General features: G+C 41.6%; 2 protein-coding genes and 1 long non-coding RNA gene across 3 annotated transcripts in view; all 3 read left to right on the top strand.

The window, feature by feature from the left end:
- Positions 1-19,301, top strand: part of LOC134566051 (DNA polymerase nu-like) — a 22,570-nt gene extending 3,269 nt beyond the window's left edge. Inside the window, exons 3-7 of the mRNA XM_063425762.1 lie at positions 6,372-6,478; positions 8,142-8,284; positions 8,880-8,948; positions 19,003-19,063; positions 19,279-19,301. Coding sequence (XP_063281832.1) covers positions 6,372-6,478; positions 8,142-8,284; positions 8,880-8,948; positions 19,003-19,063; positions 19,279-19,301 — 403 coding nt within the window. The remainder of the gene's footprint in view (positions 1-6,371; positions 6,479-8,141; positions 8,285-8,879; positions 8,949-19,002; positions 19,064-19,278) is intronic.
- A 21,373-nt stretch (positions 19,302-40,674) lies between these two features.
- On the top strand, positions 40,675-45,623 carry LOC134614189 (uncharacterized). The gene is made up of 3 exons (XR_010091240.1): positions 40,675-40,740; positions 42,682-42,765; positions 45,558-45,623. It is a non-coding gene; the product is annotated as an uncharacterized LOC134614189 (long non-coding RNA).
- Positions 45,624-48,477: 2,854 nt separating this feature from the next.
- On the top strand, positions 48,478-106,761 carry LOC134566049 (DNA polymerase nu-like). The gene is made up of 8 exons (XM_063425761.1): positions 48,478-48,513; positions 48,652-48,708; positions 50,187-50,240; positions 50,722-50,787; positions 51,067-51,124; positions 55,468-55,545; positions 64,829-64,943; positions 106,728-106,761. Exons 1-8 carry the CDS (start codon positions 48,478-48,480, stop codon positions 106,759-106,761), a joined length of 498 nt encoding a protein of 165 aa, XP_063281831.1.
- The last annotated feature ends 37,418 nt before the right edge of the window (positions 106,762-144,179 follow it).

Genomic DNA, 144,179 nt, shown 5'->3' with positions numbered 1-144,179 from the left:
GCTAATCCACTTCCATCCCAATTACCCTAGCCCTATCCCGCCGCTGTGACCAAACGGGACCTGCTAAAAAAACAGGGAGGGTGGGAGGGACAATTAACAGGTAAGTGCAGATTCTGATTAAAATGGCCACTTGCTAAAATGGCCGCTTAATATACTTGCACTTTTCACACCCTTTAACATGCTCCACCCTAATTCCCCGCCCCTAAATCTATAGCTCCACCTGCCTACTCCTTGGCTCTGTCAAGGCCCATTCCCCTGACTGCGCTGATCCATGGGCTTCAAGTCTGCAGTCGCGTCAAGTCGATTTCGAAACTTTGTTTTTGTTGGAGAGTAGAGCGAGAATCCAGTTTCACATAAGTATGTGCTGGCAAATGGCAACAGAACTTTGATTGCCCACTTGGACAATTCTGGGTATTCTTCGCATAAATCACCCCAAAAAGCAATAAGGGAAACTTCTTTACATTTTTGACTTAGTTGACTGTCAGAAGTTATATCAATCAGATTCTCAAAATCTACATCAGAAAAATTGGCTGGCTTGTCTTTTATGAATGAACTCCGAACCCACTCCTTATTGTTTTCATTCAAGAATGGAAAATACTAATTAATAGATGTGATTAAATGGCGAGGATGATCTACAATTTCATTGTGAATTTCATCTTCAAGTTCAATTTCTGATTCTTCAAGAAAATCCTTAAATGTTGGCAAAGAAGTTCACATTATTTTGCTCAACAGATGAGGTCCAAAACTGCAGCTTATGAGACAGGGAAAATATTTTATCTCTTGCATTAAAAATATTAGTGTTTTTTCCTTGGAGTGATAAACATACGTCATTACATTTTGTGAATATGTCTGCAAGATATGCTACTTTGGATAACCACAGAGTGTTTGTTAATCGATCAGATAATCCAAATTTATGATCCTGGAAATATGCAAACAACTCTTCACGCAATTCAAACATTCTAACAAGGACTTTACCTCGTGATAGCCAACGAACTTCTGAATGCAAAAGCAGAGCATAGTGGTGACTACCCATATCTTCACATATTATTTTAAATAGTCGTGACTGTAATGGCTGACTTTTTATAAAATTGATAATCTGGACTGATTCGTCTAGCACAGTTTTTTTTTTTTTTTTTTAAATTCTTTATTTTTCTTGTGCACGGAAATAGGTATAACAGTATCTTGCGATGCCACAACAGCATGAGCAAGTGGATGAGAAACATATAGATTAACATGGCATGCGATAGACAGCACATTTTCAAATAATAAAAACAGGCTAATTCTGGAAAAGTTACGTCAAAATATATGGTACGTTTTAGCAGTGCTTGAGTAATACAGAAGAGCTTATATTGTCACGATAGTATAAGAAAGTCAACATAGTTTAACAATTAGTGGCATTGGTAATGTGGCACTGTTTTAATATAATACTTAACTATTAAAAGTTGTGAGTGAACCGGTAGTTTATAAAATTACAGCTCCTGCTGTGGGTATGTAAAATATCTACGAGTGTACAAGGCAGGGAGCTTTAGATGCCTCAGATACCAGAGGGCTTAATCAAGATTAGCATACTGGGTACGTGTTAGAGAGGAAGGATCCCCCTTACTTAGTAGGGTAAAAGCGTTAGTGGTTCTACAGTAGGGACAAAGGGGGTGAGGGGGGGGTTAGCTGGGTTGGTTCCTAGGGGAATATAATGAGAGGTTTAATACCTTCAGCGCATGTGATGAGCATTGCAAAGAAAATTATAAAATTATAACGGTAGATTTGTAAAGTTAATAAACTTGAGAGACAACTTGGCAGCAGGCAGCAGCCTCTGGACACAGTTCAGGGCACCGAAGTGGATGCTGCTACTTTCCGCTGTGCCGCCGGGATGAATGGGCGCACCGTCGCCGGATTCCAGGCTACAGAGGCCGGTGGTGTCGTTGATTCTGCTTGCTCTGGTAGTCGTTTCTCCAATTTGAGCTTCTGCAGTGTGGCTGGAATTTCCGCTTCCTCTTGTACCTTGATGGCCCCGGCGTCTCCGGGTATTATCAGGCTTTTGGGCGTGCCCCAACGGTATGGTACGTTGTGAGCTAAGAGCTCTTTGGTGAGAGGGCGCAGGGACCTTCTCCAGTCCATGGTGACTTTGGAGAGATCAGGGTAGAAGGTCAAAGAATAGCCCTCAAAATGGAGGGGAGATTTGTTGCGTGTGGCTGCCATGAGAGCGAGGCGATCTCTACCTTCTTGGAAACGGATGATCACGTCGTTTCCACCCTCTGGGGTGTTTGTTGTCGGCCTGGAGATCCGATGCTAGCTATCCAGAGGCATAGATTTGGCCTGCTTGGCTGTGAAGAGAGTGTTAAACAGCCTGCGGAACAGGTGCGGTAGCTCGGTGGTTTCCACTGCGTCGGGTAGGCCGCGGACTTTGACATTCTTCCACCGTCGTTTGTCTTCCAGCACAGTTAGCTTCTCTTGCTGTTGCTGGTGGGCCTTCTGCAGGGTAAGCAGTTGCTGTTCCACTGCCGCGAGTCTGGTCTCATGCGTGGCTGTGTTGAGCTCTGTGTTTTGTAGTCGGGCCGACACTCCGCTTCTTTCCTCGCGGAACATGCCGATGTCAGCTGCAATGTTGCGGCGCAGCTCCCCCAACATGTTTCTCAGAGTCTCCTCTGTAACCGGTGGCTTTGCTGGTAAGTGGGTCAATGAGGTCAGCGACGGGCACCATAATCATCCTCCTCCGACCCGGATGCCTCGCTAAAGGAGTTATACTTGTCTTCTAGCTGCACCGCCATTGTAGGCCTCTGCGTGGTCTGGGGCCTCCTCAAGAGATCACCGATATCCGCGGTGGCCGGGGGTCTATCCGGCTTGGATTTTTTATTGCGTCTCCCCATATTCTCAGGAGGCTGTGCTGAGTCCAGGGGTACTCTCAAGATGATTTTTCGTCGTATTTTGCCGTTTTTAGGACTTCTCTGCACGGAGCTCAGTGCATGTGCGTCCTCTCGGTATGGCTGCTGGCTCCGCCCCCCGTCTAGCACAGTTTTAAGTGAGATTGAAATATTTTTAGCTACCAGTGCATGTCTGTGAAGGACACATTGAGAACTGGTGCTATTTTTTGCTGCATTTCTTATTTGTGTCACAGCGCCTGCCACTTTCCCAACCATTGCTTTGGCACCATCACTGCACACATTTACACATTTGTCCCAATTTATACTGTGTGTGTTCATGAACTTTTGGATACAGTTAAAGATGTTCCCACCAGTGGTATGAGTTTTCAAAGATTCACTCAGAAGCAAGTCTTCTTCAATCTGTTTGTCAAAATTTTATCTAACAAAAACCAACAAAACTGAAAGTCATGCAACATCTGTGGACTTGTCTAATTGCAGCGAGTACCGATCACATTGATGCAGTCGAGAAATTAGTTCAGTATGGATGTCATCAGCAAGATCATGAATACGGCGCAAAATTGTGTTGTTGGAAAGTGGCACAGCTTCAATTTTGTTACTCAACTTCTCACTTAAAATACATGACACTATTTATTTTGCACATGGTTTTATTAGTGATTCCACAATTGTGTGTGTGCTTCTCCTGCAAGTGCTATGCGGTAACTTACTCTGTAAGAAGCCTCTGTGCCTTTTTTCATTAAAGGAACACTATAGTCACCGAAATTACTTTAGCTAAATAAAGCTGTTTTAGTGTATAGATCATTCCCTGCAATTTCACTGCTCAATTCACTGTCATTTAGGAGTTAAATCACTTTGTTTCTGTTACAGCCCTAGCCCCCACCTCCCCTGGCTATGATTGACAGAGCCTGCATGAAAAAAAAAAACTGGTTTCACTTTCAAACAGATGTAATTTACCTTAAATAATTGTATCTCAATCTCTAAATTGAACTTTACTCACATACAGGAGGCTCTTGCAGGGTCTAGCAAGTTATTAACATAGCAGGGGATAAAGAAATCTTAATTACACAGAACTTGCAATAAAGAAAGCCTAAATAGGGCTCTCTTTACAGGAAGTGTTTATGGAAGGCTGTGCAAGTCACATGCAGGGAGGTGTGACTAGGGTTCATAAACAAAGGAATTTAACTCCTAAATGGCAGAGGATTGAGCAGTGAGGCTGCAGGGGCATGTTCTATACACCAAAACTGTTTCATTATGCTAAAGTTGTTCAGGTGACTATAGTGTCCCTTTAAGCATGTTGAAATTTTTTGCTCATAAATTGTTTACTCTTCTGATACTCCTTTAGCTTTCGCTTAAAAAAGGCAATGTCTTTATCTTTGTACTCTGTGTGGTTTTGCTCAAAATGACGACGTAATTTAGCAGGTGCTAATGAACTGTTTGGCAATATTTTATTGCAAAGTGCGCATTGTGCTTCATTTCTTGCACTTGTGAATCCAAATGACAAATTTTCTCTTCTTTGTTTGAGAAGAAGATTGGCTAGCCTTGTGTGCTTTTCTTTTTTTCTTTTTTTTTTTGACTTGTCACTTGTCTCTGTTATTTGAGGAACAGTAGATACAACTATTTCGGGCATGTTTTCAGGATTTTTACTTGTATCTTCTTATCAGTTTCTAAGTGCCAAACAAGTAGAAGTAGTAATAATTTTCTCTGAAGAGTTCCCTGCTTTAACCAGCTTTCCAAATTCATTGTTGTTTATTGGTAAAAGAAATAAACAAAAGATTTGAACACTTTGAAAAAATACAGATCTCACAACCTGACTAAAATGGATGCTGATTTTGATAACACTCTTAGAAAGAACTGAACGTATGCAGGATTTTTGAGTTAGACGTGGAGCAAAAAGATTTGAACACGTTCAAAAATACAGTTAACAGTTTTTTGCCCCTCACAGAATCTTTCAATGCCCCTGGCAGAGCCTTTTAATGTCCCTTACAGAGAATTTCAATGCCCCTGACAGGGTCTTTCAGTGCCCCTCAAAGAGTCGTCCAATGCCCCTGACAGAGTCTTTCAATGCCCCTGACAGAGAATTGCAATGTCCCTTACAGAACCTTTTGATGTCCCTAGGAGAGAATTTCAGTGCCCCTGACAGTCTTTCAATGCCCCTCAAATAGTCTTTCAATGCCCTTCAAAGAGTCTTTCAGTGCCACCGTGATAGAGCTTTTCAATGTCCCTACCTATCAGAGCTTTCTGTTTCCCTACCTCACAGAGCTTTCTATTTTTCTTCCTAACAGATTGCTATGTCCCTACCTAACAGAGCTTTCTATCTGACAATAACAGAGCTTTAACTATCAGCTCCACTCTCTATCACTCCTCTACCACCAGTGATACAAAATGGCTGGCGGCAGGGCTAGCTGACTGCTGGGCGGGCTCTCTCATGGACAAGTAAGGCCCTAAGTGGCTGGCTGATGGCAGGGCGGGCTCTGACTGCAATGCGTGCTGATGGCAAGGCGGGCTGACGGCAGGGCGGGCTTAAGATCGTGCTCCTGCGATCTCTTATGAGATCGTGATTGCGCAATCTCTGCGGTTTCCGACATTCCGGGAACAGCAGGTAGTGGTGGCCATCTTGGATGTGGCAAAATGCCTAGGATTCCGCGGAACACCAATTGTGAAACGCTGCTCTAAACCAATCAGCTAGCCCTACAGGACTTAGATCAGGGGAACTAACAGAAGCTCCTTGTAGGAGTTTCTGACTGTGCAAAGCGGAAGAGAGCATAGCCGGCCCCAGGCAATGTAGACAGATTTGACTGTCTACATTGGGGGAGCACCAGGACCTTCCTGGCACTATAATCAGTGCTCTGTAGTGGTTATGGTGCTTAGACAGTTACTTTATTTACACTTTTTCTCATTTTAAGTTACAATCTAATTCTGTTTTTATTTTAATAATGTGGAATTGGACATCTATATATGTTTAATTTTAAGCAATGCTGTTTTACATTATTATCCTTTGAGTACATTCTCTTATGTTGAGAGACACGTTTAAAATTGAAAATTTGCCCACACATTCCCTTAGCACATTGTTTATATGTATACTAATGTACACTGTGTAAGTTTAACCCCTTAAGGACCAAACTTTTGGAAAAGAAGGGAATCATGACATGTCACACATGCCATGTGTCCTTAAGGGGTTAATTCATTTCTAAAACTCGATTTTTTTTTTATATTTCGGCTTCCTAAATTAAGCAACAAATGTATACTGTGCCTAGAGGTATTTTAATTAGGTGATTGGTGTCCACTATTTCTATATTCTTTTTCAATCCTTTAAACATTTTTTTATTGTGAATTTACATTTTATGTTTTTATGTTTAAACCCATTACTGCTCTACTGTACAAAATATGAAAATATACTATTGTACCATATCTGCATGTAATGAAACATATTTAGGAAACAGCTACTGTAAATACAATATCTGTAGAAGATTTCTGAGAATCCATTTTACTTTATAGAAACTTGCTCCTGTCTATATTACAAAGCCGCACACCTGCCATTTGCTTTAATGCCAAAGATTTTCTCAGAACTGTTCTCTCTGACAGAAATGTGAGCTGGAAAACCGGTAAGAAAGTTACACATAATGGTGCCATTAAAGATATGCTATCTGTACTAAAGCCAGTGCATGTTAATGTTCCTTTACCTGAACAATGTTCTAATAACAATGTGTATATTTGTCAGAGAACACGTCTCTACCAACTGTATTATTATTTATAAAGCGCCAGCAAATTCCGTAGCGCTGTACAATGGGTCGACTAACAGACACGTAATTGTAACCAGACAAATGGACCCACAGGAACAAAGGGGTGGAGGGCCCTGCTCAATGAGCTTACATGCTAGAGGGAGTGGGGTAAAGTGACACAAAGGGTATAAGTAGGGGTAATGAAATAGGTTGCTAGAAACGTATTCAATGAGAATTTAGGTTATTTTTTTACAGTTGCAGCAGAGGAGTCATTGGGGGGGGGGAGGGATGAAAACCCGCTAACAGTTTAAATGATATGTCTTCCTGATTTTTTGAAGAAATGGAGACTGGGTGAAAGTTTAACAGAGAAGGGTAAGGAGTTCCACAGAAAAGGTGCAGCCCTGGAGAAGTCTTGGAGGCGAGCATCAGATGTGAGAGTATGGACAGAGGATAGACGTAGGTCTTCGGCAGAGTGCAGGGGCCTCGACGGGACATACTTGTGTATTAGGGAAGATAGGTAGGTTGGAGCAGCATTATGTAGGGACTTGTAAGCAAGCACCAGAATCTTAAATTGAGCCCTATATGAAATTGGAAGCCAATGTAGGGACTGACAGAGAGGGGAGGTGTAGGCGGACAGGAAAATGAGCCATTCCGCTGCATTCATTATAGATATAACCATTACAGTGCTTATCATATAGAAACAGTAGATTCTGTTTTTCTCTACTGGATTTGTGGAACAGAGCAACTGCTGCACATGTGCCTTATTTCCCAACTGCTTCCCTAAGAGAAGCATTGGATTGGAAAAAAGTCATCAGAATTGATGACTGTAAAAGAAACTCCTCTGGCACCGGGGACCACCAAAGCAATTCTGCCACTGGTCATGCAGGTATAGACCCCTCTGCCTGCTTTTTCTGTATCAGTATCGACCCCTCGGCCACCCCCATTTTCTGCAGGAATTGAACCTTCTGATACTCCTTCTTCCGGGCATGTATCAATCCTTCTGCCCACTTTCTAAACCACCTTTGTAAGAGTGATTGCTGACTCACAGGTGTAGGAGTTTTTTTGCCAACATGTCCTCAGATTCTGTAGCAGTTTACCACTACCAGGGAGCTGGGCAGCCAAAACGTAGGTCCTTAGACTCTGGCAATGGGATTCCTGAAAGGACATGGCAGAGACAACAGATCTAAAAGGGTGATGCTAACGGTAGACATACTTACCTGAAGTTCTTCCTTATAGGCACTGCCAATTTCTTTCTTCAGCTCTTGGTGTTTCATCCCATATGATCTCTTTATTCTTGTTCATGGGCGAGAATTCAACCCACAGATCCTGTGAGACTGCTTGGATCCTTAGTAGACCACCTCTACAGTTTAATTCATGGGTTGATATCTTTTTTTGCAGTCAGCTTGAGTATTATGAATATCTCATGAAATCATCACAGGTGACAGAGCAGCTTTAATCTTTTTCAACTTGTTAACCAGTTGAAACAGTAATTCTTCTTGTTATAACTGTAAAAAAACAGTAAATCATTTTGCATTTGTCTTTTCAGTTTTAAAGAGTGTTGTATTTGATCCAAGCATAGCAGCATGGCTCCTAAATCCTGAAGACTGCAGCCCATCATTTTATGATTTAGTGAAGAGGTACTGTGGGAACACAGAGTTGGATTCTGCCAAGAAGACTTCACATTCATCTGTTAGTATTCTCCTGGTGTAATTTGTACTAACGTACAGTATATAAGTAACTATATAGCTTGTGGCACATCATAATATGTGCAAATTATATGTTTTAAACAAAGCAAGGTACAGTCTGGGATTTATTGACTAAACACCGAATTGTAGTGCATTGAAAACCAAATTACAAAATGAGATTATTTTGAAAAAATGTCCTACTTTGGCTATTGGTTTAGTATGGTTTATCAATACACTGCCAGTTTGTGTTTTTTTTTATTTAAGTCTATCAGGGTTATTCACTAAAGTGGAAATTCAACAATTAATTTCCGAAGTAGGTGAGGTTTCTGCTTCAGGAGTTGGTTGACGCTTTCACTTTACTGATTTAACCCCTTAAGGACCAAACTTCTGGAATAAAATGGAATCATGACATGTCACACATGTCATGTGTCCTTAAGGGGTTAAACAAATAAACAATGATTATAAGATTTTATAACTATAGACAAACTTCGGTATTATGTTTTGTGATGAAATGTGAACTTGGGTCAAAAGTCTGAGAATCGTCTATTTTATATTTATGCAAATAATGATCCCCATTGATGTGTTGTTCTGACTTACAGTACCAAGACATTTGCAGAAGTTTGGATGCTTTGTATGCCCTCATGGTGAAAATACAATCAAACCTTCAGGTGAGAAGCAGAAATTGAAAATCCACAATTATTTATTTGTCTGATACATTATTATTCATAAATTGCCAACATATTCCGCAGTATGTTAGGTGGACTAACAAACAAGTAGTTGCCACAAGATAAGTTGGATGTACTGGGACAGAAGGTGCTGAGGGCCCTGCTCAAATGAGCTTACAGTCTAAGGGAAGTAGGTTATAATTAATCATAAGGTAAGGACTAGTGATGTCCCGAACGGTTCGCTGGCGAATAGTTCCTGGCGAACATAGCTTGTTCGCATTCGCCATGGACGGTGAACATATGCGATGTTCGGTCCGCCCCCTATTCGTCATCATTGAGTAAACTTTGACCCTGTACCTCACAGTCAGCAGACACATTCCAGCCAATCAGCAGCAGACCCTCCCTCCCAGACCCTCCCACCTCCTAGACAGCATACAATTTAGATTAATTCTGAAGCAGCATTCTTTTTTTTTTTTTTTAGACAGAAGTGTGTTATCTTTGAGCATGCTAGGCTGAACGTGCGTATATCATGGCTAGTTGGGTATGAGTGTATAGCAGTACATTGTTGTGAAAGATGGCTGTCATGTTTAGAGTGTAGCTTGCACGTTATCAACTGTGTATTTATATCAGCAGCTCCACCACTGGTTATAAATCAAGTGTGAGTCGCCCCATGAGATGAGACATAACATAATACATGAACGGTTAAGGTTAAGGCATGTAAGGAACTACGACAATAAACTCTTTAGGAGGTGAAATAATGACATGTTTAAACGCTTGCTACTTTACGATTAGTTAATGTGCAGAGAGCAGTTCATGTGATCAAAGGCATGGTGTGGAGGATTGGCTATAGTGGGACATGCTTGGCAGGCTGCTGTTTACTGCTAGTGAATAACATAATACATGAACGGTTAAGGTTAAGGCATGTAAGGAACTACGACAATAAACTCTTTAGGAGGTGAAATAATGACATGTTTAAACGCTTGCTACTTTACGATTAGTTAATGTGCAGAGAGCAGTTCATGTGATCAAAGGCATGGTGTGGAGGATTGGCTATAGTGGGACATGCTTGGCAGGCTGCTGTTTACTGCTTGTGCTCATCCGATCCATTCTGGGCGCCAGGTGCAGACCCTGGGAGTCCCTGATACCTGGAACATCAAAGGCAAGTCTCTGGCTGAGTGCCGGGTTCGCGGCTTGAGGTGGTGGAAGCTTGTTTTGTCGGGTGGTCGGATCTGTCCCGGTGGTGCTTCACGTCCGGTGCGGGATTGTGGTGGCTTAAGGTGGAGGCGAGTGCTTGACGTGGGGCAGGCTCTGCATTTCTGTTTGTGCCTCCGATCCCGTCTTCGACGCCTTTTGCGTTGTTGGATTTTAATGGGGACTGCTTCGCTTAGCTGTGGTGGAGCTTGTTGGGGCTGGGGTGGAGCTTGTTGGGGCTTCCTGCTTGTTATTTGCATCCAAAATTGATTAAAGAGTCTGTCCAGCTTAGACTCAATATCCTGCCATGCTTTGCTGGTACCAGGAGGACACGCGGCTGCCGCCATATTGGAAGAGTCGCAGATGAGTATGTCAGCCTGAGCGGCTGTGCTCTGTGCGTCCATTAGCTTCAGACATCCTCTCAGGGGATAACCCCCACCGGTCCGAGGGGGGGGGGGGTAACGGAGCTCCTGCCGGGAAGTAGCTGCTCCTGGGCATCCCAGGATCGGGAGATCGGCCGCCTCTCCCGCCCGGTGAGCACCAGGCCACACTTGCCACCCGGAGGTAAGTAAGACTCTGTCGAGTTGCTGACCTCTATTAAGCATGTCGGGTCGGTCAGGTAGGAGCAACATTGCTGGGTCATCTCCTTCTGGGGTGAAATTCGCTTGTTGATAGCTGCTTAAAGTGAGATATTGAGGGAGCTCACACGAAGTGCGTCTTTCCTTCATGACAGCTAGGCCCCGCCCCCCGGAAGCTGCATTCTTAGTGAGAGGAGGGACAGTGTAGCTTCTGCTGATTTAATAGGGAAATGGATAGCTAGGATAGTGTATTCAGTGTCCACTACAGTCCTGAAGGACTCATCTGATCTCTGCTGTAAGGACAGCACCCCAAAAAGCCCTTTTTAGGGCTAGAACATCAGTCTGCTTTTTTTTTTTTTCCTGTGTAATCTAATTGCAGTTTCCTGCCTGCCAGTGTGTGTGTCAGGCTCACAGCGTATACTGTGCCCACTTGCCCAGTGCCACCACTCATATCTGGTGTCACAATAGCTTGCATTTAAAAAAAACAAAAAACGTTTTTGACTGTAATATAATAGCAGTCAGTTTCCTTCACACGTGTGCGTTTCAGGGCCTGCCAGGGCACAGTGTCACACCAGTGCAACTCATATCTGGTGTAACAGTAGTGTACATTAAAAAAAAACTAGAAATTTGACTGTGAAATAATAGCAGTCAATTTCCTTCACACGTGTGCGTTTCAGGGCATGCCAGGGCACAGTGTCACACAAGTGCAACTCATATCTGGTGTAACAGTAGTGTACATTTAAAAAAAAAAAAATACAGGGGGCTTGTTGTCACCTATCGGGGACCCTTGGTGTTGTACGTGGCTGGGTGGAGGAAGAGACCTTCAATGACATCAGTGAGGACAAGGAACGGGACATGGCTAGCTTGGTATCCAACCTTGTGCAAATGGGGAGTTTGCGGTTGTGAAAATGGACTGTTTGCGGTTGTTTGCGATGCATTAAACGGGGAGTTTGGTCTGTCACTGTGAAGCGGGCGTAACCCTTACACTACCTGATCGATACAACATCATACCTGATGTTTTAAAGCACGTTATTCCAAACAATTTAGGAATGTTAGGTGATTTATGCCCTTTATGGATTAAAACCAGACTCTGCTTTAACTATGTAATTTTCCATGGGAGTTTTGCCATGGATCCCCCTCCGGCATGCCACAGTCCAGGTGTTAGTCCCCTTGAAACAACTTTTCCATCACTATTGTGGCCAGAAAGAGTCCCTGTGGGTTTTAAAATTCGCCTGCCTATTGAAGTCTATGGCGGTTCGCCCGGTTCGCCCGTTTGCGAACATTTGCGAAAGTTCGCGTTCGCCGTTCGCGTTCGCCGTTCGCGAACGGAAAATGTTATGTTCGCGACATCACTAGTAACGACGAATTGTATTTCATATATGGAAGATGGAAGTTGCTGGGAGAGTTTAGAGTAAAATAAGATCTTAAATGTTAGATGACACAGTTGGAGCGGAGGAAGTGAGGTACAGAGAGGGAGCAGGATATTAAAGTGGATTGTTCACTTGTGGGTGTCTTTGAATAAAACCCCCACAAAACCCCCCAAAGGTGACATTTCCATTTAGGATCCAGTGGTCTTGGGATGCAGTGATAGGTAGGTTTACCTACCTGAAGCTGTCCCTCGTGGCTACCACCATCTTCTTCCTGCAGACCTTATTTTTCTTCTGCTGCATCTTGTGCCAGGACCTACAGCAATACTGTGCACTCGCTCGTGAGTAAGACTACAGCACTGAGACCTATGGATGATCCTGAGATGAGCAAGATGGTGCCTGAATCCCACAGCTATTATTTGTGACGGCTGCTGGGATTAGACAAAATATTTTAAATATATCAATCAAATATCTTAACTATCTGAACTGAATACTGGAACCTCCATGTGGCTTTTATGAATAGTTAAGGGATGGGTGGATGCATTTTAACTCTACGATTTATAACTATATTTTATAACTATATATAACTATATTTTATAACTATAATTTATAACTATATTGCCATTCCAAACTTATTTCACTTATATCTTGGTTAATTGCTTTGTTTCTATATAATATTTTTGTTAAAATGGTGCTTTGTGGTTTTTGTTGTCCTGCTTCTTTGGTGTATATAATCCATATACTGTTATAGTTAAGTTGAGAATGTCTCATCTAATGCTCCAATGACTTTCCTTTGTATAAGAAGGGTCAGAGACTTGTGTTCCTTTGATGTGCTGATAGATAACAGAGTTCCTTTCAGCAAGTCTTTAATAAACAAGCATTAGTGTAGCTGAGCATTAATAGCTGTAACGGATCGCCTCGCACCCCGACTGGGTACCTCCGTTAAAGGATGCTCCTAGTGCTTCCTGAGGACTCCAAGCACTCTGGCAGACACCATAATCACCGAATCCGAGAAACCTTTAAATTCTCCCAAGCGTATGAATGCTGTAGACCATTGAATAGGAACCATACGAATAGGCTTGTACTCCTAGCAGTCAACTGGAACAGCATACAATAAATCCTTCCCCCAATAATGAGACGACACATCACTTTGAGGGTAAAACAGGAACTCTGGACTGGCTCATCCAGCCTGGCTTTTATTACAATAATCCACATACAGGCCACACCCAGGGGGAGGCATAAAATAACCAATCACATACATGGTTCAGCCCACACATCCCCTCCCCTCAGATAACATTAAACCCAATTATCCGGTACACTTTTCCAGCCAAGTTCTGGATGTACCCCAAAAACAGGGGGTACACCTTTAAATCCAGCATCGCTGGATAGCCCTTATTCAGGGGGACAACATATCCAAAATTCAAGTCATTCGGATGAACAGTTCGGGAGATATGAGGTTCCAAAGATTTGACCGACCGCATGGGTAAAGTATCCGAAAACAGTTCCATGCATTTTGGCCCTGCGGTCGGTCACAAACAAGGGAATGAAAACAGGCGAATTGCCTGTGTTATAGAGCCTGGAGAGGGTTTGAATGAATTCCCTTGTTTGTGGGGTTCTTTCTACCGAACGGCGGGTCATTCGGTAGTTTCTATACGAATTTCTGGAAGTATGGAGGTCTCAGCGGTGTTTGCCTAGTCAAGTGTCCGATTTTAGTTCCAGACATTCGACGGCAAAACACCGCTGTTCGGTAGTTTAAGATGGCCGCCGCCACGTGTTTGTTTCCCGAATGGCGGCCACCCAGAGGACAAAGAATACATTACACTGATTGCCAATTACCCGTTTGCAACATTGTTGCAAACTGTAATTGGAGGCACACTTAGTCCTGGGTGGTCTGGTTGTTCGGTAGTTTCACTCAATATAATGAATGGAGTGATTCTACCGAACAATCAGGTGAATGCTGCATACATATCCCAGGTTAAACTCAACACATAAATACATATGTAATATTAAAGGCAGTATACTGGAATATGCTCCACAGTCTTAAAGGGACAGTAGTCCCAAAAGTCCCAAAAGTCCCAATATATCCATTGCTGATTTTAAAGGGCCAGTAGCAGCAATATAAAGTACAATATGCCCCAAATAACCCAGGGGCCATAGTCAGCAGGTAGGAGGCTAGCAAACAGGCTTCTCCAGGGCCCAGTGGCGAGGTTGGTTTCGCCACATTTCTCCCCTTTTCCAAACAGACTAACAGGGTACCTGACCTCTTGCCGGTCAGTGCCCTTGTTAGTCCAGCAGCCCACCCACAAAACAGAAACAGCAGTACAGCCCACCCACAATGAATGGTTACTACACCTATGGAGTAATGGAAAAACTTGTCCAGGTCCAGGTGCCTCACCCCGGCTGTGTGGGGGACTGGTAGGCTGTTTTGGTGGGTTGCTGAGTGGGCAGAGACCAGCGGTACTCTGCCCTGGGGCCAGCACTACTACGGGAGTAGTCTGGTTGGAGCCTGGTTGCTGGAGACCGACTGTCTCCCCTTTAGCTGCGCAGCTCTGCTGCTGGAGACCGACTGTCTCCCCTTGAGTTACACAGCTCTGCTGCTGGAGACCGACTGTCTCCCCTTTAGTTACACAGCTCTGCTGCTGGAGACAGACTGGCTCCCCTTTGGCTAAACAGCCCTGTTGTAGGGGGGCAGGACCGACCGTCCCTACCCCCTGTGCTGGAAGTGCAGAGACCACGGTCCCATCTGCACAGGTGTGGGGCTTACAGTCTCCCCCTGGTACATTAAGCTGCCGCTGGGGAGAGGTGGTAACCAGCTCCTCTCCCATTAGAACACTCTGCCCATTGATGATCCGCCGCTGGGGAGAGGTGGTAACAATCTCCTCTCCCATGCCTACTTTCAGTCTTTGTGGAGGGAGACCGACTGTCTCTCCTCCCAATTCAGTGTCCTGCTGCTGGGGAATAGAGACTGGGCTCTCTATTCCCAAAAAATCATGCTGCTGCTGGGGGGTAGGACCAACTACCTCTGCCCCCTGTAACTCAGCCTTCTGCTGGGGAGGGAGGACGCTGCTCTCCTCTCCCTGCACTTCACACTGCCTTCCCGGCATATCACTCTGCTGCTGGGGGGTAGGACCCACTACCTCTGCCCCCTGTAACTCAGCCTGCCGCTGGGGAATGGGGACTGGGCTCCCAATTCCCTGCAATTCACACTGCCGCTGGGGAATGGAGACTGGGCTCCCAATTCCCAACAAATCACACTGCTGCTGGGGAGGGAGGACGGCCCCCTCAGCTCCCTGTAGCTTGGGCGCAGAGACCACGGTCCCATCTGCGCTGGTGTGGGGCTTACTGTCTCCCCTTGGTGTGCTAAGCTGCCGCTGGGGAGAGGGGGTAACAAACTCCTCTCCCTTACACACTTTCAGCCGCTGGGGAGCAGGGCTGACCCTCTGTACTCCCTGTAGGCAGGGCGCAGAGACCACGGTCCCATCTGCCCTGGTGAGGGGCTTACTGTCTCCCCTTGGTGAGCTGTGCTGCCGCTGGGGAGAGGGAATAACAAACTCCTCTCCCTTACACACCTTCAACCGTTGGGGAGAGGGGATAACAGGCTCCTCTCCCTGCACCGTAGACTGCCGCTGGGGAGCAAGAACGGCACCTTCAGCTCCCTGTAACGCACACTGCCGCTGGGGATCTGGGCCGACTGCCCAGCATCCCTGTAGGGCCGGTAGAGAGACCGCAGTCCCATCTCCACCTGCCATCTGTGGGTCTTCCCAGGACCAATCCGTGAGGCCCCTCAACATTTGTGAGTAAGGGCCACCTGCTTCCCCACCTGGCAACTCTGGCTGCTGCTGGGGATCTGGGCCGGCTGCCCAGCATCCCGGTGGAGTGACCTTGGTCCCATCTCTACCTGCCTGTTGTGGTTCCTCACAGGACCAGTCTATGAGGACCCCCACTTCGGGTTCCTCCCGCCGCCTCAGGGAAAGACGGCTAACCTCCTCGGATGCAGCCTCTACCCGGCTGCTGTAACGCTCCTGCTGCTGAGCATACTTCCTCTCTTTTGCCAACCGGAATTCTCGGTCCAGCCTTGTGTTTCGCTCGGCCATGACCTGGTTCCAGATCACCCGGCGTGTCTCCATGGGTATATCATCCCCATACTCGGCCACTCGCTGCCTCACCTCGGCCAGCCAATCATCTCCAGAGCCAGAACCTTCCATACTTGTCTGCTCCCAGGGGCGCTGCACGACTGCTAGCGTTGCCCTCAATTTGTAAATCCAAACGAACTGTGTCTCCGAGCTGCTTTACCTCACACTAGGACGCCATCCCACCGCTTGCCACCAATGTAACGGATCGCCTGGCACCCCGACTTGGTACCTCCGTTAATGGATGCTCCTAGTGCTTCCTGAGGACTCCAAGCACTCTGGCAGACACCATAATCACCGAATCCGAGAAACCTTTAAATTCTCCCAAGCGTATGAATGCTGTAGACCATTGAATAGGAACCATACGAATAGGCTTGTACTCCTAGCAGTCAACTGGAACAGCATACAATAAATCCTTCCCCCAATAATGAGACGACACATCACTTTGAGGGTAAAACAGGAACTCTGGACTGGCTCATCCAGCCTGGCTTTTATTACAATAATCCACATACAGGCCACACCCAGGGGGAGGCATAAAATAACCAATCACATACATGGTTCAGCCCACACATCCCCTCCCCTCAGATAACATTAAACCCAATTATCCGGTACACTTTTCCAGCCAAGTTCTGGATGTACCCCCATCGCTGGATAGCCCTTATTCAGGGGGACAACATATCCAAAATTCAAGTCATTCGGATGAACAGTTCGGGAGATATGAGGTTCCAAAGATTTGACCGACCGCATGGGTAAAGTATCCGAAAACAGTTCCATGCATTTTGGCCCTGCGGTCGGTCACAAACAAGGGAATGAAAACAGGCGAATTGCCTGTGTTATAGAGCCTGGAGAGGGTTTGAATGAATTCCCTTGTTTGTGGGGTTCTTTCTACCGAACGGCGGGTCATTCGGTAGTTTCTATACGAATTTCTGGAAGTATGGAGGTCTCAGCGGTGTTTGCCTAGTCAAGTGTCCGATTTTAGTTCCAGACATTCGACGGCAAAACACCGCTGTTCGGTAGTTTAAGATGGCCGCCGCCACGTGTTTGTTTCCCGAATGGCGGCCACCCAGAGGACAAAGAATACATTACACTGATTGCCAATTACCCGTTTGCAACATTGTTGCAAACTGTAATTGGAGGCACACTTAGTCCTGGGTGGTCTGGTTGTTCGGTAGTTTCACTCAATATAATGAATGGAGTGATTCTACCGAACAATCAGGTGAATGCTGCATACATATCCCAGGTTAAACTCAACACATAAATACATATGTAATATTAAAGGCAGTATACTGGAATATGCTCCACAGTCTTAAAGGGACAGTAGTCCCAAAAGTCCCAATATATCCATTGCTGATTTTAAAGGGCCAGTAGCAGCAATATAAAGTACAATATGCCCCAAATAACCCAGGGGCCATAGTCAGCAGGTAGGAGGCTAGCAAACAGGCTTCTCCAGGGCCCAGTGGCGAGGTTGGTTTCGCCACAATAGCCTATAAGAGTTAACTCACACCTTTATAGAAAAAGTATGAAAGCAGGTGGTTAGAGTGTGTTTTTTTTTCAAATCCCATTTTATTAGGATTTTAAGTAAACACATAAAGTAATAGTAGAAGAAAAACAATACAAATAGATGAGATGCAGGAAGATGATTATGTTTATATAGAGTAGTCAGAGATTTAGTTATTTTTGTCCCCAAATACATTACAGACTCTGATCTCAACTCAAAGGGGTACTGGATTGTAAGTCAGACATTGATTGTGTTGGCAGCCTTACAGGTACCCCCTGAGTTTTATTAGTGTTCATTTTGTAATATGAGAGTTTACCAAAATTGTTTAGCAAAAACATAAGGGGGGTGGTTGTAGATATGTGCAGACAGTTTTCGATATAATGCCATTATGCCAATGATAAGAGCGCGAGGTATCCCAAATTTAGCTAAGACTTTCTCCATGTAGAACTAGGCGTTTTTATCTTTTCTGCTTCTGTCAGGGCCATGCACCTATTGAGTGGAAAGTTTAACCCCTTAAGGACACATGACATGTGTGACATGTCATGAATTCCTTTCATACCAGAAGTTTTTTCCTTAAGGGGTTAATCCCTTTGCATTAAGTGATAAAAACAATGTGTGCCACTGGGAAATGATATTAGGTTATTCTTATTTAAAATAGCTAGTATAAATTGAGAATTACTATAATATTATATGAATTTATATGAAATTTGATGGGAACATCGTGGTGAAGTTTTGGGTTGTGGACTATCCCCAGGAATGTTTGTTAGGTATGTGCCCTGTTAGCCAATTGTGTAAAGTGCTTTGTAGCGCACAAGAGCCCCCTTGCTATGGGACTGATGTAACTTTTTCTCTAGGTCCCTCTGAAATCTCTGATCTATTCACTGCAATGCAAATTTAGAATTTGTATAATGCTTATACTGTATAGATCATACCTGTGTTAATAACCTGGTTAGTTTTTGGATAAGTCAGAGAACAACTAGAGTATATCTTGACGTTTAGCTCTGACTTGACATTGGTCTGAATGTTGTCCCATGCAATCACAATATAGAAAACAGTTTAAGGCAGGATAACTACCTCATTATACACAGTTTTGGCTCGGTTAATGTACCCATTGTTCTCATGCATCTTATGGTAAATCTTGAGGCTGCAAGCCCGGTGAACTCATTATAGGTGGTTTGCAGTTACAAGGGTGCTTTAATTTTCTAGCAGAATTGATCATTTTGTAAGTGCAGTTACATGCATTATAATTTGCAAAGTTGCAATGTTTTTGTTTGATGTTTTATTTTCTTGCAGTTAGAGGGATTGTGGGACCTTTTTTGCACTATAGAACTACCGTTGATTTCAATTCTGGCTGGTAAGTTAAGAACATATGTGTTGCTCGTTATTCGTTGATGTGAAAATGGCTTTGTTATGCCTTCATTTGGACCATTGTTGTCCAACCATTTAATGCATTTACACATGTAATCAGATTATAGTGTGAATACTCAGGAATTCAAAGGCATTTCAAAAAGTAGGTTCAGTTGTTGTAGCCTAAAATGTTTAAACTCTGAAAATGTACACTTTTGTTAGGTACCATCAGTGTGGGCTGGTAAACTTAACCCCATAAGATGACACTTCCTGTTCATATACCAGATGCAACTCAGTCATCAACAAATGGGAGAATGGAAAATGCAGATATAATCATGACGGGCATGTTCTGATCATACTTATTCCAATATTTTTTTTTCTTTTTTTAACAAAGATTGGGGGAAACTGCCCCACCTGCCCCTATAGACCAGGATGGTCAACATGATTATTTGAGTTACTTAGTAAAAGTCTGCAAATTATCATTCAATTATTGTAATGGCTAAAGATCAGGATTTCTGATCGAACACCTGCTAAATAAAGCTGTACGGGTCTAACAAAACATTTATAGTTATAAAGTAAAAAGTGTACAGCCTGTATAACTGTGTGAATATGCTGTGCCCTCAAAATAACTCAACACACAGCCATTAATGTCTAAACCATTGGCAACAAAAGTGAGCATATCCCAAAGTGGAAATGTCCAAATTGGGCCCAATTAGCCATTTTCCCTCCCTGGTGTCATGTGACCCGTTAGTGTTAAAAGGTCTTGGGTGTGAATGTGGAGCAGGTGTGTTAAATGTGGTGTTATTGCTCTCACACTCTCTCATACTGGTCACTGGAAGTTCAACATGGCACCTCATGGCAAAGAACTCTCTGAGGATCTGAAAAAAAGAATTGTTGCTCTACATAAAGATTGCCTAGGCTATAAGAAGATTGCCAAGACCCTGAATCTAAGCTGCAGCACGGTGGACAAGACCATACAGCGGTTTCACAGGACCGGTTCCACTCAGAACAGGCCTCGCCATGGTCGACCAAAGTAGTTGAGTGCACGTGCTCAGCGTCATATCCAGAGGTTGTCTTTAGGAAATAGATGTAAGAGTGCTGCCAACATTGCTGCAGAGGTCGAAGGGGTGGGAAGTCAGCCTGTCAGTGCTCATACCATACGCCGCACACTGTATCAAGACTAAGGACATAGATTAGTACAGACAGGTAAGGCTGCGCCAATAAAATAAAGTCTCAATAATAAAGCAGGGTAAAATAGGGGTGCAATCCTCAGGAGTTGGTAGTCATAAATAAAAGTCTCACTAATATAGCAGGATAAGATAGGGGTGCAATCCTCAGGAGTTGATCTGTCCGGATGGTTAAAACATCTATATATGTGGAGAGACAAAAGGGAGATACAAAAACAACCAATAGTGCAATACGCCAAGATCCAGGGATAAAATGCATAAAAAAGTAGGTAGTACACTCACATTTACAAGAGCTATAACCAGCTTTGGAGTGAACGGCGTACAGCGGTATGATCCCCGCTTAAAGGATATGCAGGAGAGGTGTGTCCGTAAACACAGTCTGGGTATCCAAGGCTCTGAATAATGATGAAAAGACAACAATATGATGAAAATAAGGTATAAAATTATACTCACAAGTGTAGAGCAGGAAATACTGCTGTATTAATAAAGCATTGGTGGAATGATCCTCAGGATTTCTTTGAGTTCAGGAACAGATAAAATTGCCAGAAAGAATAAAAAATAAAATTAAAAAAGTACATATAAAACACAATAAAAAGAAAATTGGTACAGCTTAGGTGACCAAAAGACTTTTATTGCTAAAATACACAATTTAAAACCATAACGCGTTTCACCATATGTGGCTTCTTCAAATGGAGTAAAAAAGTTTTTTACTCCATTTGAACATTGGTCAAAGTTAGCGTTGTTTGTGTGTGAAAAACGCAAAAAACTAATTTGAACGACAATTTTGGCCAGTGTTTGTGACTAAGTGGCTACTTAAAAAGACTGGACGGGGGCGTGGCCTGACCAGGGAACGAGCTGGACTCATCTGGCTAGAGCTCCGTTCCCAAAGCGCTGAAATAGCCAACAATAGCGATTTATTTCACATTTTCTCAAACTACTCCACGCTCAGATAGACAAAAGAAGCACAAATAAATTACCCAAAAAAGGCCCGGACACAGGGACCTCGGTGCTCGACATGCTGACCATGTGCCTGAGGGCGCCTGAGGGCCAAGATGGCGCCGGAGCGGGCCCGACGCCACGCTCTCTCTCACCGCGCGGGGCGATGACTGCGAGCCCTGGGGAGGGGGACGCGGCGCAGATTCTCTTAAAATTGGCCGAGGTCCAAACTTACCTGGCGGGGGAGATCGAGCGATCCACCTCGGTCCTCCGAACAGAAATATCGGCGCTGGGCACGAGAACCTCGAGGCTGGAGGACAGATTGGAAGATACCACCAGGGCGCACAACGCGGCTGTGTCTCACGTGCTCCAGCTCGAAACCCGGGTGGCTCATCTGGAACTCGCCATGGAGGACACGGCTAACCGTTCCAGGAGGAACAACGTCCGTCTGAGAGGTCTGCCGGAAAGAGAAGGCAGGGCCCCTTGGAGGCTACATTGCTCACCTTATTCCAGCCGTTGCTGCCCAACATACCAGCTGACCGCTGGTGTATCGAGAGAGCACACAGGGCCCTCCGTGCAAGAAGACAGGAGCCCAACTCCCCACGAGACGTAATCATCAGGTTCCTGCACTACCAAACGAAGGAGGCCCTGATGAGAAGGAGCAGAGAGGAAGACATAACACATGAAGGGGCCACTCTACAGCTGTACCAGGATCTGGCACCCAGCACACTGCAGAGGAGAAAAGAGTGGAGGCCCATCACAGAGGCCCTGAGAAGAGCTGGAGTGCGGTACGCCTGGGGCCATCCTTTTAAGCTGCTGGCGTTCCGAGGAGGAAGAACCCACGTACTGACACCAGAGGGCGACCCAGCAAAATTCCTGACCGACCTGCAGATCCCAACACCGACGCAGCTGCCGACACGACAGGAGACCGGGGAGGTGCTAGCCCCCCTCCTGATGGAGTGGCAGGAGGCCGGTGCACGGAGGCGCTGGCGGCCGGAGCGGGTATGGTAACCTGGCAGAGGGGTAGAGTGCCAAAGCAGGGAGTCGGAGTGGCGGGGGGACTCTAGGACTAGAGGGGGGGGGGCACAGTGACTTTATTTGGGTGGGAAGGGAAGGGGACCGGGACCCTCAACACCCAGAGCCACATGGCCCAAGCGACATGGCCGCCTATGGCATCGTAGTTTCTTTTTTCTTTTTCTCTTTCCCGCCCTTTTGTTCAACTGGCGGGAAAGTAGGGACATGGGCCTGGTGCAGTGGGGAGGTGGGAGGGACGGGGAGGTAAGGCGGGTGAACGGCACGCCGGGTATACCCAAGATATGGTCGGGGAAGTGGGAGGGTAATCAGGGACTCCACCACACCACTGGGGGCGCAGGACCACCCTCTCCCCACCGGGCAAGTACCCAAATGGAGCAGGCAGAGTCATGAAGGACGCGGGGTAGGGGAGGCTGGGGTAGGGGTGGGAGTAGAGGAGACGGGGGTAACCCCCAAACTATTCCACCTACTGGAAGATATACAAGCAAAGTAGGGAGGAAAAGGGGGGGGGGCAACAGCAAATGGAAAGAAAAACTCAGCGACCCAAAAAAAAAAAAAAAAAAAAAAATTAAAATAACAACAAAAATAATAGTAATAAAAAACTTTTACTCGACAAAGAGAGCGGATGGGCAACCCCTGGGCAAGACCCCCGTACCCCAGCAGCATAGTGGACCCGGCGGGTCCCCCCTGGCGTGTCCATATCCCGGTGGACCCAATAGCTCCACCCAGTCCCAAAACGGTACAACCCCACACGGGTAGCGAGGGGCTCCCCGCACCCACCCCAGGGATCCAGGCAGACAGACCCGCTAGCGGGTAGCCATGGGCGGCTAGACAGACGGGTAGCTGAAAATTATACTATACGCGGGGCGGGGGGAGAGGGGGGGCCTGGGCAGCTGGGCAAACGTTGAAGGAGGGGAGGCGGAGAAGGCTCATAGAGTACGGTACAAGAAGGGGTATATATGTCTATATATTGACGTGTGGAGCCTGGCCCACAGCTGCGTTCTAGCATATCCCGTTTCATTGGCGGTTCTTTCTTTTTTTTTTTTTTGTAAATCTGTTTTATTGGTGTAACAGGAGAATAAAGGTATAAGTATGCATACATATTCATTGGTGTGGACTCGCAGGTCCTAAATGCACGGTATAGAGTAAGGTTGCATTCAGATAGAATGGAACAGTTATCACATTGGATTATGCATGACATTTAGGAATTTGGTAAAGCATATGTAGTACTATAAGCATCACTTGAGAGGTAACGAAGTCATCGGTTTTCTTTTTGTGGTGGTGCGTACCTCTAGAGGTCAATTTCTTAATACACAATGTATCTAGGGGGTACCTGTGGAGTTTCACATGAGGTGTTGTAAGGAGTGTCACCGAAGTGGGACATAATTTAGACCGGGTATAACCGGACTATGTGTGTGTGCGTATGTGGTAACGGTCACGAGGTCCGTTGTCGGTCTACCGACCATGTCGGCCTCTCATTTGTCCGGTGTGCAAGGGTCCCTAGGTTGTCAAAAAGGTCTCGTAGGTAGTGGTGTGGGGTAAATGAGGTGCCCAATGTTCGTAGTCACATTGTTTGGTCTTTACCGATGTGATAGCGTATAATTACGGCTAGTGTGTCATAGTTATGTGTACGTAGTAGTTAAGTGCTCAGATAAAAATCTAGAATAAGTGGATAGAGAGAGAAGAAGAGTGGAAGAAGAGCAGTAGAATAGAAGAGCCGCCCCCAGGTCTGGGTGCAGGTGGGTTAGGAAGTGTAGGTAGGGTAGGAGTGGTTAAGTCCCGCTAGGCCAGGTGTTCCCCTTCGTGTCCCTAACAGTTATGTGAAATAAATGTGAACCATGGCCGCCAGAGCTCCGAGTGTCTGTCCCCCCCTACCAAGCAGCGAGGCCCGAATTGCTTCAGCTCCCTGAATATCCTCCACTCTACGGATCCATTCCTCCGATTTGGGAGTCTCAGTCTTCTTCCAATATTGCGGGATCAGTGCTTTGGCCGCATTGAGTAGGTGGCGCAGGATTGACTTTTTGTACCCAGCAGTTGACATTGTGGAGATATGCAAAAGGGACAGCGCCGCCGTCCATTCCGCCGTCTCCCCCAAGATGTCGGCTATCTTGTTTCTGATCATTTCCTAGTAAGGGATTATGAGGCGACATTCCCACCAGATATGTAAAAGTGTGCCCCTTTCTTCGAGGCATCTCCAGCATATTGGGGGCGTCGTTGGGAAGATCCTATGAAGCAATACGGGTGTCCGGTACCATAGCGCTAGCAGTTTATAATTCGTCTCCTGGTATTGAGTGCAGATGGAGCTCTTGTGCTGCCAGAGTAGCGCGGCGTCCCATTGCTGTGATGTGAAGGAGGTGCCTAATAATGTCTCCCATTGCCTGCGGAAAACATTATTCTCTGCTAAGTGTCCCGTCAACAGATGTTGGTAGAGGGTGGATATAGTGTTTCTCATTAATGAGCTTCTCTCGTATCTCCTTTCGAACCAGGTGAGTTCTCTGTGTAGGTTTTCCCTGTTGCGCACGTTGTCATAGTAGTGTTTTACTTGCATATATCGTAGTGTGAGTAGTGGTGTACGGGGCGAGTCACCTAGCAGGGAGTCCAAGGTTCTCAGGGCGCCATTACGCAGAACCGTGGAGATGGGAACGTGGGTGCGGCCCTCTGCAAATGGCCATGCTCGTGGTGGGAAGCCCCGCCTATCGCCGGGTTGTGGGTGATGGGGAGTAAAGGGCTGGGTGTAGGCGAAATATGCGGTAGATTTCTCATGAGTTTCCAGCTGATGAGCGTTTGTGTTGCAATGCTGTCCGGATCCCCTTTGTCAGCGACCAGGGAGGTACCCGCCCATATAGCGAATTTCAGGTGTGCTTCCTGCCCATCTCTGGTCAGAGTCACCCACTGTTTCTGGTGCGTTTTCGTATGCCATTCCAGGATGCGCTGGAGGACCCTGGCCTGGTGGTATTTTTTAAAGTCCGGTAGTGCTAGTCCCCCACGACACCGTGGTAAGCAAAGTAGATCGTGTCGGAGCCTCGATCTGTCCCCTTTCCAAACATAGCGGATAACCGCCGACCTTAGTGTGGAGAAGAAGTGTGGGGGCACGGCCCAAGGGAGTGTCTGGAATGCGTATAGGAGCCTGGGCAGGACGTTCATTTTAAGGACTGCTATTCGTCCAAACCATGAAATGTGCGGGTAGGCCCATCTCTCTAAGTCCGCCAGGATTGTCTTCAGGAGTGGAGGGAAGTTTTGAGGGTACAGGTCGCTTGGGTTCGATGTGAGCCATATCCCGAGGTACTTCATTTTATCCGGGCACCAGCGAAAGGAGAACAGGGTATCCAGGGCCCAGTATTCATTGTCCGGGACGGTGATATTAAGCACCTCACACTTGGATAGGTTGAGTTTGAAACCCGATATGGTGCCGAATTGTTCAAGCGTGGCCATCAGGCAAGGCAGTGTGGTTCTGGGGGAGGAGATGAAGAACAGAAGGTCGTCCGCGTAGGCAGCCACTTTATGTTCCACCCCTTGCCATGAGTATCCCCGAACGTCCGGGTGTTGTCTGATAGTTTGAAGCAGGGGTTCTAAAGACATGGCAAATACCAGGGGTGACAATGGGCATCCCTGCCTTGTGCCATTAGAGATTGCGAAGTCCGTTGTGAGCGCCCCGTTCACTCGTACTGCGGCCCGTGGATTGTGGTACAGCGCCCGTATCCATGTGAGGAGTCTCTGTCCCATCCCCATTTTATCAAGGGTGGCGAACATGTATTGCCATTTTACTCGATCGAACGCCTTTTCAGCGTCTGTGGAGAGGAGAAGGAGTGGTTGTCGCTGCGTGCGTGCTCAATGTTGTATCGCGAACACTCTTAGGGTATTATCTCGAGCCTCCCGGCTGGGGATGAATCCCGATTGGTCCTTGTGTATGAGGGCCGGTAGGATGGATCTGAGTCTAGTCGCCAATGCCTTAGTAAACAGTTTTGCGTCTACGTTGAGTAGGGATATAGGGCGGTAGTTGCCACATATCGCCGGGCCCTTCCCTGGTTTCGGTATAACAGTTATTATAGCTGCCTGGGATTCCCCGCCGAAGGCCTCTCCTGCAGCGATCGCATTCAGGGCTTTCGTGAACCATGGTAACAATACATTGGAGAATGTTTTATAGTACCCCACGGAGAAGCCGTCTGGGCCTGGTGCTCTGCCTGTTTTAGTCAACTTCAGGGCCGCTTTTAGTTCCTCCTCAGTGATTAGGGCGTCCAGTGTCTCTGCCGTGTCAGGGTTGATCGTCCTTGTGATAGATCCTTGCAGGTAGGCCCGCGTTAGGGTTTCTTCATTGGTAGCCGTTTCAGGGCTTCCTGTCGCATGTATATTATAGAGTGTATGATAGTATTTCTTAAATTCTTCTGCTATTTCATTCGGGAAGATCGTCGAGGCGCCCGAGGGTAGGCGCAGTGTGCGGACCTGTGAGCGGGGGGTGTTCCCTTTCAGAAGATGAGCCAGGTATTTCTTCCCTTTGTTGGCATGAGTATAAAAGAATCCCCTGTTGTAGTGCAGGGATTTGAGGTAGCGTTTCGTGAGAAGATCTTTCAATTGCCTCCTGGCCTGCATGAGTTCCCCATACGTCTCCATTAAGTGGGATCGTTTATGTTGTTGTTCCAGGTTCGATATTGATTTGTATAGGTCCGCCATTTCCTGTGCAGCTATTTTCTTTTTATGGGATGCTATACGGATAAGTGTGCCTCTAATAACACTCTTATGTGCTTCCCAGATAGAGACCGGAGAGGTTTCATGTGTGTCATTGTCCTGGAAATACTGTTCTAGCGCCCGGTTAATCTGAGTTCGTGTCTCAGGGTCGAGGAGGAGGGCCTCATTCAGTCTCCACGACCATATCAATGGGCGATAAAGAGGCGACTCAAGCTCCACAGTGATCGCGTTATGGTCTGACCAGGTAGCCGGGTCTATTTTAGCGGAGATGAGCCGCTGGAGGCCTAATTGGCGGATGAAAACGTAGTCGATGCGGGAGTAGCGACCATGTAATGCTGAGTAGTACGTGAAATCTTTAGTTGAAGGGTCAACCAGCCCCATGTCTCCCAGCGACCTCTTCATAGAGCGGAGGTGCAGTTGAGAGATGCTGCTATGCCCTGTCGAGGTGTCCATTATGGGGTCTAGGGGAGCGTTGAAGTCTCCTCCTAAGACGAGTGCGCCTTCTGAGAAGCTACTCAGTTTATTTAGCAGTCCTCTGAGAAACTGGGCTTGTCGGTTATTAGGTACATAGGCTGTGGTGAATGTGTACATCATGCCCGAGATCGTCCCCTTCAAAAAAAGATAGCGACCCAGTGGGTCCTGCATAGTATCCAACTTTTGGAAGTCAAGGTGCGCCACAATGAGGATGGCCACACCTGCTTTTCGCGCCGTTGGGTGATCGCAAAAATAATTCGTCGGGTATTGTCTGTTATGCAATTTGGGAGCGGCTCCCGTCCGGAAGTGCGTTTCCTGCAGTAACGCCACTGAGATATGGTCTTTCTTTAATTCCCGAAGTAGATGGGTCCGTTGTTCCGGTATATTCAGGCCTCTGCAGTTGATAGTGTGGACAGACAAGGGAGCGGGGCGATACGCGCCAGGGTCTCGAAGCCCGTTTCCAGGGTCCATTACGGCGATTTACACAGATTCGTCGCTACTACGGGGTGAAGTTCAGAGGGGTCACGACCCCTTGGTGCGAGCTAAGGAGAGGCCCAGAGGGACAAACGCCTGGGGTGTGGGCAAAAAAGGGGGGGGGGAGTGGGTTAAGTGGGGGGAGGGGAGGCTCAAGAGCAAGCAGAGGAGAATAGGGAAGACGAGTAAGCGCCCGCGTCAACGGGAGTTACAGCTGAGACAAGAGGTGTCCCAGAAGAACCACCTCCGTAAGGGAGGTGACTCGTGCTACGGTCAGAAACTCAGGGGGCCCTGCCCGGGCAACCAGGCCAGGTGTCAGGGGACCCCCAGGTGCCGCCGTGTAGGGTAAGCACGAGCGTGGGTCGAGGTGTGCGGTTCGGCACCAGTCAAGTGTGTGAAGGTATGTAAGCGGTCGGGAGAGTCTCCACACCTCAGCCCCGGACATTGTGTTGCTTTATATATAAGTTAGAGTGATCCATTACAAATGTTAGCATGCATAAACATTAGAACAGTAACGAGGGCACAACCGCGGCCCCTGAGATGAGAACATTCGGCATGAAAATCAAATAAACAACAATATGGCGATTAACCAGCGGTGAGAATGAGGCTTTTAAATTTCCTGTCCTGTTTCCCACCCGGGTCGAGCCCCAAGGAGTCACAGCAGTGCAGCCCACCTTCCCCATTGCGTGTTGTGTCATCGGTGTGACCTCCTCCCCCGTCCTCCTTATTTGGTGACAGTTTACCATCACGTCTGGGTGAGGGAGGATACGTGATGTAGGCCCGGTTGGTGTCAGGGAGTTGGTAGTAGTGGACACGTCAGTGGGAGCTGTGTCTCCCTCCCTGGGACGGTGGGGGGGAGGGGGGCGGGGGATGTGAGGTTGTGTGGCCAGCGGTATTGATCCCCATGGGATGTGGGAGGGTCGGTCCTGTCAGGTGTCCGTGTCTAGGGTATGGCATAAGATGGGATATCCCCTGTATTCAGAGTTGGTATAGGTGAGTCGGGGGGGGGGGGGGGGGCATAGGCCCAATAACATGGGCAGGGTGGATGATGGTAGTCCCGGGGCCCGGGTGATTGGGCATATCGTGAATGTAAAGTGTGGAATAAAAACATGCGTAAATATCCAAGTTACATTAGGGAGCAGTATGGTCTGTATAGAAGGCAAAACATAGCAAACATGAATCTCCCTACCGCCCACTTCATTCGACGTAGTTCAGCTTGCGGCAGCTCATCCCAGGACCCCCCACCCAAGGCCCCATCGTCCAGATGCGTGAACAGTTGTTTCAGGACATGGGAATCCCTATGCCGGGGTCAGGCTGGCATGGACAGTGACAGAAAATTGGGAATGGAGGGTCCCCGCCAGTACCCCAGCCCCCCCTCCCAAAACCCAAGCTGTGAGAGAGAACCTGTGGTTATCCCCCCATCATTCCACGGTAACTTTGCATTCCTGGGGGAGCGTCCTTTAAGAGTTATGTCGGGGATAGGAGGAGAGGAGCAGGGCTCAAGGGGTGCTATGGTGTTATAGAGAGTGTTGCATAGGGGTGTCCCTCGATCCCTCCCTCACCCCCTCCCTCCCAAACAGGCAAACAGAAACCCCTTCATCCGTGTGGTGATGACTGCATCTCCGGAGGACTCAGTGTCACTTGGGAGGTGTGGGCCCATCCCTGAAAGCGTAAGGGGCCAACCCAAGCGGGAGAGAACAGTACTCACTCAGCTAGGTCCCCGGGACCTTGTCGAAGTCGTTGTGGTGGCCGGCCCGCCGGGGATCAGCCTCCACGTCTGCGGGGGGCTCTCTGCTGCCTGGGTGCTTGTCCCTGTGGGCCCAGGATCCAGTTTGTGACCGGGATGGGCGGCAAGTTGAGCTCTTCCAGGAACCGCGGTATTTCTTCAGGCCATCTAGCCGATATCCAGGCATTGTTGTGGCGTGCCATCAGGGAGAAAGGGAAACCCCATTTGTAGGTGATATTATTGTCACGAAGCTGTGCCGTTACCGGCCGTAGCGCTCTCCTGGCTTCTAATGTGAGCGGGGAAATATCATTGTATAGAGAGACAGGAGTACCGTGAAAGAGCCATGCGGGTTGCGTCCTGGCTTTTCTCATGATCATATCTTTACCGGGAAAGGACTGGAGGCAGCAGATCAGGTCCCTTGGGCCTTCATCAGCCGTTCTTGGTCTCAGTGCTCTGTGTGCACGTTCAAATTCGAAAGATTGTGGGGCTTCAGCGCGCAGTATGGTGGTAAAGAGCTCTGCAAGTACTACCCCCTGATCCTGATATTGCGTCTACGGCCCCTGTTGTCAAGGTCCTCCAGGTGCCTGCGCATGTGGAGGATCAGGTCCCCTTGTCTGGAGACCGCGAGGTCTGTAGCCGCGTGCTGCACGGCCTGAGAGTCAGCAGACTGTTCTAGGGCCTGTATGCGGTTTGCCTGCACTCCCACTTCCACCCTTAGTCCAGCCATCTCGGCTCACAGGGCGTCCTGGATTGTGGTGGTGAGGGTGAGCAGGTCAGCCTTAGTGGCCATAGCAGCTGCCATGTTCCGGAGTTCGTCTCCGATGCGTTCAAGGGCTGGGGATTCCCCACTCACCAGCGGGTTAGGTGACCGCGTGGCTGGGATCGGGCCCATACGCCATGCCGACAAGTCGGTTAAAACACTGCCGAGCGATATCGCAGAAGTGTTCACCGACTTCTATAAGTCCCTCTACAACCACTCCCCAAACTCGGACACCCGGACATCATGTAACGACGAGGCGACCCTTCGGACCTCGGACTCCCTAAATTGCCCCAAGAAGCGATAGATACCTTAGCAGCGGAAATCACCCCCGACGAAATAGACCGAGCAATAACGACCTTGAAAGGGAACAAAGCCCCGGGCCCCGACGGGTTTGATGGAAGTTACTAAAAACATTCCGAGAGGAATTAGTCCCCCACTTAGCAGCAGTCTTCCAGGAGTTCCAGAAGGGTGGCTCTCCTAACCCGGACATGTCCCTGGCCATCATAGTACTACTGCCAAAACCAGATAAGGACCCCATGTCTCCCGGGAACTACAGACCCATCTCCCTCATAAACTACAACATGAAACTCCTGGCAAAAATCCAGGCAGAATGCCTCAACCCATTCCTAGCGTCTCTGATCGATGCGGACCAAGTCGGCTTTATACCACATCGACAGCTATTCGAAAATGTCAGGGTACCTGAAGTCTCTACCTCGGAGGAGGTTAGACTTCCCGACGTCCGTTCTCTCAGCGGGGCTGATTCATCTAATCCTCACAGCTCTCATAGTCTTTCCCACGCCGGCCGCGAGAACCCCACTTCCTTTTATGACACGACGCTCAGGAGCCGACGTCATGACGGCAATCACATCCCGACCTGTCAATCTGGTTCGGAACAACGAATCAGGGTTCGGCAAGGGCGGAGCCATGATTTAGAGAACCAGGGTATAAAAGAGGGATGTGGCTAATGGTTCATTGCCCTGTCGTGGTTCTAGCTTGTCTGGTCCCTCAGTGCTCTTATGTTTATCGTTCTATCTGGTTTTGACTCGGCTTGTACTATCGTTCCTGTTTACCTCTCGTGTCCTTTGACCTCGGCTTGTCTCTCGCTTACCTGTCCTCTCGTTCCCTCGACCCCGGCTTGTCTCTGACTATTCTCTGCTTTCTCCTTACGTTAGTCCGGCCATTCTAAGGTCCGGTATACGTACATCTCTACTGTTCGTACTCTGCGTGTTGGATCCCTGTCCCGATCCTGACATTACGACAGGGCCATGGATCCTGCAGGTACTAACGCTCAGTTTGGTTCACCTGACTCAAGGTTTGAAGCCATGGACCATAGAATGGACCAAATGGCTCTGGCGCTGCAGGCATTACTATCCCATCCGAGTAATCAAGCAGAGGAAATTCGTACTCCATCTATCTCTCTTGCTAACACAGGCCTAGAGGAATTTCTTCCCGTGTTACTTCCCCTTTACGGTATGGCGGTGCTCCAGATACTTGTCGTGGTTTCCTAAACCAGATAGGAATTCATTTTGAATTACAACCCCGCGCCTATCCTACTGACAGGGCGAAGGTTGGATTCATAATATCGCTACTCATTGACAAAGCTCTTAGATGGGCTAACCCTCTGTGGGAAAATGATAATCCAGTAGTCTATAACTATAATGCGTTCCTTACTACGTTTAGGAGGACTTTTGATCCTCCAGGGAGAAAGGCCAGTGCTGCTAGATCATTATTACGTCTTAGACAGCATAGGCTAACCCTTGTGGATTATGCGCTAGAGTTCAGATCCTTGGCGGCAGAGGTCAAGTGGAATGAACAAGCCTATATGGACGTATTTCTGAACGGATTGTCAGATGCGATCCTAGACGAGGTTGCCACTAGGGATCTTCCTGAAAATTTAGAGGAATTAATTTAATTTATTTCTCGTATAGATGAACGCATGAGACAGAGGCAGAACACTCGTGATTTTGGTTATAGACCTTCCTTAAGTCTAACTCCCGCATTTCAGAATTCTGAATCTACTATTCTAGCTCTGCCAGAACCTATGCAGATTGGTAACACTCACCTTTCAGAGAATGAAAGACAAAATAGGAAAAGGGAGGGTCGATGTATGTATTGTGGAGCAGGAGGTCACCTACGCCTTAATTGCCCTAACCGTCCGGGAAACGCTCGCACCTAAGTTTCTCCAGAGGACAGGCCTTGGGTGTTTCTATTTTGTCCTCTACATATGATTACAGGGATCATAGGCTACTAGTACAGGTTTCTTTAACTTGGGAAAAGGGAGCACTTAAAGCTATGGCATTAATAGATCCCGTAGCAGCTGAAAGCTTTATTGATCAAACTTTTGTCAAGAAACATGCTATCCCATCTCAGTTAAAGGAGACCCCCCTGGCCGTTGAGGCCATAGATGGTAGACCGTTGTTAGATCCAGTTATTTCTCGTGAAACCTTACCAGTTAAACTAACCATTGGTATTTTACACGAGGAGGAGATTTCTTTCATGCTTATCTCATCCCCTTCAGTTCCTATAGTTTTGGGGTATCCCTGGCTTAAAAAGCATAACCCTACTATTGATTGGGAACAAGGTGAGATAGTCTCTTGGGGTCAGGGTTGCCAGAAAGGTTGTGTACAGAAAGTCTCACCGTTGTGCCTAGTGGACACACCTAGCAACTCTAACAAGCCCACAGATTTACAGATACCTTCCCAGTATCAGGATTTAAAGGCAGTCTTTGATAGGAGGAAGGCTGATACTTTACCTCCACACAGGTCCTTTGATTGTAAGATTAATCTCCTGCCTGGTACTATGCCCCCGAGGGTTAATGTATATCCTCTATCCGCTAAGGAGAACTTAGTCTTAGAGGAGTACATTCAGGAGAATCTAGACAAAGGCTTTATTAGGAGGTCCTCTTCTCCAGCCGGAGCCGGTTTCTTTTTCGTAGATAAAAAAGACGGCACACTACGGCCTTGCATCGATTATCGGGGCTTGAACAAGATAACAATCAGAAATGCTTATCCGATTCCCCTGATTACTGAGCTATTTGATCGCCTGAAAGGTTCTAAGATTTTTACCAAGTTAGACCTGAGGGGAGCTTATAACTTGGTGAGAATTCAGCAGGGTGATGAATGGAAAACGGCTTTCAATACCCGGTATGGCCACTATGAATACACGGTAATGCCCTTTGGGCTTTGCAATGCTCCTGCTGTATTCCAGGACTTGATTAATGAGGTTCTTAGGGAATTTCAACAGGAATGTGTTATAGTTTATTTGGATGATATACTAATACATTCTAAAGAGCCTGAAACTCATCACAAACAAGTCAGAAGGGTATTACATAAACTTCTACAGCATGGGTTGTACTGCAAATTGGAGAAGTGTAGCTTTGACCAATCTCAGGTAAATTTTCTTGGTTACGTTATTTCTGGAGAGGGCTTTAAGATGGACCCTGTTAAACTCCAATCTATCTTGGATTGGCCATTGCCCAAGGGACTCAAAGCCATTCAGAGATTCATCGGTTTCTCGAATTACTATAGGCGCTTCATTAAGGGATACTCGTCTATTATCTCTCCTATTACTAACATGACTAAACAGGGTGCTGATACTAAGACATGGTCTCCAGAAGCGCTTGTTGCTTTCAGTACTCTCAAGGAACAGTTTGCCTCAGCACCGATATTAGTTCATCCAGACACATCTTTGCCTTTCTTACTCGAGGTAGACGCCTCAGAGACAGGTGTAGGCGCTATTCTGTCCCAAAGGTTAAGTTTGAATAAACCACTGCATCCATGTGGTTTTTTTTCTAGGAAATTGTCTGGGCCTGAGAGCAGGTATGATATTGGTGACAGGGAACTGTTAGCGGTAATCTTGGCTTTAAAGGAGTGGAGACACTTGTTGGAAGGGACTTTACACCCGGTTACTATTTTGACGGATCACAAGAATTTGTCATATATAGGGGAAGCCAAGCGATTATCTGCCAGGCAGGCTCGTTGGTCTTTGTTCCTTACTCATTTCAACTATGTTCTCACTTATAGACCTGGTTCTAAGAATTCTAAGGCCGATGCATTGTCCCGCCAACATGAACCTTCTACTATGCCTGAAATGTTTTTTTCTTCTATAGTTCCTAAGCGTAATATTATTGCCAGCACTAGCATTAAGATTCACTCTCCGTTGCTGGAGGAGATCAAGAAGTTACAACATCTGGCACCCGGACCTATTCCGGGGGACCGTTGCTTCATGCCTCCTGAACTCCAACTGGAACTTATGCAGTGTTTTCATAACAGTAAATTTGCCGGATATCCTGGCATACGCAAGTCATGTTCTCTGATTTCTAAAGATTTCTGGTGGCCTTCATTACGTAAGGATCTTAAGGAATTCGTCGGGGCATGTGATGTCTGTATGAGGACCAAACAACCTCATACGCTTCCATGTGGACTTTTGCAACCCCTAGAAATTCCTGTGAAACCATGGTCCTGTCTGGCTATGGACTTCATTGTTGATTTACCGGTTTCTAAAAGACATACGGTTATCCTCACAGTAATTGACAGGTTTACCAAAATGGCTCATTTTGTACCTCTGCTCAAATTGCCCTCTTCTCCCGAATTGGCTGAAATTTTCGCGAGGGAGATTTTTCGTTTACATGGGATTCCTTCTGAAATCGTTTCTGATAGAGGTTCCCAATTTGTTTCCCGGTTTTGGAGATCCTTCTGTTCCCAGCTTGGTATCAAATTAAATTTTTCCTCTGCCTATCATCCCCAGTCCAATGGGGCTGCCGAGCGCACCAACCAAAAGGTTGAACAGTTCTTGCGTTGTTTTGTTTCTGAACACCAGGACGATTGGTTCGGTTTGATTCCTTGGGCGGAGTTTGCGCACAACAACAGTGTTTGCGATTCTACTCGTTCTAGCCCCCTTTTCATGAATTATGGCTTCCATCCTTCCGTTCTTCCGTCGGCCTCCCCCTCCCAGGGGATACCGTCGGTTGATATTCATGTTGCCAATCTGAGAAAGTTGTGGGATCAGACTCGACAAATCCTTGTTCATAATTCCATGTTGTCCAAACAACACGCTGACAAACGCAGAAGGGTGGCTCCTGTATTCTCTCCGGGCGATAGGGTATGGTTGAGTACCAGAAACATCCGCTTGAAAGTTCCTTCCATGAAATTTGCTCCTCGTTTCATAGGCCCTTACAGGGTTCTGTCTCGGATAAATCCTGTTGCATATCGTCTGGCTCTTCCGCCTGCTTTACGCATCCCGAACTCCTTTCATGTTTCTTTATTGAAGCCTTTGGTATGTAACAGATTTTCCTCCACTGTGCCGTCCCCTCGTCCTGTCCAGGTTGAGGGTCAGGAGGAGTATGAGATCAATTCCATCCTCAATTCTCGGATTTCTCGGGGGAAGGTGCAATATCTTGTGGACTGGAAAGGATATGGTCCTGAAGAGAGGTCTTGGGTGGCCCAGGAGGATGTGCATGCTCCTCGCCTTCTCAGGGCTTTTCATGCTCGCTTTCCGTCTCGCCCCGGTTCCTTCCGCCCGGTGGGCGTTTCTGAAGGGGGGGGTACTGTCAGGGTACCTGAAGTCTCTACCTCGGAGGAGGTTAGACTTCCCGACGTCCGTTCTCTCAGCGGGGCTGATTCATCTAATCCTCACAGCTCTCATAGTCTTTCCCACGCCGGCCGCGAGAACCCCACTTCCTTTTATGACACGACGCTCAGGAGCCGACGTCATGACGGCAATCACATCCCGACCTGTCAATCTGGTTCGGAACAACGAATCAGGGCTCGGCAAGGGCGGAGCCATGATTTAGAGAACCAGGGTATAAAAGAGGGATGTGGCTAATGGTTCATTGCCCTGTCGTGGTTCTAGCTTGTCTGGTCCCTCAGTGCTCTTATGTTTATCGTTCTATCTGGTTTTGACTCGGCTTGTACTATCGTTCCTGTTTACCTCTCGTGTCCTTTGACCTCGGCTTGTCTCTCGCTTACCTGTCCTCTCGTTCCCTCGACCCCGGCTTGTCTCTGACTATTCTCTGCTTTCTCCTTACGTTAGTCCGGCCATTCTAAGGTCCGGTATACGTACATCTCTACTGTTCGTACTCTGCATGTTGGATCCCTGTCCCGATCCTGACAGAAAACACCTGTAAAAACATAGACTTGATATGGAGACAGGCAACACCGAAGAACACATCGACGCTATTCGTGTCGCTCGACGCGGAAAAAGCATTCGACAGGGTGACATGGCCGTACCTGTTCACCCTGTTGACTCACCTAGGGTTCCCCAAACAGTTCATGACACTAATAAGAGCGATGTACACCAAAATTAGAGCACAGGTGAAGATCTCAGGGGCCCCGCTCCGACCATTCCAGCTTTCTAATGGTACGAGGCAGGGGTGCCCCCTTTCTCCTTTGCTGTTTGTTCTTTCGCTAGAACCTCTACTGCAGGCGCTACGGCGTCATCCGGGCATAAAGGGAGTAATGGTGGGGGGGGAGGGAGTTCCTGGTATCGGCGTACGCGGATGATGTGCTCTTGGCTATGAGGTACTGAGTACCTTCGGGACCGTCTCCGGGTACAAGGCAAATATGGCAAAATCGGACGCCCTCCCAGTAGGGGTACCCGCAGCAACAGCGGCCCTTATACATGACACGTACCATCTCAAAATTGAACAACAAGCACTTAAATACTTGGGCATTCGATTGACAGCCAAACCAGACAAACTTTACGACCAAAACTACACGCCCTTAATAAACCAACTAGTGCTAGAAATGGAGTCATGGGTGGACAGGCCTATTTCCTGGATGGGTCGCATCCATGCCGTTAAAATGAACATCTTACCTAGACTATTATTTGTGTTCCAAAGCATCCCTACAGGCCCTTCATATGGCAAAATAAACGGCATAGAATATCTAGATTTATCCTATATAGAATACGGTCGAGAGGGGGACTGGGTCTCCCAAACATATATTACTATTACATAGCGACACAACTGACACAGGCGGCAATGTGGCACTCTCCGCCAGGGGACCGCAAATGGGCAGACGTAGAATCACTTATGACGGGCGCCGACCTCCCACAGCTACTCATGTGGGTTCCAAAAGAATACAGACCAGAGATCAAGGTCACATGCCCAACTATAATTAATTCCCTACAGATATGGGACACATTTAAGCTAAAATTCCAACTGGCGTCGGACCCATCACCTATTATGCCATACTTACGCAACAAAGCCTTCACCCCGGGCATGGCGGCTAGAGACGTCAAAAACTTAGAGGGGATAGGGTTACAACGCATATGCCAGCTATACGAGGGTTCGGCGGTAATATCCTTTGACACGCTAAGACAGCGGGGACACCTCACACCCGCAGACTTTTTCCGGTACATACAAATTAGAGACTTCGCGAACCTGGCACACATCAAAACAGCGGCCTGGAAAAAGATGACATTCTTCGAACGCATCTGTCTTCACGAATTAATACCCAAAGGCATGATAACGCTCATGTACGCCCACCTCTGTTCAGAAGCTAGGGACTGGGGCAAATTAGCCTATACAGATCACTGGGAGAGAGACCTAGGGGACACACTGGAAGGCATAGAGTGGCAAGAGATCTGGGAGGCAAATCATACATCATCGGTGTGCGTTACCCTCCAGGAGCAATCGATAAAAACAATGCTCCAATGGTACACTACACCAGTCAAACTATACCAAATGCACAAGACCCCTACGGACGAGTGCTGGAGGGGGTGCGGCCTGAGGGGGACATACATCCACATGTGGTGGGAATGCCCACAGATGATCACATTTTGGAAAAAGGTACAGACACTACTGACACAGGTCTTTGGCAGAACACCAGACCTTGACCCATGGCTATTCCTTTTAAGTAGGACGCTGGACGGCTGGTCTAGGCAGGAACAAAAGCTACCCAACAAGATAGCCTTAGCAGCAAGGAGGGCCGTAGCCTCAGACTGGCTTAAACCAGGCACACTGCCCATTGCTGGGGTCGTCAACAGAATAAAAGAAGTCCACCTAATGGACGACCTGACAGCCAGAATAAGGGGTACCCAAAAAACGTTTCAAAAGATCTGGGAACCCTGGGAAAACTCTAACTTGGTTAACTAACACACAACTAGACCCCGAGGGAAACCATCCGGCACCGGCAGCGGAACCCCCCTATACCCCTTCCCCGCCCCCCACTATCCCCCCCTTTTTTTCTTTCACTCTGTTTACTATCTCTTTCTTTTTCTTCAAGCCTACTTGGCTACATTAAAATATTTGACCAACGCAAGGCATTCACGGGAACAGACACATAGTATATATGGCACATCGACAACTTAGGAGAGGGAAGCGGAAGTATAGGCCGTCACAACACCCCATGGCTTGCCGGGGGCAAGGCGGTCAACTTACCTGACACCAACAAGACAATAATTGGGTCGCGCCGACCAAAGATACAGTTCTCTAGGCTAATGGGGAGCAGCCCCATAATACTATACGCAACGATAACGTGTTCACTAAGTAAACCTAGAGTGCCTACGGCTTGTCAGGGGCAGGACCATATTAAGTACTTGTCACTCTCTGTTAACCCATGTATGCAACATGCTATAACATGTGTAATCCGTGCAAGTTTATGTATGTAACATGTCGTGTCAAGACAAAATAAAGAATTAAAAAAAAAAAAAAAAAAAGACTGGATATACCCCATTTGCAATACATTGTCTACTTTTGCAAATGGTATGTCATCATGGGGGTAATTTTCATTCCTGGGCTACCATACGGTCTCAAAGGCAACGAAACTAAACTAGCAAATTTTAATGTGAAAAAACAGAAACACAAGCCTTATATTTGACTCTGTAACTTTTGAAAACACCATAAAACCTGTACATGAGTTGTATTGTTATACTCAGGAGACTTCACTGAACACAAATATTAGTGTTTGAAAACCGTAAAATGTACTATTGCAAATGGTATGCCATCATGGGGGTAATTCTCATTCCTGGGCTGCCAAACGGTCTCAAAGGCAACGTAACCAATCTGGCGAATTTCAATGTAAAAAAAATGAAAAATTTAACATGCTAAATTTGACCCTGTAACTTCCCAGAATACCATAAAGCCGGTACATAGGGGGTACTATTTTACACGTGAGACATCGCTGAATACAAATATGTGTATTTTATTGCAGTAAAAGCAAACCGTATTATGACATTCACAGTTAAAATGTAATGGAGAACTAAAAAACTAACAATTTCTTAATTTCTCACTTTTTAAAAAATATTTTATTCCTATTAAATTATGTTTCATAGCAAATTATTTGATGTAAAATGATTCAGAAGTAGTAAAAAAACAGTAAGGACCTAAGACATTGTGGTGCAGTGTAGTTAGGTGAAGGATACATCATGCTTACATCCCTTAACAATCAAAAGATGTCCAGCAGTGTCTTAGCTGACTGAGTGGCAACACGGACGTGTTCCAAGAGAGCTCTGACCTGATTTCCGCAATATATTACTATAAATAGACGCAGAAGCTTCATGGATACCCCACTCTCATTAATCCCCACCAGCTGACAAAATGGTGAGGAAGCACAGGGACCCCGAAACTGCCCGATATATGCTGTCTTTTGAGAGACCTGCTCAGGCCAGCACAGCCAAGATGGCGCCGGCAGTGCGGACTGAGGTGGAGGCATCGGAAGAATCCTGGGAAGATAGTGAGGAACTTACCTCACCCCCAGCAGCAGATTTGGAGCAAGACTTACACTCTGACGAAGACTCATCCCTAGATAGTGGTTCTCAGACAGATAATTGACACAGTGGAGGCAAAGGAGCAAGACAGAGGGAACAAGCTGCAAAACACCCAGAATCAGGTGGACAGTCTGACCCAACAGGTTCAGACACTCACTAGATCAGTCAACATTAGACCGTCAACATTAGAAGCCAGACACAGGAGATGCAATATACGCCTGGGAGGCATCCCAGAGCAGATAGGAGGGGACGGACTGCTACCCTTCACCTAGAGGCTACTGGCGTCTATTTACATAAAAGGAGGCACCGAACGCACAATGCTAACTTCTGATTTTAGAGTACGCAAGGTGGCGGCAGCCCCGCAAAAAGCACCCAGAGACACCATAGCAGTGACAACTGTTGTCGAAACCCATACCACCATCATGAGCCGATTCAGGGAGCTTGGCAATATACGCTTCAAAGGCTACTCTGTGGTGAACTATGATGCGTACATAAAAAAAAAATTAAAAATAAATAACTGTGCTTTGAAACTAATTTTTATATTATGATAGACAAAGACTTCTCAACTCACTTTACATGTTTTATTATTTGAGTTTGACTTCATCTTTTAAATAACTTTTTTTTCATTTTATTTCTTAGTGATGGAAAGTCATAGAATACAAGTTAATCAAGAAGAGTTAAAGAAAACATCAGAACTTCTGGGGGTAACAGGAGTATTTTTCTTTATATGTTTGCTAGATTTCAGTGATGTCATTACTTAATCCAAATTAAAAATAAATAAATAGAAATAAAATCTATCTAATAGCAAAATCTTGGTAAATAAAACGGCAATAAAATCTATTAACTCAAACATTGCCAGGCACCAAACCCTTCCTAATAAAAGCATATAACTTACCTTTTCATCCACCTTGTGTGAGGTGGGATTGAGTGTAAGGTATATAAGTTCCGTAATTCCACCTTTTCAGTGAATGCCAAGCCCCCTTGGTCTAAGTGAATATTCCACCCATACTTCTCTGGCAAGGGATTACCTAGCTATCTACTCAATAGAGAATCGCCAACCTAAGAATTCCCAACCTTCCTTGGGAAGAAATTACAATATCCCTACCTAAACCCCCATTTAATTTATTTATATATATATATACACAGTATCTCACAAAAGTGAGTACACCCCTCACATTTTTGTAAATATTTTATTATCTTTGCATGTGACAACACTGAAGAAATGACACTCTGCTACAATGTAAAGTAGTAAGTGTACAACCTGTATAACAGTGTAAATTTGCTGTCCCCTCCAATTAACTCAACACACAGCCATTAAAGGGACTCTCCAGTGCCAGGAAAATAAACAGTTTTCCTGGTACTGCAGGTTCCCTCTCCCTCCCACCCCCCATCCCATGTTAATGGAGGGGTTAAAACCCCTTCAGTGACTTACCTGTATCCGCCCAAACTCCTCCCCGGCCGACGTCATCTAGCAGGGGAGACCTATTGAGCATGCACGGCTGCCAGAGGGGGAGACCTAATGCGCATGCGCGGCAATGCATTAGACCTCCCCATCGAAAAGCATTAAAAAATGCTTTCAATGCTTTCCTATGGGGATTTCAGTGACGCTGGAGGTCCTCACACAGCGTGAGGACGTCCAGCGACGCTATAGCACACTTTTCATGTGCTATAAACAGGGAAAGTGCCCTCTAGTGGCTGTCTAGTAGACAGCTACTAGAGGAGGAGTTAACCCTGCAAGGTAAATATTGCAGTTTATGAAAACTGCAATAATTACACTTGCAGGGTTAAGGGTAGTGGGAGTTGGCACCCAGACCACTCCAATGGGCAGAAGTGGTCTGGGTGCCTGGAGTATCCCTTTAATGTCTAAACCATTGGCAACAAAGATGAGTACACCCCTAAGTGGAAATGTCCAAATTGGGCCCAATTAGCCATTTTCCCTCCCCAGTGTCATGCGACTTGTTAGTGTTACAAGGTCTCAGGTGTGAATGGGGAGCAGGTGTGTTAAATTTGGTGTTATCGCTCTCACACTCTCTTATACTGGTCACTGGAAGTTCAACATGGCACCTCATAGCACCTCAATAAAAAAATATAAAAGGTGAACTCACTGTGAGATACTGTGTGTGTGTGTATATATATATATTTGTTTTTTTGTATGATACCATTATTAAAAAAATATATAGCATCCCTTTGTGTCTAGTGGAGAAGTTCTAATCTAATTTTTAGAGTGTCTCTTTTAAGAAAATAATTGCACATTATGTGTACAATTATGAGAAAATATATAAATCTCCAGACCTCAGGAAATGCCACTGTGGGGGAGCGGCTCCCCTGGCAGCATAGATCACTCTTCTATTTTCTCATACCTTACGTGCTTATGTTCTGTTCTGCTTTGGATACCTTATCATCCAGTACCTTTTGTCTAAATCAGTGCTATCTGGGAATAGGTAAACGGAAGCGAGCTTTGCTCAGATGTAGGTGCAGATCTGCTTGTTTGTGATTGTCAGAAAATAACAAGCAATTCAATTGGGAATTCAGAATTCACAATTTCTATTATGCGACACATGTAGCCCAATTTAATGTTGTATATTTCAGAACAGTATTAGTTTGCTGCCTGATATTAACATTCTCTTCATAATGTTGGACTGCAGATCTGTCTTAAAGAACTAGAGCATGAAGCGCATCATGCTGCAGGAGAGAAATTCAGATTAACCAGCAGCAAAGAAGTCAGAGAGGTGAGTTTCCTAATGTGATATTATTATTATTATTTTATTATTTATATAGCGCCAGCAAATTCCGTAGCGCTGTTCAATGGCTGATGATATACCTGTGTTATTTAAAATTACACTAGAGGAGTCATGTTACAGCTAAGGATAAAAACACAGTACATAACAAAGGAAAAATTACAATCTGGGACTAGCAGCAGTGCTGAACTTTATCCATTTATAGACAATTTGTCTTACCGTGGACTGACGAACAGCAAGGCTTTTGGAGATACTTTTATAACCCTTTCCAGCTTCATGCAAGTCAACAATTCTTAATCGTAGGTCTTCTGAGAGCTCTTTTGTGCGAGGCATTATTCACATCAGGCAATGCTTCTTGTGAAAAGCAAACCCAGAACTGGTGTGTGTTTTTTATAGGGCAGGGCAGCTGTAACCAACACCTCCAATCTCATCTCATTAATTGGACTTAAGTTGGCTGACATCTCACTCCAATTAGCTCTTGGAGATGTCATTAGTCTATGGGGTTCACATACTTTTTCCACCTGCACTGTGAATGTTTACATGGTGTGTTCAATAAAAACATGGCATCATTTCATTCTTTGTGTGTTATTAGTTTAAGCAGACTGTGATTGTCTATTGTTGTGACTTGATGATCAGATTACATTTTATGACCAATTTGTGCCGAAATCCATATCATTCCAAAGGGTTCACATACTTTTTCTTGCAACTGTATATATATATATATATATATATATATATAGATATATGTCAATACATAGGATTTAAATCTAAAACATACAAACAAGTATATCACAACCCCTAATATATCACAGCATGTAACCAGCATGTAAGGTTGTATGAGTGCAGGCACTCTTTGGGGTGAGTTTGTGTGCTGTGTGGAGGTGTGTTTGGGTCTTCTTCATGGCCCCTGGGGGTTTCCAAGTGATTACGTATAGCTGGGGCTACACTGACTGGATACCTGAGGTGCGCGTAGAGTAGTTCAGTGGGGAGGGGGGGGGGAGAGTAAGGAAGAGTGTGGATCTGCAACCTGCTGGTGGTGTCGGGCGTTACAGTGCCAATGTGCGCCCGTCAATAGTATATATATGTCAATGTGTTTTAAGCGGGCCAGGTAGGCCTACTCTGGCCCATTTTGTCTATTCCCACTAGGTGGGTCTTTTGTGGAGGGTGTGTTCGTCTGTCCTTGGTCATAATGGAGGGAGGGGGGAGAGAATTATGTTTCTTGGAGGCATCGGGCCTCGTATTGACTGTATTTGGTTAATGTTTTCATTGGGTGTTCGGCATGGTGCGTTTCAGGTTGTTCACGCTTCAGACCAGATCTTTGCTTGATGCTGTGTTTGTCTGGCTATCTATTCATATTGGCTGTTGGTCTCCACCACTTGCATCCATTGAGCAATGGTAGGAGGGGTTGTAGCTTTCCATTGCCTGCTGATGACCGTGAGGGCTGCTATGAGGATGTGGTAGAGGAGATATCGATGAGTCCTTTTTAGATATTTTGTTAGGAGTAGAAGTAGGAATGTCTCTGGTTTGAACGGGATTGTATTCCGGTACATTTCCTTGCTAAAGCGGCTACTTGCCAGTATGTAATGAGTCGAGGGCAGTGCCACAAGGTGTGCAGCATCGTTCCTACAGATATATACATACTTACATATTGGAATACATACACATAGACAGACATACATACATACATACAGATACATACATACATACACATATGGACATACATACAGAACAAAGGATACAGGTAGCGCCAAAATAAATAAAATATTGTGGTCAGTAATAAAAAATAAATACAATATTGTGGTAAGTGATAAAAAAAAAATCCCAAGTAAAAGATAAAAATGTCCTTTTTAGGTTTTAAAAGTCTTCAGATGTTGAATAAGATGTCTCTAGAGTGGTATCACACACCAATGGTATATGTAAAAGAGAAAATAGGAGACCAATAGTGCAGTATTGTAAGTCTGTGGACTATAGACAACATAGAACTAAAAATTGCCAACTCACGTTTTTCAAAGCTATAACCAGCTCTCGGTAAAACAGCTTACAGTGGTATTTCAACTCCCTACTTGTAGTATACCCCGTAGTGCTCTCCATATTGGCAAATATTTAATAGTAAAATGAAATGTACTTACAATTTTGAGAGCAGGCAAACCGCTCTATGGTAACCGCGTGGGTGGAACAATCCCCACCCAGGATACTTTTGATGATGGACCTGATGTGTATGGGAAATAGGTTGTGCCAGGTGCAGATAAAATAAAAAATAAAAGTGTAAAAGACTGCCCCAAAGCAAATAGGTAGTCAAAAAATCTTACTTTTATTTTAAAAAAATGATAATAAAATCACAACGCGTTTCACCTTATCATCTCACTTGAAGCCTAATAAGACTCCACAATATACACTCATTTGCCATCTTGCCAAGCACTTTGTGTAAAAGTGCTTTAAACCGCCTATAACCTTATAGGCAGAGTTTTCCTATTGTACTGGTGTCTTTTTAAAATGAAACAACCTTTAATGCCTCAACTATATAACTTTGTGAAATATGTTGGTGCTTTTGAAATATTACTCCAACACAGTAGCTGCTGAATGCTTTTACTGCATCTTCGGTTCCTTGGTGTGTTTATTTTACCACTAATTTTGTTGTGGATTTACATTGGGTCGTGGGGTTAGCCCAAGTTGTCTAAAAGCTATTGAGCCTGGAAAGGTTTATTTAGGTGTGTGATTATACGCATAACTTTTACTCAAACTATGCAACAGAACATTTCATATTGATGTTTTTTTAATTTTAGATACTTTTTGATCATCTGCATTTACATCTGCAATGTAAAAGTAAACTTCCCCGAACAAACCACGGGCACTTTCCATCAACTGCTGAAAGTGTGGTAAGGATTAGCATAATTTGTAAAATTATGTTGGTGTCACTGCCCTTTTTGGGATTTTATTATTTCAGAGATCTTAATTAGGAATTTTTAACAGCAGCCAGACTATAAGAAAAAATAATCATTCAGGTCAGTTGACTGGAAAATGAACCCCGTGTATACACTGCATATTTTTCTAGCCATCCTGAATAATTACTGTAAATTACCGGGCTGTAATCTTATAATGTATGCTTATATTATTTTTATGATAGGAAACATTTGCAGAACCAAGCTAAGCACATAAAAAATAAAAACCATTTTTAGTGTGGTCAAGCATGAGTTTGTTATTTTTGCAGTAGAATTTCAACTTGGATGTATTGGTTGTTTTGGTATCAAGCAGGGATTCTACCCTCCCTTTGAGACTAAACTGGTTCATTACTTTGGCATGGGTAGTTGTGACATTGGGGAGAATCGTCTTGCCTATTTTCAGCCTTCATTTGAGGAAACCCCTATGTTTATGTTTCTCATCTTTCAATCAGATGTTATCTTCCTTTAGAAGTTTTATCTCCTGCTCTGTAAATTGAACTTTGAGGAGGAGGAGAAGGAGGAGGCTCCTGCAGGGTCCGGCAAGCTATTAATAGAGCAAAATACAAGAAATTCTAAATTAAACAGACTGTGCAATAAATAAAGTGTAAACATTACATGAGTCTTTACAGGAAGTGTTTAGGAAGTCTGTGTACGTCATATGTAGGGAGGTGTGACTAGGGCTGTATAAACAAAGTGATTTAACTCCAAAATGGCAGAGCATTGAGACCGCAGGGCCATGATCTAAACACCAAACTGCTTCATTATGGCAAATGTGATCAAGTGACTGCAGTGTCCCCTTAAGTAACTACATGTACCAAACATTCTGCTATAGGACATTTGCAAGAGTGTCACATTGATTTTCATCCTGTAAAATTTGACTTGTGATAATACTTGTACTGGATGATAGCAGATGTAAACAGAAATAACCCTTCTACTATAATACGATATATTTGCTTTAGTTAGCAGTTCCCTAACAGCATGTGTCTTACACTTGTAATTAATAGTGGAATGTGCTTTATAGTATAGTTAATCGAATGTAAGCATCAGAAACATATCAAATTGCTTGTAATTATCAACAGTCGTCTTTGAGACACTATACGTATTTTTATTTAATTTTTAGACAATGAAGTTGTGTAAGATGAAAGTTTTTTTTTCTTCATTAAATTAATTTTCCTGTCCAGATTTATATGAGAAAGCTCCAATTAAAATTAACTTTTTATATCAGAACAGAAGAAAAAATGGTTGTGACCAATCTAGAAGAAACACAAGTCCTTAGATTTGATATGTCAATCAGGATATAGGGAAGTGATAAGACTAAAATATCTTCTCTGAAAGGGAATTCTTCCTTCTTTTGTAGTAGGCATAGATAGTTCTTAGGGGAAGATTTACCAGTGTGTAGCAGAATGATCTGTGCTTTGCTTATATTTCTCTGGCATGAATTACCAATTATGATAATTATTTTTTTATTATCAATACTTTTGTTCCTTTTCTGACATTTTATTCTCTTTATATTGTTATTATATAGTACATTCTATTAATTAATATTTATACTTTTTTCTGTACTAAATAAGTATTCTGTTTTCTGGTGTTATCGTACAATCCTTTTATTTTGTTGTCAAATTTGAACCAGAATACTTGTAGAACTTTTGTACAGTAATCTTAGGCATTGTTATTAATTTGTGGAGGAGCAAAAACCATTGGAATGTATAAAGAAAAAAAGATGAATTTCCTGAATTTTTTTTAAAAACTTCCAAATAATTTGTGCCTCTTTTTGACCATCTCTAAAATAAGACACTTTCAGAACACATCAACAAATCTCCTCCTTAAAGGGAACTGTCATTTTGTTTGTTTACTTCTCACCTATATACATTTTCACAAATCTGGTTTGATAAGGCCTGAAGAAAATTAAATAGTTCCATTGTTAATTGTGGGGATTCTCATAGCAGTGATATTCTGCACAAACAGAAGAATGCATATGTACTAAAGAGCAGCCGGATAGCATGTCTGACTTACTCCCCATTGATGTCACTTTCATTAAAGGACCACTATAGTGCCAGGAAAACATACTTGTTTTCCTGGCACTATAGTGCCCTGAGGAAGGGGTTAAACTTACATGGAGAGGAAGGGGTTAAACTTACCTCTTTTTCCAGCGCCGGGCGGGGAGCTCTCCTCCTCCTCTCCTCCTCTTTGGCTGAATGCGCATGTGCGGCAAGAGCCGCGCGCGCATTCAGCCAGTCTCATAGGAAAGCATTTACAGTGCTTTCCTATGGACGCTGGCGTCTTCTCACTGTGATTTTCACAGTGAGAAGCATGCAAGCCCTCTAGCGGCTATCAATGAGACAGCCACTAGAGGCTGGATTAACCCATTTATAAACATTGCAGTTTCTCTGAAACTACTATGTTTATAGAAAAAAAGGGTTAATCATAGCTGGACCAGGCACCCAGACCACTTCATTAAGCTGAAGTGGTCTGGGTGCCTATAGTGGTCCTTTAAGCTGTACACATAATACCATTATAAAGTGTTAATCAATGTTATCCGTGATTAAAAAATGTGTCCCTTGTTGAAAACAGTAAATATGTGTATTTGGTATATATACACACATACTGGTTTAAAAATAAATTCTTACTTTTAGGCAATTGTCTCTACTGTAGAAGCTATTTAACCCCTTAAGGACACATGACATGTGTGACATGTCATGATTCCCTTTTATTCCAGAAGTTTGGTCCTTAAGGGGTTAATCATTATGACAAAGTCTTTGTTTAGATGGACACTTGCTCTAAGAGTTATAATCTATACAAGGTGAACTGTTTATACCTTCATTAGTCCTTCCGGGCGAAGTGGTTACATGTCTAGTAATATTAACTCTAAAAGGTGAAATATTCATTAATTTTACCTTTTTGAACGAAATATTAATTTATTTTTCCATTAATCTTTTAGTTGCAGCAGCTCCAAGACCTTCATCCCTTGCCCAAAATAATTCTAGATTTCAGACAGGTAAGACTGAGAATAAGAATAACGTGGAATTGGATTAATAAATAGAACAAGTAGATTTCAGAAACACGATTGTAAATTTTGTTTGCACCTTGAAATGCTTTCTCAGTTTTTTTTTTTAAACACTTTAAAAACAAATATTTATTTAAGGAACATTGCAAGCACCATAAACACTGCAGACTCCTGTAGTGGTTGTAGTTCCAGGAATGCCCTTGTATCCTCCCACAGTTAGTAGTCAAACAATTTAACATTGCTTGGTTTATACACAGGGAGAGTATGCCAGGTTGCTGATTGTGATATGGGAGGTAACCCCTAATTGACATATATATGTAAGAGCGAGGAAATCAGATGCGAACAATAACTCATACCTCACAATCCTAACCTTTCCAAGATAGAAAGCAACCCATAAGAAAATAGTTAAAACATAACCTTTAATAAACGGAGTATAAAACCAAATGTGTCAAGGTATATCTGATATAACAATAATGTAGCCTTAAAGGACCACTCTAGTGCCAGGAAAGCATACTCGTTTTCCTGGCACTAGAGTGCCCTGAGGGTGCCCCCACCCTCAGGGACCCCCTCCCGCCCGGCTCTGGAAAGGGGAAAAGGGTTAAAACTTACCTTTTTCCAGCGCTGGGCGGAGAGCTCTCCTCCTCCTCTCCACCTCCGTTCCTCCCCGTCGGCTGAATGCGCACGCGCGGCAAGAGCTGCGCGCGCATTCAGCCGGTCGCATAGGAAAGCATTCATAATGCTTTCCTATGGACGCTTGCGTGCTCTCACTGTGATTTTCACAGTGAGAAGCACGCAAGCGCCTCTAGCGGCTGTCAGTGAGACAGCCACTAGAGGAAAAAGGGGAAGGCGAAACTAATTGATAAACATAGCAGTTTCTCTGAAACTGCTATGTTTATAAAAAAATTAGTTAACCCTAGCTGGACCTGGCACCCATACCACTTCATTAAGCTGAAGTTGTCTGGGTGCCTAGAGTGGTCCTTTAAGCAGGCTATAAAAATACAACCAATCCTCTATGAGTAAAGAAAAAAAAAATGGAAACAAAAAAGAAGAAAAAGAAAGGATAATAGATATTCATTTTTCTTATTCTTTCTTCTTTTTTTGTTTAAATTTTATTTTTTATCTACTCCTAGAGGATTGGTTGTAATATTATAGCCTGCTTAAGGCTACATTATTGTTATATCTTATATACCTTGGCACATTTGGTTTTATACAATTTAAGAACAGTTTGACAACTTAACTGAGTCCTGATTCGTCTGTGTTTCTGTATGCCCACCGCCGCCTTTGCTGCTACCAGGAGCTCCTGCCACGAGCTTCTGTTAGCTCCACTAAGCTTAGCCTTGTCATGAAGATTAGCTTATTGACTGAGAGCATCGAACACTCTTAGAACACTCTGATCAAAAGACATCATGACATTTTTTTGCCAATATATCATGATTTGTATTAAAATTTTGAGTTGTTTTTTTTTTTAGATGCAAAAAATAAAATCAACTTTTGTAGATGGACTTTTATCCTGCATGACCAAGGTAAAGTATTTTAGATTGGTTACTGCTTACTGAACCATTTTGCAAATGTTTTTTGTATTCAGTATATAGCACTTAGGTATTCATTTTTGAATACATTTTGGAGGTTAATGGGGAACTCTGGGCGCCAAGGTTTTGGCCTCATTATCTCATGCTGTATTTTTGTTATTTTTAATCTTCAAATCTTTGGAGTAAAGCAGCTTCCTTTATAAACACCCAGAAATACACATATAATACGTGGCATGCGTTGTTAAGGGAAGAGGCACACATTTCAATGTTCCCTTGCTTTGTACCCCCAAGAGCAGGGAAGCAGAACTTCTAAGTTGAACTGTGTAGTGGCATGCTTGGCTCACTTTGAGTACTTTCACCATGTAGCAATTGACATCCAGCTGTTCCATATGCCTGTAGAATACCTGGATATGGAGATTTAGTCAGTTATATAAGCCAATATCTGTGAAACTGAATACCCATTGCTTTCAATTAGAGTCACGTGTCTTCGACCTGGAATCAAACAGGAACTGTGAGTGGAAGACTTTCTGCAAAGCATCCTGTAAGTATGATATAAAGACAGAGAGAGAGTGTGTGTGTGTGTGTGAAATATATTAATCTCATGAAATAAGCCTTTTGCTAAGCCAATATTTGTGTAGAATTGACAAACAAATTGCATGTTAACCATTCAATCACCCCCAGCTTTCTATAAATGATGCCTTATCTCCGGTGCTTAATAATCATCATTCCCTTAAATGTGGATTGTTCATTTTATCAGTGTTTCCTCTAAAATTATAATAATTATTTACAAACTACAAAGGTTTTTTTTGTTGTTTTTCAGAATATTCAAGGAATTCCAAAGCTACCCGTTGAGATTGTAAAACCACAATACATACAAGGTAAAGATTCTGTTAAATTTTATATTTCTACTAAATATTGCATGGTATTTTGCCTTAATTCTTATTTTTTAAATTTCTGCGCTTCTTCTCAGTAAATGCATTAAAAAAAAAAAGAAACACAATAAGTAAAACAAGTTAATTATGAAGTTAATTTATTGTATTATGAAGGATTTTTTCCCCACATCATTACTATGCCTTGTGCATGGGTGGCAGATTATTGATGCTTGTATTTTTTAAATTTGTTAAGTTTTTTCTAAATATTGTGCGTCTGCTTCTCTACACTTGGTGCATCTCGTGTGTCCTAGCCAACCCTGTCTCTTCATATGTAGTCTCTACCTTCTTCAGAAGGTTTGGACAGTCACTGGTTAATGTTCAGTGTTTGAATTATTGTGGTATTCCCAGTAACCCCCACCACATGTGCAGGATCCCATGGTACCTCTAAAGTACCTTATTAAACTCTACAACTCTGAATTGAATCAGCAAGAGAATCAACAAACACATCATTCAGTATATAGAAAATTATACACATCCCACACTACTCATGTATAATTCATATCACACATTTTTTACATGCATTCTATGCCAATGGCTCCCTATCTTTTTTGGACCAAGGCACACTTGGTCAAAGAGGACATACTAGATTTAGTGTTAACAAATGGAGAATTGGTAACAGATATTACTGTAGGTGAAAGTTTAGGATCCAGTAATCATCGGCCACTGTGGTTTAATATAAGAACAGTGACTGAGTCACACCACACAAAAACAAATGTTTTACACTTTAAAAAAACAGACTTTTCTAAAAGCTAGAATATGTGTAATTGAGTCATTATCAAACTGGAGCAGTTTTAATGAAGTCCAAGAGAATGGGATTATTTAAAAGTTGCAATGATGAAGGTAACAGAAAATTACATAAGGCTCGTCAGTAAAAGCAAAAAAATTAAGAAACCACTGTGGTACTCAGCAGAAGTGGCCAAATTAGTTAAACACAAGTTAGCATTTAGTAATTATAAAAAAAAAAAAAAAAAAAAAAAAACAGAGTGAGAAAGATAGACAGATCTATAAGATTAGGCAGAAAGAGGCTAAGCAAGTTAAAAGAGCTTCCAAATCACACACAGAAGAGAAAATGGCACAGTCAGTAAAAAAAAAAAGGGGGGGGGGGGGCAAAACATTTTTTAGATACATAAATGAGAAAAGGAAAGTAAAGCAAGGGTTAGTTAGATTAAAAACAAAATAAGGAAGGTATGTAGAAGAGGATAAAGGTCTAGCTGACTGCCTCAATGAATATTTTTATTCAGTATTTACAGATGAAAATGAAGGAAATGGACCTCAGTTAGGAAAAAGGACAAATTAGTAATTTGTTACATGTGAGTATACATAGGAAGAGGTTCTATTTCAACTGTCAAAAGTAAAGACAAATAAGTCAACGTTGCCTGATGGAATACACCTAAAGTTATTAAAAGAGCTTAGTGGTGTACTAGCAAAATCATTAACAGATTTATTTAACTAATCATTGATAACAGGAGTAGTCCCAGAAGATTGGAAGCTGGCGAATGTTGTGCCCATTCACAAGAAAAGTAGTAGGAAGGAGTCAGGCAACTATAGGCCAGTAAGCCTTACTTCAGTAGTGGGGAAAGTGATGGAAACCATGTTCAATGATAGGATTGTTGAACATCTAAAATCACATGGATTTCAAGATCAGAGACAACATGGGTTTACTTCATTGAGATCATGCCAAACTAATCTTATTGATTTTTTTGATTAGTAACTAAAATAATAGATCAGGGTGGTGCAGTAGACGTTGCTTACCTCAATTTCAGTAGGGCTTTTGACACTGTTGCACATAGAAGACTTATCAATAAACTGCAATCTTTAAGTTTGGATTCCAATATTGTTGAATGGGTAAGGCAGTGGCTGAGTGACAGGCAACAGAAGGTTCTAGTCAAGGGAGTATATTCAAAGCATGGTCTTGTCACCAGTGTGGTACCTCAGGGACCTGTACCTGGACCCATTCTCTTTAATATTTTTATTAGTGATATTGCAGAAGGTCTTGATGATAAGGTATGTCTTTTTGCTGATGATACTAAGAAATGTAACAGGGTTGATGTTCCAGGAGGGATAAGCCAAAGGGCAAATGATTTAGGTAAACTATAAAAATGGTTGTGGCAGCTGACATTTAATGTGGATAAGTGCAAGATAATGCATCTTGGACGTAAAAACCCAAGGGCAGAGTACAGAATATTTGATAGAGTCCTAACCTCAACATCTGAGGAAAGGGATTTAGTGGGGATTATTTCAGATGACTTAAAGGTAGGCAGACAATGTAATAGAGCAGCAGGAAATGCTAGCAGAGTGCTTGGTTGTATAGGGAGAGGCATTAGCAGTAGAAAGAGGAAAGTGCTCATGCCATTGTACAGAGCACTGGTGAGACCTCACTTGGAGTATTGTACGCAGTACTGGAGACCGTATCTTCAGAAGGATATTGATACCTTAGAGAGAGTTCAGAGAAGGGCTACTAAACTGGTTCATGGATTGCAGGATAAAACTTACAAGGAAAGGTTAAAGGATCTTAACATGTATAACTTGGAGGAAAGACGAGACAGGGGTGATATGATAGAAACATTTAAATACATAAAGGGAATCAACACAGTAAAGGAGGAGACTATATTTAAAAGAAGAAAAACTACCACAACAAGAGGACATAGTCTTACATTAGAGGGGCAAAGGTTTAGAAATAATATCAGGAAGTATTACTTTACTGAGAGGGTAGTGGATGCATGGAATAGCCGTCCAGCTGAAGTGGTAGAGGTTAACACAGTAAAGGAGTTTAAGCATGCTTGGGATAGGCATAAGGCTATCCTAACTATTAGATAAGGCCAGGGACTAATGAAAGTATTTAGAAAATTGGGCAGACTAAATGGGCTGAATGGTTGGTTCTTATCTGCCATCACATTCTATGTTTCTATGTTAATGAGAGACACATTTTCAGGGCACAGCTACTGTTTACATTTACGTGCAGCCATACTAGAGAGGTATGTAAGATATCCGTCATATGCAATGCTATCATAACAACATATTAAAAATACATCTTAAGAGGGACCACATGCAGTTACTTATGCATTTTTTAACTGAGGGTATATTTAAAAACAGTTTGCAAAAGCTGCATTTGTCATAGCTCAATCCTCTGCAATTCCTCCCTTTCTAACCCACCCCAGAAGTCTTTGCAAGGCAGGTGCTCTGGGTAATAGCTGCCTCTTGAGTTTGGCTCCACTGAGCTAAACAAACCAGGAAATAACATGACTGGTTGTCTGATTGTGTAACAGTGTTTATTTATATAAATTTCTATTGATATCTGCACATTTTGTAAAATGAAAAAGAGGATGCAATCTTTACGCATGACGCATTTCAACAAGCTTAAGTGCTTTAGGGGTTCAGATTATCCTTTTAAGGATTACATTCAGCCTACTACAGCTCTAAAGTCACTTTGTTTGTGGCTTACCAGTGTGTTATGGAATATGACATACATCACATAAATACACCACACAATAAACATACATAAATTACACAGCCATCTCACACATGGGATGTGTATCATGGAAAAATAATACCATTGGGGCATTTTGAACATATCATAATAAACCACCAGGTTAAATGTCAAGCAGTTTACAATTGCCTCCAAAACCCCAAGATGCTATTATTTCCCCCTAATAGATTACCATTATGCACATTATACTATATGATCTGTTTAGACTTGGCTTAATGTGTCAGCTTGAAGTTAGGGTTCTTGGTTGGGCTGAGATTAATACAAATATTAATATAAGAAGTAGGGTTAGTAGTTATTAAAATTCGGACAGCTGCCAATAGGAAGTGTAACTCCCATTAATCCAGTGCAGGAAAGGACATGTATGTCCCAATTCTTCCCAGTATTGGTACCCTGAACCATGCTTTATTATAGGAAATAATTACACATATTACTTTGTCATCCTTGAAGATGGACACACAGGGTTGCATAGCATGATGTGCTCATCGAAATTATGGCAGACTATGTAATACATGTGTCTATATCTTTCATAAATTACACACATTATTTCACACCTTGGAAGTGATTAGACTTATTGTAGAGTATGGAGGAATGTCCTCCTCCCCCTTTCCCTTTTTTATTCCGTGCCCTTTCCCTTAGATGTTGTTTCTAAAGTTTTTTTTGAAGAAGTTTAATTAAAAAAACATTTGACTAGACTTAACTTGACTGGAAAAATAAACAAACCTAAAAGCCGTAAATACATCAGCGCAAGTTTCGTATTTGAAATGGTTTATTTTCTAAGCAACTCTATGTGATTTTATTATAGGAAAAGAGAGAGAAACTGTTACAATTACCCCAAGGTCTATGTTTACATCTGCCAATGGATACACTTTCTTAGCTGCAGGTAAGAAACACCAAACGTGTTGTGGTAATGACAGGCCATGATTTCATTATTTTGGATAAGCTTTTCAAATGACCACAATCTGAAAGAAAAACCTTTCAAATGATATATCTAGAAAAAATTCCCTTATGCTTTAATGTTGACTACTGTAGATAAATTAATTGATTTTCTAACAACTTGTGATTTATGTCAAAAGCTCATCCAAAGTATTAAAACCAAGGTCACAGTATGCTTCTCAGCTGTGTATTCTTCGCTGTGCTTTAAGTTTGGTATGCACTCACTCTGTAACTTAGATTATTATTTAAAATTCATCCTAAAATTACAATTATAGGTATAAGTAAGTATCAATAGATCATTAACACCATCTGGCTTTGCAGAACCATTTGAGCCAAGGTTGTATGATGCAGTTCAGATGTTGAAGGTGTCATACTGTCAGGTCTGGCTGAACATGACTGCACTGTGCCTGTCACAATGGAATTAGCTAACAAGTATATTAGAAGTCACTAGGACCCCTATAAAGCAGAGAGGGGTGATTGACTTGTTATATGTCATGTTGTATCTACTTCCACCCAATGGAATTGTATTTGGAGTTACAGCCAAGTGTGCATAGTTAGCATGCGCCAGTGTTGTGATCCGAAGTTAGGCATGTGTTCAAGTACTTTATCAGGGTTATTCACTATAGTGAGAATTTAAAGTGAATTTCAAATTTAATGTCAAAATATTTGAAATTGAATAATTCTCTAATTCAGCTATGCTTTCAGTTTAGCTCCTCTGGCCTTAAATTGGCCTGTAATTAAGGTTAAATTCTCACTTTGTCGAATAACCCTGTATGTGTACCACAGAGCAGCATCACTTTTACATCTGTTTACGTCACTTTTACATCTGTTTGGCAAGGGCTACATTTGCTTCACTTACAAATACATTGTTTTTGCTCTGTGCTTGTTTGCTCGCATCCTGATTTGTCATCATATGGGTACTTGTTCCATCACTGTTTGTGTGTGTCTCTTTTGCTCATTCCTGCTTCCAGTCTGGCCTAGACTTGGCAGTGTGCCTCTTGTGATTTGATCCGTGCTATACCAAGCTTTGATCCCCCAATGAAAGTAAAGCTGGTACCTTGTTAAAGCAAACTGACTTTACCTGAAGTAGAAAGAACTTCTCCACTACTGCAGTCCTTCATTCCTTCAGCTTAGACCCCCGTGTAGCCGCAGGCTGTGGCTGAATAATTTGACCTGCAAGCACCGCTCGTGTGTTCTAGAGGAGAAAAAGTATAAACTATCCTGACTACTCATACTGTCACACTGTTAATGGACCCTCCAGACACTCACTTGTTTGCAGTGTGGACATTAGGTTACAATTATTGGGCTGGACATTTTAACTAACCTGCTGTTAAAAAAAAAAAAACACCCTCCAAAACCCAACAATTAAAGGGACACTATAGTCACCTGAACAACTTCAGCTTAATGAGGTTGTTCAGGTGAGTGCTACAGCTACCCGGAGCCTTTTTCTTGTAAGCACTGTATTTTCTGAGAAAATGCAGTGTTTACATTGGAAGCTTGGAACACCTCTTGTTGCAGTCAATCAGACGGCCACCAGAGGGACTTCCGAGTTCAGAGGCCCTAAAAAGGCCTCATGTCTGACGTATTCACGCATGGGTGAATACTTCAGACGGGCTATCAGCACACAAAGCACTGTGAACGCGCTTTGTGTGCTGAGGCTGTCAGCACTGCTGTGGGAGTGGCTTCAGCTGAAGCCCGAACCCACAGGGACTCTTTCTGTCCACAATAGTGGTTGAAGGGGGGGGGGGAGACCTACTCTCCTCCCCCCCCCCCGACCCCCACCCCTGGGTGCCGGGTGGGGGCCCTAAAATTAAAAATAAGTGGGGGACCTACTGCCCCCCCCGGCCCCTACCCCTGTGCGGCGGGTGGGGGCCCTAAAATTAAAAATAAGGGGGGGACCTACTGCCCCCCCGGCCCCCACCCCTGTGCGGCGGGTGGGGGCCCTAAAATTTAAAATAAGGGGGGGACCTACTGTCCCCCCCGACCCCCACCGCTGTGCGGCGGGTGGGGGCCCTAAAATTATCAATAAGGGGGGGACCTACTGTCCCCCCCGGCCCCCATCCCTGAGCGGCGGGTGGGGGCCCTAAAATGATCAATAAGGGGGGGACCTACTGTCCCCCCCCGACCCCCACCCCTGAGCGGCGGGTGGGGGCCCTAAAATTATCAATAAGGGGGGGACCTATTGTCCCCCCTGGCCCCCACCCCTGAGTGGTGGGTGGGGGCCCTAAATACAAAGGGGGGGGGACCCTAGTTAACCCCCCCCCAAAAAAAAAAAATCTCCCTACCTACCCCCCTCACCCTAAAAATAATGAGGGGGGGACCTTTCACTAAAAACCTGTAAAAAAAAAAAATGAGATAAAAACAACTTACCAATCGATGTTTTCTTTCTTCTAAAATCTTCTTTCTTCAGCCCCAAAAAAGGCCAAATAAAAAGCCATAATAACCGACGCAATTAAAAACAAAACAAAACAAAAAAAAAATCCATGTTCACCCATGGAGGGCTCCGCACAGACTGAGCTTTGCAGGGCGGGGGAAGGCTTATAAAGCCTTGCCACGCCCTGCAATTAGGCTAAGAACACTCTGATTGGCTGGTTTAAGCCAATCAGAGTGCTCTGTGTCATTTTACACAGCGTGGGAAAATTCCTAAGAATTTTCCCACGCTGTGTAAAATGACACAGAGCACTGTGATTGGATGGATTTCAAGCCCTCCAATCACAGTGCTCGGTGTCATTTTACAAGCGTGGGAAAATTCCAAAGAACTTTCCCACGCTTGTAAAATGACACAGAGCACTGTGATTGGATGGCTTGAAATCCATCCAATCACAGTGCTCTGTGTCATTTTGCACAGCGTGGGAAAATTCTTTGGAATTTTCCCACGCTGTGTAAAATGACAGAGAACACTCTGATTGGCTTAAACCAGCCAATCAGAGTGTTCTTAGCCTAATTGCAGGGCGTGGCAAGGCTTTATAAGCCTTCGCCCGCCCTGCAAAGCTCAGTCTGCGCGGAGCCCTCCATGGGTGAACATGGATTTTTTTTTTGCGCTCGTTTTTTTTTTCTTTCTAATTGAGTCGGTTATTATGGCTTTTTATTTGGCCTTTTTTGGGCCAAAGAAAACATCGAATGGTAAGTTGTTTTTATCTCATTTTTTTTTTTTTACAGGATTTTAGTTAAAGGTCACCCCCTCATTATTTTTAGGGTGAGGGGGGTAGGTAGGGAGATCATTTTTTTTGGGGGGGGGGCTTAACTAGGGTCCCCCCCCCTTTGTATTTAGGGCCCCCACCCACCGCTCAGGGGTGGGGGCTGGGGGGGGACAATAGGTCCCCCCCTTATTGATAATTTTAGGGCCCCCACCCACCGCTCAGGGGTGGGGGCCGGGGGGGGACAGTAGGTCCCCCCCTTATTGATAATTTTAGGGCCCCCACCTGCCGCTCAGGGGTGGGGGCCGGGGGGGACAGTAGGTCCCCCCTCTTATTGATAATTTTAGGGCCCCTCCCGCCGCTCAGGGGTGGGGGCCGGGGGGGGACAGTAGGTCCCCCCTTATTGATAATTTTAGGGCCCCCAACCGCCGCTCAGGGGTGGGGGCCGGGGGGGGGGCAGTAGGTCCCCCCCTTATTTTTAATTTTAGGGCCCCCACCCGCCGCACAGGGGTGGGGGCCAGGGGGGGACAGTAGGTCCCCCCCTTATTGTTAGTTTTAGAAAGCGAGCTGAGCTGTCAGTCAGACAGCTCAGCTCGCGAACGCGCATTCCGCGCACATGCGCGGTATAGCGCTGACTATCTTCATAGGGCGGCATTCAATGCCGCTCTATGAAGAACGCGATTGGTGCAGCTCGAAGTCGCGCATGCGCACCACATCGCGATGACGCTTCTCTCAGAGAAGTGTCCTATTGGGCCCCGCGATTTAGTCATTTTAATGAAAAAGGAGGCGCGGCATGGCTGGGAGCTCGGCGCTGGAACGGAGGTAAGTTTTTAATATAAAAACACTCCGAAAATTATTTTTAATAATTGAAAGTTCATATAAAAGCAAGAAGGAAGGCTGGGGGACCTGTCTTTCTTGCTTTTATATGTTGACTATAGAGTCCCTTTAATTTTGCACTTTAATTAATGTTCTTCCCTGACAAACCACAAGCATTCAATTTTTCTTTAATAACACAGCTGTACATGTCATGATATCACTACTACAGGTTTCTGGGAGTTGTAGTCCCGCTGTTAACTTTCTGCAGATGAAAGTAGACAATTGATCTACAACTCACAAAAATCCCTAAAGAAAATTTTCTGGAACAAGTTCCGGTATGGTGTGAGTTTACAGAAGATGAAAATAAGTATCTTATTTATTTCTTATTGTTATTCATGTATGGCTTTTCCATAAATATTGTAATGTATTATATATAAAATGTAAAAAAGAATGTGTCCGTTTCAGCCTAGGGTGTATTTCTAATATTCTAAAACAGTACAACTGTAGTTTGAACTAACCACTGTCCTCAATAAGCATACCACAGCTAATTACGTGTGATGGTAATTCATTGATTAAATATTTAATTTACATTAACAAACGAACACTTTAACATAACTAGTTGATGTTTGTAATGCATTATAAATGCTATGCATTAAAATGGATCATCTACAGCCTAGTGTCCCTTTAAATTATTCGGATGCCAACTACTCTTCATTTAAATTGTAGCTGTCCATTGTTATTAAAGCATTTATTCCACTGTCTTTTTTTTTTTTTTTTTTTTTAACAAATTTCCATTAATCAGATTTAGAAAAGAAAATGTAAGGGCAAATATGATGTATATACATACTACATATTTGTGACCACACGAGGGAGCACTAACCTTGCATCTTCTGTCTCATTTCACCTCCAGTGGATCGATATCTCATTGTTTTTCTTGAGTAAAAAACAATATCTCACATAGGATGGACTGTCACAATGACAATCATTTTTCATCAACTGTTTTGTTGGGTTTTGCTGTTTTTGTTTTTTTATGTGGCCCTTTTTAGGGCTGAAGAAAGAACATCACAGAAACTATATCTCGAATCAAGACTTTAGATGGTGGATATTAACTTTTATTTTCTAAAGTTAATTTTTTTTTTAATTATTTGGACCCCTTACTATTATTTGTGTGATCGGACTAAGGCTAGTACTTTGGGACCCCTTGTCATCCAAAAAGGTGATCACTTTAAGGACCCAGGAGACTAAGCATCTTGTGATCACTTTTGACCTTCCTTTATTGGGGCCATAAAAAATACATATATTGGGTTAATCCCATTTGGGAAACTAGGTTCTTATTAATATTATGCTCTCTACCCCACAACCCTTGGCATGGCAAGAGAGGAGATACCACTCTAATAATGTTTCCGAATTATTTATTTATTTATTGGGGAGAGCCAATTGGCTTTCTCATTTAATAGACCTGATCTAGTCTCTCTAATGACATGCTAAGGTCTAATTTAAAAAGTTTTTTTTTAATTTATTGTTAAAGGCTGCAAATAACAACGCAGTGACACTGTTTGTAGCTATGATTCACAGTCTTATGCCTTCTATTTCCCTAGAGTAGGGCTTTCTTAGCCGTAACACCAAGTAAACAGTCCCACTGACTGAGCTCAATTATGCTGCTCGGAAGCCAGCCTGGATTGTGTGTTGGTAAATATAACTGGTCTATAAACTGACTTCAAATTGTGACTGAATTCTGCACCAGTGTGGCTATTTACAACACTTGGTAAATAGACATGGAACTTTTTATCACATACCTGTTGAATGTTCTAGAATTCAATTGCAATAGTGACTACTTTGTCTTATTGATTGGTAGAAGGCAGAACTTTCTAATATGTAACTATAACCGTGCTATGATTTTAATGAAAGTGTAAATCTTCTACAAGTCGTTTGGGTAACTGAAGTATTGATTATTTTTTCCAATGTGGAATTTGATATTCTTTATTTACTTTTGACCAGTCTGGATTACTCCTGGATTCGTGAAACCCTAATCATATGGAAATAGGGCAAAACTGACTTTATAAGAACACAGAGAACAGTCAAAACTTTCTAAAACTTTCTAACTCTCCCTTGACTATAAGTTAACTAAATAAATCCACATAGTCATTAATACTGTCAGGACAATAGAGGGAATATCCTAAAAAGAATTATATTAAGGCTCCTTGGCATGGCTGTGGTTAACATAATGCCGAGTAGTGTAAAGCACACCTACAACAGGTAAAGCAGATTTAGGGACAGGGCGACGTCAAGGATTACAGACATACAACAGAACTGTAAGGCAGGCTAAGGTCAAGGAACATAGAAAATCAGAAACAGTGCTTGGTCAGAACCAATTACCGGTAAATCACAATTTAGTAGAAAAACGCTCTCTCAGGCAGCAAGAACTTTGACAAGGCCCAGACTAGCTGGAGAAAGTGGTTAATATCGGGTGAAGTGTGATGTTATTGGCCAGCTTCATTATTGAGACTCCAGAATGTGTGGGCATTGGTAGAATGAGACAACTGGGGGTGTTCCCTCAATATGACATCTTCACGAATCACTGTAAAATGACGTCCTAATCAATGCCGCAATAAAAGAATACTCACTGTGTCAATATACATGCGAGGATGCCACCCAGCATCATCAGCCAGGTCAATAGGTAAACTGTCAAATACTCATTAACCATGTCTGCTAGTCCGTATATTATATATAATGTAGAGAGTGCAAGGTTTTCTTTAAATCATATATATGGGTAAAAGGTAATTAAATTAATCCACACAGTTCTTAACCATTAATATTTATTTACCATGTCTCCTAGTCAGTATATTACATATACTGCAATATATAGAAAGTTTTCTCTGTATCATACATTATTCAGACCCTTGGAGTGTTTTTGCATATACGTTTTTATTAGTGGAATCAGATATAGCAGACATATAAATAGTACAGTATTATAGGTTCCTTATTTTGCATGTAAGTAAAATAAACAAAATAATGCTACATAATTAGTAACCTTAAAGTGGCATGCAGTACCATGCTAAACTATACAAAGACAAGGCTATAAACAAACAAGTAAGTCTTTCTAAAGATACCAGTTAATGAGAATTAGAGGGACAATAAGCCAAAATATAAAATTAGTATACAAAAAAACATTAAAGGGACACTATAGTCACCTGAACAACTTTAGCTTAATGAAGCAGTTTTGGTGTATAGAACATGCCCCTGCAGCCTCACTGCTCAATCCTCTGCCATTTAGGAGTTAAATCCCTTTGTTTATGAACCCTAGTCACACCTCCCTGCATGTGACTTGCACAGCCTTCCATAAACACTTCCTGTAAAGAGAGCCCTTTTTAGGCTTTCTTTATTGCAAGTTCCATTTAATTAAGATTTTCTTATCCCCTGCTATGTTAATAGCTTGCTAGACCCTGCAAGAGCCTCCTGTATGTGATTAAAGTTAAATTTAGAGATTGAGATACAATTATTTAAGGTAAATTACATCTGTTTGAAAGTGAAACCAGTTTTTTTTTCATGCAGGCTTTGTCAATCATAGCCAGGGGAGGTGTGGCTAGGGCTGCATAAACAGAAACAAAGTGATTTAACTCCTAAATGACAGTGAATTGAGCAGTGAAATTGCAGGGGAATGATCTATACACTAAATCTGCTTTATTTAGCTAAAGTAATTTAGGTGAATATAGTGTTCCTTTAAATAAAAGAAAAGGCTACGTACACAGGAAATTATAACCAGTTTTCCTTTCAAAACACAAGAAACCTGCAAGGCAATCTGTGATTCAAGATACAGATTACTTTTATGAACACTGATGAAAATGTCTATTTGTAGTACTCGGAAATCGGTAAAAGAGGTGCAATACAGTCATTCTGCAGATAGAGCCTCAAATGTTTCCCCCAGTAAATTATATTAAATGGACACTATAGGCAGCGTGGTCTGGGTGCAGTGTCCGTGTTCCCTTAGCCATGCAATGTAAAATAGCGCAGTGGTAGAGAAACTGCAATGTTGATTTGTATTGCAAGGTAAAGGAACACTATAGGCACCACGACCACCTCAGCTCATTTAGGTGGTCTGGGTACAGTGTCCCTTTTTGCCCTTAGTCATGCTTGCTTGGAGACTTTTGGTCGCCTGACGCAGGACGTACTCACGCTCAGAGAAATAACCCCTAGGAAAGCATTGATTCAATGCTTTCCTATAGGGAGGGCCTAATGCACATGTATTACTCGCCGCACATGCGCATTATTGGGGGGGGGGGGGGGGGAAGGGAAAAGGGAGCTACAGTGTTAGGAATACAATACTGTGTTCCTAACACTATAGTATCCCTTTAAGACTGCTTTTACAGGCTGTCAGCAGGAAGCACCTCTAAACCGGATATTGCATGTTATATCTTTTATTTATTTTTTTATTACCACAGACGAACTGAGTTTTTATATTAATTAGTAATTAGTCTGTCTTTGAAAATATGACAGAATCTTGATTTAATTACTTTAGGACCAATGACGAACCATGCCATTGGTTAAGACCAAAAAATGGGTCCCCACTGGCTGAAAAAAGACACATTCACCAGGTCCTAGAGAACTGCCTGCAATAATTGATTAACCTTCGCAATACTACTTTCCCAATGTAATAATAGACACTCCATGGCAATGGGAAAAGCTGTTAGAGCTAGGTAGATCTAGAGCTGGGTAGTATATCTCATAAAATGTGTTCTTCATTACAGTTGCACACAGAGTAACCGAACTCACTTTATAAATGTAATTTAAATCCTTGTTAAACAAATGTTATTAACAATTAATCTATGCCACTGACAAATGTTCTGAATTTATTTTGCTTACGGTATATCTTGGGAATAGGCCTACACATTAGGTGCTAACTCCATCATTGATATATTGTGACAATATATATTTCTGTAACTGCAGCAAACATTGAATTTATGCAGAAATGTACCAGAGCAGAATATATATAACATATAACAATAATATTTATAATTACTAATAGCACTTTGTGAATTTTCAGTTTCTGCATAGATTTTGTGGAAACATTTGTCTGGTAGACATTTAAGTTAAATTTATTTAAAACATCTACTACTGATATACTAGGACAAAGCCAACACAAAATCTATATCGGTTGCTACTTAATTGCTTTAAGTAACAGAAAGATCTCGTTCTAGTGAATTCTCGTTCTAAGTGTTAATCAACTGTAATGAGTGTTTACTGCTAACTATTTTTTATTTTTTTAAATTTTTTTTTTAGATTTTTCACAAATAGAACTTCGCTTAATTGCTCACTTTTCTTCTGACCCAGAACTATTAAAATTGTTTCAAGAAACTGATTCAACTGATGTGTTTACAAAACTGGCGGCCCAGTGGTATGTATGAAGTCTATGCGGAAATATTCACTAGCTCGCATGCACAGCGCTGCAGAATATGTTGGGAGTCCCTAAATAATAATAGGGATAATAAGATACATCTAAATGAGTAGCTATGTACTGCTGTTTATCTAGCCAGACTGACCATGATATGGGTATAACATTGTCCTGTATAACTACCCCTTGTAGCTCTGGCAGCATGACCAACACTGTCATCTCCCACGCTATCTCTTTTAAAAGCAGGTCTGATTTAGTGTGCGTGAGTCCAAGCCAGGCGTGAATCTTTCAGAGCAGTTAATTGAATCTAAAAATCTGCATCTATTTAAACATAGAATCACTAGGTCAATTGCCCCATCATCACTTTTGCAGCAAGTCTGTGAATTTTTGGTGTAATTGTGATTTTTTTTTTTTTGTATTTGACCTGGTTTGTCGTGAACATTCTAACTCATGGTGTCCTGACCTTTGGTTTAGTTGTTCTTTTATAGGAAGTTCTGGTATCCCGATGCTTGGCTGGAAATTATTTATGAGATTATTTTTTTTAACTTTTGAGGTACCCCTACATAGCCTGCGTTTTCTGTTCCTCACTTTCTTAGAGGTTTTGTTTTTTTATTAACTACCAAAGGTTGACAAAAATTCTCAAGAACCTTTTGTATTTTCCCCAATTTATCTGTTAATCTGTTAATTAATAGATTTCAGTATATAGGTATATTCCCACAAACTAAATTTTATTCTAACCAAGTTGAATTTAAAATATACTATATATATCTTTTTCTACGGGATATTAATATAATATATTTTATTTAGAGCAATATCTATAATTTAGAGATGGGAAAAAGAAAGCAAACCTACAATGAACAAGTGTATCATGCTGACAACTTGTACTGGAAAATTAATAGTCCAATAGTATTCCTGCCCTCTGGAGGTAAATAGTCCATAATGCAAGGCACAGAATACGAGAAGGCCTGGCCAGCCAGGGTTGTGTAGAAGCAGCACTTCAGAGGGCCCACCAAGGATTGGACAGGAGCAGACTGTGAGAAAGCTACCTGCCCTGAGTAAATAGGGGGCAGCCTCCCCTGAGTGCTGAACACACTTAAGCATTTAATAAATACATTTCTAGCAATTAGTGATGACATATAGATTTTCCGGTTTGAAACACTACTGGACCCCCATCCTAGACTGGAAGCACAAGCAGACATGTTTCAGGATTGAGTTTCTAACTGCCTTCTAAAATGAACCTGTTCAAACTTGACTTGGGGTTATTCACTAAACAGGAAACTTCAGATAAATACTATAAGATCAGCAAATTTAAGGCCAAAATAGCAAAACTGCAAAAGTTGCAGATCTATATTGACTTGTCAGTTGTTCCCCATTCCTAATTTGTAATCATTGATGTCTCTTTATAGAAAATAAAACTTTGTCTATACACTTATTCTCTTAGCCCTAGCTGCCAAATGGTTAAATGCTTAAAGGGGTAATTCAAGCATTCTAGCCCGCTGTAGTGGTTATAAACCACAGAGTACCCTGGCTTGGTTCCCCGGTAATAGGGAAAATAGTTTAGAAACCATTTGTCCTCTTACCTGGTTCCCTGTTGGGCTCCGTGGCTCCTATCTGAAGCAGAACCATTTGCCATTCATTGGCATCTGAGGACAATGAATGACATTCTGTGCATGGAAAGGTACACAGAATGGACATTACCCAGCCATTATACAATGTTAACTCATTTCTAAAATGCACGTCCTCCCTGTAATGTCTAGTAATGAATTCCACTCAATGTGAAAATGCTACATATGTTCCCATTGTGGCACACTATTAATGTTACAATTCCCAGAGATCCAGTGTTGGATTGGGGCAGCATGAAACATAAGGTAGGGTAGAGTGAAGGCTCTGTGCCTAAAGGTAGGGCAGAGAAATGTAGGTTTAAAAATCCAAACTGACTCAACAGATGGGTTAAAGTGCCAAGAAAATGACTGAATTTAACTATCTGAACATGTCTGCTTTGGGTCTAAGTGTGTCAATATTGGTATTTAAACAATCTTCTTTAGTAGCTTTGAATAATAATTCAGTAGCTTCCAGTAGCTTTGAATAATGATTCAATAATAATTCTGTGCGATATATCTTGTAATTGCTTTCTGTGCGCTTTGTAGACAAGCTAATTTTTTATCAGTATGTATCTAGTGATTTGCTAAATCAAATTTGTCAGCTCAAGCAATATTTAATATGTAAATATTCTTCTAACTATATTGTTTTGAAAATGAATCTGGCAGATCATCAAATAAGGTAGCAATATGCTGCTTTTAAAGAGCCTGCATGTATCTGTTTGGATGCAGGGAAGATCAAGGTATAAAGTTTTTCACAATAAATGTTCATTTAAAAAAGTATTTTATTACTATGGGATGATATTTCAGTGTAAAGATATTGCCTACCCTTGCCTCTATGAGCAATTATATGTATTATAAGTATTTACAGGGCTTATGTGACTTGTCACACACATAGATATGGCGGATATATATATATATATATTTTTTTTTTAATTCTTTATTTTTGCCACTCAGCAGGTGATATAAAGTAAACATTACAATACAATATGTGGGCTAGTGCCCATTACGGTCACATATACGATCAAGAGCATTATCGCTGGGTTAGACGCAGTGTCCTGCCGAGTGGGTTTTTGTTTTTAAAAGGTAACATGTCAGGTAGCACAATGTGCAAACAACAGTATAATGAAGACCCTTTGGCACCTATATATGATTTAATTAAGAGATGGTCTACGGGTTGAGGTGCCCCAGGGATCCTGGGAGGCCCCCTCTGAATTTTCATTGGAATCGATTTACTGAACTATCTTGGTGAGGGGGGAGAGGGGGCGGGGGGGGGGGGATTTTGCGCGAATGGTGTCGTGGACGCATTTAGCTCACGGTAGCATGGTTACTTAAATGATGCTGTACTGTGGCCCAATTGGCTTGGTCGGGTACTGGTGAGCACTCCGCAAAGGGTTATAAACAAATATCAACAAAGGAAAATAAAAGATAGATAACTATGGGAGCAATTATTAAACATTGACATAGACATAGAGTCCAACAAGCAAAATAACAAGTTAGGCATGGTGTGTATAGTCACTGAGTGTGTCGGCGGGGTCTGTGGCATTCAGTAGGTCGGAGTCGTTTCCTGCCTATATTCCTCCCTCAGGTTGTGCCGCCCGTTGGGTTGGCACGCCGGGATGTTCTGGGCACAAACGCCTTAACTGATGTGGGGTCCATTCTGGCCAGAGCGGTCGCCGTGTCCGTTTGCGGTGATATCAGGCCCAGCTGTGTCAGGTGAGAGTCCAGTTCCTGTAGGCTTCTTGCCCTGTATGTGGTCCCTTGAAAGGTGAATGTCACTAGCCTCGGTGTACCCCAGCGGTACTGGATGCCTTGCGATCTGAGGTGTTGCAGACTCGATTGTAGCCCTTTGCGCCATCTGAGTGTGCTCCTAGTTAGATCTGTAGGTTTGAGTCCTCAAACAGTATTGGGGTTTTCCCCCTGCAGGCTGCCAGGACAGTGGCTTTATCTCGGTGAGTTTGAAATCTCACTATGAGGTCAGCTGATGCATTAGAGGGTGCTTTGGCTGGTTTGGGCAGTCGGAACCAGACGTCCATTTTCACCTGCTTGGCTTGCTTGGGTTGTAGTAGCGTAGCCATAAGGCGCCGCACATAGTGTGGGAGGTCGTCAGTCCCAATGGCGTCAGGAACCCCTCTGATTTTCAGGTTTGTCCGTCGCCTGTGGTCTTCGAAGGCTTCTACTTTATCTGCAGTGTCTTGTTGCATTTTGTAGAGGTCTGCCATTCTCCGTTCCAGAGTGGTGAGTCGGCCGTCGTGGGCATTGGCGCTTGTCTCCAAGGTGGTAAGCCGCGTATTGGCCCTTTCCATAGCCTCTTTGAAGGCAGCTCTGTCTGCAGCTAGATCTTGTCTGAGGTCTGTTAACATTTTTGTTAGGAGGGCTGCAGTGACTGGTTCCCCTGCTGGGGAGGTTTTGGTCGTATGTACCTTAGGTTGGGTTGCCGTTGCGCCTTCACCCAAGTCCGGGTAAAAGTCTTCTGAGGAGTCAGAATATTCGGCTTCCCCCAGCGCCATTTTCTCCCATGCGGCCTTCTGTGAGTTCCGCAGGAGTTTGCCTATATCGTGGCTGAAAGGAGGCTTGTCGGGCCTCGTTTTTTTGTTTTTCTTGCCCTGCCAAATGATCGGGTGTGGGGTAAGTAAATGCCCAATCTCCGCCGGTAGATCGGTTAATTTGCTCAATTTGGCCCAGAGCTGTGCACGATGCGTCCGTGCTGTTCAACAGCTAGCTCCGCCCTGGATATATATTTTTTAATATTCATTTTTGCTTGTGTGCTTCTGAGTCTCCAACAGAGCTCCTACTGTAAGAGTTACATTTCAGCAAAGATCAAAGACTTTCTAAGCATTTAGCATTTGTAGCTTGTTGCCAAAGATGGTTTGATGTGTCAAGCAAGAACTTGATAAAGGACCACTATAGGCACCCAGACCACTTCAGCTCAGTGAAGTGGTCTGGGTGCCAGGTCCCCCTACTTTTAACCCTGCAGCTAAAAACATAGTAGTTTCAGAGAAAATGCTACGTTTACACTGCAGGGTTAATCCAGCCTCTAGTGGCTGTCTCCCTGATTTAGTGGCTGCTTCCGCGATTTACACAGAGTAATTCGCACTTATTTGACGCTGGACGTCCTCACGGAGTCCAGCGTCAAAAAAGATCCCCATATGAAAGCATTGAGTAATGCTTTCCTATGGGCGGGTTTGACGTCGATGGAGGAGGAGAGGTCACCAGTGCCGAGGGAGCCCGGCGCTGGATTAAGGTATGCAAATAAATGGTTACTTGACCATTTATTCACCACGGAACAGGGCCCTAGTCACCTAAAGGGTGACTAGGGCTCTATAGCATTAGGAATACGTATTTGTAAATAACAAAAAAAAAGGGAAAAAAATAAATAAATAACAAAAAAAAGGGAAAAAAGAAGAAGAAAGGTGTGTTAATTGACAATTTAAAATAGTTATTTTAAATTGTCAATTAACACACCTTTCTTCTTCTTTTTTCCCTTTTTTTTGTTATTTATTTATTGTTTTCCCTTTTTTTTTTGTTATTTATTTATTATTAAGCTCTGCTCTTACAATATAGTTTTTGAGCTATAAAATTCCATACTAAAATACTTATTTGAATATATCGAGTTATGTCTAGAACTATATACTGTCACTTTAAGTACTTGGTCACTTTAAATATCTACATTGCTGTTCTTTTAGTTATATAAGTTGTGTCACTTTTAATAGCTTTTTAGCAACATATTTGCGCTATTTTGATTTTAGCCTTATTGCTATCTGTATTTGGAATAAGCAGTTAGTGGCTATAATTATAGAAATGTGCCAGCAATCAGCTTGAGAGGACATTATCATCAAAGAAGGAAGCTGTCCTCGTATGTGAAACGCATATTGTGTTCCATTCATGACGAAATACTTCCCACGTGATGCTACACATGACCGGAACCAGGAAATGAACACCGATCGGGTAATGGAACGCATGGTGCGTTCCACACACTAAAAGACCGCCCCACGTGATTGATCACACGTCTAGAACCAGGAAGTAACCAACGATCGGAAGATGGAACGCAAGGTGCGTTCCACGCCCTGAAAAAAGACCGCGAAACTGGCGTTTAAAGACACACAAGGACACAGAGACTAACATACAGCCAACTGAGGAAGCCACAGAGGCGAAACGCGTTTTGGCTATTATTTTATACTTATCTTTCCAAATTATATTTTATTTTGTAATGTACCAATAAATTGTATTTTACTTTTAATCAAATTGAATCCCTTGCTGCTTATGGTGGAATACGAAAACATCCTTGGAAATCCAGAACACCCACAGAGGGATTTGGATCACCCCAAAAAGATCCTGAAGCCTTTGATACCAGAGCCAGGTCCAATTGGCTCTAATTTTGTGAGTGTTTCCATCTATTGCCTATTTGTATCTGTTAATAGCCATCTGCACTATTGTGTGTACCCCTCTGTCTCCACAGAATTCCAATTGAGAAGAGAGGACTAGTATTGCTCCATCCATTGTGCTTGTTTTGTATGTATTTTACAGCGTTGGTATAGGGGATCCTACACGGGTGTTTTAGAGCAATCCACTTGTGTCACTATCTAGCCATACCATTTATATTTGTTTTAACCTTCACCATGGCTACTTTTAAATGAGAGATGATACCTCTGCTCAGAAGATTCTGCAGGACTTGGTTGCTTGGGAGTGCTGGGTGTTAATGCTGTTTTAAGGGGCCCAGTCTCTGCTCAGAAGATTCTGCAGTACTTGGTTGCTTGGGAGTGCTGGGTGTTAATGCTGTTTTAAGGGGCCCAGTCTGAAATATAAGGTCTGAGGTTAGAAAAAACAAAACAAAAAAAAACCACACTATTATGGGTGGGGAGACATGGGGCTATTGAGGTAATTAATTAGAGATGAAAAACTAAAAGGAGAGAACATTTGGGATAAAAAGATAGGAAGGATCAGATAGGTGAAAGTCATAAACCATGAACATAAATTTACTAGATTATCAGTGAGAGTAGTGACACTAGCTAAACAAACAATTAACAACGAGTCTTAGGGAATGAACATAAAATGACATGATCATACCAGCTTTAAGAAAAACAAAATCAGAAGATCAGGATGGGAGATATAGTTATCAATTAAGTAGTGATAGTATAGGGAGGGAGATGGAATAGAACACAATTTTAAAATAAGAGTTTAAAGGAAACAGTAATACAGGTATTCTTGAGTAGATCTTCCAGAGATGATACCTCTGCTCAGAAGATTCTGCAGGACTTGGTTGCTTGGGAGTGCTGGGTGTTAATGCTGTTTTAAGGGGCCCAGTCTCTGCTCAGAAGATTCTGCAGGACTTGGTTGCTTGGGAGTGCTGGGTGTTAATGCTGTTTTAAGGGGCCCAGTCTCTGCTCAGAAGATTCTGCAGGACTTGGTTGCTTGGGAGTGCTGGGTGTTAATGCTGTTTTAAGGGGCCCAGTCTCTGCTCAGAAGATTCTGCAGGACTTGGTTGCTTGGGAGTGCTGGGTGTTAATGCTGTTTTAAGGGGCCCAGAGAAAATTTAAAAAAAACTTATATCTACCTATGTCATGTTATGTCAGTTCCCCCAGCTATTACTAGTGACAGTGTTGGTCAAAAGACCAACCATGGAGGCTTCCGCGGTCTTACACAGTTCTCTGTAGACATCAGTGTTGTACTCTTGCGTATGTGCATTTATATGCAATCTGCTTATCATGCATGACGGTTGATGTATACTTCTAAGGACGTTTGTTCTGCTTATTAATTAATTTGAACTAATCTGGGTACATAACTGTCTAATGGGGCTGTGACTCCCATTTAAAGCCTTTATTATGGAAGTGAATTTTTATACACTGATAAGCCACAGCATTCAAGCCACCGATAGATGAAGTACCGTATATACTTGAGTATAAGTGGACCCGAATATAAGTCGAGACTCCTAATTTTACCCCAAAAAACTGGAAAAACGTATTGACTCGAGTATAAGACTAGGGTGGGAAATGCAGCAGCTACTGGTAAATTTCTAAATAAAATGATATCCCCCCAAAATTATATTAATTGAATATTTATTTACAGTGTGTATATTAGACATGTGCAATTCGTTTCGGTCCGAATATGAATTTTGTCAAATTTCGGACAATTCGGACATTCGGGTACTTCAGTTACTTAATCCAAGAATCAGAGAGTTATGAGTCAAATTACACAGCGTGGGAAATTCCCAGAGAACTTTCCCACGCTGTGTAAAATGACACAGAGCACTCTGGTGAATTTCAAGCCAACCAATCAGAGTGCTGTGACAGGTAAATGTAGAGACTTACCTGTCAGTCTCTTCATTTACCTGTCAGAGCACTCTGATTGGATGGTTAAACCCACCAATCAGAGTGCTCTGAGCCTAATTGCAGGGCGGGGCAAGGCTTTATAAGCCTTTCCGCCCTGCAGAGCTCAGTCTGCGCGGAGCCCTCGCCGGGTGAAGAAGGATTATTTTTTTTTGCGCTCGTTTTTTTTTTTTTTTAATTGCTTCGGTTATTATGGTTTTTTTATTTGGCCTTTTTTGGGGCTGAAAAAAGAAGATTTTAGAAGAAAGAAAACATCGAATGGTAAGTTTTTTTTTTTTAACAGGTTCTTAGTTAACCTGTAAGGTCCCCCCCTCATTATTTTTAGGGTGAGGGGGGTAGGTAGGGGGATAAAATTTTTTTTTTGGGGGGGAGGGGGTGACTAGGGGATTGGGGACCCCTAGTCACCTGGGGGGAAATTTTTTTAGGTCCCCCACCCGCTGCTCAGGGGTGGGGCCGGGGGGAGGACAATAGGTCCCCCCTATTGGTATTTAGGGCCCCCACCCGCCGCTCAGGGGTGGGGGCCAGGGGGGAGGACATTAGGTTCCCCCCCTTATTAGTATTTAGGGCCCCTACCCACCGCTCAGGGGTGGGGGCCAGGGGGGAGGACCTTAGGTCCCCCCCCTTTTTAGCATTTAGGGCCCCCACCCGCCGCTCAGGGGTGGGGGCCAGGGGGGAGGACATTAGGTCCCCCTTATTAGTATTTAGGGCCCCCACCCACCGCTCAGGGGTGGGGGCCGGGGGGAGGACAATAGGTCCCCCCATCATTTTACTTTAGGGCCCCCACCCGCTGGGGGGGGGCTATTTTTTTTTTTTTAAAGGCTGCTCACTGTTTACTAGACAAGCCCCTACTCGCGGTATAGCGAGTAGGGGCAAAATTTACCAATACCAATTAGTATTAGTAAATTTGTCTGAAAGACAAATTTAGGTCTTTCAGCCTTTTGGTAGATAACTCCCTAATACCGTGGGAATTAGGGAGTTATCTATTAAGCGGCTGCAATAGAAGTCCCGAAGTTGCTGAAGTTCCGAAGTCTCGAACTGCCGAAGTGCCGAAGTTGCCGAAGTATTGAAGTGTCGAATTCCCGAATTGCGAAAATCCCGAATTTTGGAATGCCGAACCAAACCGGAAATTTTCCCCATGCACATGCCTAGTGTGTATATAATGAATGCAGTGTGTGTGTGTGTGTGTGTGTATATAATGCAGTGTGTTTGTATGAATGCGGTGTGTGTGTATGAGTGCAGTGTGTGTGTATGAATGCAGTGTGTGTGTATGAATGTGGTGTGTGTGTGTGAGTGCAGTGTGTGTGTGTATGAATGTAGTGTGTGTGTGTGTGTGTGTGTGTGTATGAATGTAGTGTGTGTGTGTGTATGAATGCAGTGTCTGTGTATGAATGCAGTGTGTGTGTGTGATGCAGGGTGTGTTTGTGTGTGTGATGCAGAGCCTTGGTGGGGGGTGGGCATTTTTATTATTTTTTCAAAATTATTATTATTATAATATTATTTTTTTTATATATATTAGATTTTATTTTTTTATTTTATATTATTAATATATTATTTTAATTTTATTATTATTTTTTCGTCCCCCCTCCCTGCTTGTTTGCTGGCCAGGGAGGGGGGCTCTCATTCCCTGGTGGTTCAGTGGATGGGCTGTGTAGGAGGGGGGCTGGCAGCAAGCTGTAACTTACCTTTCCTGCAGCTCGTGTCAGCTCCCTTCTCTCACCTCTGGTCCGGTCAGCTCCCCTGTCAGCAAGTCTCGCGGTGTGACTGCCGCGCGGAGCATTGCCACGGTAACCCGTGGCAACGCTCTGACCCCGCGGCTCTCGCGAGACTTGCAGTGGGGAGCTGACCGAACCAGAGGTGAGAGAAGGGAGCTGACAGGAGCTGCAGGAAAGGTAAGTTACAGCTCTCTGTTAGCCCCCAACAGGACCGCCGGGCTTGTAATGAGCCCGGTGGTCCTGGTCTGTATTATGGCAATGTAAGTTGCCATAATACAGACATTAACTCGAGTATAAGACGAGTGGGGTGTTTTCAGCACAAAAAATGTGCTGAAAAACTCGTCTTATACTCGAGTATATACGGTAAATAACATTGATAATTTTATCACAATGACAGCTGTCAATGGGTGGGATGCATTAGGCAGAAAATGTAATTTAATGTGCAAAAGTCAGGAAACCTGAGCAAGTGAAAAAATCTGAGTGACTTTGACAAGGCCTAATAGTGATGGCTAGATGACTGGGTCGAAGGATTTCTAAAATAGCAAGTCTTGTGGGATGTACCCTGTATGCAGTGGTTAGTACCTACCAAGAATGGTGCAAGGAAGGACAACCTGTGAACCAGCATTAGAGTCGGGGGCGCCCAAGGCTCAATGATGCACGTGGAGATGGAAGGCTAGCCCGTCTTGTTCAATCACACAGAAGAGCTACTATACCTCAAATTGCATATAAAATCTTAATGCTGACCATAATAGAAATGTGTCAGAACCCACAGTGCATCGCAGTTTTCTGCATATGTTGCTGAGTAGCCGCTGACTAGTCAGAGTACCCATGATGACCCCTGTCCACCGCAGAAAGCGCCTTCAATGGGGACGTGAGCATCAGAACTGGACCATGGAGCAATGGAAGCAGGTTGCCTGGTCGGATGAATCACAATTTTCTTTTAGATCAGGTGGATGGCCAGGTGCATGTTTATCATTAACTCAGGAAACAGTTGGCAGCAGGATGCACTGTGGGAAGAAGGCAGACCAGTGGAGGCAGTGTTATGCTCTGGGTAATATTCTGCTGGGAAACCTTGGCTCTTGGCATTTATGTGGATGTTACTTTGACATGTACCACCTACCTAGAGATTGTTGCAGACTACGTACACCCCTTCATGGCAATGGTGTTCCCTGATGGCAGTGGCCTCTTTCAGCATGATAATGGAACCTGCCACACTGCAAAAATTGTTCAGGAATGGTTTGAGAAACATAACAAAGAGTTCAGTCCCCATATCTTAATCAGATTGAGCACCTATGCTGAAACAACAAATTCGATCAATAGATCCGGCCCTACTCTGCAACTTGCTGTTAATGTCTTGATGCCAGACACCACAGGACTTGTTCAGAGGTCTTGTAGAGTTCATGCCTCGATGCATTGTCCCTGTTTTGACTGCACAAGGGGAATATACACAATATTAGGTCGCCTTGGCATGCGATCATGTGTTCTAAAGGGGTGGGCCGTGACCTCTGACCCGATGTGTGTCACATCTCCCTGGCAATATCAGACACCAGGGGGAGGTGCGCATGTATTAAGAAATGTGTAACAGCCCACGAGGGATGGCTACAGTAAAAGACAACCTCTCAAGGTGCCCAAGGCAACCCAAGCCTCCCATAGTATACAGGCATTACTAGAAGAGGCGTAGCCACAGTTAGGTACCCTATTTAAACACAGAACAACTGAGCTTTCATTGCACAGTTCTGTGCTGTTTACTATGGATACTTGGTTAGATTATACAGAGAAAAAGAGAGTACAGTACACACGCTTTGAATACTATGGTTTTACATACATGAGGACATAACAATCATTTGTTCCTTAGCAGGTCTTAAAATTAAGTAAATACAACCACAGATGGACAACAAAATATGACATATTACACGTGTCATGATTTATTTAACAAAAGAGAGAAAAAACAATTAGTATTAGTAAATTTGTCTGAAAGACAAATTTAGGTCTTTCAGCCTTTTGGTAGATAACTCCCTAATACCGTGGGAATTAGGGAGTTATCTATTAAGCGGCTGCAATAGAAGTCCCGAAGTTGCTGAAGTTCCGAAGTCTCGAACTGCCGAAGTATTGAAGTGTCGAATTCCCGAATTGCGAAAATCCCGAATTTTGGAATGCCGAACCAAACCGGAAATTTTCCCCATGCACATGCCTAGTGTGTATATAATGAATGCAGTGTGTGTGTGTGTGTGTATATAATGCGGTGTGTGTGTGTATGAGTGCAGTGTGTGTGTATGAATGCAGTGTGTTTGTATGAATGCGGTGTGTGTGTGTGAGTGCAGTGTGTGTGTGTATGAATGTAGTGTGTGTGTGTGTGTGTGTGTATGAATGTAGTGTGTGTGAATGAATGCAGTGTCTGTGTATGAATGCAGTGTGTGTGTGTGATGCAGGGTGTGTTTGTGTGTGTGATGCAGAGCCTTGGTGGGGGGTGGGCATTTTTATTATTTTTTCAAAATTATTATTATTATAATATTTTTTTTTTTTATATATTATATTTTATTTTTTTATTTTATATTATTAATATATTATTTTAATTTTATTATTATTTTTTCGTCCCCCCTCCCTGCTTGTTTGCTGGCCAGGGAGGGGGGCTCTCATTCCCTGGTGGTTCAGTGGATGGGCTGTGTAGGAGGGGGGCTGGCAGCAAGCTGTAACTTACCTTTCCTGCAGCTCGTGTCAGCTCCCTTCTCTCACCTCCGGTCCGGTCAGCTCCCCTGTCAGCAAGTCTCGCGGTGTGACTGCCGCGCGGAGCATTGCCACGGTAACCCGTGGCAACGCTCTGACCCCGCGGCTCTCGCGAGACTTGCAGTGGGGAGCTGACCGAACCAGAGGTGAGAGAAGGGAGCTGACAGGAGCTGCAGGAAAGGTAAGTTACAGCTCTCTGTTAGCCCCCAAAGTGTCATATGCAGAGCTTACGCAGCTACTCTACATAAAGTATGATGACGTTATGGTGGCTTTGAACATAGAAAATGCCTTTGACAGACTAAGTTGGCACTATATGAAACTGGAACTACCTTGCTTTGGCTTCCCCTGTGTCATTGTTAAATCCATATGGCCCTATACCCAGCTCCTTCTGCTCAAATTATCAATGCCGAGTTCACTTCGGACCCATTTCAAAGCACAAATGGGACCAGGCAGGGATGTCCATTGTCACAAATTTTTTACATACTGGCTCTTGAACCACTAGCAATTACAATTTGACAGCACTCTGAAATTACAGGGGTTTCATGTGGTGCTTGTTATTATCGCTTGAGCCTTTATGCAGATGACATTCTGCTGTCAATTACCAACCCACTCCAGTCACTGCCAACCCTACACAATCTGTTAAATGCTTTTGGTAGAATCTCTTACTATAAAAGGAATGCCTCAAACACTTCCTGGGAGGTTCAAGTACTGCAGTCCTTATACAAATATTACTGGAAATAGACATGTATTAAATATTTAGGGGTCACTATAGTGAAGTCAATATAAGAAACTTACAAACTCAATTACCCTCAACTAATTCAAATAGTAAAAAGTGACCTCCATTCCTCGAATAATCTCCATCTGTCTTAGTTTGGGAGAATTAGCACTATTAAGATGGTAGTTCTGTCCAGGTTCATATATGTATTCTGCATGCATCCGTTGCCTGCTCTGCCATCTCTTTTCAAAACTATTCAAATGCTATTTACAAGGTTCATCTGGGGCCATAAATGCCCTAATGTGGCACTAATTCCATCCTGGTCCTTAGAACTACTAAAGGGGGCTTTGGGATACCTAATGTCAGGAAATATTACAATGCAACAATCCTTGCACAGGCCATTCAGCTGCTTGCACCAAAGGGGTGGTGCAATGGATTGACATGGAAGCCTATTTGCAACTCTCTCGCCCATTGATAGATTTTGTGTAGTTACGAAAATCTCTGAAACCACGGAGGCACATCCTATTTCCCACTACTAAGATGGCAGTGGCAGATTGGACCAAATTTACTGGAGACAGCTGAGTGGGGAGATACATTCCAATTCATACCCCACTAGACACGCTGTAGGCATTACCTCCTGGTCTGCGCTTGGGGTCTTGGTGGGGAAATGAGTGGGCCATGCAGTGGAGCCCAGGCAAGGTGCCCCTCTAGCCTCAGGCCTTTCCGAGAGCCAGCATCTCTGACCCACAGGCTAATTCGGAGCCTTAATGCCACAAGCAGCTTTGAGCTGTAAGCCTGTATCAAACTGATACAGCGGAGACCGGGATAACCCCCACCGGTCCAAAGGGGGAGAAGCGGTGTCTAGGCAGTATCTAGGAAGCCTTCAAGGCGAGAAATTGGCCGCTTCTCTAACCTCGGATCGGACAGCAGGTGGCAGAAAGCATCAGGACCCGGTGTGTGCTTGAAAGAGCCAAGATAAACAGTTCAGGTAGTGAGGAGCTTTTGCATCAGCAAGAGTTGTAGATTTACATTATTTATAAGCTTAATTCACAACCAAGTTGAGGAGCTCCCTCAACCTGCACTCATAGGATAGATTCTAAAAGAAACAACAAATCAATAAATTAAATGAGAATAAAATCCACAATATTTTAACAGGTTACTCCAACCAAAAAACAGTGTTTAAGAAATAAAGGCTAACCTTTTCTTTCTATCCCATATAGAAGCCAAGTTCTCTCTCAGCCCGAACCTCCCCATTGGTCATCTGTTATCAGCATGCTTTATCAGTGCATGCACATACAGATGGCAAACTCCAAGATTACTTAAAATTACTGAGTGGTCATGGTGCTTGGAGTAAACATTTACTCTAAAGCAGGAGAGCTCAAAAGAAAAATCCCAGATGTTTTAGGACTACAACCCCCTACTTTCCATGATTTAATAATTTAGAATGACAAAGCATCATGTAAACTCTAGTTTAAAACATCTGGTGATCTATATTTGGGGCACCCTGCTATAGAGGGTTATATACACTTTCATGTTGCCATCTTGATGTTTATCCCCAGTGCATGTTCACTCAATTGATTATTACAGCTCTGCAGTTAGAACAGCTGGAACTCTCCTGCAGCCACAAGAATGAAATGTAATATAATATTTAATTGAAGGAATATTTGAATAAACTAAACTGACTGGACAGACATTATAGCTTTCTAATTTAACCTGAATCCTATAATTATATCCAAGTGACATTTTCTGATTGCTTTGTGTATGGGGGATTTATTTGCTTATCGGTTGTGGGAATAACTCGTCCAAGTCCGAGACTCTAGTTACCAGTTATAAAATAATATCTCTCTCCCTACCCACACTACCTCAAGGGTATAGTCTAATTCTAGAGGTACATACCTTTATTGTAGCTTGAAAACCATAATTATTTCAGCTCTTCAGTTGAAATAGGTGAAAATCTCCTTCAGCCATATCGCTGTGAACTGAGAATGGAACAGAATCTGATTGGAAGGATTATTTGAATAAACTAAACTGAGTGGACAGACATTATAGCTTTCTAATTTAACCTGAATAATATTATTATAAACAAGTAAGATTTTCTGATTGCTTTGTCTATGGAGGGAATTATATGCTTATCTGTTTAGGGAATAACATGTCCTAGTCCGAGACTCTAGTTATTAATTATGAAATGATATATCTCTCCCACCCACGCCCCTGTCTCTCCTTTAGGGTATAGTCTAATTCTAGAGGTGCATACCTTTATTGCAGCTTGGAATCCAGAATTATTTCAGCTCTGCTGTTGGGATAGGTGGAAATCTCCTCCAGCCATATCGGTATGAACTGAGAATGAAACAGAATCTGATATTTAAATAAGCCAAACTTAGTGGACAGACATTATACCTTTACTTTAAACCTTCATTATAGTAACCTATATAATATCATGACATCTTTCTATCACTAAATCTCTCTCTATATTTTTTCTCTAAGGTAAATAGTGTATAGGTATAATTCTAGAAGGTCCATACCTTTTTTGCAGGTTGAAATCAGATCCGGCAGCCATTTTGCTGAACTTTGTTCATTTAGATTATAACTACTACCCTGCACATGGGACAGGTGCAATGTCCCTGCAGCCACATCTGTATGCACTCAATATGGAATCTGTGACTACAGTGCAGCAGCATGATTTCCTCTCTAGGGTCAAACGCACTCAAACAAATGCTGCATTCATTTTGGTCATCATCTCCCTGAGCTCCCTGTGGAATAGGTTGAGGAGGGTCCTCATTTTGTGCAAGAGGAGGCTCATTGTTATCCACATCTTAGGCATGTGAAGGCTCTTGAACAGACACTGGCTGGCGAAGTCCTTCATTGTTCTCAGCCGGCTGGTTTCCTACATTTTCCAGTTCACCAGCATTATATACGTTAGGAGGAGGTGGCAAATTATTACGATTTAAGGGGGTCTGCTTCTCCCTGGTCTTTGCCTGTCTTCTCCTCCTTCACTTTCAGATCTATCTCTGCGCCTGCCAGTCCTCATATTCCTTCTTGCCGCTCTGTCCCTTACTCTTTCTGTTCTTGGGGAATTTTCTTACCTTCCTCTGCATTCCCTTCTTATTCCCTGACTTTGTCCGTCATATCTGGTGGGACGTCTTTCAGGGACATGAGGACTCCGGCTTCTCCCACCACTCCTTGTTTCTTGCCTTGCAGATGGCGTTCTTGATCAGTTTGTTCTGGGATTAGCATGCCTTCCCCGAGACCCTAATCAAAAAAGTATAGTTAAAGAGTTACTGCCAAACCATGACCCCTTAAGTGTTTTGACGTGTTCATGGTGCAAGGAGGCTTTATGTGCAGGATTTCAGTGTGAAATGCTTCTCTGATTGAGATATCTGATAACATTTCCAGAGGTATAAGTCCACCTGCGCCAGCAACATTAGCCAGCAAGAATAGGTGGTTGCTAGTATTAAAACTGTGCTTAAATAATGTTTGTCAGCATGCTGGAGAAGGATATCCAAGGGATACACGGTTTGTGTAAGAATAGTGCAAATGTGTAGCTATCACTTACTTGATCGGGGAGCTGCTTCTTCCTGTCTATTACGGACTCTTTTCTTCTCCTCCTTTGCCCACCGTCTATAATCAGTCAATAAATCAATAAATGTTCACTTCAGTTAGTTACAGTGACAAGCACAGTTCACTATTACAATCTTTCTAAGCTCTGTGCAGATGGTAACATGCATGGGGTTTGTATAGGTAACAATGATGATGTCACTGGCTGTCATACCATTGAGATAAGGCAGGCTATTTCACTGTGTGTGTGGATATGGCAGGCAGCTTTTGTAAATAGAAATAACAAAAATCATAATCTTATAATATTGGCCAACTGTCCTATTTACATTAGAGAGGTTTTTTAATTCAAATTCATGTTTTCACTTTGGCTAATTTGGCTTAGCATTTTTACTTCCATGCTGCATTCAATTCTCCTTTAGACAATAATATAACCCTGGATGTTTCAATCTTTGGCTTACTATCTGACATTAGCTGGGATATTATTGGTTATATGATTTGTGGGGAAATGGGTTGATACAAGTCACGTTTACTGAAGGATGGTCAACTGATTCCCTTACCGGAGTTAGCGACTACCTACCAACTTCCTTCTAGGGATTGTTATGCAGTCTTCAAACTAGAATAAATTGGTCTAGATGAATATTCTTGTTCTTGGGTAGATCATTGCCTTAAGGATAGAGTGCAAAACGAGTTGTCATTAATGGGATATTTTCAAGCTGGATAAAAGTGGTAAGTGGTGTCCCTCAGGGTTCTGTTTTGGGACCGCATCTATTTAACATATTTATAAATGATCTTGAAATAGGCATTGAAAGCCATGTTTTAGTGTTTGCATATGACACAAAACTTTGTAAAGTAATAAAATGTGAGCAGGATATTGCTTTGCTGCAGAGGGATTTAGATAGATTGGGAGACTGGGCACTAAAATGGCAGATGAAATTTAATGTAGAGAAATGCAAAGTTATATACTTCAGGGTCAAGAATGCACAAGCAACTTACACCCTAAATGGTAGTGAATTAGGGGTAACCACACATGAGAAGGATTTGGGAATTGTTATAGACAACAAATTAGGCAGCAATGTCAATATTCAGTTGCTAAGGGAAGTAAGGTTTTGTCATGTATAAAAATAATGACCATGGATATGGAATTCTCTGCCTGAAGAGGTGGTTTTATCAGAGTCCATACAGATGTTTAAACAGCAATTGAATAAATACTTCCAAAAACATAACATACAGGGATATAATTTCCAATTAGTGGGGTTATAGCTGCTTGATCCAAGGAGACATCTGCCTGCTATTTTGGAGTCAAGAAGGAATTTTTTCCTAGTTTGTTGCAAAATTGGAAGCGCTTCAGATTAGGTTTTTTGCTTTCTTTTGGATCAACAGCAAAAACATATGTGAGGAAGGCTGAACTTGATGGACGTAAGTCTCTTTTCAGCTATGCAACTATGTAACTATGCTGCATGTGCTACCACTTATGACCGACTTTGGGACGAAGAAGGGGTTCTCATAATGTCTCTCCATTGGGGAAAATGCCTGTAGGAACTTAGAGGATGCCACAACTATTATCCGTGTATTATGCTAATCATTTATCCTTTCATGAAGAAAATAAAAAAATTAGATACATGTACGGGGATATGATTTGTAGTAAATGTAGTGGTACTTCCCGGTCCTCGTGCTGGCCTGTCCGCTGCTCAAGCAGCACTTCTGCCTCCAGGCGAGTCGCAAGCGGCTTGAATACATCTGGCAGGTCACACTAACTGAACGTTATGTTCGGGTGCGCGGTCATTACAGTATTAAGAACGCTGCTTGCGTCACTAGCACGTTGATAAATGATAAATGGGAGCCTAACTTCACGGTCGGCTCCCATTGGCCCACATCATTCAGGCGACCCCATTCATACACCTTTTGGGGTCGCAGGCATGACATGGACGAAACAAATGAAACCTAATCGTATTAAACTTACCTGGCCCTAGATACTGTGCCCTATCGTGGTTTATGTTCACAGTACCCTTTAATGCGTTGCCTGATTCATAGTATTGTATTCTGGTCATGGGCGTCCGCAGGAATTTTTCCAGGGGGGCTGGGGGATGGGAGGGCATAATTGTAATGACATCCATGCTTGGCTCCTTTTTGACAGTGTCCTACCACTTCTTGCTTCTTGCTGCCCCTTTCTATTCCTTGCTGACCCCTCTTGCCCCTTTCAGACCCTTCCTACCCCTTGCTGACCCCCCTTCTCCTTGCCGACCCTTCCTGCTTCTTGCTGACCCTTCCTGCTCCTTGCTGACTCCTCCTGCTCCTTGCTGCCCCTTCCTGCTCATTTCTGCTCCTTCTACTTTACCCTCCTGCTCCTTGCAAACCGTTCCTACCCCTTCCTGCTTCTTGCTGCCCCTTTCTATTCCTTGCTGACCCCTCCTGCCCCTTGCAGAACCTTTCTGCTAATTTCTGCTCCTTCTACTTTACCTTCCTCTATGCTGTCCTCCCCCCCCATGCCTCACTTACCTGATCTGTAGGCTGCCACCCCATCCCTCACTTACCTGATCTGTAGTCTGCCCCCCCATGCCTCACTTACCTTATCTGTAGTCTGCCCCCACCTTATCTGTAGTCTGTCCCCCCATGCCTCACTTACTTTATCTGTAGTCTGCCCCTACACTCTGTGCTGCTCCCCTGCGGTTTCAGTCAGAAGAGAGAAGCAGGGATAAGCTGTAGCTTCCTATCCCTATCTCTCTCCATACACATATATCGGTATGAACTGAGAATGGAACAGAATCTGATTTTAAATAAGCCAAACTTAGTGGACAGACAGTATACCTTTACTTTACCTTTTACATCTTTCTATCACTTAATCTCTCTCTATATTTTTTCTCTAAGGTAAATAGTGTATAGGTATAATTCTAGAAGGTCCATACCTTTTTTGCAGGTTGAAATCAGATCCGGCAGCTATTTCGCTGAACTTTGTTCATTTAGATTATAACTACTACCCTGCACATGGGACAGGTGCAATGTCCCTGCAGCCACATCTGTATGCACTCAATATGGAATCTGTGACTACAGTGCAGCAGCACGATTTCCTCACCAGGGTCAAACGCACTCAAGCAAATGCTGCATTCATCTTGGTCATCATCTCCCTGAGCTCCCTGTGGAATAGGTTGAGGAGGGTCCTCATTTTGTGCAAGAGGAGGCTCATTGTTATCCACATCTTAGGCATGTGAAGGCTCTTGAACAGGCACTGGCTGGCGAAGTCCTTCATTGTTCTCAGCCGTCTGGTTTCTTACATTTTCCAGTTCACCAGCATTATATACGTTAGGAGGAGGTGGCAAATTATTACGATTTAAGGAGGATCTGCTTCTCCCTGGTCTTTGCCTGTCTTCTCCTCCTTCACTTTCAGATCTATCTCTGCGCCTGACAGTCCTCATATTCCTTCTTTTCACTCTGTCCATTACTCTTTCTGTTCCCCGTCTTGGGGAATGTTCTTGCCTTCCTCTGCATTCCCTTTTTATTCCCTGACTTTGTCCATCATATCTGGTGGGACGTCTTACAGGGACATGAGGACTCCGGCTTCTCTCACCACTCCTTGTTTCTTGCCTTGCAGATGGCGTTCGAGATCTGTTTGTTCTGGGATTAGCATGCCTTCCCCGAGACCCTAATCAAAAAAGTATAGTTAAAGAATTACTGCTAAACCATGATCCCTTAAGTGTTTTGACGTGTTCATGGTGCAAGGAGGCTTTATGTGCAAGATTTCAGTGTGAAATGCTTCTCCGATTGAGATACCTGATAACATTTCCAGAGGTATAAGTCCACCTGCACCAGCAACATTAGCCAGCAAGAATAGATGGTTGCTAGTATTAAAACTGTGCTTAAATAATGTTTGTCAGCATGCTGGATAAGGATGTACAAGGGATACACGGTTTATAGATTTAAATGGTCAATAACTCAATCATCATCCTAAAATGTTCTCCATCAGTTTGGGCAGGTGGCTACATGGGGTATCTCAACTGCCATCAGCAGTGGTCGTATTTTCCTACAATGCCCTGTACTGCTGATATTTCAGAACCTAGGAAAAATATAATATGGGGGCACTACCCGGACCATGCATTATTCAAATAGGGACCCTGCAGAAATAATTGGTAGAACACTCCATATGCCGTGCTCAAGAAGAGTGGGCTGAAATTACAGTCGAAAAGTGTAGAAATGTTACTCAGAGCTACAAAAATCTACTTAGTGCAGTTATTGTTGCAAAATATTATCGTGCCATTCTTATTTGTTTTACAAATGAAAACATGTGAAGTTCCTGTTCTATACAGCAAGGAGACCCTTGAAACAAGGGGATCCCAAAGGAAGTAGCTCTGGGCACAGAAAAAGGCACATATATAGTACCGGACAATAAAAGGAAAAAAGGAAGGAAGAGAGAGGGAAATCACATATAAAAATGGGTAAAGGGATGGAAAGGGTGGGAGGGAGGGAACAGAAAGAAATCCCTTCTCCACCCTATACCACCCACAGCTTCCTAAATAAAAACTAAAATAGGAGCTGATAACCCAAAGGAGAAATGTGAAAAAATCCCTACTCTCATAAGGCAGACTATAAGTCCTATGGACAAATGGATTAAACAACCCCTGGATAAATAGCCCTATATAAGGTCCAAAAAACTCCACACAAAGGACTAAAGCTGCCTACCTAGAAAACCTAAACAATCTGGTAAACTCACTAACTTATACCATCATACTGACTACCTAAGTGCTACCCAAAGTGAAAATAAAAAATATATATATATAAAGAAAGGCGCTCGACGCGCGTTTCAGCGTGAATACACGCCGTCGTCAGGAGCGCCTTTCTTTATATATATATATATATATATTTTTTTTTATTTTATTTTATTTTATTTATTTATGAAAACTGCAATAATTACACTTGCAGGGTTAAGGGTAGTGGGAGTTGGCACCCAGACCACTCCAACGGGCAGAAGTGGTCTGGGTGCCTGGAGTGTCCCTTTAAGGGTATAGTATAATTCTAGAGGTACATACCTTTATTGCAGCTTGAAATCCATAATTATTTCAGCTCTGCGGTTGGGATAGATGGAACTCTCCTGCAGCCATGAGAATGAAATGGAATGCAATATTTAATTAAATTATTATTTGAATAAACTAAACTGAGTGTCAGACGTTATAGCTTTCTAACCTGAATCCTATTATTATATATAAGTGATATTTTCTGATGGCTTTGTGTTTTCTGAGAATTTTTCTGCTTATTAATTTTGGGAATAATGAGTCCTAGTCTAAGACTCCACTTATTAATTATGAAATTATATCTCTCTCCCACTCCCACCCCTGTCTCTCATTTAGGGTATAGTCTAATTCTAGAGGTACATACCTTTATTGCAGCTTGAAATCCATAATTATTTCAGCTCAGGAGTTGGGATAGATGGAACTCTCCTGCAGCCATATCGGTATGAACTGAGAATGAAACAGAATCTGATATTTAATTGAAAGGATTATTTGAATAAACCAAACTTAGTGGACATTATACCTTTATTTTAAACCTGCATTATAGTAACCTATATAATATCATGACATCTTTCTATCAATAAATCTCTCTCTATATTTATTCTCCAGGGTAAATAGGGTATAGGAATAATTCTAGAAGGTCCATACCTTTTTTTGCAGGTTGAAGTCAGATCCGGCAGCCATTTTGCTGAGTTTTGTTCATTTAGATTATAACTACAGCCCTGCACATGGGACAGGTGCAATGTCCCTGCAGCCACATCTGTATGCACTCAATATGGAATCTGTGAGTACAGTGCAGCAGCATGATTTCCTCTCCAGGGTCAAACACACTCAAGCAAATGCTGCACTCCTCTTGTTCATCATCTCTCTGAGCACCCTGTGGAATAGGTTGGGGAGGGTTCTCATTTTGTGCAAGAGGTGGCTCATTGTTATCCACATCTTGGGCATTAACAAGTTGAGATGGTTCAACAGGCTTGAACAGGCACTGGCTGGCGATTTCCTTCATTGTTCTCATTCGGCTGGTTTCCTACATTTTCCGGTTCACCAGCATTATATACATTTAGAGGAGGTGGCACATCATTACGATTTAAAGGGGATCTGCTTCTCCCTGGTCTTTGTCTATCTTCTCCTCCTTCACTTTCAGATCTATCTCTGCGCCTGCCAGTCCTCATATTCCTTCTTCCTGCTTGTCCCTTAATCTTTCTTTTCCCCGTCTTGGGGAATTCTCTTGCCTTCCTCTGCGTTCCCTTCTTATTCCCTGGCTTTGTCCGTCATTTCTGGTGGGACGTCTATCAGGGACATGAGGACTACGGCTTCTCCCACCCCTCCTTGTTTCTTGCCTTGCAGATGGCGTTCGAGATCTGTTTGTTCTGGGATTAGCATGCCTTCCCCGAGACCCTAATCAAAAAAGTATAGTTAAAGAGTTACTGCCAAACCATGCCCCCCAAAGTGTTTTGAAGTATTCATGGTGCAAGGAGGCTGTATGTACAGTTTTTCAGTGCGAAATGCTGCTCATATTGTGATACTTGATAACATATACAAGTCCATCTGCACCAGCAATATTATCCAGCAAGAACAGGTGGTTGCTAATATTAAAACTGTGCTTAAATAATGTATGTTGTCAGCATGCTGGAGAAGAATGTCCAAGGGATACACGGTTTGTGTAAGAATAGTGCAAATGTGTAGCTATCACTTACTTGATCGGGAAGCTGCTTCTTCCTGTCTATTACAGACTCTTTTCTTCTCCTCCTTTGCCCACCGTTCATAATCGGTCAATAAATCAATAAATGTTCACTTCAGTTAGTTACAGTGACAAGCACAGTTCACTATTACAATCTTTCTAAGCTCTGTGCAGATGGTAACATGCATGGGGTTTGTATAGGTAACAATGATGATGTCACTGGCTGTCATCAAATTGAGATAAGTCAGGCCAACTGTCCTATTTACATTAGAGAGGTTTTTTTTAATTCAAATTCATGTTTTCACCTTTGCTGATATGGCTTAGCATTTTAACTTCCATGGTGCAATAAATTCTCCTGTAGACAAGAAAATAACCCTGGATGTTTCCATTTTTGGCTTACTATCTGACATTAGCTGTGGTGTTATTGGTTATATGAATTGTGGGTAAATGGGTTGATACAAGTCACATTTGCTGAAGGATGGTCAGCTGATTCCCTTTCTGGAGTTAGCAATAACCTACCAACTTCCTTCTATGGAGGTTTTTACTTACCTTCAAGTCTAAAGTATTGTTATGCAGCTTGTGCTAACACTTCTGACTGACTTTGGGGCGAAGAAGCCTTATCCTTGTATTATGCTAATCATTAATCCTTTCATGATGACAATAAAACAAATTACATACAAGTCATAAGAGACAAGAAGAACTAGCTCTTAGCCCAAGGGTAAGGAGAATGAATAATTAAAACTCAACTTTTAATATGTACACAAAAAGGAGAAAATAAATTACATACATATACGGGAAGATGATTTGTAGTAACTGTAGCGATACTTCCCTATCCTTGTGCTGGCCGGGGTCCGCTGCTCGAGTGGCACGAGTAGCGAGCGGTTTGAATACACCTGGCAGGCCGCACTCGCTGAATGTTATGGTCAGGTGCGCGGTCCATACAGTATTAAGTATCACTAGCATGTTGATACAGGATAAATGGGAGCCTAACTTCACGGTCGGCTCCCATTGGCCCATGTCATTTCGGCGCCCCTATTAATACACTTTGTGGGGTTGCAGGCATGACATGGACCAATCAACTGAAACCTAATCGTATTTAAACTCACCTGGCCCTAGATACTGTGCCCTATTGTGGTTTATGTTCACAGTACCATTTAGTGCATTCCCTGATTCATAGTAGTGTATTCTGGTATTGACCTTGGATTTGTTCCTGACTCTGAGTTTATCTTCAACCCTTGCCTATCTTTTGTGCCTGTGTGACTGTTTACTGTGTACCTTACGCTGGCTAGTTCTCATTTTCACTGTCTCTCCATTACCCTGACCTCGGCTTGTATTGTGACTACCTTTACTCTCTGTATAACGTTAAGTCCGGCCACTCTAAGGCCTAGTAATATGTTTATTTCCTTTGTCTGTCCCTTGCTATCCTAAACTCTGCGTGTTGGGGTTATACCTCGTGACAGTAACAATACTCACTTCGTTTTTTGGCATAGAGCACTTATCCTGCATAGAATCACTAAATGTACAAACCACTTAGAATTGAACCACATTTTTTTTCTGTAGAAAAAATACAATTCCTTTTTTTTATTTTTTATAATTCTTTATTTTTGTGGTGCAATCATTTAATACAGACGCTTGTTATGCCACAACAGCAACAACAAGAAGAGTGAGGAACATTGTCTAACAGGCTTATGGCATAGAAAATTACTGCACACATTTTTAAGTTTTGTTAAGTAAAGTAGCAGGATCACAGGCTTATCCAACATATCTAACGTGTGATTAAAGAGTCGTTGTCGCTAGTCATCTAGACATATTGGTAATCTTGCTTAGTTAAGTTGAATAACAGGCTTATAAACTAGGCAAATGCTTGTGAAACAGAAATTATATCATGCATTGTGCTCATTAGACTAGACAGCAGGTCCTAGCTTAAACAGACCTAGTGTGCTGTGGCTAAGCAGGTAATTATGCAGTTATATTAACACGCTTGGTACGCATGGGTGATAAGAGTTGTGGAGGGTTAGAGTCCCGGATAAGTGTGGCAGCCACAGCAATGTCATTCGGAGTCAGCTACACGTCAGGTGTCTCCTGCCAGCACGGGTAGAGGCGGTATGTGGCATGGGAGTTGCGGTGCTATATGGCATGTGGGTGCAGCTGGGTGAGGGGTGGTGGGTCACGTTAGTCCCAGGTTCCGTTTATGCCAGGTAGGTCCTCGCTGGTGCTTGAGGTTGGGCCCCTTTTTTTTTTTATTAGTCCTGGGTGGAGGCTGGGATGGGGTTATAACAGGGTGTCGCCAGGTCCCTTGGCAGCCTTGGGGTTCTGTGTGTCGGCGGTTGGTGCTTGAGTAGGGTCTCTCTTGGTGCTTTTTCCCCCCATTGTCTCCCTCATGGTTGTGTCTGTGGGGTGTTGTCACTGACCTTTTCCAGCTACCGCAGTTGTGCAGTGTCTTTCTCGGCCCCCTAGCTGCTGAGTTTGAGACTGCGTTGCCTACAGGGGTCTCTCCGGTGCTGCCCTCTGCCATCTTAGGTGAGCGGAACACTGCTTCTTCCTCCTGCCCGCGCAAGTCGGACCTGCCGCGACTAGCACCTCCGGAGAGCCTGTAGGGCCTCTATCCCTTTCCCACCAATGGCTCTGTGGTGTGGGGCCCATTTAGCTTGTCTGGGTTGGGGTAGGGGAGGCTTAAAGTCGGCCATTTGGTGGGAGCTCTGGGTGCCTGCGACTTCTCCGCATGTCGGTTAAGCTTCGCCCCAAATACAATTCCTTTTTAACCCCTTCCCTGACAAATCCTGTTACAGCAGTGCATTTGTACTGTCTGTATTTATTTATTTTTTAAGGGTTATTTTTTGTTAAAAAGCTGTGTATTAGGTTGTTTTAGTCAGTTTTAGTCAGTTTAGCATAGGGTTAGGTAGATTGTAAAAAAGGAAAAGCAATGTGTGTTAGTAATTTGTTAGTTTAGTCAGTTAGATAGGTAGTTAGTTAGGTGGTGTGTTGGTGAAATATGCAGCTTATGTACAGTTTGGAGGAGGCATATGCCTCAGATTTTGACCCAGGTCAGTTTTCTGACAAGTCTAGTGACACATCATCTGTATGTAATCCGGCTGCAAAAAGACTTTGCGAGAGCGACAGTGGCTATACATTTGCCTTTTGCATAAATGAGGGGAAAGATTGTCAACTGGACCATCCTGGCTGTCCTGACTCTCTGGGGACAAGTGGGGAAAGATTTTTGGACCTACTATCCCCTTGCTCAGTGTATGTGGACAATATGTGGACAATTTCTATAGCAGTGTCTGTTTGTTTCAAACACTTTATGGTTTGCAGACACTGGCCTGTGGCACTGTGAGGGGAAAAATGCAAAAGATTTCCCCAGACCTCTCATACAGGCCAAATTTAAACAAAGGAGAATGCAAAGCTCTGTGCAAAGCTGAAGTGTTAGCAATAAAATTTAAGATACTGTATATACTCGAGTATAAGCCGAGTTTTTCAGCCCATTTTTTGGGCTGAAAAACCCCAACTCGGCTTATACTCGAGTCAGAGTCTGTATTATGGCAATTTGCATTGCCATAATACAGACTGGGGGGAGAGGGGGGCTGGCAGAGCTGTACTTACCTTTCCTGCAGCTCCTGTCAGCTCTCTCCTCCTCCGCGCCGTCCGTTCAGCACCTCGGTCAGCTCCCAGTGTAAGTCTCGCGAGAGCCGCGGCTCTCGCGAGATTTACACTGGGAGCTGACAGAAGAGCAGAACGGACGGCGCAGAGGAGGAGAGAGCTGACAGGAGCTGCAGGAAAGGTAAGTACAGCTCTGCCAGCCCCCCTCTCCCCCCCACTGAACTGCCACTGGACCACCAGGGAAGGAGAGCCCCCCTCCCTGCCATATATCAAGCAGGGAGGGGGGACGAAAAAAAATATATAAATAAAATAAGAAAAAAAATAATAATAAAAAAAAAAAGGGGTATAAGGACCACTATGGGAGGGGGTGGGATAAGGACCACTATGGGAGGGAGGGGGGGTATAAGGACCATTATGGGAGGGAGGGGGGGGTATATGGACCACTATGGGAGGGATGGGGGGGGATAAGGAACACTATGGGAGGGAGAAGGGGGATAAGGACCACTATGAGAGGGGAGGGGGAAGTAAGGACCACTAGGGGAGGGGAGGGTAAGGACCACTAGGGGAGGGGTGAGTCAGGACCACTGGGGGGGGGGAGTGAAGGAACACGGGGGTGGGGAGGTAAGGACCACTGAGGGAGGAGGAGGGGAAGTCAGGACATATGGGGGGGGGAGGGGGCGGCAAAAAATGTTTTGCCTACGGCGGCAAATATCCTTGCACCGGCCCTGCACACACTGCATTCACACACTGCATTCATGCGCACACACACTGCACTCATACACACACACATACGCACACACTGCATTCATTATACACACACTGTAAATAAATATTCAATTAATATATTTTTTTTAGGATCTAATTTTATTTAGAAATTTACCAGTAGCTGCTGCATTTCCCACCCTAGTCTTATACTCGAGTCAATAAGTTTTCCCAGTTTTTTGGGATAAAATTAGGGGCCTCGGCTTATATTCGGGTCGGCTTATACTCGAGTATATACGGTATATCAACTAGGAAAACTAATGGAAAAAGAGGTCCATGTCTGGTGGGATATTGCAAGTTTTGAATTCTATGTGTCAAATAATCTGGTTCCAAGAGGACTCAGACTACAAAAACCATTGAACTATAAAAAGAATGACCCCAATACCCTTACAAAATGGGATCAACTTTTGGATAAAGGCTCCCTACTGCTAATGATTTTTCTGATCAACGAGAAAAAGAAAGATCTAGAACAACTAGAAAAAGAGATCAAACAGCTAAGAGATATACTCATCCCACTAGTAGAGGAGGGTTCCTTTGCTGAAATTCTGGATTCGGTTGAAAGAAAAGTCAAAGACCTAGAAGTTAGGATCAGAGAAATCAAGAAAAAGAAACTGTTGAGAGATAAAGAAGATTATGAGAAGGGGAGGCAAAGAAACTGGAATAAATCCAGGGACAGAAACTATAACCAACATAGGGATACCGACTATCATCATAGACGCTCCCCCTTTGTACCACAGCACGGATCTTCAAGAGCTCCACTTGAACCGCAACAAAGGTACCAACCTCACAGACTCCACAGAAATTTCCAACAGGGAAGGCACTATAACCATCGCACACCACAGAGAAAAGTAGAGAACCATCGAAGGAAAGAGTATGGGGATCAGGTGCAACATTCGAGAAATACAACTAGAAATCAGGATGACTCACCTACTAGAAGGCCACCTTCTCCTAGGAGAATCGACAAGAGGTTTGATTCCAAGCTAAACAGCCACAAATCCGGTACCACAACAGTCAGCTCCTCTCTTAATCCACATGCCTCCAATCACCCTATTCTGACTGATTTTTTAGGCCAGCGGAGGGAGAAACTGTTCTCCCCCAAACGAGCCTGGCAAGAAAGAGATCCAAATCACTCTCCGATTTTAAGAAAAAGAATAAGAAGAGAACAAGAAGAAGAACACGTAGGAAAACTCCAGAGTCCGGACAGACGGAACCCATAGGAGTTTTCAACTTATCAGATAGGGCACTAACCGGAGAGGAATTACAACTACTACAAAAAGGATTAAAGTTTGCTCCAAACTCCAACAATTCAAAATTCAACATGTTCATAGATTTGCACAAATTTGTGAGGAAGTTAACCATCAAGAAATTCTTCAACGAGTGCACCTTTGAAACTAGAGAACATCACTCATCTTACTCACATACTGAGCTACATCCGAGATCAACCTTCTATCCTCAACAAGTCAAAAATGATCATATTAAGGTATTTGAGAAACAGATGGTTAAAGATCTGAGAGCTCTAAAAGAGAAACCAACCATTAGAGACAATTTGACGAAAAAGGAGAGAAAAGCTATGAAGACTCTTATGGAGGATGATCTAATAATAATTAGACCAGCAGACAAAGGCGGGGGCCTAGTAGTCATGAACTTTTGTGACTATAAAACTGAGAGTGAGAGATTATTAAGTGATTCCACAACCTATGCAATTTTACCAGAAGATCCCTGTGAGGACTATAAAAAAGAATTATTTATCCTGTTAGAAGATGGCAGATCTAGGGGGATCCTTGACAAAAAAGAATTTGATTATGTCAAATGTGAACATCCAAGATTGGCGGTGTATTATCACCTCCCTAAAATCCATAAAAGGCTAGACAACCCCCCAGGAAGACCCATAATTTCGGGCATAGGATCTTTGACATCTAACCTTTCCGAGTATGTCGATCAATTTCTTCAAAAGCCAGTAACCTTGTTAAAGTCATATCTAAGAGACACTACACAAATCATCAACATTTTGTCGCAGACCACATGGCAGGATGGATATACCCTCGTTACAGCCGATGTGACATCACTATACACTGTGATCGAGCATTTACAAGGCTGCGAGGCCATCCAATATTCCCTGGCGACCTACACTGAATTACAAAACGACCAGATCGACTTCTTGGTTAGATGTGTGGGGTTTATCCTTAGCCACAACTTCTTCTGGGCAAACGATAAGTTTTATCTCCAAATTGAAGGTACAGCTATGGGGACCAGATTTGCGCCAAGCTATGCCAACCTCTTTATGGGAAAATGGGAGGACGAATTCATCTGGTCCCCATCCCAGTTTGGCGCAAATCTGGTCCTCTGGCAAAGATACATAGATGACGTCATCTTTATATGGAAGGGGGATTTAGCTTCGCTGAATCTTTTTAAGGAATATCTGAACCATAATCCATATCATCTAAAATTTACCTTCAACCAATCCAATGACCATGTCGAGTTCCTTGATCTAGACATCTATATAAAAGAGAATATGATCCATACAAAAACTTTCAAGAAAGCAGTCGACTGCAATAGCTTTATTCCGGCTAACAGCTACCATAGGAAGACATGGCTGGATAATATACCGTTTAACCAATACAGGAGAATTAGACGCAACTGCTACGAAAAAAAATGTAGCCAAGATACAGATGGAAGAAATGACAAAGAGATTTGCAGCCAAGGGATACTCTACAGATTTACTTGACAGAGCATCCCAACAAGCTCTTGATCTACCAAGAGAAGTGATCCTGAGTACAAAGAAAAAAGATTCAACTGACTCCTTTACACAACCTGCATTTATCACGAATTACAGCAATCAAGCATCCCAAATCAAAAAGATCTTTAATAAGAATTGGACCATTTTGAAAGGTGATCCGAGTCTGGAGAAAATTCTGGGAGAGAAACCAAGAGTAATATACTCTAAGGCTCCCAATCTCAAGACGTTGTTAGCCCCTACAGTCAAGAACATGAAGAAAAATTGCAAAGATACAGAATGTGGATTCACTTATTGCGGCAAATGCATAGGCTGCAAACTCAATACTGACATAAGACACAATATAAAAGAGTTCCAGCATAAAGAAACAAAAGAGACGTTCAAGATAAAGACAATGTTAAACTGTGACTCTATAGGGGTCATCTACCTACTCAGTTGCCCATGCAACAAACAGTATGTAGGTAGGACAAAAAGAAAATTCAAGATCCGTCTATATGAACATATAAGAAATATTAAAAGAGGATTTCAGAACCATAACCTATCAAGACATTTCAGCGAATACCACCACAGTGATCCCATCGGCCTCGAATTCTTAGCAATTGAGAAAGTCGAGGTCCACTGGAGAGGAGGCAACTTAGAAAAAGAACTGGACAAAGTGGAAGCGAAATGGATTTTTAATTTAGACACACTAGAACCGAAAGGCCTAAACAAAGATTTTGAGCTGAATGCTTTTCTATAAGCAACCTCTACAAGACAAATGTAGACCTTTTTTTTGGCTATGTTTCTTCTAAGCAAGACTCATCCTGTCACACACCGATATATGAGTCATCTATTATCGGGTGTCATCAAGATGGACCACCTCTTGTGACTGGTTAATTTTCTGTTATCCCAAACAGTGTAAGGATCACAGATAAAGTGATTAATTGATTCTAGAGAGTTCAAAGCTGCACAAGATATCCCAATAAATGGAGGGTATATAAGAACATCCACTGCTCTCTGAAGACTACAAGCCTCTGATGAAGTGACATCAGTCACGAAACGCGTAAGGCATTTTTCGGCACCAGCCGCAACTGTACAGAGACCCAGGAGAAAGCAGACCAACATAGAGTGAGACGCACGAGACGATTTTCAAACCTATCTTCCCGGTTTTTTTCCCACTGTTACCTCTTGACCGACCAGAGGCTCAGCGAGGAACCACTCCATTTGGAATTTGCCTATCCCAAAGGACTCTGTAACTATACCCATAGACTTTTTTTATGTACACTTTCTAAATATACTATGTACTACGTTTTTGATATTTTTTACCACTGATGATGTTGTGAAAATACATTTTAAAGTTTCTTACTGAAAACAACGGATTGTTTTTGAAGCTTAAGCACTAGGGGCTACTTACCTCTATTATTACAGATTCTGACAAGCTATTTAATGTCTGAGCAGTAGCTAACACGGCTAAACTAATAGATCACATTTAGGTGTTTGTTCGCTATTACACAGGTTCAGTCCAACAGACAGTATCCTAGTCCAGCAGAACGCATAAACACATTGCTGCTGGGATTATTATATCCTGTTATATCCAAGTGCTTCAGCTTGTATTCAATACATGAATTGAAAAGAAGTTTATTTAATTCATTTTTTATTCTATATTAGCTGTTTCTCCTTTTGGATAGAAGACCTCCTGGTACGTTTAGGGTCAATTCCCCTTATACTAAGTTTTACTATTCCAGAGCTCTAATGGGGAGCTCATTTACCAGTTGAGGACTTCTTCTTATTTTATTCTTATATCTTAAAACTCTATTGATTAAACCATTTTTTCCACTCATCCAGGGTAGATTTTTCCACCCATATCTATATAAATAAAATTTAAGGACAGGAAGGATGTTAACATGATAACCACCATCCACGACGAAAAACAATGTCAGACGTCACTGTCCGAGGCAGAGTACAGACCAAACCTGTTTGCATCACCTGATGCAGCCATATCTGATAAAAAAAAAAAAAAAAAGACGAAAGCCAGGTATAAAAAGGTGGCTATCTATCTATCTTTTTGCATGTGGGTGCAGCTGGGTGAGGGGTGGTGGGTCACGTTAGTCCCAGGTTCCGTTTATGCCAGGTAGGTCCTCGCTGGTGCTTGAGGTTGGGCCCCTTTTTTTTTTTTTTTTTTTTATTAGTCCTGGGTGGAGGCTGGGATGGGGTTATAACAGGGTGTCGCCAGGTCCCTTGGCAGCCTTGGGGTTTTGTGTGTCGGCGGTTGGTGCTTGAGTAGGGTCTCTCTTGGTGCTTTTTCCCCCCATTGTCTCCCTCATGGTTGTGTCTGTGGGGTGTTGTCACTGACCTTTTCCAGCTACCGCAGTTGTGCAGTGTCTTTCTCGGCCCCCTAGCTGCTGAGTTTGAGACTGCGTTGCCTACAGGGGTCTCTCCGGTGCTGCCCTCTGCCATCTTAGGTGAGCGGAACACTGCTTCTTCCTCCTGCCCGCGCAAGTCGGACCTGCCGCGACTAGCACCTCCGGAGAGCCTGTAGGGCCTCTATCCCTTTCCCACCAATGGCTCTGTGGTGTGGGGCCCATTTAGCTTGTCTGGGTTGGGGTAGGGGAGGCTTAAAGTCGGCCATTTGGTGGGAGCTCTGGGTGCCTGCGACTTCTCCGCATGTCGGTTAAGCTTCGCCCCAAATACAATTCCTTTTTAACCCCTTCCCTGACAAATCCTGTTACAGCAGTGCATTTGTACTGTCTGTATTTATTTATTTTTTAAGGGTTATTTTTTGTTAAAAAGCTGTGTATTAGGTTGTTTTAGTCAGTTTTAGTCAGTTTAGCATAGGGTTAGGTAGATTGTAAAAAAGGAAAAGCAATGTGTGTTAGTAATTTGTTAGTTTAGTCAGTTAGATAGGTAGTTAGTTAGGTGGTGTGTTGGTGAAATATGCAGCTTATGTACAGTTTGGAGGAGGCATATGCCTCAGATTTTGACCCAGGTCAGTTTTCTGACAAGTCTAGTGACACATCATCTGTATGTAATCCGGCTGCAAAAAGACTTTGCGAGAGCGACAGTGGCTATACATTTGCCTTTTGCATAAATGAGGGGAAAGATTGTCAACTGGACCATCCTGGCTGTCCTGACTCTCTGGGGACAAGTGGGGAAAGATTTTTGGACCTACTATCCCCTTGCTCAGTGTATGTGGACAATATGTGGACAATTTCTATAGCAGTGTCTGTTTGTTTCAAACACTTTATGGTTTGCAGACACTGGCCTGTGGCACTGTGAGGGGAAAAATGCAAAAGATTTCCCCAGACCTCTCATACAGGCCAAATTTAAACAAAGGAGAATGCAAAGCTCTGTGCAAAGCTGAAGTGTTAGCAATAAAATTTAAGGACAGGAAGGATGTTAACATGATAACCACCATCCACGACGAAAAACAATGTCAGACGTCACTGTCCGAGGCAGAGTACAGACCAAACCTGTTTGCATCACCTGATGCAGCCATATCTGATAAAAAAAAAAAAAAAGACGAAAGCCAGGTATAAAAAGGTGGCTATCTATCTATCTTTTTTTTTTTTAAATCTGTTTATTAGGTTTTCAAGAGGAAGAAGAATAATCGTTGCGAAATACAGTACTTTGTGTAAGAAAATAGTATGTCGGACACGCAGGTCCTTGAGACTTCAAAATATTACATGGAACATATATACACATTATGGGACATAACTGACCGGGCTGTGTTAGTTTAATGGAAACCAGCCGTATCACACCCAAGCACATGGGTAGACAGATAATATGCAATATTACTCATCAACACCTAGCATTCCCTAGTAACGACATGCATAACCCCGTAGAATTCACCAATGAGTTGCTTGTCGCTGGTATATCCTGCTATCCAGTGTGTTTTAGGTATTTCAGCGGTGGGGATGTCACATTTATATCGAGAGGTCGGGAAGGATGGTCATACTAGGGTGTCGCGGTATACATCAAGTGTAGGTATGAGCTTGCGTGTTAAGTTACTGACATATCACCGTGTCTGCCAGGGATACAGGCGTTAGTGTGAGAGGTGTCTGCCGTGTCGTCTGCCCGTGTGTCCTCCGACCAGTTCCAACCAGGGTGCATGCTTTGCAACAGCGTGGTGTTATCGTGTCTATGAGTGTGTTTATGTAATAGGTGTGTAGTCGAATATGACAAATATTGTAGAAGAAAAGTAGATGGAGTTACGAAGATGGGTAGAGTGTGAGGGATTCAAGAGGGGAGACGGAAAGAAAGGTTGAGGGGGGTTAGGAGTTCCATGACCTATCCCAAGCCAGGTCCGGGGTCCGGGTCTCCCCTCCCCCAGCTACCGCTCCGCTCGCCCGCCCGTGGTCCGGTCGCCACCCGAAACGAACATGAACCATGGCTGCCACATTTCCGCATGCCTGTCTTCCCTGCCCGTCAAAGTGGCTTGAATTGCCTCTGCGCCCTGAATGTCCTCGACCCTGCGGATCCACTCCTGGACTCCTGGTGTCTCTGTTTTCTTCCAGTATAGCGGGATTAGGGCCTTGGCCGCATTGAGTAGGTGTCGGAGGATGGTTCGTTTGTACTTGGATCTCGAGAGCTGCGAAATGTGTAGGAGGACAAGAGCCGAGGACCATTCCAACTCGCCTCCCAAGATTTCCTCCATCTTATCTTTGATGAGGTCCCAATATGGGGTTATCAAGCGACATTCCCACCATATATGGGTTAGCGTGCCCCTCTCTTCCAAGCATCTCCAGCATGTGGGGGATGTCGTGGGGAAGATTCTATGGAGCAGTGTTGGGGTCCTGTACCAAAATGAGATTAATTTATAGTTCGTTTCCTGGAATTGGGTACTTAAGGAGCTCTTATGTTGCCAGAACAGAGCATTTTCCCATTGCTGGTCTGTGAATTTGGTGTCCAGGGCTGTCTCCCATTGTCTACGGAATGTGTTGTTTTCCGTTAGATGTCCTACTAGTAAGTGTTGGTAGAGGGTGGATACCGGAGTGCGAAGTGTGGAGCCCCTATCGCATCTCTTTTCGAACCATGTGAGGTCCCTGTGCAACCGTGCCCTATCTTGCATGGTGTTGTAGAAGTGCTGTATTTGCATATATCTCAGAATGGTCAGGGGCGTCCGGGGCGCCAGGTCTAGCAGGGAATCCAGGGAACGGAGAGCTCCGTCTCGTAGGATCGTGTAGATGGGTACATATTCCCGACCTTCCGCGAAGGGCCACCGCCGTAGTGAGAATCCTCCACCTATCTTCGGGTTATGTGTGACGGGGAGTAATGGGCTCGGGACAGGCGAGATATGAAGTTGGTAAAAAGGTGGCTATCTATCTTGCAAGTAGCAACGCACAATTCATTTTGACTTTTTAAAAAAAATGAATCCAGGAAGAACCACCTTTCTCCAATTTCAGCTCAAGCTGATTTCAACTATAATTTATGAAGATGGTCAAGTTCCAACAACAGTGCTAGAGAAGTCCAGAATTGGGGCTACACATTTCATTTTCAAAATACCCCCAACTGAAAAAAAGGGCAATCCCCAGAAACGTTGCTGAGTCTGTTACAAAAAAGGGAAAAGGACAGACACCCCCCTTTACTGTCCCGATTGCCCTTCAAAACCTGGATCATGTATTGGAACTTGTTTTAAGCTCTACCAAACAGAATATACCTTTTTAAAATACTTCTTCCTCATTTTTTTTACTTTGTGTCTTTTGAAAGCGGCAAATTTTAGTTACCGTATTTTTCGCTCCATAGGACGCACCTGACCATAATACGCACCTAGTTTTTAGAGGAGGAAAGCAAGAAAAAAAATATTCTTAATCAAATGTTGTACTAAACTATTTAATAAACTACCAGTATATCAGAATAATATTTCAACCATGTAAAGTGGCATTAAGTCAACAGTGGCATTAAGAACCATCATCACTGTCATTAACAAATGGAGAGAGACTTTAAGGTTTGAGTACTCTTCTAGTCTTCTGTGAACCCCAAGAACTCATCATTGCTAGAGTCAGAATTTAGGAAGCTCAGTTGCTCACAATCACTGACATCACTTTCTTCGCTATCTTCATATAAGATATCATCTTCATTTCCATCCAAAGCATTGCTAATGCCACATTTTTTGAATGACTGGACAACGATTTCCTCCTTCACAGAGTGCCATGAAGTTTTCACCCATTCACAAACTTGAGTGATAGTGGGCCTCTTCATTCGTCCAGCAGGTGTCAGATCATGATTGCCAGCAGCCATCCATTTGTTCCACTCTTCTCGCATAAAGACCTTAAATGGTTTGTTGATGGAAACGTCGAGAGGTTGCAACTGGCTGGTAAGACCTCCAGGAATTACAGCTAGATGAGTCTTCACTTCTTTAAAGCACTTTTTTGTAGTTTCACTAATATGTGCTCTAAACTGGTCAAGTACTAATAAGGCAGGTTTTATCAGAAGCCCTCCAGGACGTTTGGACCACACTTTTTCAATCCATGCTCTCATTCCATTTTCGTCCATCCATCCTTTCTCATGAACATGAACAACAACTCCTCTTGGAATCGCTTGGAAACGTTTTCCTTTTGAAAATTAACATGGGTGGCAATTTGGTGCCGTCTGCACAGCAAGACAACACAACCGTGTAATGGGTTTTCTCATGTCCGGAGGTTTTCACGGTGATTGTTTTGGCACCTTTCAGATCAACAGTCCTATTAGATGGCACATCAAAGGTTAGTGGGACTTCATCCATATTCCCAATCTGGCCAATTTCATACCCATTTTTCTTCCTAGCATCAATGACAAATTTATGAAAAGAAAGAATCTTAGATTCATATTCTTTTGGCATTTTTGCGCAATTCTGGTTTTGGTGCGCATAGCAAGGCCACATCGCTTCATAAATCTGTAGCACCACGATGGTGATCCAATAAAATCGTGAATGTCTTTCTCTACAGCAATGCGTTTGGCTTCATATATTATCATTTTTGTAGAGACTGAGAAGCCATTATTCCGGTGATTTGTGATCCATTCTTTCATGGCCACGTCTAAAAGGTTTTTTTACAGTAAGAGCAATAAGGATATGGAATTCTTTGCCTGAAGAGGTGGTTTTGTCAGAGTCTATACAGATGTTTAACCCCTTAAGGACACATGACATGTCATGATTCCCTTTTATTCCAGAAGTTTGGTCCTTAAGGGGTTAAACTGCAATTGGATAAATACTTGCAAAAACATAACATACAGGGATATCATTTCTAATTAGTGAGGTAATAGCTGCTTGATCCAAGGAGACATCTGACTGCTATTTTGGGGTCAAGAAGGAATTTTTTCCTAGTTTGTTGCAAAATTGGAAGCGCTTCAGACTGGGTTTTTTGCCTTCTTTTGGATCAACAGCATAAGCATATGTGAGGAAGGCTGAACTTGATGGACGCAAGTCTCTTTTCAGCTATGTAACTATGTAACTATGTAACCGTGGCCACTTTGCAGCATGTACACGAAGAGTGTGCTTACTTTTATCCACTTTTTGCAGCTGATCCTCCTGTTTCCTCCACTCTCATCATTTTTTCAGTTGGAGGTGGCCCAAAATATCTCTCCGCTGCTCTGTTTCCATGCTCCTTAGCATACTTTACTACCTCTAGTTTAAAAGGAATCTTATATGCTAGTCTTTTCTGCTTGATCATCCTTGTATGTAGAATGGGGGAAGGTTTCTGCAAGAAAATACAGTGATGAAGGAACTGTCAGTAATGTACCGTATCTCCAATGTGTACCACTGAGCGCTGACCGTACCTTTAAATAATGGCATCATAGCAAACATAGTACCGTAAGTGATATCAGTACCCATAATCCATCACATGCTTTGCCTAATGACTTCAGAATTTACCTGGTAACATGGTCTACATATAATGCCCAGCTCATTACCATTTTAATCAAGAAATATTCAGTTTAATGGGAACGGGAACACATAATGTCTGTCATTCATTTCTTACACACATGAAAGATCTACAAAATTCCACAGGGAAAATAAATGTGCAAATTCAACTTGCACTTTTCAGAGAACTGCCCCATTATTCTGATCCCTGACAATTTAAATAAAATTAATATTATATTCAATATATATTGATAATGTACGGTAATTACATGTTGTAATATGTTGTAATATATTACAACATTTTGTGGGAATATAATTAGCCATAGCTGATTAAACATACAGTGGGTTTTGATCACGGCTAACAATGCTGTTGAAGTGAGGAAAGCTAGGTGGCGATAGATCTCTTACCTCAAATCCAGGCAAGACCACTGCTTTCGAAGTGAGGGAAGCTATGTGGCGATAGATCCCGGCAAGACCACTGCTGTTGAAGTGAGGTAAGCTAGGTGGCGGTAGATCCCGGCTACGAGCGAGCGGGGAAGAAGCACGGCGCCGGACAGACGCAATACCGGAACCCCAGGAGCCTCCTCTCTGCCGCACAATCTACTTTTCATCCCTGACTCAAGGTACCACACATTCGCTCCATAAGACGCACATACATTTCCCCTCACTTTTGAGGGGAAAAAAAGTGCGTCTTATGGAGGGAAAAATACGGTAGTTTCCTTCCCCCAATTGTCCAGTCAGATTCTTTTTGCAGGAGTTAGTTTAGAGATTGCTGCGAAAGGTGCACTTGATACCTGCACATTTGTTCTTTAAAAACGTAATTTATTTTTTTTATATTTTTTATTTTTCCATCTTGGCAGATACAGTGATAAAACATCATCATAGTGGCTTGTGCAAAAGCCAAATAACAACTCATACATATGAACAATGCAACAAGGAGTTTTTAATATTTTAAATGAACTATTAATTGACATTAAACAGTATGCAGTATCTTGCTTTTTTTTTTTTTTTGTACTTCTTTATTTTTGGTGAGCAAGGATACACCTAAGATATATTCACAACAACTGAGTAGTCTTTATTAAACTGATATATATCCGTCAAATATCATATTGTAAACACACCGTTTACAATAATAACAAAGTAACAAAATAACTGGTCTTGGTGGTAACAGCTGAAATGCATCAAGGGTAGTATAAAGTATACACTGGTAGCAGATACTAATTTATGTAGCAGGACTGGGATATGTGACCTTTTTCGATTCCCTATTGGTGCCCGTATGTAACGTCTGTTAAGACTTAAGGAGCCTGAGCCCTGACCTGGCCTACAAAATATATATATATATTTTTTTCCCCTTATTTGTGTTGTTCTTGTAACATTTTTATTTTGATGTGTTAGTCGACGAATTTGTTTGGATGCATTCGCCACCTTCTATCAAATTGCTAATTTTTCATATCTCCTATCCCAATGCCCCAAATTATAGGCACAACTTTAAAAATTGAAAGTTTTTTTTGGCAGTAACATATAACCGGCTGGTCAAAAAAAAACAGAGTTCAAGAATACGGGGAGGGGCATGACGTGACGCACGTACGCACGCAAGCACGCTTGCCACGGGGTTCTTAGCTGTGATGGCGTCCGGACAATGCTCTGTGAGAAGGTAGATTGATCTGCAGGGAGAACGCTGAGAAAACACAGCTTACACCATACCGAGAGTGAGAGACTCTGCAAGGGGAAGGAGAGGCCTTGCGTATTATTAATGCTGACACTTGGCAAATGAGACATACTTGCAAGCAGACTCACACATTTTAGTAATGATGGCGTCTGGACAATGCTCCGTGTGAAGGAAATTTGCTCTGCCGGGAGAACGCTAAGAAAACCCAAAGCATTGCTATCATCATACCGAGTGGGAGAGACTCTGTAGTGGGAAGGAGAGGCTCTGTACATTATTAATGCTGACTCTTGGCAAGTATAATATACTAGCAAGCCGATTTACAAGCCTGCAGCTGGATCGCTCCTAGGTGGATTCTAGGAAGTATCGTAAATGAACCAGGGGCATTAAACCTCCCAAGTTTTGCATCAAGTCACATACAGACTAATAACCAACAGGACAAACGACTATTGTATTTTGTATGGGAAGCAGTATTACAACAATACGGTGGTACAGTGAGTAAAATCCTTTTAAACCCCCTTATTGTCTTATCTTTTACTATACTCTCTGAAATCAGAAGAGACTCTCTCAAAGCATATCTTTTTTTTTTTTTTTAAATACAGAAGGAATTTTTGTAAATCATCTACACTTTCAATAATATCTGTACATATTGCAACAAGATTTTGCCTCTCTGGAACTAATTAAAACCAAATTATGTAGGTGCACTGTTTTCAGCTGAATATTATTTAATATATCAGGTGTAGAGCTCCCAGCAGATTACTATATACGCATTCAAATACACTGAGAATTTGTAATAGTTTGGTTTCTTTAAATATTTGAACATATAGTTATTAAATTCAATTACTGCTAAATCACTATTACAATGCCTATTACTGTCAGGTGCCCTGCCCCCACTCCGCTCGCTTATCTCATGACAGCGAGCGGCGTCATCTGGTCCCTGTCTCCAGCTATAAGCTAACCTCTCCCTTGCCTCAGTGCCCTGTTGTGGTGTTTGGTTTACCATTGAGCGTTGCACTTATTTGGATTTCCTGGTTACTGATATTTGGCTTTGTCTCTCGTTATTCCGTCTCTCTGTTTCCCTCGGCTTGTGTTTTGACTATCCCTTTTTGCATAACCCGACCATTCTAAGGATCGGTATTGCAATTCTCTCTACTCTGTCCTGTCTGCATGTTAGGGTTCCCTAGTGAACGTTACAATTACAATACCAAGAATTTATTTTTAAGCAATACAGAAAAAAGAGAAAAAAAGAAACTCATGAGTGAGAGTTTGGAATCATTTGCCCTAATAGGATCGCTGCATTATATATCACTATATATGACTATATATAATCCAAAACTTTCTATAGCACCTGTATATACTGCAATAAGACATTGTTTCCTTGGAATTAATACTCAGAATTAAACATATCAGCTACATTGCTTCCAGCTGACGAATATCTAAGCATCTAATTATATTGAGAGCTAGTAACAGTCCGGCTTCTCCAAATATCTGAACAGATACCTGTCTAATATCTGTGTAATATAATCATCATTAAATCCCTACTACAATCCCAAGAATATTGCTTTTATGGGATATAGAGGAAATAGAGGAAAGACATTTTTAATTGAGATTGTTGAAATCGTTGCAATTAATGCCCTAATAAGATAACAGCATTATACACCAAACAAAATATTATCTGAAATCTCTACTTTAATTGAGATAATCAATAGAAGATATCAATTTCAATATGTGTAACACTATTTCAACTGTTCCAATCAGATTTATTTTGAAAAGGAGAAAGGTAGAAATAAAAAAAGAAAGAGTGATCTCTTTTTGAAAGTCACAAAAAATCCAGATTTTTGTTCTTTATAACATTTTTTTTATTTTATTTATTTTGAAAATCTTTTCCTCCATTTCCCCAATCTAAGTAATTACAATGGGGCCAAAGAAGGACAAAGATAACGAGTACAGAGAAAGAGAGAAGTATTTAGTCTGAAAAAAATAAACTGATTCATACTTATTATTCAGAAAAAGATGCAACTTTTTAATAATAGTATGGAATGCAGGATAAAATTATTGGAAAATCGCGTACATTAAAGACCGTTCAAGGCGACAAAATATCAGAGTCCAAGGTATTCCTGAAACAATTCTGCATGATCAGCTTGAGACTTATTTAGAAGAACTATTTCTAACTTATGTTACTCCTCAAATTCTCTGAATAAATCCTTTTGACAGATACCACAGGATTTATAAATCAAAAGAAGTCAGCAACGCACTACCTAGAGACGTTATAGTTAGATTCTCTCGTAGTTCTGTAAAGGAGCTAATCATGAAAGATGCAAGAACAAATCCCTCAAAAGAAGATCAATATAAAGAAATACAGATTTTTTGGAAAAGTTCTTCGGCAACTGCACAAGCGAGAAGGAATTTTTCTAACCAGACCACAATTCTCCGCAACAAGGGAACTAAATACAGATGGCTCTTTCCTCCAGCAATACTCTTCTTTTATGAGAATGAATCTTATTATTTTAAGTCTCCTTCCGAGTTAATGGAGAAACTACGACTTTGGAATTTAGAAAATTAAGACTTTCATTTTTGTTTTTTCTTTCTTTTTGTTTCCTCCCCCCTCCCTCCCTCTTGTCCAATTTAGTTTTAATTTTTTTTTTTCTAAATTTTAAAAAATATATATATATAAATTCTTTTGTTTGCCAATATTTTGGGGGGAATATTTTGTTATATCTACTAACATTTATTTATGACACCTAATTAATGTAATCCAAGTGCATAAATGTGTATACCAGACCGCAAATCTACTAGAATATGTAAATAAATGAGAACATACTGCAAGTAGGCACGTATATATACACCACGTATATATATACACAGTCATAAGTCTGATCGTATATTTATATATTTACTACTGTTAAAATGTGATAGATCTGGTATATGATCATAAATCCATGTCGTAAAGATTTGAACTTTATCTTAAAATGAATAAGGTAGGAGAGAGCACACTATGTGCATGCGATATTGTGGGTATGTACTGTGGACATCTGTATAATCATGCAAGTGCATCTATACTTTTGAGATGACTAAACTCCGTGATTGTACTGGTATATGTGTGCACATACTTGTGTGTATGGGCATACTTAATATCCTATTCATTTATTTTATTTCCTCTTATTTGTTTATTTATTTGTAAAAAAAAAATCTTTCTTCTTTTGTTGTATTTTCTTTCTTTCTTCTCTCTCGTATGAGTACTGTCATATTATAATTGATATGATGTCCATAGAGAGATGGGAAATAATTACTTAGTACCAGCAAACCATATTATTATTTCCATAATCTTGACACTTTGTGATCTACATTTGAATATTTGAATACATATGTCTAGGAGAATGTATAGGCACCCATAGGTAGGCATTTACGTATTTGATTTAATTATTTATTCCAATTTAAATTTTTCTCCACAAATTTCACTGATACACAAGATACAATTACTTATTAATATAATAATTCACTTTATTGCTATTACAATTTATTACAACACGCTATATGCATGTGAAATTGTGGGTACACACTATAGATGTTCGTATACTCATGTAGTTGCATTTCTATTTTTGAGATGGCTAAACTATGTGTTTGTATGTCTATATGTATGCACTGTATATTACAGTGTATATTACTTGAAATGCCTTATAAATCTCACTGATACACATGATACAATTACTTATTAATAGGAACAAGTCACTTCACTGTCTTTACAATCTGATATTGAATTATATGATTGCATGCGTGCATGTAACCTATTTGTAGATCTGCATGAGTACACAGATGCACATATAGGTGTGCTTATGAGTGTATATAAACACAAATCCACTTAATTATTTATTTTTGTAAATACTGCTCAGATTCAACTCCTAAAAATTGAAATTGCCTTATTCCTAATTATAATTTCAACAAATCTGTAGGAACGTTGAATGATTATATAATAATGCCACTTAGCAGCGTTGAGGTATGAAGAAACTCTTATAACAATTAATACACTTGGGGATTGATAAATCTCTGACACATATTTACACTTATATTGAATGTTTACCAAATCAAAGCGGATCTGTAAACTTGAAAGTGTATATTAGACACTTCTAATATAGTTTGCTTCTAGATTCTAATCTTATTGACTGGTATATAAAAACACTCGAGTGAAAGACTATAATGGCTATTTCACATTTTTGGGTATTATTTAGTTACAAGATAGGTTTATTACTATTTTTTTTTTATCTATTTAAAAAGGTCATCAGCAAAAAGTGTTATCTTGTGTTCGACATGGCCAGTCTGGACCCCCCTGACCTGTGTCGATTTCCTCATCATTATAGCCAATGGTTCAATTGTTAGTTCAAATGTGTTCCTCTCCCTCATGGATCCACTAGTCTAGATTCCCGCTGCTTTAAGACTCATTGACCAATATAGCATATATTAGAATTATAAAATCAATTTACATAAAACACAGATCTTGACAGCTTGGGCACACAAGGGAGAGATGGACGATTAAAAAAAATCTACATCATTTTAATTGGAACAAGAAGTTTATAGATTATTTGGGCATTAAATTGAGCTTCGATTTTAAAGCATTACTTGAACAAAATCATACAGATCAGTTGAAATTAATCAAAGAGTTGTTGATCAAATGGAAATGATTAGAAATATTGATGCTAGGAAGAATAAATCTAATAAATGCCTATATAGGACCAAAAATGCTTTATCTGTTAAGATCCACCCCCCCCCCCCAGAGTTAATTCAACTATACTCCAGAAATATCAAAAACATTTATCTGATTTTAAATGGATGGAGCAGAGACCTAGAATATCAAACAAAATTCTAATATTACAAAGGAATGAAGGAAAAATCTTTTCCAGACCTGACTACCTTACATAAAGCATGTATGCTTACACATGTACTATTTTGGACTGTCCCAGGCCATTCTGATATGACCTGGTTTGAAATGGAGAGCCTAGACTGCCTACCATACTTTCCTCCTAATATCATATGGTCTGATGTAAGACATCTTAATCTTTGTAAACTTTCTAAACCCATTATAATGGACTCTTTGATTACTAATTAAAAAAAAAAAGAAAAATGGGTATAACTAATAATCTGCTTTTAAAGACACCATTAGAGGTTTTACAATACTATATTGCTGATTTACACTTTACCCCATGGATTCAGAAAGATTTGATTTACTTAGTATACATAGGTAATCAATATAAAATAATCCCCTTCTCACAGCTACAAATCCAATGTGGATTACTAAATAACGAATTGTTTACTTGTCTTAGATTTAAAACGTTTTCTCTTATCTAGATCTATCTTGCCAAATCACATCTTTGAAGATTTTATATTAAACTTAAGGAAAAGGGGACAGATATCTAGATAAATTAAATTATTAAATAGTATGGAAATTATGACTAAATATGCCCCTATTCTTCAATGGGAAAAAGATCTGAAAAGTTTCTTCTCACAGGAGGAATGGATTACTGGAATAGTTCTCGTCACACGCAATATTCATTGCATAACGCTCGAGGAACTACATTATAAACTAATCTACCGTTAGTATATGGTTCCCCAACGAATGCATAGAATTTCTAAATAAAATTCAAATCTTTGTTGTAGATGTATATCAGATATAGGTACTATTTATCATATTTTGTGGGGGATCGGCATACTGCTGAACGTATTAAAAACAAATCTGCGTAATCTTCTCAAAAATGTGTTCCCAAATATTCATACTATTTCTTCACAAATGTTTTTGTTTAATATTGATCTTCCTATTGGTAACAAAATACAGAAGAACTTAATTGTCCATATTCTAATGGCCACTAAGATCTGTGTAGCAAGACAATGGAAAAAAAACCAAACAGAACCACCGAACTGGTTGGAAGTACAAAATCAATTAGAATTTCAATGTAGAATGGAATATGAATTCTATGCATCGAAAGGGGAATTAGATAAGTATAGGCATATCTGGCATCCCTGGACACAGTATAAGGAATCTCAAAATATAAACTTAATTACCTTGGGTCTCCATCCCCTGAGACTACCCTGTGACATGGTCCTCATGAACCCGAAGGGAAACGTGTTTTTTTTTCTTCTTCTGCCTCTCTCTCCTGAATGAATGAAGTATGAAAGGAATGTTTTTGCATCCAGGTAAAATCATCCAATAGATTTAATAACTAAGGATCATCAATTTGAATGTAATGGTGTTTTTATTTTATTGTCTATATTGTATAATTATAAATATAACATGTCTTCAGCGTTCAGAAATTACAACCACACACTTCCTCTGAAATGTTTGGGGAAACACCAAATCTTCTGTAACATTGGATGTCTTCTTTATAAAAATATATACTTGCATATCTATCTTATGCAAGTAGCAACGCACAATTTTTTTTATTTTTTTTAAATGAATCCAGGAAGAACCACCTTTCTTCAAATTCAGCTCAAGCTGATTTCAACTATAATTTATGAAGATGGTCAAGTTCCAACAACAGTGCTTGAGGAGTCCAAAATTGGGGCAACACATTTAGTTTTCAAGATACTGTCAACTGAAAAAAAGCCAATTCCCAGAAACGTTGCTGAGTCTGTTACAAAAAAGGCCAAAGGACAGACACCCACTTTTACTGTCCTGATTGCCCTTCAAAACCTGGACTGTGTATTGGAACTTGTTTTAAGCTCTACCAAACAGAATATATCTTTTTACAATACTTCTTCCTCATTTTTTTACTTTGTGTCTTTTGAAAGCGGCAAATTTTAGTTAGTTTCCTTCCCCCACATGTCCACTTAGATTCTTTTTGTAGGAGTTAGTTTAGAGATTGCTGTGGAAGGTGCATTTGATACTTGCACATTTGTTCTTTATAAATGTAAAAAAGTTAAAAAGTTTTCTGGCAGTAACATATATCCGGCTGGCCCAAATCTAAAAGCAATGTTTGCATAAAAAACAGAATTCAAAAATTACCACCACACACTTTCTCCGAATTTTTTGGGCAAAATGGTTGGGGAAAAAAAGTCAAAACACCCCATATTCTATAACCTTGGATGTCGACTCTATAAAAATATATACTTTCAAACCATAAATTCAACTCGGGAGGTGTAAAAATGCACCACACTCAACATGTGCTTAGCAAAGCAAGCAAACTATATTCAGCCAAAAAGGTGAACATTTGTTACTGAAAAAAAATGGCAAATCAATGCATGGGGGGCATAGGTGTACTCTGGGGACTTTGCAGAAAACAAACTTGGATGTTTTCTGGCAGTAACATATAACCAGCTGGGTAAAATAAAAAAGCAGAATTCAAACATTACCACCATGCACTTTCTCTGAAATTTTCTTAGCAAAATGGCAGGGGGAAGGAATTTAAAACACCCCATGTACAATACCCGGGCATGTCTGCTTTATAAAAATATATACTTTCATGATGGTAACATTAACTGGGGGATGCAAAAATGAAGATAAACCAAGCATACCTATATATCAAGTTGAAAAACTGGCATGCACAAGTCTCTATCATGGCTTTTTAGCCCCTAAACAACCGAGCAAAAAATATGCATGGGTGGTATCACTGTACTCAGGAGATGTTGCTGAACACATATTGGGGTGTTGTTTGGCAGTGACACATAACAGGAGCTGTTAATTCATGCCTAAAGTACAATGTATGTGAAAAAAACACACACAAAAATTACTACCCAAAAGCTGGACAAAGGCTGGTGGAAAATTCAGTGCATGAAAAGTGTTAAAATACCAGCATTTGAAATACCCGGTGTTGTCTACTTATCAGAAATATATGGTTTTGGGGTAAAATACTTTGGCCAGCTTCAAAAATGTCCCAAATAGGACATGGGCACAGGTTGACTACATGACAAAATTCCAAGTTGGAAAATGGAAATGTGCACCTGCCAAATGTGGCCTTTTAGCCCTTAAACAACCCGATAAACATATGCATGGGTGCTATCACTGTACTCAGGAGATATTGCTGGACACATATTAGTGTGTTTTTGGCAGCAACACATAACATGGTCTTTAAATTTATACCTGAATTGCAATGTGTGTGAAAAAAATCAAACAAAGAAATTACCTATGCGAAGTTTGGCAAAGATTGGTGGTATAATGGCTGCTTAGAATGTTTCAAAATATCCTTAGATGCATACCCTCGGTTGTCTGCTTTAAGAAAAATATGTACTGTACATGTGTGGTGTGGTTCAAAGATTTATGACAGATAACAGTGTTACAATGTCAATATTGATATATTTTAAAAAGCTCCTACTTGTACTTATAGCGTGCACAAAAAGCATGTAAACACTGGGTGTTTTTAAAACCAGGACAAAATGTTGAATCTACTTAGCAGTTTTTTCCATTAGCTTTTGTAGATGAGTAATAGATTTTGCAAGTAATAGTAAAAAAACATGTTTTTTTTTTTAATTTTTCACCATATTGTATTTTTTTTTTTTTTTAAAGGGACACTATAATCACCAGAACAACTACAGCTTATTGTATTTGTTCTGGTGAGTAGAATCATTACCTTCAGGCTTTTTGCTGTAGAATTTTCAGAGAAAATGCAGTGTTTACATTACAGCCTAGTGATAAGTTCACTGGCCACTCCTCAGATGGCTGTTAGAGATCCTTCCTGGGTCATGGTTGCCTAAAATGCATCCAAGCATTCAGTATCTCCTCCCTCTGCATGCAGACATTGAACTTTCCTTATAGAGATTCATTGATTCAATTCTCTATGAGGAGATGCTGATTGGCCAGGCCTGTGTTTGAATCATGCTGGCTCTGCCCCTGATCTGCCTCTTTGTCAGTTTTGTCAGTGTTAGTCTCAGCCAATTCTATGGAGAAGTACTGTGATTGGATCAGGCTACCACTTCTGATGATGTCAGCAGACTGCTTGTTTTTTTTAGGCAAATAGCATGCAGATCTACAGCTTCTGGCTTGAATACAGTAAGATTGTACTATATTTATGGAGGCATGAGGGGCCCAGGGGGGCTAGATGGTGGTTTTAACACTATAGGGTCAGGAATACATGTTTGTGTTCCAGACCCTATAGTGATCCTTTAAATTAAATTATATGACATGACACAAATAAAAAAACAATATATAATTTGTATGGGAACAGTAAATGAGAGAGCAGAAAATGACAGCTAAACATAAACACCACATAAGTGTTAAAACAGCCCTGGTCCTTAACCCCTTGACGACCGCGGACATACTAGGTACGTCCGGAAAATAACGGTGTATATATATAATATAATATAAATTAAAAAAATAAACATTTTATTTATTTTATATTCATTTATATGTGTGTGTGTGTGTGTGTGTGTGTTGTGGTGTGTGTATATATATATATATATATATATATATATACATTCTACATATATTTAACTATTAATTTTACATAATTATTTGATTTTATTAATTATAATTTAAGGGATCTGCCTGACAACCCAGGCAGACAGTCCGGATAATTTAATTGGCAAGCCTTATATTTAACTCCGTAACTTTCCAAATCACCATAAAACCTTTGAATTGGGGTATTGTTATACTCATGAGACTTCGCAAAAAACTAATAACGCTAACTTTGGCCAGCGTTCGTGACTAAGTGGCTACTATAATAGACTGGACATACCCTTTTTGAATACCCTGGGTTGTCTACATATGCAAATAGTATGCCATGATGGGGTAAATTCACATTCCTGGGCTACCATATGGTCTCAAAAGGAAACATAGACCCAGCAAACCAATCTGGCAAACTGAAATAGGCACTGAACACAAATGAGTTTTTCAAAACATTAAAACATATCACAACGATAATATCATCAGTAAAAGTGCAGTTTTTTGCATTTTTCACACACAAACAGCACTTTCACTGATGATATCATTGTTGTGATATGCTTTACTGTTTTTAAACACTCATATTTGTGTTCAGCAAAGACTCCTGAGTATAACAGTACTCCCCATGTAAAGGTTTTATAGTGTTTTTGAAAGTTAGAGGGTCAAATATGAGGCTTGGATTTCCGTTTTTTTACCTTAAAATTTGCCAGATTGGTTATGTTGCCTTTGAGAGCGTATGGTAGCCCAGGAATCAGAATTACCCCCATGATGGCATACCATTTGCAAAAGAAGGCAACCCATGGTATTGCAAATGGGGTATGTTCAGTCTTTTATAGTAGCCACTAAGTCACAAACACTGGCCAAAGTTAGCGTTCATAATTGTTTTTTGCATTTTTAACACACAAACAAATAAAAATGCTAACTTTGGCCAGTGTTTTTGACCAAGTGGCTACTAAAAAAGACTGGACATATCCCACGTTAACCTCCTTAAAATAAATTGTTATTTGCGAGCATCATCAGGCATGTTCAATGCCACTGAGATAGTACTTGTGTAGTCTGTATTGTAAACTGGAATATCACTGTACCGTTAATGCATAGAACTACAGAAAGTGAAAAGAGAAAGAGGAAAGAATAAAAAGGAAGAAAGAAATAACTAATGTAAACTCAGCCTAACCTCCCATCCCGCCATGCCGTCAATCACCTTATAGATTTAAATGGACAATAACTCAATCATCATCCTAAAACGACCTCCATCAATTTGGGCAAGTGGCTACATGGGGTATCTCAACTGCCATCAGCAGTGGTAGTATTTTCCTACAATGCCCCGTACTGCTGATATTTCAGAACCTAGGAAAAATATAATATGGGGGCACTACCCGGACCATGCATTATTCAAATAGGGACCCTGCAGAAATAATTGGTAGAACACTCCATATACCGTGCTCAAAAAGAGTGGGCTGAAATTACAGTCGAAAAGACCTACAATCGATTGAGTGCAGTTGTTGTTGCACAATATTATCATGCCATTCTCATTTGTTTTACAAATGAAAACATGTGAAGTTCCTGTTCTAGTACCTTTGAACTAAAGAACGGGGGATACCAAAAACTTTTGTACATTTTTTACTCTTAGTGCAGAGAAAGTTTTGCTAAAGAAAAAGCTGAAGGATACCAGTATGTTCAGTCACATCTGTATGTCTTTTGAAAACAGTGTGTTGACACTCAGTCTGATATACTCGTTATTAGTGTTTTCTGTCTGGGTGCACACAAATTGCAATTTACTGTAAAGTCAAAAGCAGACAATATAAGGGCACTTATTGGACTTCTTTAAAGAAAGAATGCATATTTACTCCGTCATCAAAATTAAATTCAGGTTTTCTGACCTCACATCTTGAGAAAGCACCATGTGAGTTCTAAATTGTTGATACTGAATGTAATTTTGATAATGTAATAAAAATTATCTCTGTCTTAAAAAAAGTAATGTGAGTGCCCCTATCGTTCATTTAATGTGTGTGGTGTGTGTGCAGGGTTGTAGTTGTAAGGTGTGCATGTGTGTGTATGCAGGAGTGTATTGTATTGATGTTGCTGTGTGTTAGTAATGCATTAGTATAATTTAATAAGTAACGTTGGATGAGTGGGTGGATGTTTCTCTTCATTTCACTCGCACTTGTTTCTCCTTCTATCCTTCTCTATATTGTCTCTCCTGCTCTGTCCCTCTATATATCCAAATTGTTTTGTCTCCCTTAATATTTATCTTTGCATTAAACCCGTGCTGTGCATGGAAAACCAAAACTCAACACTAACCTATCTTAACCAAACAAAATAATTTCAGCTTTGATTAGAGTACTTCTTTAACCCCTTAAAACAAATGACGTCCAGGCTTGACATCAATGAATGTTAGAAACAAAATCGATCGCAAAGCTCGTGCAGCTTGTCATTGCTGTCTAAACCTGGACAGATTTCCACGGATAAAGTGAAAGTTCCGTATTCTGTTGTGAGCTGCAGAGAGGCTGAGCTTCATAGCGCAGTGAGTACTCTGTAATTTGTCAAATTAATCTAACCCCCTGAGAAATAACAGGGGGACTGCTCTTAAAGCGCACCATCAACACTTCAGTAAATTGTAACAAATTGTAGCATGGAGTGGACTTTAATGTAATGTTAACTAATAACACATAGTAAAACATCAGTTATATGTTAGTTTTTTTTATTTTATTTTAATACAAATCCTCATTTCGATAAAATACGTGTCATTTTTACAATCAGTAATGTTAATCTTTATTTTATCTTAACGTATCTTGTTTTGTCGCTGTTGCGTGATGTTGCTGCGGTCATAGGATAGATTCTAAAAGAAACAACAAATCAATAAATGAAATAAGAATAAAATACACAAGATGTTAACAGGGTACTGCAACCAAAAAACAATGTTTAAGAAATAAAGGCTAAACTTGACATTTTATGATTGATTTGTGTATGGGGGGATTTATGTGCTTATCGGGCGAAGGAGTATTTTGCCCCCCTCTCCCCCATACATTTTTCTTGCAGTTTCTAAAATGTTTTAGAGGTGTGGCAAAACACTAGATTGTAAAGATATTTAGATAGATAAACACATGCACACTTTTTTTTAAGAGATAAAGCCATTTGACAGCCACTAGAGATGTCCTTAGAAGCAAATGTAAACTCTGCCTTTTCTAATGAAATGCAATATTTACATCTGTCAGACTGCAGGGACAAGCTCTTTTCACCAAAACCACTTTATTACGTCATGTTATATATTTAACATGTGTTTTATTGTTTGTTTGTTTTTAGAAAAATAAGAACAAATTTGTGGTTTTGTAAAGTATATTTTATTAACATTTATTCAACAAAACAAAAATTATAAAACAGAACAAAAATAAATAATGAATTCAAGTGCATGTAAACTGCAGTAACTATTACTCAAACTGCATGACGTAGTGCAACTAATATCAAGGTGCTTTAAAATTAACATAATTACTATAAATAACTTTTATACAATGAATAAAACTGTACGCTTTAGGTTTCTGCAAGTGCGAATTCACCTGAAGTGTAAAGTGCTTTAACAGATATTGCACACAAACAAAGTGAGAATGGTAGCCTACAAAAACTTAACCCTTCTTGCTGTCGCATTTACAAAATCATGAAGCAGAGTTTTAAAGTCAATCTCTTTTGCAATCTGATTTTCAATGTAAATCATTGCAAGTCCCACCAATCTCTCTTGAGACATAGAGGACCGATGATAATTTTTTATTAACTTCAGCTTTGAAAAGCTTTGCTCCCCAGAGGCAACAGATATTGGCAATGTCAACAATATGCGAAGTGCAATAGATACATTGGGAGCAAAGCCATTTTTAAGTGCATAGGCTAGAATCTGACTGGGTGTCATTGTAGGCCTCAAGATAGGAGCCAATATTGTAAGTTCCTCACAAAGTTGTGCTCCATCCAGATCAGCATCTCCTGATTTATCATCAGTCAAAATATTCTGCAAGTCTGTACAGTACTCCATAACTGCTTCCCTTGGTACATCCTTAAGTTTTTGTATAGTATAAAGAAACTGGAATTGCTTACTCTGGTCCTTAATTTGCTAAAATCTCTCATCAAGAGAATTAATACATGCATCCAAAATGCTGTAAAGCACTCAATTTTAAATTTTTTTGCAGGATCACAAATCGGATCATCCGGTGCTTCATAACAAAACATCCTCTTTTTCTTAATTTGTCGCACAATAGGAGGAAACACAGGATCTATTTCCATTTCTAATGATAGGTCTTTTGCCTCTTCCAGTAAATCTTCAAACCCTTTATCAGAACGATAATTCTTCAAAAAAGTGGTTGTGGATTCCAGAATATCTATAACATCTGGAAGATACATACTTCTACTTTGGAGAAGTTTGCTAACAAAGTTTATTCTATTTAAGATGTTGTACCACAACACAATAAGACACAAAAATGTAAAGTTATTCAGTTCTTTTGAAAGCGATTCAGCATCAGACCGTGCCATTGCCGTGTGAGAGTTCTCTCTTGAAATTTCAGAGAGCGCATCAAAAATGTCTCCAACCTGGAACCTAAATGGGCGAATAGCATCTATTCTTGAAGACCATCTGGTGTCAGACAAAGGTTTAAGCGTAAGTCTGCCAATGTGCTTCTTCAAGACATTCCATCGAACTGTGGATCCTGACAAAAACACATAGATTTTCTGTACAATAGAAAAGAAGGTTGCAGCATCTCTGCATTACATGGCTGCATCATTCACAACTAGATTTAATGTATGAGCGCTGCAGGGAATATAAAAGGCACGCGAGTTTAAATCCAGGATTCTTTTCTGAACACCTTGGTGTTTGCCCTTCATATTGGATCCATTATCGTATCCTTGTCCTCATATCACCAACTGGGATCTTACATTTTTCACTTTCAGACAAAATTGCCTCAGTTAAACCTTCCCCAGTTGAACTTTGGATTTGGATAACACCTAGAATTTTTTCTTCTATACAGATCTCTGGTTCAGCAGTTGGAAACTTGCCTTCCTTGATGGACACAAATCGAACAATTATAGTCATTTGTTCAATTAATGTAATGTCTGGTGTGCAATCAAGTATTATAGAATAATACTTTGCATTTTTCAACAACTGCAGAATGTGTTTTGTGATTTCTTTCGCTATAAGGCTGATGAGTTCGTTTGAATGTCTTTCCCCAAATAATGTTGGAAAATGTCCTTATTTTTTATTCTTTTCAAATGTTCATAACGGTGTCGAATGTGGCCAGCATTTCCACAAGTTGCAGATAATTCCCATTATTGTCACTGTATACTGTATCTCTGCTACCTCGGAAAGCCAAGCACTGGTGACCAAGATATTTACTATGCCTATTAGGCGCTTAACAACATCTTGCCAATGTTGTGTTTCAGTTGCCAGCAATCTCTGGGAAGCTGCATCTATTGTTTTTCCACAACCAAATCTTCTCGAGAGTTCATTCCAGTCTCTTACAGCGACAAGATGAGAGTTAGACTTTTCATGAATGGAAAGATTTTGAGATAAGTTTTTCCAGTCATCATAACCTCCAGGTGTCAAACTTGTAGTGACTTTAGTTGCAAATAGCTTACAACAAAAGCAAAATACTTTGTTCAATTTGACAGAATAAACCAGTTTCTAAAGGTTTCTTCTCCGTTTGGCAGCCGTCGCTTGTAATTTGCTTTAGTGAAACGTCTATTCACCGCATCTTTGGGGAAAATTACATTAGTTTTTTGCTTTGCAGGACCTTTCCTGACAAGAGCATCCCTTAGTGAGGTGGTGAGAACAGCTGGCCAATGAGCTGGATCAGACAAATCCAGTATTGCCAAAGAAGTAGATTGTTCCTCCTGCTGCAGTTCCTCTCTTTCTTCTTCTTCGTCATTTGATTCTTCTGGGTCAATAGTCTTCTCAAGGTAGACAGAGTGTGATGATTTAGAAGGTTACTCATCATCTTGTTGTTCTGGTATTTTTCCAGTATTTGCATCATCTACATTAACAGCCTCTTGGACTGAGATGGGCTGTTTGAATGATGATGTTGAAGATTCATCGATATTGATTTGTACGGGTTCGCTTGCAACATTGAAAACTGGTTCTGATGCAGCAGTATCTTGCTTTCTCCTTTTGTGAGAAGTCAAGTACTCCTTTAAAGCTTCAGACATCCGCTTCCCAGCTTTCTCTTTTTCTGCTCGTCTTTGTCTGAACACTGCCCCTGATGATTTATTTTCCTTAAATAGTTTCGGAATTTTGATTATACTTTTCCAGCTATATAAAGAATAAGAATGAAGTTTAATTTCACACACACAATTAGGAATTTTAACATTATAAGAAAAAGGGAAATTTCATCGATAGCTCAACCTGCCTTCCTCGCTCTGGTCATGTTCCTTGATGCAGGTTTTTCCTTCTCTGCAGCAGCCAGAACAGGCCAGCCTTGTCCAAACCGTTCCTTCCTTTCATTGTGTTCCTCTCAGAGTATCTGCTTTGCTTCTCCACCAACTCAATAATCCCCCAAAGTTCAAACCTGCTTGTTGCAGGGTTTGACAAATGTGTTTGCGATCTAGGAGCCAGCTAAAAAAGTTGGGAGCAAGGTTTTCCAAAAAAAAACAAAAAACTATTTTTAAAGGGACACTATAGTCACCAGAACCACTATAGCTTAATATTCTGGTGTCTAAAGCCTGCCCATGCAGGCCTTTAAATGTAAACACTGTTTACATTGCTGCCTATTAACACCTCTAGTGACAGTCACTCAGATGGCCAGTAGTGGTGATTCCTAGTTCAGTGCTGCATAGTGTGCATCTTTACGAGTATATTGTCGCAGTGCAACGTTTTGCAGCGCATTTACAATAGACTTCCAATGCTTTCTTACGAGAAAGCATTGGCTTGGCTGAAATCATCAAGATTGATTAACTCAGCCATGGAGGCAGGGCTCCATTGCGTGCTGTTTAGTGATGCTGGGGCCGGAGTGACGTCATATTCCAGATGCATGCATCACTAACCAGCATGGGAAGAAACAGAGCAAGAACTGCAGGAAGATTACTGCTCCATACTCCCTCGGCCAGCCGCATCTGGTGAATGGGTTAACAAACACCCAGGTGCCAGGACAAAATTCCTAGTCTAGTCCTAGCATTTGTCGAGCCCTGCACTAGTACAAGTGATGTACTATTTCCCGACATGTTTTGTGTTGTGATTACAATGCAAAATCCTTAAACATTTACAAAAATAAATGAATTTAAAAAAACTAAAACTACAATTGCAGACATAAACATACTAAATTAAGCCTTGTGCTCAAATTCTCACTTCTCCTGGGCAGTATCAATGACCATAGTACACAGCCCACATACAGACAATAAATCACTATGTACATTTAATATAATTTTAACAGGCAGATGAGCTACATTTAAATAACCTCCAGTTATTTAAATGTACATAAGGATTTGGAATTGTACGCAAGTAGCTTTTTTTTTATATAAAACACACACACACACATACACACACCACACCACACCACACCACACCACACCACACACACACACTGCAATTTTCACAGTGGAATTAATAGCTTAACTGTGTATAATGTACATAAACATTAAACAACCTACCCACCCTGAGAATACAACGAACAGAGTGGCAAAGGATTGGGGGATAAGGTATTACGGTGAAAGGCTGACACAGGTTGGGGACAGAGTAACTAGCGGGACAAGATATTAGTGGCATAGAGGCTAAGAGAGGCATGGGATTACTGCCCTTTTCATGTAGTGCTGCAATGTAAACATTCCAGAGAACTGCAATGTTTACATTGCAGCACTAAGTCTGCCCCAGTAGCTGTCTACCAGAAAGCCACTGGGGGCGCTTGCGGAATCGAAACAGACTTTTGGTCTGTTATCTGATGCTGGACGTTCTCACGCCTTGTATGAGGACCTCCAGCGACAGATTTTTCCCCATAGGAAACCATTAATTCAATGATTTCCTATGGGGAGGTCTAATGCGCGCTCGACATTTGTTGCGCGCACAGCATTTGCTGCGCATATGCATTAGACCACACTAGGCGCAACGCTGAGATAAGGCAAGTAAATAAAGGGATTTAACCCTTTATTTAAAGGGGGAGGCAGAGGGATCAGTAGTGCCAGGAATACACTTGTATTCCTGGTACTACAGTATCCCTTTAAGCAGATACAGTGAAGCAAGACTAAACAATTAGGGACCAAGTGAAATGGGGCTTGTGGGACAAAGGAGTGAGAAATGGGATGCAGAGGGACAAATGATAATAGGGGATTTGGGGACAAAGTGACAAGGAGTAGGAGCCTGTAACCCCATGTCACTCTGGTGCCCTGACAGGGAATACAGAGTAAAATTCAAAATTTAAATATAATTTTTTTTTTTTTTTTTTAAACTTACCCCATTCAAGTGCTGACAGCCAGGTCTATAGTTAGGTGGATCTGAGGAGACTGCAGACACTCGAACACTATGGGGAGCAGAAGAGGTCATTGTTCTCCTTCCAGCCAGGTAAGTCTGCTGTCTCTGTCTGCAGGACTTGGACAAGATGGAGGCAGGGGGAGAGGGTGGGCAGCGGAAGTCTGGCCCCCTACTCACTGTAGGATATTGCACTCCGCCATACTGGAGCCCGCCTGGGCCTGTCTGCCTCCCTGTCTCCCTCCCCTTACTCACTCCCTCTCACTTTCCGTGCGGGCTCCACTGTATGGGCGCCGCCATATTGGAGCCAGCCAGCAGGGGGAGCCCGTCCATTCCAGCATCGGACCGCAGGGGACTCTGGGGAGGTGAAAGTCGCGCCCCTCCTGACATCATCAGGAGGGGGCGGCACAGCACAGACTTCACCTCCTCCGGGACTGGACCGTCTGTGGAGGGAGCCAGCAGCCAGGAGAGCAGGGCAAGGTAGGCTGCGGGCGGCTGTATAAAAATCCGAATCCGTAGCCGGTGGCTGGGGATTCGGATTTTTGCGCCGCCCCTGCTTGGGCGCCCTAAGGCGGCCGCCTGGGCAGCCTTATGGACGAGCCGGCCCTGGTTGTGGGAATAACGCATCCTAGTCCGAGACTCTAGTTATTGATTATGAAATTATATCTCTCTCCCACCCACGCCCCTGTCTCTCCTTTAGGGTATAGTATAATTCTAGATGTACATACCTTTATTGCAGCTTGAAATCCATAATTATTTCAACTCTGCGGTTGGGATAGATGGAACTCTCGAGCAGCCACGAGAATGAAATGGAATGAAATATTGAATTAAATTATTATTTGAATAAACTAAACTGAGGGGACAGACATTATAGCTTTCTAATTCAACCTGAATTATTATATACAAGTGACATTTTCTGATTGCTTTGTGTATGGGGGAATTTATTTGCTTATCGATTGTCCAAGTCGGAGACTCTAGTTACCAGTTATAAAATAATATCTCTCTCCCTACCCACACCACCACCCCATCTCTCCTTTAGGGTATAGTATAATTCTAGAGGTACATACCTTTATTGCAGCTTGAAATCCATAATTATTTCAGCTCTGCAGTTGGGATAGTTGAAAATCTCATCTAGCCATATCGGTATGAACTGAGAATGGAACAAAATCTGATATTTATTTGGAAGGATTATTTGAATAAACCAAACTGACCTGACAGACATTATAGCTTTCTAATTTAACCTGAATACTATTATTATACACAAGTAAGATTTTATGATTGCTTTGTGTATGGGGGGATTTATGTGCTTATCTGTTTAGGGCAGGACTGTCCAACCTGCGGCCCCCCAGATTTTGCTGAAAGCAAACATGATTCCCTGGCTATCTGTTTCATTGAAAGAATCATGAGAGTTGTAGTTCAGCAACATCTGGGGGGCCGCAGGTTGGACAGGCCTGGTTTAGGGAATAACATGTCCTAGTCCGAGACTCTAGTTATTAATTATGAAATTATATCTCTCTCCCATCCACGCCCCCATCTCTCCTTTAGGATATAGTCTAATTCTAGAGGTACATACCTTTATTGCAGCTTGAGATCCAGAATTATCTCAGCTCTGCGTTTGGGATAGTTGAAAATCTCCTCCAGCCATATCGGTATGAACTGAGAATGGAACACAATCTGATATTTAATTGGAAGGATTATTTGAATAAACCAAACTGAGTGGACAGACATTATAGCTTTCTAATTTAGCCTGAATACTATTATTATACACAAGTAAGATTTTATGATTGCTTTGTGTATGGGGGGATTTATGCGCTTATCTGTTTAGGGAATAACGTGTCCTAGTCCGAGACTCTAGTTATTAATTATGAAATTATATCTCTCTCCCACACACGCCCCTGTCTCTCCTTTAGGGTATAGTCTAATTCTAGAGGTGCATACCTTTAATGCAGCTTGGAATCCATAATTATTTCAGCTCTGCGGTTGGGATAGGTGGAAATCTCCTCCAGCCATATCGGTATGAACTGAGAATGGAACGCAATCTGATATTTAATTAGTGGACAGACATTATACCTTTATTTTAAACCTGCTTTAAACCTGCTTTATAGTAACCTATATAATATAATGACATCTTTCTATCACTCAATCTCTCTCTATATTTCTTCTCTAGGGTAAGTAGAGTATAAGTATAATTCTAGAAGGTCCATACCTTTTTTGCAGGTTGAAATCAGATCCGGCAGCCATTTTGCTAGACTTCGTTCATTTATATTATAACGACTGCCCTGCACAAGGGACAGGTGCAATGCTCCTGCAGCCACATCTGTATGCACTCAATATGGAATCTGTGACCACAGTGCAGCAACATGATTTCCTCACCAGGATCAAACGCACTCAAGCAAATGCAGCATTCAACCTGCTCATCATCTCCCTGAGCTCCCTGTGGAAAAGGTTGGGGAGGGTCCGCATTTTGTGATAGAGGAGGCTCACTGTTATCCACATCTTGGGCATTAACAGGTTGTGAAGGCTCTTGAGCAGGCCCTGGCTGGCGATTTCCTTCATTGTTCTCAACTGGCTGGTTTCCTACATTTTCCAGTTCCCATGCATTATATACATTAGGAGGAGGTGGCACATCATTACGATTTAAGGGAGATCTGCTTCTCCCTGGTCTTTGCCTATCTTCTCCTCCTTCACTTTCAGATCTGTCTCTGCGCCTGCGAGTCCTTAAATTCCATCTTCTTGCTCTGTCTGTTACTCTTTCTGTTCCCCGTCTTGGGGAATTCTCTTGCCTTCCTCTGCGTGCCCTTCGCATTCCCTGGCTTTGTCCATCATTTCTGGTGGGACGTCTTTCAGGGACACGAGGAGTCCGGCTTCTCTCACCCCTCCTTGTTGCTTGCCTTGCAGATGGCGTTCTTGATCGGTTTGTTCTGGGATTAGCATGCCTTCCCCGAGACCCTAATAAAAAAAGTATAGTTAATGAGTTACTGCCAAACCAAGACCCCCTAAGTATTTTGAAGTGTTCATCGTGCAAGGAGTCTTTATGTGCAGTGTTTCAGTGTGAAATGTTGCTCATATTGAAATACCCGATAACATTGCCAGAGGTATAAGTCCACCCGCGCCAGCAATATTAGCAAGTGGTTGCTAATATTAAAACTGTGCATGAATAATGTTTGCTGTCAGCATGCTGGAGAAGGATGTACAAACGAATAGTGCAAATGTGTAGCTATCACTTACTTGATCGGGAAGCTGCTTCTTCCTGTCTATTACAGACTCTTTGGCTTCTCCTCCTTTGCCCACCGTCCATAATCAGTCAATAAATCAATAAATGTTCACTTCAGTTAGGTACAGTGACAAGCACAGGTCACTATTACAAGCCTGTCTGAGCTCTGTGCAGATGGTAACATGCATGGGGTTTGTATAGGTAACAATGATGATGTCACTGGCTGACATCACCGTGAGATAAGTCAGGCTATTTCACTGTGTGTCTGTATATGGCAGGCAGCTCTTAAAAATGGAAATAAGGAATCATAATCTTATAATATTGTCCAACTGTCCTTTTTTCTTTTTTTTTGCCCTTTCAAATTCATGTTTTCACATTTGCTGATATGGCTTAGCATTTTAACTTCCATGGTGCAATAAATTCTCCTTTAGACAAGAAAATAACCTTGGATGTTTCCATTTTTGGCTTACTATCTGACATTAGCTGTGGTGTTATTGGTTATAGGAATTGTCGGGAAATGGGTTGATACAAGTCACATTTGCTGAAGGATGGTTAGCAACAACCTACCAACTTCCTTCTATGGAGGATTTTACTTACCTTCAAGTCTAAAGTATTGTTATGCAGCTTGTGCTAACACTTTTGACTGACTTTGGGGCGAAGAAGGAGGGCTCATAATTTCTCACCGTTGGTGCAAAATGCCTTATCCTTGTATTATGCTAATCATTTATCCTTTCATGATGAAAATAAAACAAATTACATACAAGTTATAAGAGACAAGAAGAACTAGCTCTTAGCCCAAGGGGAAGGAGAATGAATAATTAAAACTTAACTTTTAATGTGTACACAAAAAGGAGAAAAGAAATTACATACATATACGGGAAGATGATTTGTAGTAACTGTAGCGATACTTCCCTATCCTCGTGCTGGCCGGGGTCCGCTGCTCGAGCGGAACTTCTGCCTCCAGACAAGTAGCGAGCGGCTTGAATACACCTGGCAGGCCGCACTCGCTGAATGTTATGGTCGGGTGCGCGGTCCATACAGTATTAAGTATCACTAGCATGTTGATACAGGAAAAATGGGAGCCTAACTTCACGATCGGCTCCCATTGGCCCATGTCATTTCGGCGCCCCTATTAATACACGTTGTGGGGTTGCAGGCATGACATGGACCAATCAACTGAAACCTAATCGTATTTAAACTCACCTGGCTCTAGATACTGTACCCTATTGTGGTTTATGTTCACAGTACCATTTAGTGCGTTCCCTGATTCATAGTAGTGTACTCTGGTATTGACATAGGCTTTGTTCCTGACTCTGAGCATATCTTCAACCCTTGCCTATCTTTTTTGCCTGTCTGACTGTTTACCGTGTACCTTACGCTGGCTAGTTCTCATTTTCACTGTCTCTCCATTACCCTGACCTCGGCTTGTATTGTGACTACCTTTACTCTCTGTATAACGTTAAGTCCGGCCACTCTAAGGCCCAGTAATATGTTTATTTCCTTTGTCTGTCCCTTGCTATCCTAAACTCTGCGTGTTGGGGTTATACCTCGTGACAGTAACAATATTCACTTAGTTTTTGCATAGAGCACTTATCCTGCATAGAATCACTAAATGTACAAACCACTTAGAATTGAACCACATTTTATATTTCTGTAGAAAAAATATACAATTCTTTTTTAACCCCTTCCCTGACAAGTCCTGTTAGGTTGTTGTAGTCAGTTTTAGTCAGTTTAGCATAGGGTTAGGTAGATTGTAAAAAAGGAAAAGAAATGTGTGTTAGTAATTTGTTAGTTTAGTCAGTTAGATAGGTAGTTAGTTAGGTGGTGTGTTGGTGAAATATGCAGCTTATGTACAGTTTGGAGGAGGCATATACCTTCTTGGCCACTGACACTGACATTGCGTCAGATTTTGAAAATCTGGACTCTTACTATGTTCATGGGGATTTTAAATAAGCCATCAATTCGCTTACTGGAGCACCAACCCAATCTGTTCTAGTCCGGTGTACTCCCAAACCATGTCTAGAGCAAGATATGAGCTGCTGCTCTGCTTTTTACACTTTAATGACATACCCTCTGTCATCCCAGAGATCACCCCCAATATGATAGGCTTTATAAAATACGCCCACTGGTAGACCATCTTCAAAAAAAAATTCTGAAGTTTATACCCCCCACCAAAATTTATCAATTGATGAATCCTTATTGAAATATAAAGAGAGATTAGGATTCAAACAGTACATCCCCTCAAAGCGCTTTAGATATGGCGTAAAATTCTATAAACTTTGCGAGAGCGACAGTGGCTATACAATTGCCTTTCGCGCAAATGAGGGGAAAGATTGTCAACTGGACCATCCTGGCTGTCCTGACTCTCTGGGGACAAGTGGGAAAAAAAATATGGACCTACTAATCCGCTTGCTCAATTTATGTGGACAATATGTGGACAATTTCTATAGCAGTGCTAAGAAAACCCAAAGCATCATACCGAGTGGGAGAGACTCTGTAGTGGGAAGGAGAGGCTCTGTACATTATTAATGCTGACTCTTGGCAAGTATAATATACTAGCAAGCCGATTTACAAGCCTGCAGCTGGATCGCTCCTAGGTGGATTCTAGGAAGTATCGTAAATGAACCAGGGGCATTAAACCTCCCAAGTTTTGCATCAAGTCACATACAGACTAATAACCAACAGGACAAACGACTATTGTATTTTGTATGGGAAGCAGTATTACAACAATACGGTGGTACAGTGAGTAAAATCCTTTTAAACCCCCTTATTGTCTTATCTTTTACTATACTCTCTGAAATCAGAAGAGACTCTTTTTTTTGTAAATCATCTACACTTTCAATAATATCTGTACATATTGCAACAAGATTTTGCCTCTCTGGAATGTAGGTGCACTGTTTTCAGCTGAATATTATTTAATATATCAGGTGTAGAGCTCCCAGCAGATTACTATATACGCATTCAAATACACTGAGAATTTGTAATAGTTTGGTTTCTTTAAATATTTGAACATATAGTTATTAAATTCAATTACTGCTAAATCACTATTACAATGCCTATTACTGTCAGGTGCCCTGCCCCCACTTTGGACCTTGCTTATCTCATGACAGCAAGCGGCGTCATCTGGTCCCTGTCTCCAGCTATAAGCTAACCTCTCCCTTGCCTCAGTGCCCTGTTGTGGTGTTTGGTTTACCATTGAGCGTTGCACTTATTTGGGTTTCCTGGTTACTGGTATTTGGCATTGTCTCTCGTTATTCCGTCTCTCTGTTTCCCTTGACCTCGGCTTGTGTTTTGACTATCCCTTTTTGCATAACCCGACCATTCTAAGGATCGGTATTGCAATTCTCTCTACTCTGTCCTGTCTGCATGTTAGGGTTCCCTAGTGAATGTTACAATTACAATACCAAGAATTTATTTTTAAGCAATACAGAAAAAAGAGAAGAATGAAACTCATGAGTGAGAGTTTAGAATCATTTTTGGAATCATTGCAGCTAATGCCCTAATAGGATCGCTGCATTATATATCACTATATATGACTATATATAATCATCATTAAATCCCTACTACAATCCCAAGAATATTGCTTTTATGGGATATAGAGGAAATAGAGGAAAGACATTTTTAATTGAGATTGTTGAAATCGTTGCAATTAATGCCCTAATAAGATAACAGCATTATACACCAAACAAAATATTATCTGAAATCTCTACTTTAATTGAGATAATCAATAGAAGATATCAATTTCAATATGTGTAACACTATTTCAACTGTTCCAATCAGATTTATTTTGAAAAGGAGAAAGGTAGAAATAAAAAAAGAAAGAGTGATCTCTTTTTGAAAGTCACAAAAAATCCAGATTTTTGTTCTTTATAACATTTTTTTTATTTTTTTTTATTTTGAAAATAATTTCCTCTCTTCCATTTCCCCAATCTAAGTAATTACAATGGGGCCAAAGAAGGACAAAGATAACGAGTACAGAGAAAGAGAGAAGTATTTAGTCTGAAAAAAATAAACTGATTCATACTTATTATTCAGAAAAAGATGCAACTTTTTAATAATAGTATGGAATGCAGGATAAAATTATTGGAAAATCGCGTACATTAAAGACCGTTCAAGGCGACAAAATATCAGAGTCCAAGGTATTCCTGAAACAATTCTGCATGATCAGCTTGAGACTTATTTAGAAGAACTATTTCTAACTTATGTTACTCCTCAAATTCTCTGAATAAATCCTTTTGACAGATACCACAGGATTTATAAATCAAAAGAAGTCAGCAACGCACTACCTAGAGACGTTATAGTTAGATTCTCTCGTAGTTCTGTAAAGGAGCTAATCATGAAAGATGCAAGAACAAATCCCTCAAAAGAAGATCAATATAAAGAAATACAGATTTTTTGGAAAAGTTCTTCGGCAACTGCACAAGCGAGAAGGAATTTTTCTAACCAGACCACAATTCTCCGCAACAAGGGAACTAAATACAGATGGCTCTTTCCTCCAGCAATACTCTTCTTTTATGAGAATGAATCTTATTATTTTAAGTCTCCTTCCGAGTTAATGGAGAAACTACGACTTTGGAATTTAGAAAATTAAGACTTTCATTTTTGTTTTTTCTTTCTTTTTGTTTCCTCCCCCCTCCCTCCATCTTGTCCAATTTAGTTTAAATTTTTTTTTTCTAAATTTTAAAATATATATATATATAAATTATTTTGTTTGCCAATATTTTTGGGGGAATATTTTGTTATATCTACTAACATTTATTTATGACACCTAATTAATGTAATCCAAGTGCATAAATGTGTATACCAGACCGAAAAATCTACTAGAATATGTAAATAAATGAGAACATACTGCAAGTAGGCACGTATATATACACCACGTGTATATATACACAGTCATAAGTCTGATCGTATATTTATATATTTACTACTGTTACAAATTTGATAGATATGGTATATGATCATAAATCCATATCGTAAAGATTTGAACTTTATCTTAAAATTAATAAGGTAGGAGAGAGCACACTATGTGCATGCAATATTGTGGGTATGTACTGTGGACATCTGTATAATCATGCAAGTGCATCTATACTTTTGAGATGACTAAACTCCGTGATTGTATGAGTATATGTGTGCACATACTTGTGTGTATGGGCATACTTAATATCCTATTCATTTATTTTATTTCCTCTTATTTGTTTATTTATTTGTAATTTTTTTTCTTTCTTCTTTTGTTGTATTTTCTTTCTTTCTTCTCTCTCGTATGAGTACTGTCATATTATAATCGATATGATGTCCATAGAGAGAAGGGAGAGAGATGGGAAATAATTACTTAGTACCGTATTATTATTTCCATAATCTTGACAATTTGTGATCTACATTTGAATATTTGAATACATATGTCTAGGAGAATGCATAGGCACCCATAGGTAGGCATTTACGTATTTGATTTAATTATTTATTCCAATTTAAATTTTTCTCCACAAATTTCACTGATACACAAGATACAATTACTTATTAATATAATAATTCACTTTATTGGCTATTACAATTTATTACAACACGCTATATGCATGTGAAATTGTGGGTACACACTATAGATGTTCGTATACTCATGTAGTTGCATTTCTATTTTTGAGATGGCTAAACTATGTGTTTGTATGTCTATATGTATGCACTGTATATTACAGTGTATATTACTTGAAATGCCTTATAAATCTCACTGATACACATGATACAATTACTTATTAATAGGAACAAGTCACTTCACTGTCTTTACAATCTGATATTGAATTATATGATTGCATGCATGCATGTAACCTATTTGTAGATCTGCATGAGTACACAGATGCACATATAGGTGTGCTTATGAGTGTATATAAACACAAATCCACTTAATTATTTATTTTTGTAAATACTGCTCAGATTCAACTCCTAAAAATTGAAATTGCCTTATTCCTAATTATAATTTCAACAAATCTGTAGGAACGTTGAATGATTATATAAAAATGCCACTTAGCAGCTTTGAGGTATGAAGAAACTCTTATCACAATTAATACACTTGGGGATTGATAAATCTCTGACACATATTTACACTTATATTGAATGTTTACCAAATCAAAGCGGATCTGTAAACTTGAAAGTGTATATTAGACACTTCTTAAATAGTTTGCTTCTAGATTCTAATCTTATTGACTGGTATATAAAAACACTCGAGTGAAAGACTATAATGGCTATTTCAAATTTCTGGGTATTATTTAGTTACAAGATAGGTTTATTACTATTTTTTTTTTATCTATTTAAAAAGGTCATCAGCAAAAAGTGTTATCTTGTGTTCGACATGGCCAATCTGGACCCCCCTGACCTGTGTCGATTTCCTCATCATTATAGCCAATGGTTCAATTGTTAGTTCAAATGTGTTCCTCTCCCTCATGGATCCACTAGTCTAGATTCCCGCTGCTTTAAGACTCATTGACCAATATAGCATATATTCGAATTATAAAATCAATTTACATAAAACACAGATCTTGACAGCTTGGGCACACAAGGGAGAGATGGATGATTAAAAAAATCTACATCATTTTAATTGGAACAAGAAGTTTATAGATTATTTGGGCATTAAATTGAGCTTCGATTTTAAAGCATTACTTGAACAAAATCATACAGATCAGTTGAAATTAATCAAAGAGTTGTTGATCAAATGGAAATGATTAGAAATATTGATGCTAGGAAGAATAAATCTAATAAATGCCTATATAGGACCAAAAATGCTTTATCTGTTAAGATCCACCCCCCCCCCCCTCAGAGTTAATTCAACTATACTCCAGAAATATCAAAAACATTTCTCTGATTTTAAATGGATGGAGCAGAGACCTAGAATATCAAACAAAATTCTAATATTACAAAGGAATGAAGGAAAAATCTTTTCCAGACCTGACTACCTTACATAAAGCATGTATGCTTACACATGTACTATTTTGGACTGTCCCAGGCCATTCTGATATGACCTGGTTTGAAATGGAGAGCCTAGACTGCCTACCATACTTTCCTCCTAATATCATATGGTCTGATGTAAGACATCTTAATCTTTGTAAACTTTCTAAACCCATTATAATGGACTCTTTGATTACTAATTAGAAAAAAAAGAAAAATGGGTATAACTAATAATCTGCTTTTAAAGACACCATTAGAGGTTTTACAATACTATATTGCTGATTTACACTTTACCCCATGGATTCAGAAAGATTTGATTTACTTAGTATACATAGGTAATCAATATAAAATAATCCCCTTCTCACAGCTACAAATCCAATGTGGATTACTAAATAACGAATTGTTTACTTGTCTTAGATTTAAAACGTTTTCTCTTATCTAGATCTATCTTGCCAAATCACATCTTTGAAGATTTTATATTAAACTTAAGGAAAAGGGGACAGATATCTAGATAAATTAAATTATTAAATAGTATGGAAATTATGACTAAATATGCCCCTATTCTTCAATGGGAAAAAGATCTGAAAAGTTTCTTCTCACAGGAGGAATGGATTACTGGAATAGTTCTCGTCACACGCAATATTCATTGCATAACGCTCGAGGAACTACATTATAAACTAATCTACCGTTGGCATATGGTTCCCCAACGAATGCATAGAATTTCTAAATAAAATTCAAATCTTTGTTGTAGATGTCTATTAGATATAGGTACTATTTATCATATTTGGTGGGACGGCATACTGCTGAACGTATTAAAAACAAATCTGCGTAATCTACTCAAAAATGTGTTCCCAAATATTCATACTATTTCTTCACAAATGTTTTTGTTTCATATTGATCTTCCTATTGGTAACAAAATACAGAAGAACTTAATTGTCCATATTCTAATGGCCACTAAGATCTGTGTAGCAAGACAATGGGAAAAAACCAAACAGAACCACCGAACTGGTTGGAAGTACAAAATCAATTAGAATTTCAATGTAGAATGGAATATGAATTCTATGCATCGAAAGGGGAATTAGATAAGTCTAGGCATATCTGGCATCCCTGGACACAGTATAAGGAATCTCAAAATATAAACTTAATTACCTTGGGTCTCCATCCCCTGAGACTACCCTGTGACATGGTCCTCATGAACCCGAAGGGAAACGTGTTTTTTTTCTTCTTCTGCCTCTCTCTCCTGAATGAATGAAGTATGAAAGGAATGTTTTTGCATCCAGGTAAAATCATCCAATAGATTTAATAACTAAGGATCATCAATTTGAATGTAATGGTGTTTTTATTTTATTGTCTATATTGTATAATTATAAATATAACATGTCTTCAGAGTTCAAAAATGACCACCACACACTTTCTCTGAAATGTTTGGGGAAACACCCAAACTTCTGTAACATTGGATGTCTTCTTTATAAAAATATATACTTGCATATCTATCTTATGCAAGTAGCAACGCACAATTCATTTTTATTTTATTTAAAATGAATCCAGGAAGAACCACCTTTCTTCAAATTCAGCTCAAGCTGATTTCAACTATAATTTATGAAGATGGTCAAGTTCCAACAACAGTGCTTGAGGAGTCCAAAATTGGGACTACACATTTAGTTTTCAAGATACTGCCAACTGAAAAAAAGCCAATCCCCAGAAACGTTGCTGAGTCTGTTACAAAAAAGGGAAAAGGACAGACACACCCTTTTACTGTCCTGATTGCCCTTCAAAACCTGGACTGTGTATTGGAACTTGTTTAAGCTCTACCAAACAGAATATATCTTTTTACAATACTTCTTCCTCATTTTTTTACTTTGTGTCTTTTGAAAGCGGCACATTTTAGTTAGTTTCCTTCCCCCACATGTCCACTTAGATTCTTTTTGTAGGAGTTAGTTTAGAGATTGCTGTGGAAGGTGCATTTGATACTTGCACATTTGTTCTTTATAAATGTAAAAAAGTTAAAAAGTTTTCTGGCAGTAACATATATCCGGCTGGCCAAAATCTAAAAGCAATGTTTGCATAAAACAGAATTCAAAAATTACCACCACACACTTTCTCCGAATTTTTTGGGCAAAATGGTTGGTGAAAAGAAGTCAAAACACCCCATATTCTATAACCTTGGATGTCGACTCTATAAAAATATATACTTTCAAACCATAAATTCAACTCGGGAGGTGTAAAAATGCACCACACTCAACATGTGCTTAGCAAAGCAAGCAAACTATATTCAGCCAAAAAGGTGAACATTTGTTACTGTAGGGGGGCGGGGCCTGACCATCATGGTGGGAAGACGTGCTTAACAGGAGCTCCTCTCCAATACTGTGAAAAATTGCAGCTAATTCCCTCAGTGAAGTCACGGTGGATCATTACAAGTGACTTACCTTACTCCTGACCCCACGATGACTAACGGAAAGGCCCCACGGTATGATTGGAGCTCGATAACCGCACGACTTGAAACATGTGGCCTGAGGCGCACCGGAGTAGGGAAGCAGCCGATCCCCTGGACCGGAGATGCGTGTCGGCACCCACGGCTGCACGAGAGTCCAGAACATTCCCCCCCCCCCCCCGGACCGGTGGGGGTTATCCCGGTCCACATCCAAGCGGCTGTCCTGACCGACTGGCTGTGTGGGGCGACACCACGAAGGCGGCTGCACACTGCATCGACCAACCTAAGATGGCAAAAGCCACGTGGACCCCCGGTGGCACAGAGGATGAGCAAGGATATGCGGCCAGGCTGGAGAAAATCTTTCAAGACTCCTGGCGTAAACTGAAGGAAAAGATGCACCATCCAGCACAGACCCACTCGGCTGCCGAACTGCCACAGAAGCGACTGCCTGACTCACGGCAGATGAACACAGGGCCTGCACTAAAACAAGCTCCAAAATGGCGGCTATGCAAACCATACCTGAACAGAACAGCGAGAATGAGGGATACAACGCGTACCTGCCCACGGACTGCCTCACAATCGCAAGCCAAGATACCAGGCATCGTCTGCAGGATCCCAGCAAGGCCTAGAGGCCTGCCTCTGGGCCCAAAGCTTCCCCCACAGTGGCAGAGGTGCGGCACCCGTACGATACAACGAACCACCCAGAACCTCTACTACCTTATTGAAGCAACCATCGTGGGCCGCCCACAATGCCTTCCCAGGCCGAAGACCACATGGAGTCAGTCTCCAAAGCACCGACCACATCGCCGGAGGCTTGCCCGTCGCGGGCGGCGGCAGAACACCCAAGCTCCCGATGGCGCCCGACAAAGGGATGACCCGGCCTCTCTGAGAAACCGAGTCAGTGGTACACAGGTGCAGGCCTTCCTACCGACCTGGGGCTGTAGGGCGACCGACACTCACCTGCGCCCTGCTGCTCCCCTGTGGACCCTCCAGACAGACGGTGCCAACTTCCCCAGCAGAGGTATCGGATAATTACAGACTCCCTACCTCACAGCCCCTCCAGTAAAAGCTCCCAGCTGTGAGACGTAGGGGTCCCTCTCTGACCTGTCTCAATTGACACACTCTGATGGACTCCCACCTAGCGGACATGTTCCCCCTGTGTACTTTATACAAACCGTTCTTCACGTAGTAAGCCTGACACTTAATACCGAGTGAAAATACACCAACATGTGCCTGGTTCGGCTTGTTTCATGTACCGTGCTTACCCAGTGAAAATATAGTCGGACGTAAAAGGGCCTTAGCGGGCTAAATTACACATAGCCCACTATCTTTTACACAGTGTGTCTCATCATCCTAGCTGGTTCAACGTTAGGCCTGATGTCATTTTTTATATTTGTACTATGACCAGCGCAGTTAATGTTATTTTGAAGAAAATATAAACACTATAGTTAAGGTTAGCTTGCATGTCTATGTTCATGTACACTTCACTAGATACCTATATCAGGCAAGCGCAAGTTTAAAACCTACGCAAAATATCCGCAAAGTTGCATCGTATTAAATTGCTATTTAGCCTCAGGTCCACTAGCGAGTGACCAGAGAATACCGGGGTGAAGCCTCATATTGCACTTAGCCTAACGCTGACACGGCAAACACACACACTCATGCTGCCTACAAGAGAACCACTACCTAAGGCTTACTCAGTATGTTGTACACTCTTTATGTTCACACACAGTTGAGACGCAGCAATATAGTATATCCCTAAACACGCAACTCTTAAATAATCCAATTGCATTAACTTGCCGCGACAAATAGCATGATTATATCTACATCGCTCGTTAGGCTCCAAGAGTAGCATCATTTTTATGTGAACTACCTTACAATACAGTTATATGCATGCCTTAATACACTTTATTCATATAAAATTAGGCTGACAATGCTCGGAGATGATGTATCGTGAATTGTGATAACTGCATGACGTTTTATTTGGCAAAGATTGGTGGTATAATGGCTGCATAGAATGTTTCAAAATATCCTTAGATGCATACCCTCGGTTGTCTGCTTTAAAAAAAATATGTACTGTACATGTGTGGTGTGGTTCAAAGATTTATGACAGATAACAGTGTTACAATGTCAATATTGATATATTTTAAAAAGCTCCTACTTGTACTTATAGCGTGCACAAAAAGCATGTAAACACTGGGTGTTTTTAAAACCAGGACAAAATGTTGAATCTACTTAGCAGTTTTTTCCATTAGCTTTTGTAGATGAGTAATAGATTTTGCAAGTAAAAGTAAAAAAACATGTTTTTTTTTAATTTTTCACCATATTGTATTTTTTTTTTTTTTTTTAAAGGGACACTATAATCACCAGAACAACTACAGCTTATTGCATTTGTTCTGGTGAGTAGAATCATTACCTTCAGGCTTTTTGCTGTAGAATTTTCAGAGAAAATGCAGTGTTTACATTACAGCCTAGTGATAACTTCACTGGCCACTCCTCAGATGGCTGTTAGAGATCCTTCCTGGGTCATGGTTGCCTAAAATGCATCCAAACATTCAGTATCTCCTCCCTCTGCATGCAGACACTGAACTTTCCTTATAGAGATTCATTGATTCAATTCATCTCTATGAGGAGATGCTGATTGGCCAGGCCTGTGTTTGAATCATGCTGGCTCTGCCCCTGATCTGCCTCTTTGTCAGTTTTGTCAGTGTCAGTCTCAGCCAATTCTATGGAGAAGTACTGTGATTGGATCAGGCTACCACTTCTGATGATGTCAGCAGACTGCTTGTTTTTTTTTAGGCAAACAGCATGCAGATCTACAGCTTCTGGCTTGAATACAGTAAGATTGTATTATATTTATGGAGGCATGAGGGGCCCAGGGGGGCTAGATGGTGGTTTTAACACTACAGGGTCAGGAATACATGTTTGTGTTCCAGACCCTATAGTGATCCTTTAAATTAAATGACATGACACAAATAAAAAAACAATATATAATTTGTATGGGAACAGTAAATGAGAGAGCAGAAAATGACAGCTAAACATAAACACCACATAAGTGTTAAAACAGCCCTGGTCCTTAACCCCTTGACGACCGCGGACGTACTAGGTACGTCCGGAAAATAACGGTGTGTATATATTATATAAATATAATATAAATAAAAAAAATAAACATTTTATTTATTTTATATTTATTTATATGTGTGTATGTGTGTGTGTGTGTGTGTGTGTTGTGGTGTATATATATATACATTCTACATATATATTTAACTATTAATTTTACATAATTATTTGATTTTATTAATTATAATTTAAGGGATCTGCCTGACAACCCAGGCAGACAGTCCGTATAATTTAATTGGCAAGCCTTATATTTAACCCCGTAACTTTCCAAATCACCATAAAACCTTTGAATTGGGGTATTGTTATACTCATGAGACTCCGCAAAAAACGAATAACGCTAACTTTGGCCAGCGTTCGTGACTAAGTGGCTACTATAATAGACTGGACATACCCTTGTTGAATACCCTGGGTTGTCTACATTTGCAAATAGTATGCCATGATGGGGTAAATTCACATTCCTGGGCTACCATATGGTCTCAAAAGGCAATATAGACCCAGCAAACCAATCTGGCAAACTGAAATGGGCACTGAACACAAATTAGTTTTTCAAAACATTAAAACATATCACGACGATATCATCAGTAAAAGTGCAGTTTTTTTGCATTTTTCACACACAAACTGCACATTCACTGATGATATCATTGTTGTGATATGTTTTACTGTTTTGAAACACTCATATTTGTGTTCAGCAAAGTCTCCTGAGTATAACAGTACTCCCCATGCAAAGGTTTTATAGTGTTTTTGAAAGTTACAGGGTCAAATATGAGGCTTGGATTTCCGTTTTTTTACATTAAAATTTGCCAGATTGGTTATGTTGCCTTTGAGAGCGTATGGTAGCCCAGGAATCAGAATTACCCCCATGATGACATACCATTTGCAAAAGAAGGCAACCCATGGTATTGCAAATGGGGTATGTTCAGTCTTTTATAGTAGCCACTAAGTCACAAACACTGGCCAAAATTAGCGTTCATAATTGTTTTTTGCATTTTTAACACACAAACAAATAAAAATGCTAACTTTGGCCAGTGTTTTTGACCAAGTGGCTACTAAAAAAGACTGGACATATCCCATATTGAATACCCTGGGTTGTCTACTTTAAAAAAATATGTACATGTGAGGTGTGATTTAGAGATTTATGACAGATAACAGTGTTACAGTGTCACTATTGATAAATTTTAAAAATATATTTTGAAACAGCAATGTCCTACTTGCACTTATAGCCCTGTAACTTGCAAAAAAGCAAAGAGCATGGACAAAATTTAGAAACTATTTAGCATGAGTATTTTTTGACAGTGGTAGATGCGTAACAGACCAAGGTTAGAAAAGGTGTGTTTTTAAAAAACAATTAATCATATTTTATTAAAAAAAAATTATAGTACATTATATGATATGATGAAAATAATGGTATCTTTAGAAAGACAATTTAATGGCGAGAAAAACAGTATATATTATGTGTGGGTACAGTAAATGAGTAAGAGGAAAATTACAGCTAACCACAAACACCGCAGAAATGTAAAAACAGGCCTGGCCTTAACCCCTTAAGGACACATGACATGTGTGACATGTCATGATTCCCTTTTATTCCAGAAGTCCTTAAGGTGTTAATGGTAAGAAAATGGAAAAACAGTTTTGTCACTAAGGGGTTAACGTGCAACATGGTCAAAACAGTCCGGTCCTTAAGGGGTTAATATTTATATGTTGTCGTACAATGTGAGATACGATACAAATCAATTGATAAAACAAGTCATTAATCAAAGAGAATGGGTATATATATATATTGTGTTAAAGATATTTCTGAATTGTGTAAGCGGAAGGTTTACCCAACATTGCAAAGAAAACAGGCCGGAATACATTGAGTTATCGACTTTATCTGTGCGTTTACAGTTTCACAAATATAAGTTTAGTCTTAAATGGTGGTGTTTCTTTTTACAAGTTAACCTCCTTAAAATAAATTGTTATTTGCGAGCATCATCAGGCATGTTCAATGTCACTGAGATAGTACTTGTGTAGTCTGTATTGTAAACTGGAATATCACTGTACCGTTAATGCATAGAACTACAGAAAGTGAAAAGAGAAAGAGGAAAGAATAAAAAGGAAGAAAGAAATAACTAATGTAAACTCAGCCTAACCTCCCATCCCGCCATGCCGTCAATCACCTTATAGATTTAAATGGACAATAACTCAATCATCATCCTAAAACGACCTCCATCAATTTGGGCAAGTGGCTACATGGGGTATCTCAACTGCCATCAGCAGTGGTAGTATTTTCCTACAATGCCCCGTACTGCTGATATTTCAGAACCTAGGAAAAATATAATATGGGGGCACTACCCGGACCATGCATTATTCAAATAGGGACCCTGCAGAAATAATTGGTAGAACACTCCATATACCGTGCTCAAAAAGAGTGGGCTGAAATTACAGTCGAAAAGACCTACAATCGATTGAGTGCAGTTGTTGTTGCACAATATTATCATGCCATTCTCATTTGTTTTACAAATGAAAACATGTGAAGTTCCTGTTCTAGTACCTTTGAACTAAAGAACGGGGGATACCAAAAACTTTTGTACATTTTTTACTCTTAGTGCAGAGAAAGTTTTGCTAAAGAAAAAGCTGAAGGATACCAGTATGTTCAGTCACATCTGTATGTCTTTTGAAAACAGTGTGTTGACACTCAGTCTGATATACTTGTTATTAGTGTTTTCTGTCTGGGTGCACACAAATTGCAATTTACTGTAAAGTCAAAAGCAGACAATATAAGGGCACTTATTGGACTTCTTTAAAGAAAGAATGCATATTTACTCCGTCATCAAAATTAAATTCAGGTTTTCTGACCTCACATCTTGAGAAAGCACCATGTGAGTTCTAAATTGTTGATACTGAATGTAATTTTGATAATGTAATAAAAAATTATCTCTGTCTTAAAAAAAGTAATGTGAGTGCCCCTATCGTTCATTTAATGTGTGTGGGTGGTGTGTGTGCAGGGTTGTAGTTGTAAGGTGTGCATGTGTGTGTATGCAGGAGTGGATTGTATTGATGTTGCTGTGTGTTAGTAATGCATTAGTATAATTTTATAAGTAACGTTGGATGAGTGGGTGGATGTTTCTCTTCATTTCACTCGCACTTGTTTCTCCTTCTATCCTTCTCTATATTGTCTCTCCTGCTCTGTCCCTCTATATATCCAAATTGTTTTGTCTCCCTTAATATTTAGCTTTGCATTATACCCGTGCTGTGCATGGAAAACCAAAACTCAACACTAACCTATCTTAACCAAACAAAATAATTTCAGCTTTGATTAGAGTACTTCTTTAACCCCTTAAAACAAATGACGTCCAGGCTTGACATCAATGAATGTTAGAAACAAAATTGACCGCAAAGCTCATGCAGCTTGTCATTGCTGTCTAAACCTGGACAGATTTACACGGATAAAGTGAAAGTTCCGCAATCTGCTGCGAGCTGCAGAGAGGCTGAGCTTTATAGTGCAGTGAGTACTCTGTAATTTGTCAAATTACTCTAATCCCCTGAGAAATAACAGGGGGACTGCTCTTAAAGCGCACCATCAACACTTCAGTAAATTGTAACAAATTGTAGCATGGAGTGGACTTTAATGTAATGTTAACTAATAACACATAGTAAAACATCAGTTATATGTTAGTTTTTTTAAATTTTGTTTTAATACAAATCCTCATTTCGATAAAATACATTTCATTTTTACAATTAAAGGAACACTATAGTCACCTAAATTATTTTAGCTAAGTAAAGCAGTTTTAGTGTATAGATCATTCCCCTGCAATTGCACTGCTCAGTTCACTGTCATTTAGTAGTTAAATCACTTTGTTTCTGTTTATGCAGCCCTAGCCACACCTCCCCTGGCTATGATTGACAGAGCCTGCATGAAAAAAAAACTGGTTTCTCTTTCAAACAGATGTAATTTACCTTAAATAATTGTATCTCGATCTATAAATTGAACTTTAATCACATACAGGAGGCTATTGCAGGGTCTAGCAAGCTATTAACATAGCAGGGGATAAGGAAATCTTAATTAAACATAACTTGCAATAAAGAAAGCCTAAATAGGGCTCTCCTTACAGGAAGTGTTTATGGAAGGCTGTGTAAGTCACATGCAGGGAGGTGTGACTAGGGTTCATAAACAAAGGGATTTAACTCCTAAATGGCAGAGGATTGACCAGTGAGGCTGCAGGGGCATGTTCTATACACCAAAACTGCTTCATTAAGCTAAAGTTGTTCAGGTGACTATAGTGTCCATTTAATAGATCAGTAATGTTAATCTTTTATTTTATCTTGTAACGTATCTTGTTTTGTCGCTGTTGCGTGATGTTGTTGCGCTCATAGGATAGATTCTAAAAGAAACAACAAATCAATAAATGAAATAAGAATAAAATACACAAGATGTTAACAGGGTACTGCAACCAAAAACAGTGTTTAAGAAATAAAGGCTAAACTTGACATTCTATGATTGATTTGTGTATGGGGGAATTTATGTGCTTATCGGTTGTGGGAATAACGCGTCCTAGACTGAGACTCTAGTTATTAATTATGAAATTATATCTCTCTTCCACCCACGCCCCTGTCTCTGCTTTAGGGTATAGTATAATTCTAGAGGTACATACCTTTATTGCAGCTTGAAATCCATAATTATCTCAGCTCTGCGGTTGGGATAGATGGAACTCTCCTGCAGCCACGAGAATGAAATGGAATGGAATATTTAATTAAATTATTATTTGAATAAACTAAACTGAGGGGACAGACATTATAGCTTTCTAATTTAACCTGAATTATTATATACAAGTGACATTTTCTGATTACTTTGTGTATGGGGGAATTTATTTGCTTATCGATTGTGGGAATAACTCGTCCAAGTCGGAGACTCTAGTTACCAGTTATAAAATAATATCTCTCTCCCTACCCACATCACCTCAAGGGTATAGTATAATTCTAGAGGTACATACCTTTATTGCAGCTTGAAATCCAGAATTATTTCAGCTCTGCGGTTGGGATAGATGGAACTCTCCTGCAGCCATATCGGTATGAACTGAGAATGGAACAAAATCTGATATTTATTTGGAAGGATTATTTGAATAAACCAAAATGATCTGGCAGACATTATAGCTTTCTAATTTAACCTGAATACTATTATTATACACAAGTAAGATTTTCTGATTGCTTTGTGTAGGGGGGGATTTATGTGCTTATCTGTTTAGGGCAGGACTGTCCAACCTGCGGCCCCCCAGATTTTGCTGAAAGCAAACATGATTCCCTGGCTATCTGTTTCATTGAAAGAATCATGAGAGTTGTAGTTCAGCAACATCTGGGGGGCCGCAGGTTGGACAGGCCTGGTTTAGGGAATAACATGTCCTAGTCCAAGACTCTAGTTATTAATTATGAAATTATATCTCTCTCCCATCCACGCCCCCATCTCTCCTTTAGGGTATAGTATAATTCTAGAGGTGCATGCCTTTATTGCAGCTTGGAATCCAGAATTTTTTCAGCTCTGTGGTTGGGATAGTTGAAAATCTCCTCCAGCCAAATCGGTATGAACTGAGAATGGAACACAATCTGATATTTAATTGGAAGGATTATTTGAATAAACCAAACTGACCTGACAGACATTATAGCTTTCTAATTTAACCTGAATACTATTATTATACACAAGTAAGATTTTATGATTGCTTTGTGTATGGGGGGATTTATGCGCTTATCTGTTTAGGGAATAACATATCCTAGTCCGAGACTCAAGTTATTGATTATGAAATTATATCTCTCCCCCACCCACGCCCCCGTCTATCCTTTAGGGTATAGTATAATTCTAGAGGTACATACCTTTATTGCAGCTTGAAATCCAGAATTATTTCAGCTC

This window comes from Pelobates fuscus, chromosome 6 (genome assembly GCF_036172605.1).
Source record: "Pelobates fuscus isolate aPelFus1 chromosome 6, aPelFus1.pri, whole genome shotgun sequence".
Lineage (NCBI taxonomy): Eukaryota > Metazoa > Chordata > Amphibia > Anura > Pelobatidae > Pelobates > Pelobates fuscus.
The sequence above is the reverse complement of the archived record's forward strand: the minus strand, read 5'-3'. Positions and strand labels throughout refer to the sequence as shown.

Bases quoted from the DNA above. Each gene is read 5' to 3' on its own strand.
- LOC134566049 (XM_063425761.1), top strand. From the start codon at position 48,478: ATGGACACTTGCTCTAAGAGTTATAATCTATACAAG. The intron at 48,709-50,186 runs GTAAGACTGAGA...TTTTTTTTTTAG, and splicing joins TAATTCTAGATTTCAGACAG to ATGCAAAAAATAAAATCAAC. The intron at 64,944-106,727 runs GTATGTATGAAG...CCCCAATCTAAG, and splicing joins ACAAAACTGGCGGCCCAGTG to TAATTACAATGGGGCCAAAG.